Source organism: Chenopodium quinoa, unplaced genomic scaffold, assembly GCF_001683475.1.
Source record: "Chenopodium quinoa cultivar QQ74 unplaced genomic scaffold, ASM168347v1, whole genome shotgun sequence".
NCBI lineage: Eukaryota > Viridiplantae > Streptophyta > Magnoliopsida > Caryophyllales > Amaranthaceae > Chenopodium > Chenopodium quinoa.
Genome location: NW_018745034.1, coordinates 1 through 101,093, shown reverse-complemented (window position 1 = coordinate 101,093; position 101,093 = coordinate 1). Strand labels below are relative to the sequence as shown.

General features: G+C 36.8%; 6 protein-coding genes across 6 annotated transcripts; 4 read left to right on the top strand and 2 right to left on the bottom strand.

Moving 5' to 3' along the window:
* The first annotated feature begins 26,696 nt into the window (after positions 1-26,696).
* LOC110709138 (probable BOI-related E3 ubiquitin-protein ligase 2) lies at positions 26,697-28,336 on the top strand. Its single transcript, XM_021887358.1, has 2 exons — positions 26,697-27,390; positions 27,501-28,336. Exons 1-2 carry the CDS (start codon positions 26,875-26,877, stop codon positions 28,089-28,091), a joined length of 1,107 nt encoding a protein of 368 aa, XP_021743050.1. The 5' UTR covers positions 26,697-26,874; the 3' UTR covers positions 28,092-28,336.
* Positions 28,337-39,272: 10,936 nt separating this feature from the next.
* Positions 39,273-43,231, bottom strand: LOC110709137. Its single transcript, XM_021887357.1, has 2 exons — positions 42,556-43,231; positions 39,273-40,324 (listed from the first exon to the last, which is right to left on the bottom strand). Exons 1-2 carry the CDS (start codon positions 42,856-42,858, stop codon positions 39,497-39,499), a joined length of 1,131 nt encoding a protein of 376 aa, XP_021743049.1. The 5' UTR covers positions 42,859-43,231; the 3' UTR covers positions 39,273-39,496.
* A 3,402-nt stretch (positions 43,232-46,633) lies between these two features.
* LOC110709136 (glycerate dehydrogenase HPR, peroxisomal-like) lies at positions 46,634-50,174 on the top strand. Its single transcript, XM_021887355.1, has 13 exons — positions 46,634-46,998; positions 47,093-47,176; positions 47,267-47,407; positions 47,868-47,989; positions 48,078-48,159; positions 48,411-48,483; positions 48,761-48,852; positions 48,988-49,062; positions 49,156-49,263; positions 49,352-49,429; positions 49,546-49,590; positions 49,757-49,871; positions 49,958-50,174. The coding sequence occupies exons 1-13, from the start codon at positions 46,876-46,878 to the stop codon at positions 49,978-49,980; spliced, it is 1,161 nt and encodes a 386-aa protein (XP_021743047.1). The 5' UTR covers positions 46,634-46,875; the 3' UTR covers positions 49,981-50,174.
* Positions 50,175-60,690: 10,516 nt separating this feature from the next.
* LOC110709135 (SKP1-like protein 1A) lies at positions 60,691-62,876 on the top strand. The gene is made up of 2 exons (XM_021887354.1): positions 60,691-61,119; positions 62,418-62,876. Exons 1-2 carry the CDS (start codon positions 60,796-60,798, stop codon positions 62,589-62,591), a joined length of 498 nt encoding a protein of 165 aa, XP_021743046.1. The 5' UTR covers positions 60,691-60,795; the 3' UTR covers positions 62,592-62,876.
* Positions 62,877-70,474: 7,598 nt separating this feature from the next.
* Positions 70,475-72,175, top strand: LOC110709140 (vacuolar iron transporter homolog 2-like). The gene has a single exon (XM_021887360.1). The coding sequence runs from the start codon at positions 71,408-71,410 to the stop codon at positions 72,059-72,061; it is 654 nt and encodes a 217-aa protein (XP_021743052.1). The 5' UTR covers positions 70,475-71,407; the 3' UTR covers positions 72,062-72,175.
* Positions 72,176-73,023: 848 nt separating this feature from the next.
* On the bottom strand, positions 73,024-75,683 carry LOC110709139 (golgin subfamily A member 6-like protein 22). The gene is made up of 2 exons (XM_021887359.1): positions 74,594-75,683; positions 73,024-73,755 (listed from the first exon to the last, which is right to left on the bottom strand). The coding sequence occupies exons 1-2, from the start codon at positions 74,777-74,779 to the stop codon at positions 73,024-73,026; spliced, it is 918 nt and encodes a 305-aa protein (XP_021743051.1). The 5' UTR covers positions 74,780-75,683.
* Between the last annotated feature and the right edge of the window lie 25,410 nt (positions 75,684-101,093).

Here is a 101,093-nt window from a genome sequence, read left to right as displayed (position 1 = left end):
TTGTATGATCTAGTCATTCTCAGGCGATAGATCTCATGGCGTAAAACAGCATTGCCCCTCTTTTCAAGAAGTGAGTCTAATGCCAGGCGCATAGCTTCCCAGTTTGCCTCTTCGTCATATAGCATTACTCGAAGAGTCGGCTCGTAGTGTTCTATTGGAAGAACAGCTTCTGCACCATAAGTTAGGAAGAATGGAGTTTCTCCAGTCGCCCCTTTTTCAGTCGTCCTAATGGCCCAGAGAACATGTGGTAGTTCATCTGCCCATAGGCCGCCTGCTCGTTCAATCTTTTTCTTGAGATCGTCTGAGATGATTTTATTAAAGGCTTCTACCTGGCCGTTTGCTTGTGGACGGCCGACAGATGCAAAGTAGTGGGCAATTCCTTGGTCTCCCAACCAGCTTTTGAGAACAGGCGTCTCAAATTGGGGACCATTATCAAAAACCATAGACATGGGAACCCCGAACCGAGTGATGACGTTTTTCCAAATGAATGAAATTACATCTTTCGTCTTGATTCCCTTTACAGCCTCCGCCTCTACCCATTTAGTGAAGTAGTCAACGGCAACAAGTATATATCTTCTGCCGCCTGTAGCAGGCGTATATGGACCCAGAATGTCCATGCCCCACTTAGCAAACGGTAGTGGGCTGTGAATGGTAGTGAGGTCAGTAGCCGGACGGTGAATTAATTTGCCAAACCTTTGGCACTTGTCACATTTTTTCACCATCTCCATTGCATCTGCTTCCAAAGTAGGCCAAAAGTAGCCCTGCCTCCTTGCCCTTTGAGCAAGCATTCTACCACCTATATGGGAAGCACAGAAACCAGAGTGAAGGTCATCTAGTATCTCTCGTCCCTTTTCAGGAGTAACACACTTTAAGAAGGGTTGAAGGTACCCCCTCTTGTGAAGTTCTCCCTGTATCATTTCAAAACAGGAGGCTCGTTTTTTCAGTGCTGCCGCCTGTTGAGGATCATCCGGCAGTGTACCGTTTGTCAGATATGCCCTGATTGAATCCATCCAGGTTGAGCTTCTGTCTAGGATTCAAATAGGGTTTTCCTCGATGCTTCTCTTCTCCATTACTTCCCAAAAAACAGTTCGAGGAGTATCGGAGGAGGCGGATGATGCTAATTTCGAAAGTGCATCTGCCTGGTTGTTTTCTGATCTCGGCACTTGGATCAGATGGAAATCCTCAAGGGAGCCGACTGCTTGTCGGACCGCCTGTAAATACTTGATCATGGCCGGATGTGTTGCTTCGTATTCGCCATTGTACTGACTCACTATCAATTGTGAATCAGAACAGGCGTCTATTTTTCTTGCCCCTGCCGCCTTACACATGCGGATCCCGGCTAGTAAAGCTTCATATTCTGCCTCATTGTTTGAAGCCTGAAAACTGAAGCGTAGAGCATACTCGAACCTGTCGCCCTCTGGCGACTGACATATGACGCCTGCTCCACAACCATTTGAAGTAGAGCTTCCGTCCACATATACCTTCCAGACTTGGTCTGGAACTTGAGAGTCAGGAGGACGAGTCATCTCTACAATAAAGTCAGCAAAGGCTTGCCCCTTCACTGCTTTTCTAGGCTCGAAAGTAACTTCGAGGCTCTGTATTTCTATGGCCCATTTGATCATTCGTCCTGACGACTCCATGACGGTAAGGGGTCGCTTGATTGGTTGGTCGGTATACACGACGACTGCATGTGCCAAAAAGTAGGGCTTCAATTTTTTAACAGCCATGAAGAGTGCAAGACCAAATTTCTCCACTAGGGGATACCTCAACTCGGCATTTTTCAGTACGTGACTGACAAAGTAGACCGGGAGCTGACAGCCGTCCCTTTCAGCAAGGAGCACAGCGCTTAACGCATGATCAGAGACGGCCAGGTACATGTAGAGATCTTCTTTGGGCAAAGGACTGACCAACCTCGGCAAGGAATGCAAGTGAATTTTTAATTTCTGGAAGGCGGCCTCAGCATCCGGCCCCCATTCAAACCTTGCCTTTTTCTTAATTGCCTGAAAAAAGTATAGGCATTTGACGCCTGATCGGCTTAGGAATCTCCCCAAGGCCGCCAGACAACCTGTTAACTTCTGAACCTCTCGGATGGAACGAGGCGACTGCATGTCTATGACCGCCTGTACCTTCTCAGGGTTCGCCTCTATTCCTCTCTGATTGATAAGGAATCCGAGAAATTTCCCAGACTCAACTCCAAATACACATTTCTTGGGATTGAGCATGACATGGTGCCGCCTGAGTGTGGCGAAAGTTTCTCGGAGGTCCGTCAGATGATCTTTCTGAAGTTTAGTCTTGACAATCATATCATCAATATATGCCTCGACGTTTCTCCCAATCTGATCAAAGAACACTGTGTTTATCATTCGTTGGAAGGTAGCCGGGGCATTCTTAAGACCAAACGGCATGACCGTGTAACAGTATAATCCCTGATCAGTGACGAAGGCCGTCTTCTCCTGATCCTTCTTCCATAAAGGAATTTGATGGAAACCAGAATAAGCGTCCATAAAACTCATCAAGGCATGGCCGGCTGTTGAGTCGACCAGATTATCAATTTTAGGCAGAGGGTAACTGTCTTTGGGGCACGCCTTGTTCAAGTCTGTGTAGTCTACACACATTCGCCAGGTGCCATTCGGCTTTTTAACAAGCACCACATTTGCAACCCAATCAGGGAAGTAACATTGCCGAATGAACCCTGCATCAAGTAATTTTTTGACTTCGGCGGCTGCCGCCTGACCTCTTTCTTCACCATGGTTCCGCTTCTTTTGCCGTACCGGCTTCTTTTTCGGATCCACAACGAGTTTATGTACTGCCAGATCAGGACTAATGCCTGGCATTTCATGGACTTCAAATGCAAAGATGTCCTTGTATTCTTTCAACAGGTTGTGAAAGTCATCACCAAGGTTTCCCAGAGCAGTCGTCCCAACTTTGACTGTTCGGTCAGGACGGGAGTCGTCTAATATCAGGTCCGCATGCTCACCAGCCGGGTGAGGGTGGAATCATCCGGCCGGTCCTCTGCCAATGATTGCTATTTTCTTGCTTTTCTTGCGGACTCTGTCTGGGGCGCCTTTCTCTTTTTGTCGCCTGTTTCTTGAACAGGCGCACTCTCCTTGACGTTGTCAAGGTCTGTTTTTTCTCCACTTGACCCAGTGGCCATAACAGTGGGCTTGACATCCGAGAGATAGCACTCTCGGGCCATCCTCTGATCTCCCCTTAGGGAGCCGACTGTTCCATTATCCCTTTCAAACTTAAGCAGCATAAGTGACGGGATTATAACAGCCTTGGAATTATTCAGGGTTGGTCGACCCAGAATCATGTTGTAGGCCGAGAGTTCCTCTACTACTAGGAACCGGACTACCATGTGTCGTCCTTCCCCTTTTTCGCCCAGGCGAATGGGTAGATCTACTCGTCCCAGTGGGTGGACGACTCCTCCTCCAAACCCTATTAAAGGGTGGGAGGCCGGATGTATGCAGTCCGTCTGGTATTTCAGTTTTGACAGACATTTGCTGCTGATGAGATCTGAGGAGCTCCCGGTATCTATGAGGATTCGGCCAACTCTCTGGTTGGCCACTTTACATTCAATAACGAGAGGGTCGTCATGCGGCCCCCTTATTCCTCCTAGATCCTCTTCAGTGATGACAATCTCAGGAAATTTATATTTGGACGGCTGTTCTTGGTGAACGGAATTTACATCTAACCGCCTTATATTATCTTTGTTGCCCCTAATAGTGGGGCCGCCTCCTGAGAAGCCGCCTGCAATGGTGTAGACGACTGCATCATCTGTATCGGAACTGTCGGCCTGTTGATTCTTTTTGGCCGACTGCTTTTTTGAGGAAGTGTTCCCCTTAGATTTCTTGACATAAATGTCAAGATCACCTTGATCAGCCAAGCGGTCTAGGTACCGCATGAGACTGATGCAGTCATTGGTGTGATGACCAACGTCATCATGATAAGCACAGATTTTGTCTTGGTTCCGGTTGCTCGCAGAACCCTTCATGGGGAGCGGCTTCTCAATTGAGAGCCGTCCCTTTATTTCTTTTAGGATAAACTGGTTATCCTTGTTAAACACATACTTTGGGGAGTATGGTTTGAATTCTTTTTTCTTTTTCTGGGCCGGCTGTTTAGAGGAATCAGCCGCCCAGACCTCTTTTCTTTTCTCATCTTTGTTGGACGACTGTTTCTGTCGTCCCTCTCTTTTGTCGAACCTCTTCCCGTCCGACTGTTTTATCGTACACAGATCAGTCGCCTGTATATAGGCTTCTGCTTCAATCAAGGCCTCTTGAAGAGTCGCCACCCTTTTTCGAACTAAATCAAATTTAAAGGTAGACCCGTCTTTGAGACCTCTAAAAAAGTCAGTATAAGCTACCTCATCCGGTAACCCTTGAATCTGTATTCTCATCAGGTTGAACCGCCTGATGTAAGAACGAAGCCCCTCCTTCTCGCCCTGCTGAATTGTTCCCAAATCAAGGGTCGTTTTCTTCGCAGGGATGTTCATAGCGAAGTTGGAGGCAAATAAGTAAGCAAGCGTCCTGAAGTTGTTTACACAACCAGTCGGCAGGTTGCCGAACCATTGCTGTGCAATTCCCTTGAGAGTCGCTGGGAAACACTTGCACCAAGTGGGATCATCCAACCCTTGAAGGTACATCAGGTTGGTGAATGCCATCAGATGGTCTTCTGGGTTAGTAGTGCCGTCATAGGCGCCTACTAGAACATTTTTTACTTTGGCCGGCTGAGCGGCTTCAGTAATTTCCTTGGAGAAGGCCGACGGCTGTTCACCAAGTCTAAGCAGCCGTAGCTGCCAGTCCATAGGTTGGACGTTTTTTGCTGCAGGTCCACCAAATGGAGGTGGCTGCATAAAATACTGTTGTTGCGGCACAAATGGTAATTTTGGTACCGCCTGGGCACTATGAAAGCCGGACTGACGGGAGGTGCCGCCTGACTGACTCTCATGGTACGACTGAGTAGGCCTCATCGAGGCATTTCGCAAACTGTCCTGAAAATTTGAAGTAGAAGCCGACTCTGATAATCGATCACTCTTCTTCTGCTCTAGCAGGTGCCGAGCATCTGTGAACGTTTGCTTTGACCCATCCGCCTGAATATGACGAACCGGTTTCCTATTTCCCGTAGGATAACGGAGTTTAGTGAAATCAAGAGCAGGTGGCTCCCGCTTCTTGGATTTAGGATGGGGAGTCGCCTCTCGCCCTTGAACTGGCTTCCTCTTCAGTGAAGTGGAAGGTTTCTTGGCCGACTGCTCTTTGACTGAAGCAGGCGGTTTTTTGTTGATCAACTCTTGAATCTCTCCCTTGAAGTCCCTCATGAAGGTCATGAGTTCGTTCCTTGTGATGGGAGCAGACCCATCAGTCGGCTGTTGCCGAGCAAGCGGTGCGCCTGCTGGCTCGCTTCCTGTTTGAAGATGCTCCCGTTCCCTCCTTTCGGTATGACGGGTACGTCGGGCCCTTAGAGTCCCGTCTGGAGCTGTATGAGTTTCAACTTCAAATTCACTTTCGGTATCATGGTCCGACTGAACTTGAGGGTCGTCTAGGGGACGCCTCTTTTCTGGAGTCGGTACAGACTTGGATGCCATCTCTGAAGTACTCTCCCCACAGACGGCGCCAAATGTTTCGGGGTTTTCTGATGTCCTGCGGGAGAGTTACAATTCCGAGACTGGAACCGGACGCCTGTACCTGCAAAATAACGGAGACTTCTGAGAGCTCCGCCTCCAACGGTCAAGTTAGTACCTGATTAAGGAGTAATTAATACAGAAATCAAAGTAATGAGATCTCTCTAGGTGAGAGTGCTTAGTGTTGGTAATCTGTGTCGTTAGCGAGATTAGCCGGTTGTTAATAACTCCGTTCTTCTCTGCTTGATTTCTTGATTATTCCCCTCCCTGATTAATGAGGATTAATTAAGTATTTATAGCCTTGAGAAGCGTGCCACTCTCTAGGTTTAAGGTAAACCTAGGGCTGATCGGGCCTCTAGACTGAATTGGGCCTTGATGGCCGGTTTTCCCATTTGGCTTGGGTGGACACGTGGCGTGTCTAAATTGGTCCGTAGAAGACGTATCTGTGATTGACACGTGGCAGGCTCCTGTTGGCCTTCGTGAAGGACACGTGGCGGAACCTGGTTGGTCCACTTGTCAGACGGTGATTGGTGGATAAAAATCCCCTAATCACTAACCCCTTTTTTTCGTGTTCGGTTCGTGTCGTGTTAGTTTTTGTCAGCTCTAGTTATTGAATTGACCTGATTTCAAATCACCTTAAATTCAATTTAGTCCACCTTATTAATATTGATCAAAGTATAGTTATATAGTTATGTTGTCACTTATTATGTATAACGATTAAACGTGAACGTCACTACATGAACTATTAACAAATCGACCTTAAAAATGTACCCGAACCCGATATGACCCGACCTGAAATCAACCCAAAAACCAAAAGAACCTGATATTTGAGATTCGAACCCGAACATGACCTGACTTGGAAATGACCCGACCTGATTGTCACCCGCAAATTATTGACTTGAATCGAACCAGAGAAGGACCTGACATGGAAATGACCCGACCTGATTATGCCCCGCAAATTATTAACTTGAACCGAACCTAACTCGAACCCGAGAATGACCCGACCTAATTATAACCCGCAAATTGTTGATTTGAATTGAACCCAACTTGAACCCGAGAATGACCCTAACTCGTTTTAAACCGTGAAAACCCGAATTAAACCCGACCTGAATGTAACTTGACCTGTTATTGACCCGACCTAAACCCGATAAGATGTATGACCTGACGTGACCCGCTTCAAGCAGGACCTAACTCGAATCTGACTCGCATAGGTAACGACATTAACCCGACCCGAGTTGACCCAACCCGCGCTTACTCGACCCGTTTACTCGAATTGACAGCTTTACTTGCTGCCCACCTTAATCTCCACCACTCCAACTCCTAACCTGCACCGCACCAACTATCCAACATCAACATCAACATCGCCTGTAATTTTGCTAATCTCCCACCAACATCACCGCACTAACTTCCTCCACCACACCAGCTCTAATCTCGCCGATCCCTAACTCCACCCCCTATCCTCACCGGGAAACGACCGACCAACCCCTCGTAATCTACCGAAAATGGCCGGCCGTCCTCTACCACCCATTTTCAACCTCCGAAACCACCTACCCAGCCTAGCCCGACCCCCAAAGCCTCCATTTTCTCTTTCCTCCTCTTCTGCCATTACTGCAATTTCCGATCTATGTTTTTCATTGTCTTTTTTTTCGAATTTTAGGGTGCATTTTGTGAATTCAATTGCACCGAAAACGAACTCGATGACAGCCAAAGTCGAAATTGAAATCGTTGTTGTCGGTGGGAGCTTTACTGGAATTTGGTGGTTTTAGGGGTCGGGGTGGGCTGGGTAGTTAGTTTCGAGAGTCGAGAATAGGTGGCAGGGGTCGGCCGACTATTTTCGGTGGTTCTTGGGGGGTTGGTTGGCCGGTTGCCGGCGAGATTTGGGGATGGGGTTAGGGTTCCGACGAGTGAAGGGGTGGTAAAAGGTGGTTGAAATTTTGGGTTTTTTTTTTTTAATTTTTATTTTATGTTTTATATGTTTTTTTAAAAAAAATTAATTTTGGACCATTTATGTGTTGACACGTGGCGAAATTAAAAAAAGAGAAAAAAAAAAAAACTCTTTCAGCAGGTCACCGGTTACTGGGATCATTGGAGGGAAACACATAACATAATTTGGATTATTAGGTAATAAATCTTAGTTGAGATTATTAAAAGTAACTCGTTCATAGTTGAGATTAATAAAGTAAATTTTTTCAAAAAAATTTGCAATTTTTTGTCACTTATTGTGCAGGCTAAAAGCCCAATAATAACAAGTTAATATTTTGGGCTAATGGGCTGGGCTTTACAATTTGACTTTCAAATTTTGAGCCCATATTAACAAAATGTTCACATTGAGTTTTGAAATGAGCTTAGTTTTTTTTTTGAAGGGTGAAATGGGCTTAGTTATTCGTGCACCAATTATGACACCCCGTGCAAGATCTAGAATAAAATTAACTCTACATTCAACCCTAATGTGTGATCTACCTACATAACAATGTGGAAGCCAAATGAATTGAAGGTTAATTCCACCGCGTGATAATGATTCATATAAGAAGAAGTTACTCCATGCCCAGCTTGATTAACTTCAACAAGGGACTTGCCTACAATATACTTCACGTGCAATTGCTTTTAATTGATGTGTTGTACATAACAAAACTTTTAATCTAGTGATTTATTTTTATTTTTTATTTTTTTTTTATTTTATTTTTTTGACGGGAAATCTAGTGATTTCGTTAATGATCAATGGTGATAAAATGGGAGTGACCTTTACTCGCGAATCTTGATAAGATGTATAATATATAAGTGATTCACATAAGACTTTTCTACAATTTCATCAATTATTTATATGAAAGTATTCCCAACATGCTCAGAGACTTAAGTAGTCACTTTGATGGTGTAACTAAATTATTAGTACGACAATTGAATTCGCTGAAAGTAGTAACACATTGTTTAGTCATCAATCTCACACATCTAATATACATTTGTAATTAAGCGGCGCTTTTTCTTATACAAGTAAAACCATTGAGTATAAATCGAATCTCCTATTACTTAACATTTTAACAAATACTAAGTATGATTTACATTTACCCCTAATATCGTTTAGACTCTAGGCTACGCGATCACTCAATTTAAGTAGGAAAAGAATATAAAACAACCCCTTATCTCATTAATATCCAAAAATGGTCATTTATGTTTCTTCTTCTTGTAATGTTATACCCCATACTTAGCAATAATGTAACCAAAAAACTAGGGTAGAGTAGTTGGTTGGTTGGTTGCGTACACCATAAAATGAGTCTTAAATGGACTTATGCAAGCTTCTTGGAAAGCAAGAAGAGTCAAGTCAACATCATGAAAATAAAAATCAGAGAAGACAATAAAAGTTCACTAAAATTCAGCAAACGAGGGGGATGCTCCTGGTTTTCTGCTTTGAACAATTTGATTCTGATTTTCTGATCACCTCTTTTTTTGATGCATACTTTGAACAATTATAAAATAAAGATAAGGTTGATGCGTGGACCATACTTTTTTCAATTCCTTGTCAATCTTTTTTTTTTTTTTATCAAAGTCTTCACCTTAATAATAAATATCCCTTTTTATTTGGGGTATTTCACTTCATGGACAATATACATGAGAAAGTTCCCAATTTAAATGGACCAGCCTTATCTCTTTATTTGAAAGCCTATCCTTTATAAAAACAAGATAATAGCTACCCACTTTCAACCTAATTGCACAAGTCTACCTTATAAGGCTATATAGGAACATGCATACATCAATTTTGACCTCTAATTTGACATCAATCTCCTTTAAAAATTTGTTCAATTATGACATTTGTTAATACTTTGACATGAATATATGATACGTGTATTCAAACAGAGTTACTAGGTAAAAATGCTAAAAATTTGACAACGTGTTAAAAACAGAATAAAAAAGTGAGTATGATGGAAGAAAGCAACATGGCAGCTGATGCAGCTACGGAGGGGTGGTTGCTTTCACGAGAGGAGCACCATCCCCCTTACCCCAACCTAAGGACTTTTTTGAAATCACCAAAAAAATTTATTTTTAATAATTATACATTATTATTATTAGTTAATTTAATTATTGTTATAGAAGTATTTAAAGGCATGTTCATGTTAGTTGTCTTTAACTCCTCTTTGATTGCATTTGTCTGCTCTTTCTATCTTTTTTTAATAGGATGATCAGTCAAAGTTTGAATCAAGATATCTGTGAATTGTAGCTTGGGATGCTAACATAATCTTTAAGTAATACTGGCAATATGAATATTATGACCCCTCATTAATTATAGCTTGTTTAAGGACATGATCACATAATTGATAATTCTCCTTTGTGTAGCTAGTATGACTTTTTTTTTTACTTTTTTTTTTATAGAATAGGAATCTACTTTGTTTGAAATGTAATGAAATAATCAGCATATTAGGGTTGTTTTTAAACTCAAATTCGTCACCTCTCTCAAATTTTGACATGTTACAAGAAACGATAAAAAGAGATGTATTTAAAGATCAATATTAACGCTTAATGTTGGATAAGCCAAATTGATTGGACAAAGAGTTGCACTAAATAGCAAAAGTGTAAAAACCACAAAGACGTGCTAAGGTTTTACTCCGTATACATTTTCATTATCTAAAATGTCTAAATTTTTCGTTGTTTATATTGATTTAGAATGTAAAGACTAAAGAGTGTACATCTTAATCCAATTAACTAACCTAATTAAGATCCAAAGACAATCACATTAGCACTTTTCCAACTTTCACATAAAATAGGCCTAAACCTAATACACAACCAAATCATCATCATCATAAATTCATAATGCCATGTATTATAATATAAAAACATAACCGTGACCAAGTGATAATGACATTCTATCTAAAGAATTATTTTACAAACTTTGCATTAGCTCATAACAATATGTAACGATATTTAAATTAAAAAGTGACAAATATTTATCTTATCATTTAGGCTATATCTCACTTTAAGACACTTATTAAATAATTACATTATTCAAAAGAAAAAAAAATAATGGCAACCACGTCCTATGTCCACTACCTAATTATAGCAAAATTCCTACCTAAGTGTGAATGTGCACGTGGACACCTTCAACGTTACAATATTTGACACTAGATATTGCTAATTTAGCTCTGACATGTAAACCAATCTTTATTTTAAAATTTAATTAGCGGATATATGAATCCAAACTTGAGAACAATGAATTTTTTTTTTTGATGAAACTTGAGAACAATGAATTATACTTGTATATTCATATATATGGAGCAGTCCACATTATTACATTAATGTATAACATCATTGAACTAACTAATGAACAACATACATAATATATTATACGTACAAAATAATTGATACGTTCTTGTCTCCTACAATATGATAAATAAATAAATTAATTAAAGACCTACGTTATTTAATTATAGTTCGTATGTCATAAGATTAGCGCAAAATATTGTGTCATCTATTTGTTTGTATATAAAAAAAAGTTGGCAAAGTACAATAATTTAAAATTAGTTCAATGGGTTTATCATGTGGGCCCGAATACCCGGAAAAAAGAAGGAATAAAAATGGTAAAATGTGGGAATGGGTAAAGGAATATACTCAACCCATTACCGCCATTATCTTCCCTAGATCAGGCTGTCTTCGAATCACACGAAAGCACTACTTTGAACAAGAATACGAGTACTAATAACTATCATTTAATATAATTATATATGATTATATAATATAATGTTTGATTAATACTAGGGTTGCGAAAATTATGTACTGACATGTAAGATGACATGTTCCTACGGTGCATGAACTAGTATTTAGATGTGATACATGGATATATTAAAATAATTGTACTTTAATTATTATTAGGGCAACTCTCTTAGCATGGTAATTGTAAATGTTAGTTTAACTGTTTTTTCATTTACAAGTGTATTAAATCTTGTGGTAAGTGAAGTAATTAATTTAAGGAAGTCATATCAAAACTTAGCACTAACCAATGCAAGGAGTTGGTGAGCATTGGCAATAAAGATCGAAGCTCCTCTCTATGTAAAATGGTATGGAATATGGATATAGCATATCCTATCCCAAGATTGAAATTCATGAGAACTTTAATACTCCGTATGAAGTATATAGGAACCTTTGTGTAATTGTAAGATCGCATTATTATTCAATGTCAAAAGCATAACAGAGCCTGACACGGAAATGTAAAACATAATACGTTATTGTGTGTTTCGATCATGATCCACATCTAAGTTTTTTATTTTTGAAAAACGCAATAAGGCACGATATTGTCAATCAACATACCATGTGACAAAATTGTAAAATTTGACCTAATCACATAAGCAACGTTATACATATAATTGATAGTCACAAACAATGATCGGGAAGCTCGTTAAAAAATCATAGCATAAGACGTGATTAATGGAATAAATTGTGGGTCACGTCAAATTCAACCAACTTCAAAGCATGCAAATATTTAACATGAGGCATGGCACGACACAAAACCATCTTTAAGGAATCAATTGAAAGCTATTGCGCATGTCTATAGCCGGCCATCAACTGTGGAAAATAGGACATGATAAATATCCAAAATTGATTAGCTTAGCCGCTCTAAGGCCGGTATGGTGAAGACATACGTACAAGGTGTCAAGATATGGTAGCATTAATCAACCCAATAAGATGCCACCACACAATGAAGAAATGACACATGTAATGCAGCTAATAAATTCTATTGCTAAACAGTGAAAAAAGCCACATAGAATAGAATCAAAAGATGCACTTGCAAAGGTCTCTTTGAAAGAGACAAAGAAAGCAACAAACACAAATACAAGTTGTTAAAACACATGACTTCACACCCACTCTTTAATTTTTTAGCGTTACCTCATTTTTCAAAAAGCCAAAACTAAGACTTTTATTAATTACCAAAGAAAATAAAAGATATATTTATTCATGTAATATATAGTACTCCATTATGAAATAAAGTTATGGAGTATTACTAAAGTTCAAACAAGTTTCCATGCCCCACACTTTACTCCACCTCGTCTCTCTCAAATTTGTGCCTAATACTATTCTATATTCCAATATGAACGTTGGCGAATCTAACAAAATTGATGGGATCATATCACATTATTATATGAATAAAGAAATTTTGCATTACTTGTGAAAAAGAAGAATCATAGATCGGATCACATGACCTAATATACCTATCTTGCATTCACGCATCACATTTTATCTTAACAGTAGAACTCACTAATAATGTGTTGCTCGTTATTACATTTACCATTTTTCACTTATTTTACGAAGTGGAAATAATAATTTCATGTACAAGCCCGAGGCTGATAAAATTAGTTCATTAAAAAAAATCCAATTAAGGTAAGGGTTATTCAAATTTTAGTTGCCCCTGAAAAATAAAGTGAGGTCATTATTATAAATTAAATTAGGTGAATGAAATTCGTATCACTTAAAAATTCAAATTTTGTTGAGGTAAAGAAATCTTCCCCGTAAAATGAAAGTGTTCACTATTACAACTAGAATGGAAGGAATGTGATGATACAACTTTGGAAAAGAAAAGATAAACAAAGAAGCTAAAGATAAAGACAAGTATATATATTCATCAGTCTTTGTAACTAGTGTTAAAGTGAGTGTGTGTGCATATTTTAACTGTTACTAAAGTTATTAATAATTAAAAATTATGTTTATAAAAATGATTTATGACCTAAAAAAGAAAGAAAGAAAAAGAGCACGAAAAGACAAGAAAAAGCAAAAAAAGAAGTGATAAAGTAAAACATATTGGTACACGGGTTAATGAGAGCTTTCCTAATTGAAAGATTTGAAAAGTAACACTAATATTAAATCAAATCTTCCTCATCCTCCCAAAGTGACGAGGCAGAGATTAATTCAAAGTTAGTTGATTGGGAAAAAGCGAAAGTTGTTGAAATACTTCATATTTTAGTTGGATCTCCTATAACTTTGTCTCTTCAACATACTAGTGCGATGCTTCTTTACATTTGCAGATTTGCTACATATATGTATTATGTATATGTTAGATGTTATGTCACTTCAACCTTCTGAAGTAAAGCAATCAAGCATATAGACATATAGTTTAACTTTATCACTAGATTAAAAAATAAAATGTATTTATATATGTCTAAATTCACTGCCCGCATGTGTGTTATAATATTATATATTGGCCTTCTTCATACCAATTGATTGTCGGTGTAGTGGTGATTGGAGCTACACTTGGTAAGGAGGACTGCGTGTTCGATCCCTCGCAACAACAATTGGGAGGAAACTGGAACCTAAACACCCCGAACTGATCTTTGAATCCGGATTAGCCCAAAGGGTGAACCGGGTGGAACACTAAAATAAAATAAAAAAAAAAAGGAATTGGCCATCCTGGAATTATTCGTGCTTTATTTTTAAGATTAGTTTCTTCGTGATCTTTACATGAAATTTTAGGGTTTACTAGGTCTAGTCAGAATCGATCAAGTATTATTAGAATAAAACTGACTAGCATATTCAATCAATTGTAAACATAAGGTAAAAATCAGGACTAGTCAAGTTGAATCAAGTTTAACTAGTTCAGTTCAGGTAATGAAATTACAAAAATACTACATATATACTTTGCATTGTTAATGGATGCAATGACCTCAAATCAAAGATGGCTTAATATCTAGGATGGGATAATAACAAATTAAGTGGAACCCTAGATCATTGGGAAAGATGAGGAGTAATTAGCAAGACTTTTGATGCTGTAACTACTAGTGGAACTATATCTAACATGCTAAAATAGATTATCCAAAAACGTACTAAGAACCACTTGAGCTGCTTCTTGAAAATATAGCAGCCAACATGCAATAATATATAGTCTATTGACAATATGGTTAAGTCGTTAGTTAGACGCACGAAACAAACTCTTTTCTTATATCAAATGATGTATGTACCTTTTATTATCTGCCTCACTATACCATTTCTATAAACAGCATAATAATTTCAAAAGAAAAAGCAACTTATTCTTATCTAATTTTCCTAGACCTGATTGGGGACTAAGCTACTAGTCTCCGTTCATCACCATTAGAAAAACACCCCAAAAATAGAATAACAAATTCCACTATTACTATTATGCAACTCGGATTGGGAGTACTATAACTTTTCTTTAACTTTATTTCATGTGTGGAAAAGGGTTACATTAATTATTCGTTTTTTTTTTTTTTTTTTTTTTTTTAAATCTCAAATCTATACTAAGGTAGGTAGTGTCTTGGTATGCACTGCTTTAAAGCTCATATCGTTATACAAAGTGTATAACTTCCTCAATTTGGATTTCAAATTAAACCATCAGAAATGAAAGATTAATTAGTTAAATGTTTTTCTTCAGTTTGAAGGATATAGGAATATAAACTAGTAGAGTTGAGATTTAGCTTGTTCGACCTAAGTTTGATTGGAACGAAACATAGAGCTACAAGCCTACAACTCATTAGTTGTCCGTAGCATAAGATCCCAATAGACCTAAGGACAGAATCCCAACCCTAATAAAGAAAGTAAAATGACATAGGCAAGCACCAAGCACCCTAATAATGTTGTCCCACTAACTTTGGCATATATGCCGGATGAAGGGTGGAATTTTTTTTTAATTTATATTTATAATAATAAAAAAAATTTAAAAAATTAAGTACTCTCTTCGTTTTATAATATAATTCTTGTTTGTATTTTTTCACGATATTTAAGATATAGAAGGAGAAAATGGATGAACTACATTAATAAAAGTGAAAAGTAGTCGTACAATTATATATAAAAGTTAGAGAGAGAAAGTGGAGAAAAGTATAAGGCATGTGCAAAATTTAAAGGTAATGTAGAAAGTGGAATGAATAAAGTTAAACAAAAATAAGGGTATAATGATCTTTTTATATTATTCAAAATAGAAAAAGGAACAATATTTTGACTCTCTAAAATAAAATATTAGGAACTATATTATGATATCTATATTATTGGGAAGGAAGTCTGACTTGTAAGTTGTAAGCATCAGGTAATAATAGTATGTCGAGGTCCATATAGTAGGAATCAAAAAGATATGGAAGTTTGGAATTTTGTTAAACCTATGTCAAAACAAATTATGCACTTACCCCCATATACCCATACTCCTTACAAAAATTGATTAAATAAATTCACAATACCAATGTACATATATACATACGTTTTTAGTTATTTTATTTATGAAATTATATTATAAAATTATAACCTAAAGTTTTCATACGAATGAAGGCAGGGTGATGAGGGGTGGGGGTGTGTGTAACTGTGTAAGGAAGGGTGGCGGTCTTATCTCACAAGTATCACATGGATTGCAGCATTATATAGGTGGGATTTCACATGGGCCCGTTTGGGTTTTGGCCATTCTTCCTCTTTTGTGTTGCTTTCATTTACCTAATATTTCTACTTTCTTCGCACCTTTCTCTAGACAAAAATCCCAAACAACCCACTAAATTTTCTACTGTTATTGATTTTTGTATAATAATACATACAAAGTACATATATATAGTCCGTCATTTAAAAATAATAATTTATTACGTATAAAAGACTATATAAACGGGTCTGAAAAAATGTGACAATGTCTACGCTATTGAGATCTTGTTTTTCAACACCGTCTTTATTGCATTGTATTTTATTTTATTTTATTTTAGTACAAAATTGATTATTTTGAGGATCAAATCACAGGAACACCATATTTCCCACCACTGATCACACTGCAAAACTTTAGGGCTAACTACATGACATAATTTAATTGATGGACCACCTAGTCCAAATACTAGTTACTAACTCTTTGGCCTTTTTTAAATGATTCATGTATCCATCAATTTTGGTTAATTTAGTTGGTGTAACAAGAAATTTATTTTGGTTTGATGTATTCAATGAATTAAGTATTATTCATTTTGGTGTTCGTGTCCCGTTTGGTGTAAGTTTTTTTTTTTTTTTTTTTTTTTTTTTTTTTTTTTTTTTTTTTACTTCTTACTGCATGCATAACTAGCAAAACTAACTTGATTTGTGGGAATATTTGTGTACGCTCTCTTTGATGTCTAGGTGAATTGATTGAATGTGGCCAACTAGGTTGAGATACTGATGCGTAATCGATATAGGTCAAGCTATTACTTCATCCATATGTATAATATATTCTCATATCCCTTAGCCTCACGAGAATGGATGGATCGATTGGTTGAATCCATGATGGTTCAATATGAGGTGGTTCCGTTTTCATAGAAACGTAACATTTCTCTGAAAAGAATCATGAATAGTCTTGGTGTTATGTGTCATTCCGCTAATCAGTCATCCATCGATAGTTAAACGATTCATCCGCAATATCAATTCTCTTAGTGGGGTTATTATTTGCTCTAGGACAATCAAATTCCTTTACCGCACTAAATTATTGCATTTGTAAGGTTCAAACTTGACTCATAAGAATATCTTAGTGTTTAATCCTTTCGTACCTCTTTTTCTTGTAGGATTTACGAAAAGAGATAACAATCAAAATGATTTAACAAAAGTCTATTATCAACTCCCTTAACATGACAAGTTCGAGTGTTTTTATAGTTAGGTCAAGTCAAATTATTACAATTTGCGTAATAAGTCAATTTGTAATAATTTTGATTGCTTAACCTTGAATTTGAGGATGTTTTTCTTAAAGATAAAACTTGCGTGTTTATATTTAATTAGTTTGTCAATAACCATAAAGACCAATTGATTAATCAACTGATTAATTTCGTTATGATCGATAATGTATTCATCTTCTAAAGGGGATGACAAGACATGATTGTGAATGATAGTACTTTTTTTTTGGGCAAAGATAGCACTTTTTTTCGTTTTTTTTTTTTTTTTTTTTTTTTTTGGTAGCAATTCGTTAAGCATATCTCCATGTTTTTAATTTGGCAAAACTAGCTAATTTTAGTTAAGTTTGCATTATATATAATAATTAAAGAAATTGTAAGTATTAATCAATAAACACCATTTTATTATTCAATTGATCAGTAAAATAAATCATGAAATATCTTCATAGAGGCATGGTCAACAAATCGAGGAAGGAAATAAATGATTTTTACTTCCCGCTATTAATTTGTTGTGGTCACTTGACCTAATGAAACATGCTACGTAAACTTTTTCATTTTCTTCACACGTTATGTCAATTTTTAGTCACAATGATTCATTCAAGCCACGCTCACCTACACAATTAATGATATTAAATACAATTTTATTTGTAGTTTTGTACATATTATTCAATTCTTATGGATTTGATTGAGTACAAATGACAGTTACAATACTCACAATGCATGTTATAAAATTTTATGAATAGAAGAAAATCGACAAATAATTAGCTATTAATTATTTTTCGTTCTTAAATGGACAAAAAAATGGTACCAAACTATAATTGGCCACTTAAAATTGATAGGACAATAAGGTGGGGTTGTTACTTGTTAATATGCTATGTAAGGCAAATGTGATTTATGATAGTAGTTGTTTTCTCTTGAGATCGATTGATGTATGATGATATATATAGTTGGCCATTATTAGTTGAATTGGATAAAGGACACTAATTTGCCATGTAACAAGTACTACTTTTTTTAAAAAAATCAGACAAGGAGCCAAAAGACTTTATTAATCATTGAGTTTGAGTACTATTTGATGTGTTCAAACAATACTAAATTTGGCCCCTCAAGTAATGACTAAGACAACATCAAAAAAGTCCTGTTTACTATTTAGCTAATCCAATGTAGGGTAGTGCCGTAGAAAACATAATAGAACATGGTGATTACTCGTCTTTAAGAAGGGTAAAAATAAAGAGTCCAATTTCAAAGTCTGTTACTCGTAATGACCTATTCTCTCCGCCTCTGAATATGATATTACGAGCACCTACGATCGATAAGACTTGAGATTGAATTATTTTTCCTTTTACATGCAAGATCATGGTTACCTTGTGAATGATAAAATTTGGTAACACTCACAAGTGCTATAATTGCATGATTCATACACAATATAATAATGCAAATGACAGAAAAAACAGGAGTAACTTGCACTGATCTAAATAACAAAGAGAGGGACATTACAAAGACAAAATATGGGCCTATCTAGCTAGCTAGCTAATAAACTTAGTCAATTATAGATGCCTTTGTACACTATAGTTTTATAGCCCCCACTACTTTAAATTTTATTTGTTATGCTATAAGATGTTAATTTTATAGTTGGTGTTGTTATTATTATTCGGCAATTTGATCATGTGAATTGTGATGAATAACCATGTGATACCGAAAGTATTTGGCTACTGTTATTGCTACAATCAACTGACAAGTCCCAATGCTTGGAACTTTCTCCTTCAAATTAATTAAATTCTAATCCCTAAGTCTTTGAAATAGTATTATCCACTAATTTAGGCATTATTTCTATGAGTTGATCAACTAGCTAGTATAATCATGTTTACATATGACTATGATTTCCACCGGCCACTCATCATCATTTTTGTAAAATGACATGTATGTAAGAATAAAATGGTTAATCAAACTTAATTAATACAATATAATTAGCTATAAGTACAAGTCTATAAGTTGGGCATTATTTGATCCATTAGTGACAATAAATCTTTCCTACTTATTATTGATATATGTTTGGAGGATGGATGTCCATTTCCATTTCTTAAAACTAACGCTTTGATAGTATATGTGTAGTCGTATTCCAAACTTTATTCAAATGCAATTTTAATTTTACTTATGTTTTGTTTTGGTGCATATTATAACACGTTTTGAATAGGATTCGAGAGAAGTATTTCTTGACCTTATTATAGGTGTCGTTCATTCTTATCGATTATTATTCATAGTATATCTTATTATCTTCAATTCTAATTACAAATAAAGTTTGTAACAATAACTTATGTATATTAAAACTCTATTATATATATAGTGATATATATACTGAGTATGGGTGTATTAGTCCGTTGATCGTGATATTTGCCTATTGCATTGGACTACATTATTATACGGAGAATAAATAAAGGGCTATGAGTTGCATGCACACTTACGGTTAAGTAATTATCGGTAGGTTTTTTTTTGTTTTTGTTTTTTTTTTTTTTGAGGGAAAGTAATTTGGTAGTTGAGTTAAGTGAATGAAAGTACTAAAATTTGCACAAATTCTTATCAATTAAGCAAGTGTGGCACAGTGACATTTACTCCTATCTACCACGTGCATGCTCACCTTTGGTGTAATCTTGGGGCACCACAATTTCCTTGTGAGGAGGGGGAGGGTTGAGGAAAGTTTAAAGGTGTGAGATGAATTCTTTTTTTTTTTTTTTTTTGAAGATTAGGTGTTAGAGTAATTATCAAAAGAACATGTATACAAGGGATGTACGTGTATATGTTGTATTAATGTATAGTAAATAATATATTTTGTGACATTATGATCTTTTGTAAGAAAAATCTATTATATAAACAGTTTTTTACGTATTTGTAGTACTTATTAGTAAATCATAATCTCTAAGTATCATCATGCTAATTGAGAAAAGTACATATGACAATCATGCAAAATATCTCATCTATTCATACAAATTTTTTTCTTTTCCTTGATAAACTCTTACTCCAAATTTGCATGATTTTGATATAGCTAGTGACTTCGACATATTAACACGTGAACATGTGAAACTACACGAAAGGCAAAGGCAAAGGCAAAGGCAAAGGCAAAGGCAAAGGCAAAGGCAAAAGGGTAGATATATCTCCTAAGTTTAACAACTTATTGTTCTCTTAATCATATCATACATACGTGCTTATACTGTAATTAATTGATGTTACTATGTTGTAAATTAATTGCGGTAATTAATGGAAAAAATTGAGCGCAAATATGGGAAGACTATTCTCCACCATGACAAGACATTAACTTTGTAGTAAAGACAATATATTAATGAATTTTAAATCAATCTCTTTCATCTTTGAGAAATAGTGATTGTTCATGTGCTTCGTGCACAGCTAATTTTAAAACTATCTCAATCATCAATAAAGACAATAGTAATATATTACCCTTTACCAACCCAATAAGTTCAAGATAAATTGTAATGTAGATTGCACATTTAGGGTAAGATTGTTTTACCCTAATTTTAATAAGAGGTTGGTTGTAATCATAAATTAATTGACGGTGACTTTTTTATTGTGGCGATTGTGACTATTCTTAATCTTTCATAAGTACTCCGTATGTAATTGTTATGTACAAGAGTGAGTATAGTAGTGTCAAATGTCATATAAAGGTAGTCTAATTTATAATAGTGGACTACTACTAGTTAATCCATGCAAAATTAAAGGTTATTCATGTTATTTCATCAATTCAAACAAACTATATATTTATCTTATATATGAATGTTTCAATTATTAAGAAAATGGCTAGCTTCTTATAAAAATTAAAGAGAGGGATAGAGATTTAATTGGATCCCCAACCTAACTACAATTAGGAGAGAATAAATTATTAATATGGCGTACGTTCAAAAATAAAAAAAGTGGATTCAGTAGCTAAGTGTAATTGTCAACATAGATCTTTAATAGCCTTTCTTTTTCTTTATCAAATAGCATTGGTATCTCCTTTTACCTTCTTTGTTGTTGATTTTATGAAAAATAATTACTAATCAACCAATTAGCAACCGAAAAGTGCTTGCTGACTGTATCAAAAAGACGTTCTTTATTTATTATTTATGTTTATTATTTTTGGATTGGAAAGAAAAGAAAAGAAAAGAAAAGAAAAATAGAGAAAAGGAGGTTAGATAAGGTGCAACCACTATGGGAACTCATTAGCTGATGTTGCCATAATACTAAGAAGTGTCTACAGATCACTTGTCACTAAATATCTCTTTACAGGCTAGCATATATTGATTTATGTAAACTTACTAGAATCATCAAATTATGTGCATTAAAACTCAGCATGTGCATCATATATGTGGGTTCGCGAGACCTAAATTTGGTTTGGTATGTAGATAGATTTTATATCCTTGGAACCGATTTGATCAAATTGTCATTTTAGATCATTAAAGGCGGAGCCATGGAACAACTAAAATAAATAATTCTTTACTTAAATCATCTTTCAGGATAAGTATAAGATATAATAGTAACTTTAAATTAAAGAAATGAATAAAAAAATACTGTAAGAATCTAACGCAACCGTAATCTAGCCAGTTATTATATATAATTTTGATGAACATTCACTTGTTAGCATGCACTATATAATTTATTTAATGATTTGTCTTGTGTGCATATCCAATTTTCAAAAAGATTAGATTAACCAAGAAAAAAAAATCATATGGTGGAATGTGAGGTTATATCAAGTAGTGGTGACCATAGATGGAACCTCAACATCTTTTGTATATCTTTTTCATATTACAAATAAGGGAGCATAGCATATGATCTTTTTTTCTTCTTCATGGTTTGGCCTTTTGTAATCATTTAGTTCCACGACGAAAAATCCATTATGTTGCAAAAGTTGAAGTTGAGGAATATAAAATGCATGCGCTCACTATGAATAAGGAGTATAATTTTTAAAATTCTATTTTATGCGATAATATTATATATTATGCATCTTTCATCATATTAGCAATTACCAAGTTAAGGAATTAGAAGTCACTTATTAGAATTTAGAATTGAGGTTAGGACCAATACATACAGGCTGTTATTATTCGCACAAGTTTAGTATTTTGAAGAATTGTAATTTATGAGGGTTTTATCTCAATTGTTTTTTGTTTCAACATGTACAATAACGATTGTTCTTATAAAAATCGTTTCTCAATCCAGTACAAAAGCACGAATGAAATTAAAAAGCTTCTTACACTGCATAAAGTGATTTTAATAAATTCAAATGAACATTATGTGAATACTTGTATACAGTAACAAGTTAAATAAAAAAAAAAAAAAAGTTACAAGAAATTAATCTTTCAATTGAAGAGTATAGGGTGGCCTAAGTTAATTAATAAAAAAATTTATACACGAGTGACAACTATTGGAAGACGGCCTTTATGAGTTATAATACACTTAAACCTTTTTTTTCCTAATACATGTACTATATTAATTTCATTGGAGTCAAATAATAGAGTTTGGTTTAGTAAACTACTAATGAATGATATAAGTCATGACCACTGAAGCAAAAGTGTTTAACATTTTAATAAGGACACATTAACATGGCTATTATTATATAATATAAACTTATAAAGTACGGTAAGATTTAACCTTTAAAAACATGGTGGCGGCAAAATAGTGGAGGTTAGACATAGTAGAGACATTTATTGGTGCTAACAAGAGACAAAATCTTGCGCATAGGAGCGATTCAAAAAGGGTGTGTTGCATTGACAATTTTATATAATTAATTATCAGCAACTTCATAGAAATTTAAGGATAGCATAATGATGATGATGTGAGTATGTATTAGACTATATAATATAAATATTTATTTTTTATTTTTTGTTTTTTTATGTTATAAATTAATGTTGCTTTTCTGGAAGTTACGTTGATTGCCATTAATACCGTACTTATATATGATTTAAATTTATTTTATTTTTCTTAATGTCAAAATCTTCAATTGAGTGGAATTCACATTTTTCATTATATGTTGGAAAAATATATATTTAATTATCATGAAAAGAATGGTACAAAGATGGCCTTAAATTGTTTGGCCAACAAAATTAATAACATTTTCACACAATTGGCCTAAAAGGCCATGCTAAAGTATTTTTAGCCTTCTAATATCATGAATAATCATAATCATAAAACATAAAAATAACAATAGTATTGTTTAATGTTGCATACATAATCGAATTCTCCTTTTATTTTTTATTATTATTTTTAAAAAGTTCTCAACTTGTAAATTATTCTAAATCAATACAATTCGTATTTTTTTTAAAGGTGTGATTGTGTGAGTGGATGAGTTTAGTCACTCTATTTACCAAATTTATTCTAAATTATGACACATTTTATCACTTTAGAGTTAATTTAATACGTAAAATGATTTGACGTGATTTTTTATGTGATTACCTATTATATGCAAGTTTTGCATCTAATCAAAGCATATGTCCTAAATTAGGCTATCATCAATCAACATTGACTAATTATAACAAATTTAACTTTGAACGAAGCCAACACCTTTAACTTTATTCGTGAAAATGTAGCTCTTTAGCTAGCACAATGATAGATGATTTTATTCTCCTTGAATTATTGGGCATGTATAGATTTAATTATATTCACTCAAATAGAATTAATCAACACACGTTATTTGTGGCTAAAGTATTGCACATTGGAGTTGAAAATGAGCATAGAGACCTTTTCACATGTATCCTTTCGAGAGGCTTTATTCTTATTCCATTGAAATTTGAAATTCCAAGGGGATAACTACATATACAAGCTAGGAACCAAATTTTATGGCTAAGTGAGGTTTACACTATCTCGCTATACTAGGTTGTTTGATCAATTTTTATTCACCACCGCTATTTATTTATTTGTATGATTAATGACAACCTTGAAGTTCCTCATTAACAAATACCAAAGACGATTGTACTCTATTTTCTTACTTGGATCTAATTTGATATGATCTTTTATAATTTGATATGATTTCTAGATGTGACTAAAATTTTACCTTTTTACGTACATAATCCTAAATACAAAAAAGGTTATCACATGATCTTGATATGTCATTAGATTCATACTAGTGTAGACTTTTCAAGTACATAGTATGAAATTTTCATCATTGTTTTAATAATTAAATTAAAGATATTTAATGATAAATAACACAAAGATGAGATTTAATTTGTTTTATTCTAATCTAATCTAATCCGATGATTATTTTTAAGCAAATATCATCTCAGATAAGCTAAACCAAACATAACCTAAATAATTTGTAGGTAACCATATGAGTATTTTTAAAAAATTTCAAACCACACTCATTGCATAAGGCAAGTTAGATTAAATTAAAGAATTGCCAATTAAATTTATTAACAACATTGCCGATTGATAGAATTTGTTTTGGTATAGATTTAAATCATATGACTTGGTTAAGTTCAATGGTTTGATGGTCAACATTTGACCCCAAAAGAAAAGGTCACTAATTAATTTAGTACATGATCACATCAACTTAACGTTAAAAACAATCAAATTTAATTTCGATCAATCGGCAAAGTTGTTCATTAAAAGAAGAAAGGTTACTAAAATATAGCTTGATTTACGTGGAAGTAACTATTTGAAAACATATAACGTTCGATTATATACACTTGGCTCCGTATTACTCGTAATAATTCTAGGTTTGAATATTAATAACATTGCATGTACAAAAATAACTAATGGCGCCAAAAGTGGAACGAGATTTTGAATAATTATATCCTAACTTTCCTTCCTTTTTTTCCCTTCCTATTTAATCGAAATAACATTAAATATATGCTACCGTGTAATCCAAGTTTTAATTTTTTAAAAAAATTATTTTATTTTATTTTATTTTGTCTAATTGGTTTTTAATGTACTAGGATTCCGAGTATAGTAATTAGGGTAAACACCAAATTATTAAAAAAAGTTATTCAGATTCAATCAGCTATTTTGACCAGATTTAGACTCAATTAAATTATCATATCAATTTAAGATCCCATCTATATAGAAGAAATTAAAAAATATAATTTATTTCTAATTGTAACATATTTATTTATATCTTTAACATATTTATCTCTTAAAGTAACAAGGCTAATCTATTTCCTTTTTTAGGTTTAAAAACAGTTGTATTTTTAGTATTATTGGTGCATTATTGTTGGCATCAACAAACCAATAATATTAACAATAATAATCCAATTTTACGGTAAACTTAGCTGGTGGTAGATTTTCAATTAACCAATTAATGGAAGTATATCAATGAGTATATGATTATGTTAAATACTTTTCATTACAAGAGTTTTTTTTTAAAAAATTGAAATAATAATAGGGTACTTCATTTAAATCTAAATTAATAAGCCTTTTCTTTTTTGGAGTGAATTTACACTAAAAAGGAAACTGATCTTCATGATTATGCAAAACCGTGTAAATTGATTGCATAACTTGACAACGTTGCATGCATGATAACTTAATATTGCATTATTGCCTTAGACTAAGGTACTATGAAAAAGGCATAATACGGAGTACAATACATCTTAATTTGGGAAAAAATTATTTGTTGCATGTAGAAAAATATTCACCTATATAATTTAATTAACATTTTATTGTAATTATTACTTTTCTCAATATTATACCTTTCAAAATTTTGCAAATTTTTGTTCTAAAAATTTAGATTAATTACGCAATCATATATATATACTGAAAAAATCTGTAATTTACATATATACCACACGTGTTGCTTTAATAAATGTATATTCGTGAAACTAATTACTCTGTATATATTTTTTGTAGTTAAGAAAATCTGACCCGAGTCTGTAGATAAGATATGTGAGACAGTGACAATGAAGGGTGTAAAACTAAATACTCCTACTTGGTCCGACCCTCATAAGATCATGTTAAATTCAGTCAAAATACAATACCATAGTACTCCACAATACTAGTATAAGTTATAAACTTTGTATTTTATAATCCATATTCTGTATTTAATACAATTAAAACGTATAAGTATAATGCAGGATTGAAGGGTGAATCAACCTTTTGCATGGGTTGGAATTGAATGAAAATTGTCATTCAACAAACCTCTGAAATCTCTGACCCGATAGTTTAGTCATAAGTTGTGCATGTTTTCGTACGTTTTCTTTCCCTTCCCACCTTCTCCTTATTGCTTTACTTTGAGTAAAAAAATCATAAATACAGTTACAATTATTTTTCTACAATTAAAATAATTATTTTTATTTCCTTTTAAAAAAAAATAATAATTGAAGGTGGGGAGATAGGCAGAATCCTAAGGCTTCTCATTCCCTTTTTAAGTTACTTTTACTTTTAATTAAAAATACAAAACAAATCTCGTCTTTACTCCCATTAAAAAATAATTTATTTATTTATTATTAAAAAAGTTATTAATATATTTTATTTTATCTTATTCCCATGCTGTAACCTTCATACGACTATATATATAAACATAACCTCCCAACACCCTTTTATTTTCTCTGTTCTTCGTTCATTGTTTTGTTTCTTAGCCTCCATACACATACCTTTTCCTCAGGACACCATCATTCTAGAGAGAGAAAATCTCCGTTTCTCATTTTCTTCTGTGGTTTATAACAACACAATCGTTTATTTGATTTGTGTTTTTAAGAAAAAACGTGAAAAATGGCCATACAAGCTCAGATGTACCCCGATAATCTTGGTTTACCATTGTTGGGTGGTGGCAACGGTGGTGGTGTTGGTGGTGGTGTTGCGCAACAAGATTGGTTGTTGTTGGCGAACAACCATATGAACAACAACAATAACAGCAACAGCTTTTTTAATGGTTGTGGGTTTAATGAGTTTACTGGTAATAGTAATCTTCAACAACAGAAGCAACAGCAGCAATTTCAATACCAGCAGCAACAACAACAACAAGCGTTGTTACAACTTCAGCAACAGTATTTGGCTCAACTTCAACAACAACAACGTGATTCTTGTGTTAGTAATATTAATAATGACGGTTTTGTGTTTTTGTCATCGTCAAAAAACTGTACAACCACAACAACTGCTACAACGCCAACCGCTAGTACCACTACAAGTGGAAGTTGTGATTATCAGATGCCAATGAATTTTTCACCGAGTTTTTCTGATCAACTCGAAAAACAGAGGCAGGAGATTGATAGATTCATTACTTTACAGGTTTGTTAAATTTTCTGATTAAATTTATATTTTTGGACACCCTTTTTGTTTAATTTTAATGGGTAATTATTAGATTTGGGTATTAATTATTAATTTTAATTTTTTTTCAGAATGAGAGGCTTAAAATGACATTACAAGAACAGAGGAAACAGCAATTAGGAGCAATAATGAGGAAATTAGAAGCGAAAGCAATGCAATTATTGCGTCAAAAAGACGAAGAAATTGCAAGAGCAACAAAAAGAACAATGGATTTAGAAGAAATAATCCGAAAAATGGAGAATGAAAATCAAGAGTGGCAAAGATTGGCAACAGAGAATGAAGCAATGGTGTTAACATTGAACAACACATTGGTGCAACTGAAAGAACAACAAGCAGGTTGTTTGACAACAACGTCATCATCATGTTGTTCGAATGAAGTTGACGATGCAGAATCATGCTGTAATGTTGTTGACAATAGCAACAATGAGTTTTCCAATAAAAAGAGGAAAAGAGATGAAACAGGGGTAGTTGTTGCAGAAACAGGGGAAAAGAGAGAGAAAACAGGGGAAGTGTTGTGCAAAGTTTGCAAAACTGGAAAATCGTGCGTGTTGTTGTTGCCTTGCAGGCATCTGTGTTGCTGCAAAGGATGTGAATCTTTTGTTGATGTTTGTCCTGTTTGTAAATCTGTAAAAATGGCAAGCATTGAAGCTCTTATTTCATGAAAATAGATAGGAGAGGAAAAAAAAAACAGATTTTTTTATTTAATTTTTTTTAGGAAAATTTGTCTAGATTTGATCAGAGTAAAAAAGAAAAAAGAAAACGGGTGAAATGAATTGAAAAAATACCCCATTTTGATCCTTTGTTACTGTTATTTTAGTCTTTTGGTAAATACTATTTTGTCCTTTTTGACAGATAAAATCAGAGGTGAGTGGAGGGAAATCACAATCAATTGAACAGAATTTTAGTACATTGGTAGCATCTTTGCCTATTTGATATTAATGCCTTTTTTGGTGCATTACTTTTTTTTTTTGAGTATGAGTCATGGATTTGATTAGAACATGTTTGAACATATGCAAATTGTTTTTTTTTTTTCATTTAAAGAATGATTAATATTTATTTTTTTCAAGTTAGTTTTATGTATTCGTCATTGAAAGAGCAATTTCAAAATCTAGGATCGAATCGGTTGGTTGTGGATCATGATATTTGAATGATTTTTCTTTCTAATTTGTTGAGAATCGTTTTGAAATCGTCTGCACTCTATTCCAAATTTAAGTTTGAACAAGAATTGCTTAAGTTTCGCAAAATTATTGAATATAGGAGTTACAAGAACCTATAGCTTTACTTTCTTTTATTGTGTTCTCATTATGTTCAATGAATATATATCATGTACTCAACTTTCATCAAGAACTTTCGTAGTTGGAATCACAAAAATTACTACTCAAATTCCAAAGTCCTGACTTGCATTAAATCGTGTATATGAAACCTAACACATCGGAACAATAAGGTATAGAAGATAAATATGTTGTAGAAGATTGAGTATAAATTTAACATCATTACGGCATTTAAGTCATTTTACAATATATTCGTGATTAATTTTAGTGGTACCTTTAATTTTACTTGCTTTCAAAGAAAAAGGGTGAAAAAGGGTTTAATAATGTAGAGAGATTTGTAAAAATTGATTCTTTTACACCTAAAAACAATCCTAAAAAGAGATTCACATAAATGGATGCCTATCAAGCTGACATGTTATCCTTTAAAATCACCACTCTTCACTACTTTGACCACTGAAAAAGTTTTTGTTTGTTATTGGTTATGATAATTGAATTATTCAATATTCTACTCCGTATGTTTTAATTTTCCCACAATTAAAAATAAACATTTGACAGATGGGATTGACAGGAGCTTCTTGTTCACACTTCCCACATACACAGAAACCCAAAAGCAAACAGAAGATGGACGATTTTCTGTGCCCCACATTTATTTTATTTTATTTTATTAATAATTTCTCAAAAATCCAAACTAAAATAAAATATAATTTCTCATTTTCTCATAAAACTAAAAATAAAAAAATACAACTAGTTGTCCAAAAAAGCTGAGGCTATGCAGTATGCACTAATTGCACTACCATATAACCCTGCAACAACTGAGCTGAAAGTAACCCCCAAAAATATATTGATAGTAAAAATAGAAAATTAAAAAATAAAACAAAATAAAAAGTTGGGGGACACCCACAACTTTAATGGTGAAGCATTGAAAAGGGAAGATTGCCTTGTAATGTACGTGCAAACTTTTATGAATATTTACAAACTATGGTATTGGTATTTGTCCTTTTTTATGGAAGTATTTTTAAGTTTATTTTAATTTTTCCAAACGGTTACATGGGATGTGGTCCGTACTGTTGGGTCTTATCAAAAGTGTTTGGAGTTTAGTGTCCCACATTTATGTGCATCTTTTCTTTATTTTTTCGGGGCTGCCCAACTTGCACGGGAATGTGCTCAACTTCTTTGTTGCTCCTTTTGCTTTCTTTCTTTTATGCGATGCTCATCTACTAGTTATAACTTACGGGTTACTATACTATATTATATTGTCGACGAATTGATTACTACTACGGATGATGGTACGATTACTAGTTAATTATAATTAATCGGGGCGATGTCATTAATAAACAATGACATCTTATCTTATAAATATGTGATGGAATTGGTATCATCTTTTGTTTGCCAATATTAATTAGTTAGTCAATATGGTAGGCAACGAGGCAAGCACATTCACGCATCTTGATGATCAAGCCTTGGGGGGAGGTGGTAGCAAGGATAGCACCATCCCACTTACTCGATCCTCTATTGAAGAGTCTTATTTGGGTGTTTAATACGGAGTATACTAATTATATTTATTGATTAACTTATTATAAAGGTGTCATTATCAATGCCTAATTTAACAAAGATTTTATTCTTTCCATATTATCATCGATTTTCGTCCAATCGACTTAAGTACGTACATGGTGAATTGAATGTAACCAATAATTATCGACATTATATTAATATATACTCTACGTAAAGTTTGAATGATGCTTATAATTAGGTTGTAATTTAAGAAGATAAAAAAAAGATGAAGACATTATATAAGATTCTAATCTGGACTTGTTTAGTCGTTTAAGGATAAAAACTTTGTATGAAAGTGTAAGGTGATTTGTGAATTAATCAAGATTGAAAATTTGTATAATATCTTATACAAAGCAAATGCGATCAATTTTCATAATGCCACAAATTCAATCTTCATTAATCATCTTTTGATAAGAAAATTTAAAACTTTTTTTTTTCTCGGTTTATATTTCATCCTCTCTCCTGTATGATTACTCAACATTTACATTTAGGATCACCTAAGATAGGTGTAACACTAATTATGATATATGTTGAAGATCATGAAACTAGAGAAAGTACTTTACTAAGTAGTGACGCTTATACATATAATTTCATACCGCAACAAAAGTGTTTAAACTTTTTTTTAAAAAAAAAAAGAACAATAGTTGTATCTCGTCTTTTCCATATCCTAAATTTTGATATGGAAATTATCCTTAGCTTATACATTGAGCCTTGATTGTTTATTCATTCAACTCAAGCAAGCTACTTACCCTTGATTACTTCCACTAGATTATCCAAAATAATGTAATTGAAAATTCAACACCATAAATCCATTACAAGACAGAAATGTAGCTTTCCTATAGATACCATTTCTACACTTTTATAATCTCAATAATCAAATATAATTGCATTGTCAAAGGAAAACAACTTCCAAAAAGAACATGATGCATGACACGATTTTAAAAACTTATGAACAAGTTATAAGACTTTAAGTAGAATACTCCATTAATTAGCTCCCAATTAAAGAAGTTTAATGAATATAGCAGTTCCTCCTAATGCTGACCTAATATATGACAATTACGTCCTATCTAACAATTATGAACATTGCATTATTTTGCTTACATACATACCGTACCCATAACAAACTAATTAATAATTATATTATTCAATTTATCAATTTTACAATATATGATTACTTGCCTCATAAGCTATATACATAATTTAAAGATGCGCCTTTTGTACATCATAAAAATAACACTTAGGCATGAAAATAATCTCCGTCTCACGTAACATGTGTTTCTAACCTAAATAATACTTGCATTAGGAAATATAGCAAAAATTAAAGATTATAGTTTATAATTCAGTGATTATATATGCTCTTGCATTAGGCAGTTAGAGAATGCAAATAGGTACGAAGAATATTATTGCTTTATCTCCACTTACAAGCAACTTGCATTTGCGACCTTCTAATCACATGCATGTCCTTGTCATGAACTCATATGTATATGGTTGCACATTTAATTTTGTGCTTTAATTTCATAGTGACTCTATTTGGTCATTTAATTTAATAATTTTAGCTAAACCAAGTTTCAATAATTTGATGAGCTACGTATTAGTACAATACTTTATAGCAATAATATAAAATATGGGAAAAAATTGGAGGGACTGCTACTTTTTTAGCTCCACTTTCAAATTAGGAAGGAGTATAAGCTAAGCAATCTAGATACATTTTATATGTATACTTCTAATTCACTGAGTTCAATCTCTCGTATTGTCGTGTTGGGTTAAAATGGCAAAGTTATTCCTTTATTATAATTGAAGGACATGTAAATATTTGCAATGCATGCATTAAACTCCACCAACCCAAATCACTTCATTCTTTTTATTGTTTTCGAACAATTATAGAATGATCTAATTCATGAAAAATTAAGTGCTTAACATTAGTGATTCATTCAATTGCTCAATTGATTTCTCGTTACATAGTACTTTTAGTTATAGAATGTATATCCAAGTATCGATTTTTTTTTTTTTTTTTTTAAATGGTGTAAATCTAAACTTTGTACTATACGAACAATAATATTTTAGCTAATATTAAGACTACAAGTCAAATTAATTAATTCAACTACATATACATCTTACACATGCTAAAAAGATCACAAACGTCTACCATAACACAACGGCTAATAATAAAAGGAAAAGTTTAAATGGTCAATAACATATAATAATAGATTAATAGTGAGATTTGGTGGAATAATGTCCCTCACCCACATTTACAAAATTTGTGTGCATGATAAAAATCGTAATAATTGAAATCGAAAACTATAGTCTAAAATGACAATTATGACAAACAAATGAAAATGATGAAATGAAGAATCCGAATGTGAAAAGATGAAAGTGGGTAGTCCAGTCTTTCTCTCTCTACTTAAAAGGGACGTTGACGGGGAAGATTTGGATTCTCGATAACATTTACTTTTCTCTCTCTTTTTTTAATTAAATCAAAATTAAAATTAAAAATAGAAATATCCGTTTTCTTCATAAATTGATGGTCCCTTTAATTCGCTTTGGGTTTGGCCCGTCCAAAACTAATGTACGCTTCAAAAAGCGTGGGGACTATCTTTGCTTTTCTGTTTTTTCTTTGACAATTGACAAGTATCACCATGCATTTTTCTTTGGATTTTATTATGTCTCTCTTTTCGTATTTTCGACACATTTCTTATTAGATAGTCTCTCCGTTTTTATTTATCGCTTATTATGTGTGTACTTCGTAAATATTTATTTTTGATTAGTTGGCTTATTTATTATTAATAATCCTAATTATTAATAAGGTTAAAAACATAAAAGAGTACTCTATAAAGATGGAACAGATCTAATAAAAATACTAATTTTATAATCTTGTTCAATACCAATCAATTAGTTGTATCATGATTATTTTTGGTTCCTTTCTTTCTCTAAAAGAGAACTAAGATAAGTGGAGACGGAGAGCTCGTAAAAGATAAGTCTTCAAAATCACAACAATTAAGGTTGAGAATTTCAATCTAAACCAACTTAGTCAATTCTAACTAAAACATTCATATTGTAGATTAGATCTAATCAACCCTATTTTTCAAAGTTTATTATATTGACAATTTACAATGTGATTAGTTTTGGTTAGTTGAGAGTTGAGACATCTTTAACTTATTGAAGATTTCAGTCATCATATGATATTTAGGATATAATTATTCCCATATAAAAATTATTGGTCCAATGCCTTTATTTTAATAATAAAAAAAGGGGTATTCTTTGTTCCAGCGTGTACTCCCCGTTAGATGGGACCCAGCAAGAAAGTAAGATCCGGATAGGTACTGTACTTTTCTTTCATTGTATTGAAATGTGGGACTCACACGTTGAGCAACATTGTTGACGCAGATTGTATGGTCCCCCTGGTTTCCGTCAACAATAACAACACTACCCATACATATAAACAACCATTATTGTTTATTATTATTAGGGAGTTTTAAAATTAAAAGCCCTCTCCTTTTATACGGAGTACATTAATATCCCTCGTTTATAAAATTGTGTACTCCGTATTAAACTTGAATTGTACCTACGTTGTATTTGCTTTTTTCAATCGTACGCACTAGATTACATTGTTAATTAATTTGTCGGTCTTATATGAGACTGTATCACAATTCTTTAACAATCATCTAATTTAGTTAAATTTAACGAGCTAAGTTGGTTTACGGGTTTGGACAGGAATTTCCGAAGGGGGTATTTGGTATTTCTATCTGTTATGGTTATGTGTAGTTATGTGGAAGCAAAGCATCTGAATTTCAATAATTTGATTGAAAAGAAAATAATTGTGGATCTGATAACGTGCGGTGATAAGATAAGGTGAGTAGAAGAATAGAGGAGTAGTACTCATCTTTCCTTTTTTAATTGAGATTTGAGAATTGAGAATTGTGATGCTACCACGCGATTTTCTCTCATGGGAGTTGGTGCTGCTGACATGGATTCTTTTAGACTTTTCTTTATTAACATTTTCTACCTCACTTTTCGAATCGTCCTATTTATTTATTTTTTAAAAAAACTACTTCATACTTGTCTTGTTGATATTTTAACAATGCCACTTACTATGGAGAAATTTATAATTAAGTAGGGCTTGGTAAAACAGATATTGGACCAAATAAAAAACCCCACGAGGATTAAGCTCGAGTCGGTAACGTTCTCCTTATCTAAAAAAGAAATATTCGTATAGTACTAGTTAAACTTGTTCATAAATAAAAGTGGTATATATTATTCACAATAGTATACTTAATAAAGACCATTCAATAACTTCATAGTAAAATTATTTTGATTAAGACCGACTAAAACAATGTGATAATCAATTTTGAAGAAAAAATATATATATTCAAACTTTACACAAAATAGTTGGAGGATAAGACACATACACATTAAAAAGGATTGTTTACATTGTGCCATGAAGTCATGTTTGACATTCTATAATTTCAAAAAGGAAAAAAATAAATAAAAGGAAAGACATATGCTCCTGTCAATTTCATGGTCCTATATTTTTATGTCTCCCTTCTTCCAAATCACCATCATTATCAATATATAAAAATAATTAAATTGATTTGGTAAAGGTAACCAAAATAAACATCACTTTCATATTTGGGGAGTGAAAGTTGTAGGGGGGTGCAAGATGCCAACAAGTCCAATTCTTTGGATTGGGACCCTTCCTTTTCAATTAAGTACCATTACCACTTTGAAAGTATACATCACTTGGGATATAAAATCTTAAAGAAGATTTGGGACACTATTTATTATATTCATTATTCAACATGTATGTGCTATGATAATAATAATGTGCTTGCTTGCCTTTACAAGAACCACTAGTTTCATTTGCAATCTGTGTTCCTACACCTCCTCCATTATATCTGTAATGGACTATTCATAGGAAAATTACAACTGAAAAATACAGCAATTCATTGGTTGTTCTTTATGTATAGTGCCCTTCCAATAATTTGTTCTTTTTATGTAAGGTGGATATAATATTTATTTCAGAGTAATCATATAGAATAGATAGTCATATTACGCCACCCAAGATTAGAAGCAGTTATAGGTGCTAATTCCCTTTGAATTTTGCGACCAGAATTAGCACACTCCTTGTTTTGGTTGAAAATAGTTTATATCACTTAGTTGTTCAGAATTCTACTCTATTTTCTTATTAGAAGGATATGTAAGGATTGACCGAAAACGTAAGTTAAATTATAAAAACTTGTTGCTTTTTTGACAATTTGTGACAGTTACGACATATAGATTGATCATATTTAATTATTATATTACACGTTAGAATTATATAATCCTTTTACTTTTCAATTTCTCTTTCCTTCTAATAGTAAAGTTTCAATTGTACTTGAAATAGTTCAGATGGACTGATCAATATTTGACATCGAAGTTAAGTTACATAAATAGGGTCAATTTAATTTGCCTTTCGGGAAATTCAAGCAACTAACTATTATAAAGAACAAGAAAACTTGGTATGAGTTGTACACATGTCTATTAATCCATTTTTAGTACTTTAACATTTGTCTATTTCAAGCATATATTGTTGGCCTATCAAACCATAAACTATTAATTCCTATTTTTGAATTGTCTTTTGCAAAATTCATGCATATCTGTCTCTTTACTCCTCATAAGATCAGTCACCTCTACATGCCACAATTATGCCCACTCCTTAATTTATGAAATGTCAAATACCAACTTGATCAGTCAATTTCATCTGATGACCTTATATTATACATCACACTTTCATATTACTTCTTCCAACTAATAATGCTTGAATTTCCGTTCCTATCATGTCATGTCATATATACTGTAAGATAGAATTTCAACTAATGGTTCACACTTAATTGAGGATATTCTTAAGCAACACCGAGTAATAATAGACTAAAACATCATTATTATTAAGTCTGCGTACTTGTCTACGTAAAAATTCGCTTAAATAAAGTCAAATTATATCACGTCTCTTATTAACTACTCCATATCTAACTAGTAAGATCAATATATAGATTTGTAAAACGACATTCGAATGTAAGAATTTAAGTAATGGTTCACACTTACAAGAAAATATTCATTCTTAAGCAATACGGTGAAATAGACTAAAACATCATTATGCTCGCGTTCTTGTCCAATTGATGTGTACGTACATAAAGAATAATTCATATAAACAAAGTCAAATTATGTCTTGCCTTTGTTAATTGCCTAACTAATAAGATAAGATAAATAGATTTTTCTAACGACATTTGAGTGTCAAGGGCTAGCTCATATATTACTCCAACTTACATTTGAATATTATTAGTCATGGAATATATTTGAATGATGTAAATCAAGATGCTGATTACTACTAATACATCCATAATATTCTTGATTTAGGATATAATTTAAATTATGACATAATTAATTAGTAAACATGTCATAGGATTTATTCACAGCATGTAAGGTGGGATTACAATGAAAAAACAAAGTTCGATCACAATCATAGATGTCAACAAGCAAAGCTTAAACTGTCGGTTACTGTTGGCAAAAAGGATAGATAAACATAAACATATAATAATAATATGAAAATGAATTTTGTGGGGATGAATAAAGGAAAATTTATGGTCCAACCTAAAGAAAAATACAAAAGCATAAACTTGAAAAATATAATTAATATAGTTTTTTCATGCTGCAAACAGATGGTGATTTGTTGTGGGCACACACACACACAAGGTTAGGCGCGCAATGCAAGTTGGTTGAAGTTTTGGCAAGACATAAATAATAACTAGAAAAAGATGTTTTTAATTGTCACTTTATTTATATTTTAGGAAAATTTACAAAAAAAATAAAAATGGTAGATGTATCGTATTCTACACGACAATATCTGATATATAAAGTCTGAAATTTTTTGTTTTGATGAAATATTGCTTTTTAGAAGTAGTTAAATTAAAATTTTCCTCTAATTTAGACAGACAGGTGTTTCATCAGTTCAAAATTGAATAATTTCGTGAAAATTGACCAATATGAAATCATGATAGGACCCAAACATGGACCCTCATTTAATTGTTTGAAAATAGTGTAGTATGTATGAATGTATGATTAACAATAGTAGATGTTACTGCCTAGCTAGCTGAGGAAAACTTGGACAAATTGAAGATGATGTATATCATATGATTAGTGAATAAGTGAAAAATGTTAAATCATGTACAGCATGATTTTATGAAGAGGATTCATGTTAACATTATTGACTAAGTTTTACCGTTGGTTATATTTCATGCATCGTAGATATGTGTTGAGCATATATACGGAGTATATACAGATTTTTATACGTGCATTGTGTAGGAGAATCATATGTTTTTTGAAAAGGTAAAAATACACGAAGATTAGGGTAGTCTTCTCTTGTATGACAATGAGAGTTTATACAGATTTTTATATGTGCATTGTGTAGGAGAATCATATGTTTTTTGAAAAGGTAAAAATACACGAAGATTAGGGTAGTCTTCTCTTGTATGACAATGAGAGTTACTACTTATACATACAGTATGCATGAGTTTAATTTACTACATATACAAGCTCGCTTATAATTTAGTTTATTGCATGCAATGTATAATTCGGTGATAAATTCATTCGATTTAATATTGAAGTTGTACAAGGTAGAAATCGATCAACTATTATAATCATGTTGGCATAATGACATTTACTGGGTAAAAAATCGATCATAGCAAAATATAAATAAAAAAAAAAAAAAAAAAAAAAAAAAAAATCATGGGAGGTTCTTCACGACTGATCAATCGATCAACAACTTCATATTATTATTCGTTAGTGTAAACATGGCAGACTATGAATTAGAAGGAGGAGAGTGAGACTTGAGACGAAGGCACAATTGATACTGAATTGATCAATGTTATGTTTGCCGACACTACTGAAGTGGAGTTAAAATTGAAAAGTATCTGAAAGACTAAAACTGGTAAAAGTGTTGAAATTAATGATATATGGAGTAGTTGAACGCATGAACTGTTTGAGAAATTCAGATGATGGGGGAGAAATAGGAATATACAAAGTCTTAAAGTGTAATATGATATGATATTCATATAAGTTAATAACATCTATTCTTATTGAGAAAGTCCCTTACCATAATCTTACAGTAGCCCAAGACTATAGACCCAGTACCAAAATAGAATCCGTTGTTGGGTTGGGGCTCAATAATATAATTGGGTACAGGCCCAAGTTTTCAAAGTCCAACCAGAAATCCCTAAAATGGAAAAATCATCTTTTGTTTTGATAATTTGATGCAGGTATCTAAAGATAAAGTAGTTTCTATCTATTTTTAGCCATTACGTCAATACTTCTGATATGCTTAATCTTTTCTTGCTCATGTCTAAATCCTTCCATGTTATCCGGCTGAAAACTGCTGCAGATACATGTGTTCTGCACGGCATGAACAGCAAGCACAAGGCGTAAATTGGCCACCGTTCAATTTTCATATGCTCCATTCTCTTGAATGCTCTCATTTGAGCGCAAAATGTAATAGATTGCTCACGAAAAGAGCTTACTGGGGACTTGCTTTTCAAGAATGCACAAATGAACTTATTTGTACGTCAGCTTACAACGAATTTGCATAACTTTATGTTCTTTTAGGCTCTGTAATGGATCATACATACATATAAATGAATGGGAGTAGCCTCTGTTGTTAGGATAGACCTACGAGAGCATTATGTTTCAATTCTTCACACTTCACACTATAATGCACATCTAACATGAATCTTGTTGTACCTTGGGATTAGTGTGGGTGAACAATTGAACATAACATGCTGTCTTGTCCTATTACAGCATTTGTGTTCAATACCTTGATGAAAAAGAAAAATGTAAAACAAAAACTCAAACTATGAATTCTCCAAAATTAGAGTGCAAATCCAAAGAAATGCTCAAAAATGGACATCTACTACATCATTGCGACATTGCCTACAGCTGCACGCCTGCACCTGCATATGTAACCTCCTTCAAATTGGACCCTAAATCATTAGGTGCTAAATGCAAAACAAGTATAATATTCAATCGAAGCTGTTACAGCCGATTACCTTGTATTAAAATGTGGTACCTATAATTACTGCATACAGAAAACAACATAAGAAACAAAAATAATGAACGTAATCTCTTCAGAAAATCAATTTGCTCACTCCAAAATCCTTCCTAATGCTCAGCGAGAAAAAATAACCTACAATCCGATATCTTGATATCATGTAATAAACTAATTAATACAAACTAAACCCGAAAAATTGACTAATAATGATAGCTAATCCAAGGCCAATAGCTACTAGAGAAGCAGCCCAAGTGAGCTTCTCTGTTATTCTAGGAACTCTATCTTTCAATGCCTCACTACACGACCCAATGAATACGGTATAACCTCCCATTGCAACAACAGTTCCAACCAAGAACATGCCTAAAAATGCCGCCCCTGCAACCCTCGAGGGCAATGCAAGAGCCGGAAGAACCATCATTAGTGCATCAGGCTGAAGCCCATGCACAATCCCCGTGGCAAAGGTTGCAAAACCAATCTTTTTCTTCTTCCCAACAAGAGGGGTTTCAACTGTATCTAAGACACCAACATCGCACTCCCCATTTTCTAAGGCAACACAAGGGGTAGGGACTTCCGAAGCTTCCTTAATACCCATGGCACCAATAATAAGAAGAGTTACACCAACTACTCGAGTGCCCCAAGTTCGAATTATTTCAATGTGGAGACGATCTTTGAGTAGAAGAAAGAGTAGGCCAAAAATTAATTGCCCAGCATCATGGCCACACCCCCAAAGGGCCCCAACAGCTGCACTTTCCATTTTAGTGCGGCCAATTGACAGAGGAGCTAAAGCAGCAAGGTGGTCAGGTCCTGATAATGTGTGCAAACAACCAGCAAAGAAACCGGTCCATGCACTACTCAGTACTTCGGTGCGAAGGAAGCCTCTTGCAACGGCACCCCCAGGCGAGGCAGTTTGTAAGCTTGCGAATGCTGGTAGTGTACGGACTGGGTTAATGATGGTCATTGCAAGAGCTGAAAGCAGAATAATTTTTGCAGCAGTGACAACCTGAAACGAAATCCAAGGACACTAGTATAAAGGTAGGTTCAAAACTTCAGTAACATGAACAGCAAATACAGCAGGATACTGACTATCCAGTATCCACCATCTATGACTGGTGATACAAACAATCTAGAAGACAAACAGCAGCAATGACAGTCACATATGCATGCTTTTAGATGGGTAATTAAACACAAGTTGTGAAGGTGAAAATGTATTTCCATCGCATAAAGATGCTATCACACAATCTAAATTCAGGGCTCATCAGAAAACGCCATATCTTTGCAGAGCAGGATAATCCAGAGACAGTTGGAAATGATTATGAAGCTACAAAAGTACCATAATTCGATATCCCCAGCTTCATTAATGTCAATCCTAAATTCTTCCACACTATTCTATCATTTTCATCCACTAAATTGGTTTGAAAATGAAGTTAAAAGAAGAAAATCAAATCTAGCTAGTTCCCTCCTCCAAAACATTGCAAGGGAAAAGGTGAGAAGCCCGATCACCACTCATGCCACCACTACTTTCCTGTCTCTAACCTGACTCATGCTGATGAATCACCAGTCTAAAATGAGACCCAAGCATCAGGGCAACAGGTGAAGAACCATGGAAGCTCGTTGCTCAATAACATGTCGCTGGCAGAGCAAATAACTAAGCAAGGTCATTTTAAAGGTCAAGGTCATGTTCAGGAATGTCAAAAGATTTTTTTTAAAAAATTTTGTTTGACTCCATTCAAGTTTACTTTGTATTATTTTAGATACTCATAATCTTTGAAAGATGCATTTTACGTGCTTTGCAAATCAGAGAAAGACAAAACATAAAGGAAGAGCATGCTTCGCAAATCATGGGAAAGGGATCTGAAGTCTCATGGCTACATGACTTCATATTGCAAGATGTGCCGACAAATTAGCATAGAGATTACAACTGTCATAATGACATTTGGTTCACCAAGGGAGTGCTTTGTTCAACTATTTTTTTTTTCCGGAATAAAATGGAGTTCGGATAAGATAAGCTAGGTAAAACAAGTTCCAAACAAGGAAACAACGTCTAATAAGCCTAGAAAAAATTAAGTTTAGATTAAAAGAATAGATGAAGTACAAGTAATATGGAGTTTATAAGTCAAGTTTAGTTAAATATTACGTTTCTAAGCAGAGATTCTTAATTTCTTACTCTCAAAGAAAAAATGGAATCTCTACTTAGAAAAACCAATGAAGAGCAACTAATATTGATAGTTACTCCAGATAAAGGGAAAAGAATATACTGATAAGCTAACTATTGCATGAAAGAACGATGGACAAGTTCTCTCAATTGAAATACAGACCTTAAACCACAAAAAGCTTTCGAAGAATTTCATTTCTCCACAAAACCTATCATCGAATTCAGAAAAGTCCAATGATCTTATAGGGTATCAACAAAACATATTTCGTTCCTGAGGTTAGGAAGTAGCTGATGCTGCTTAACGAGAGTGGGAAGAAATTATCTATCTAAGCTACACTCAGGAATGCCAAGCTTCTGCGCCACAAGCCCACAACCCCAGTCTGCAATTACAAACCACACATCCATGCCATACGAAGGAGTTACACCAGCCTAGGCATCACATTACGCCGCCTGTAGGCAGAGGCTACTAGTACAATATAATCAGGTTTTTCTCTATAATGATTTCTTTTAATCTAATTCCAATATCAGCTAACTAATACTACTCCTTCATCTGGGAATTCTTGTCACATTGTCTAACCCGTTGTAAAACTCGTAATCAAGGATATGGTATGATTGTATTAATAGACCCCTCGTAATCAAGGATATGGTATGATTGTATTAATAGAACCGTCATAGTTATTACACCATATGCCTCCTTCCCAATCTAATCTTAAACTATTACTACTTCGAGCAAGATAACAACCTCTTTTCGAACATTACAAAATAGTACTCCGTACACGGAACCATTATTTCCTAAAATATAGACATAAACCTTGCTTCTAAATTTAAAACACTCCAAACGATACAATTCCCTAGGAAAAAGCCGTACATGATGATCATTAACCACAAAACGCCTTTAAAACACAATTATTAACGTCCGAGCTTACGAATAACAATACAATTGCCAATATTCAACCTTAGTTATCAGGATCTAATCGAATTTTGGGGAATTCTATTCAATAATCCAGAAAATAAAGATTCAGTCTAAATAAGAAACAAAATTCGCAGAATTGGCAACAACAATTATCAATTTATCATACCTTTTGCAATTTCGGATTTGAATGTGACGGATTAGAGACAATACGGGGCTCCGACGAAGACCCATTTGAATTAGACGGGTCCAAAGATGAATTGAATAATGGGGTTGGATTCGAAAACCAAGATGCGCGCAACTGTAATCGGCAGCGCTTCAAAGGGGTCGAGTTGACTCGGAATGACTCGGTGGATGGTGATAGCAAAACGCGGAGTTTGCGGGGGTCAACACGGCCGAGTTGGGGAAGAGAAGGGTAAGATTTAATGTTTAATTTCGAGGGGATTGGTGAAGAGCAGATTAATCTCTCCATTTTAGGGGTGTTTTTCTCTCTCTTCCACCAACTATGATTAAGATGAGAAATGAGAGAAGAAAGAGATGGAATTGGTGGAAGAGAGAGAAGGGTGGTGAAGAAGAAAATGGAAGAGAGGGGGTGAGGTGGTGACGGTGGATTTGTTCAAGATAAAGTTTCTTTTTCGGCTTCCATTCGCTACCTACTATGCGTCTAGCCTACTTGCCGGTTTTTTAAGTCGTCATTTTAGAGGTGTTAAATAGGTCGTTCGGTTTAAATTTGAATCTAATTATGTTCAAGTAGAGAGACTAGTGAGGTAAAAGTCTTTTCGGTTATGTAAAGTAAGGTCCTATTTTTTTGAGCTGTTGTGGTCTGTTCTGCTCTGTTAACACCTGCTCTGTTCTAAATTTCAAAAGAACAAGGCCTAAGTTATACCTAAGTTGCTAAATGGAGAGATTTTGATTTGATTTTGACCTATGAAAAATTAGCTTATGGGAAACTAATCTATGTTAACTACTTTGTATATTTGATTTTGATTGAGTTTATTAAAGTCGGGTTGATTTTAGTTTATCCATTTATAAGTATCTATATATTTAGGTTTAGTCACAATTAATGTGGAAAATAATTCAATTTCAACTACTTTGTATATTTGATAAGTATAATCGTGTGTGTTTTAATCGTGTGTTGCTATATTATTCCTAATATCTTCATTTATACAATGAATTTATGTAAACAAGCTTGTTATAATGCACACTCTTAACCTAAATTTCCTCTTATACGAACTTATATTAAGTTATTTACTTAAGTTATTACTTATAACAAAGTTGTGATTAAACATAGATTACCTTTATTAGCACTAAAATTGATCTATCTTAAGCTATATAAAAGCCTAGATATGTGTTTCTTCTAGGGTTTTCTCATTGGGAGAGTTTTTCTGGTTCCTTATAGGGTTTCTCCCTTGGAAAGGTTTTTCTAGCCTCCATTGCTAGATTTTTTAAAAAGGTTTTCTTCACTCTTCTCCTTTTATTCTCTTTCTCTTAAAAAAAAAAAAAATAAATATTTTTGGTGTAGATATAAAACCTATAGGCATTATTCAAAACATAATTGTCCTAAAAGGTTAAACGAAATGAAAAAAAAAAGTTTCTCTTCATCTTTCCCACTTTAAAGAGTTGTGCACATGTAGATACTATCTTATAATGCTATCCTAATCTTATGAATCTACAAATTGAATTCTGAAGGTCGAATTCTTCCTATAGCAGGTGACTGGAATTCGTTACCTTACCGGCTTATCCTTAAAGTTCTAAGTGCACTGAAAAATCAAAAGAGGATTAGAGTTCAATTAGAATGCTATTTACCCCAAAAAAAAAAAAAAAAAAAAAAAAAAAAAAAAAAAAAAAAAAATTGGAATAAGTTACAGTATTTATTTGGTTAACTTCAAATCAAAAACAGGTCCCATCTGGCCATCTCCAACAAACTAAAAAAAAGAAAAATTCTTCTTCATCATCCAATTCACCCCAAAACATTAAATGGTGGTACTATTTGACTAATTCTTAATTCCACCAACTTTAATATGTTATACTAGTGGCCAAAAATTAGCCACCAAAAGCAACTTTGGGCCTTAGCCTTTAGATATCACGAAAAATTAAACCTAATTTAATTAACAAATTGATCAATAGTGCTTAGATACACGTTTTTACACTACTACATTAGGAGGACTTTAAGTTTGTTGTCTCTTGGCATGAGCAGATCATCCATTATATTATTAGATTGATTAAGATTATGTTAAGCCAACCTACCCTATAAATAAACTTAATTAAAATAAACCCCTTGAAATCTAACCATATTTTTTTTTTGGCACAAACCGCACAAGCTAAATAATCTAGATCCCCTTAATTTGAGGGTAGTCTATGTTTAATTAGCATGCAAAGCTACTATATAAAGAAATGAACAATTGACAAAATCATAATAATTAAAGTTAGAAAATAATAAAAGAGCAAAAATGGGTTACGTTAGTTATGTGTTGAGTTTATTGATATGCGTAGGATTCCTGCAAATGAATTTAGGGTCAACAGTAATGGCACAAATAGAATTGAACCGCTACAGAGTTCACATACTGAATGCATTGTCAGGTCCGATGACATTACGTTGTCAGTCTAAAAATAATGATCAGGGTGTGCATGTTTTGGAGAAAGGACAAACTTATGAGTGGCATTTTCATGTCAATCTAATGGATTCGACACTATACTTTTGCCACTTCTATTGGAAAGATAAAAACATTAGATTTGATGTTTTTAGGACTGCCCAAGAAGGTACGTGCAATTCGCAATGCTTTTGGGAGGCTAAAGAAGATGGCTTCTATTTTCACTGCGACAATCGTACTTATACGCAAATGCATACTTGGACTAGCTAAGCAAAATTAAATAAATCGGGGATCACGATGAAGATGATTTTTGTTTTTCAATACTTTTATTTTGCTAATTTGGGCCTTAATGGAATTGGCCTATTATAAATGAATAAACATTTTTGTAATACTTCGAAAGTTGTATTATCTGAGCAAAAATACAAAATTGAAATATATCTTTCACATTATTATGTTTCTATTTGTATAACGTGAACAAATATGCGAATCCTAACGTTTATTTCAAATTTTTGCAAATTAATGTTGGCAAATCTTCTGCTTCAACTAGCTATACACTTCTTAAGTTGGCAAATGTAAGATAATGTTCAATGGGCCTGGCAAAGTTCTTTCCGCATGAGGGTATTGAGCCCATCATCATTATATATCATCTTTAACCAACCTTTATGGCTTTATCAATGCATTTTATTGTTACTTAACCTAAGTCCACGTGCCACCATATCGTGTTTAAGTACGTCGAAATTTACTATTTTAACATGTATTGTCGTGTCAAGTTGTTTCATGCCTTGTCATGCTTCTTTTAAATAAAGACAACCAAGCCGGCACACAATAGTGTTTCTTAATTGTTGTCCTATGCTTTTTTCGTGCTAGGACCTGTGTGGTGCCTTGGCCGGCCCAATCAAATTCCATATTTAACTCCAATGGCATATAGAGCAGAATTGAATGCATGATCACTGGGTCGGGTTGTACTTTTGCTGATAAAGGTTCCTTTCGGGTCAAACTGTTAATCCAATAGTTATAAGTCAAAACATTTAAATAGTTCTAGTGAGTTTATTAAGTTCAAGGCTACTATATATCTATGACATTAGATACTTTTCAAACCCTAAACCAATCTTGAAGGGGAAATTATTAACATTTTAAATCAATGATTTACCCCTAGCAAACAAAAAGTTGAAAAGAATAGAAAGATTGAAGTATAATCTTATATTTCTAATAAGAGGTGTACTATATATTTCTCGGTAAGATTATAACAACGATTTAGTGATATCTTGTACATAAAAATGTGAATGTAATAACTAATTTCATGCTCTTAGGTAACAATAACTAGCTAGTTTCGTTGGTTAAAAATCTTAAGAGGTGATATTCAAATACTGAGATTAAATATCGTGATCTCGTCTATATCATTAGTCCTTGCGATTCTCTCAACCCAAAAAAAAATGAATATAGTACATTAAATGGTATTTTACTCTACCAAAAATTCAAGAATATTGCAATTGCTATGAATTTTCCTAACTAGTTGGAGAGGGCCCTCAAAAACCTCTCTAGCAATCAAGAACTCAATGCATTAGATCAAAAACTATAGGCCACAATCTCATTATCTTTCCTACCAAATGAAAGGCCCTTATAAAACTTCCAATTCCTACAAAACAAATCCACTTTATCCAAACATTACAAACAATGCCCACATCCAATCTCATCATATTACTCTAAACCCTTCAAAGATAACACCTTTATCAACCATTGATCACAAAGATTTGATCTTTATCTGTTGATGTGAGTGTACATACAATTCTTTCTGTGGGTTGCACCACAGCATGCCAATTTCCCCAGTATAAAAACTTCAAGAATAAAACTTTGCTCACCAAGTGTTTGTTGAATTACCTGAACCAAAATTATTCATCATGGCAAAACCAGTTTCAATTGAAGTTTACAATCCTAGTGGAAAATACAGAGTTGTTAGCACTAAATCTATGCCTGGCACTCGTTGGATCAATCTCTTAGTTGAACAAGATTGTCGAGTGGAGGTTATATTTGTTTTAGTCTTTTTCTCCCACTTCATTTTCGGATTTTATAATTTCATGTTTTAATTGTAATTTGTGTTATTTTTTTTCAAATTAGATTTGTACCCAGAACAAAACAATATTATCTGTTGATGATATTATTGCTTTGATTGGAGACAAGTGTGACGGGGTAATTGGCCAGGTAAATTTTTAATGTTTTTTTTATGGTGATTTTCATTTGAATATTGTGATAAATGGCTACTTTTTTGTTGAATTAATTATGTTATTACAGTTGACAGAAGATTGGGGAGAGACTTTGTTCTCTGCATTGAGCAAAGCAGGTGGCAAAGCATTCAGTAACATGGCTGTTGGTTATAACAATGTTGATGTTAATGCTGCTACCAAGTATGGTGTTGCTGTTGGTAACACTCCTGTAAGATTTTGACTTTGCTAACTTTTGTTTTGCTTTGTTTTTTCTCTTCTTTATCTGAATTTGTACTATTGCAAGTAACAAATTATATTACTAATTGACTAAGTTATATACTATGTATGTTAACAACTATTATTAGGAAGTTGCTAATCACAATATAATTCATGCACTTGAAAGTATCGAGAATGGTGCTCTGGTTTAGTGTGTGCGTGTGTCAGGGACACCGTGCAATGATTTTGTGTAGGTTTACTATTTTTGCCATATTGGATGAGTGCATCGTGCATGTATACACTTATAAATTTTTAATCCCCAAATTCGAATCCATCCGTTTATTTTGTGATGATGGTTTTGTAGCTTATAAACGGCTTTCAGTGGCTACACTTTTGTTGTAGTTTTTATATACTTGAAATGTGAATTGTGTTTGGAACGAGAAGCTCTCTTATTGTATAATCGCCTTCTGTAGGGAGTTCTTACCGAGACTACAGCAGAATTAGCGGCTGCACTATCCTTGGCAGCTGCCCGAAGGATAGTTGAAGCAGATGAGTTTATGAGGGCTGGTCTGTACGAAGGATGGCTTCCTCATTTGTAAGGGCTCTCTTATAGTCACTTCTTAAATTCATTCTATATAAATGATTAATTTTAAGGACCTAACAGTACACATCTCTTATCACAGGTTTGTCGGAAACTTGCTCAAGGGGCAGACTGTTGGTGTCATTGGAGCTGGTCGTATTGGGTCTGCTTATGCTAGAATGATGGTAACATACATTTTAAATTGGTTCTCTAATGTTAATAAATATGTACTCTTGGTTTTTAGCTCATGCACTAGTCGAAGAAGTATGTACGAGCAGACTTTATAGAAGTCTATTAGAATTCTGCATCTTGGCATGAGTCAACATTTATAAGAAATAAGCCTAACAAGTTTCTGCATTCTTTTGCAGTTGCATACCTGTTATCTGTGATTTATCTGATCAACTAACCAAACTTAGTGCTACTATTCCACTCTCAGGTTGAGGGATTCAAAATGAACCTGATATATTATGATCTGTATCAATCAACTCGCCTGGAGAAGTTTGTTACTGGTATACTCAGATATTCCCTTTAGACCACATTTCTAATTTCATTGAGTCAAATTTTATCTTTCCCATGTTATCCATACTTAAATTACTTAACAAAATATGGTGGAGATGTAAGTATTTAGATATTTTTAAATAGTAGTGATATATAGCTCATGTTGCTAAGAACGACCCTATATCAAACGTGGCCTATTATTTAGGAGGGAGGAAGGGTTGTCAACAATTACGCGGTGAACAAATTTCTGAATTATTAGTGATAGTCTTTTTGTTTTCCTTTTTCTAGCTTATGGTGAATTCCTAAAAGCCAATGGCGAGCAACCTGTCACCTGGAAAAGAGCAGCGAGTATGGATGAAGTGCTTCAACAGGCTGATTTGGTGAGGTTCCTACCAAGTTCCAACCAAGCATTTTCAAGCATGATTTATTATTTTCTTACTCTTTTTCTCTGAAATGGGAATTGGGGAGATTCAATCAGTTTTGTGCGTAGTGGTAAATGATTGAATGCTTTGCAGATAAGTCTACATCCTATATTGGATAAAACAACTTACCATCTTGTCAACAAAGAGAGACTCTCAATGATGAAAAAGGTAATTCAGTGAATTGCTCTCAGAGAATTCCTACTGTGATCACTGCAATTTTGTGACAAATGATGCTTAAACCTGTATAAATTTCATCAACAGGAAGCAATTCTCATTAACTGTAGTAGGGGTCCTGTCATTGATGAAGTAGCTCTTGTTGAACATTTGAAGGCAAACCCCATGTTTCGAGTTGGTCTTGATGTCTTTGAGGTATCCAAACATCACTTTCTTACATTTCAGAGTTCAGATCTTGCTTGTTGCACACCTCATAGATTCATATTAGCACTTCCTTGTGTAGGATGAGCCATTCATGAAACCCGGCCTTGCTGACATGAAGAATGCTGTTGTGGTGCCACACATAGCTTCAGCTTCCAAGGTACCTGGGGGAATTTTACTGATCTCTGACCATCTAATTACAAAAAGTTATCATGGTTAAGTCCTTCATCCACTCTTTCTAATTCAATTTTGTGCATTTACTTTTCTCTGATGCAGTGGACTCGTGAAGGAATGGCGACACTGGCAGCTCTGAATGTCCTGGTACATTTATCAGCTTGACCTGTATTATATATGGATTGTCTGAAAAATAGTCTTCTGCTTTACAATGCCCTTACAATTCCCTGTCTAATCCCTCAGTAAATGCAGATGAGTAACTAAATACCCTGCTAGATACATATATAACTTATAAATCTATTTCTGATTTCAGGGAAAAATCAAAGGATACCCAGCGTGGGCTGACCCCAACCGAGTTGAGCCATTCTTGAATGAGAATGCTCCACCCCCGGCAGCTTGCCCGAGCATTGTGAATGCTAAAGCTCTAAGTACTATTCACTTTAGTTAACTTTGTGCACTATCTACATGTATCACTTAGCACTTTATATTAACTGTAGTTGCAATTACTGTGCAGGTTTACCCGTTTCAAAGCTGTAGAAATCGAAGCATGGCATCAAATAGAGTTTTGCTGTAATAAGCTTGTGCTTCTAATCTGAAACACTTTTTAAAGGGCTTGATGGATATATCTGTAACTAATATGGTGTACACAGTGAACTGACAATGTGTCTATTCTTGATTATATATCTATCCCTATTCGCATTCGATCATCTTCTGCTAGAAGATACGGAGTATCGATCATCCTAATTCCTAAATGTTCTTGATTTCATTACATCGTGTTGTAAATAAAAGAGAAGTCTAGAACAAATAGTATAAAATATATTAAGCAAGATCGAAAAATTGATCTCACAAAAGAGAAAGAGTACGGTGTGTCGTGAAGCAAATTCAGTGATTTGAAAACGAAATTCCGACGCAATTGGGGTGCTCAATTGTATTCGTCGACACGTTCCCTAAAGTTAACACTCCACTTCCACTCAAAGGCACTTTTGGGTGGAAGGTTGGAGCCAAGTAACTTATGCCCAAAATAGAATATGTGTTTAGCTTGTGTTTGATGTATATTTTTCAAGGTGTATGAAATCAGAAGATCATCCTTCAATTTCTAATGATGGAAAGAAGAAGATGGAAGATCATAGAGGATTCTTCTTCATCAATGAGAAAATAAAATCAGAATAATCATAGTGTTTAAAACATCATAATCAACCTTAAATGGGGGGTTACAATAAATCAAACAAGAAGAGGAATCCAAGGGAGCCGTTGGAGACCAACGGACGAGTTCGCGCCCGATCGGGCGAGCACCTAGCCAAAACCTGGTTGCTCTCGCGCCCGGTCGAACAGAGCTCGCCCGGTCGGGCGAACTGCCATCAATTTTCTAACGTCTTCTTACGCCCGGTTGAGCAAGCACCCAACTAAAAACTAGGTTGCTCTCGCGCCCGGTCGGGCGGAGCTCGCCTGGTGGGCGGCGGAACTTCAGTTTTACGACTCTTCTTGCGCCCAGTCGGACAGTGCTCGCCCGATCGGGCGCCCGTATCTTACTTCTTTGAATTTCCTTTCCTTTCTTTATTCCAACAATCCTCCACTAAAGGAAGGGAAGGAAAAACAACAAAAGATGAGGATAAGCAACATATTGAACATAAGAGGAGATCAATAAATAACACTTAAATATTACATAAGTAACTTGAAATCTAGTGTTTAGTGAGATGAGGCAATGAATTACAAGTATAAGGGTGGACAAACCTTGAAACCCTTAGACCCTTGATCAAAGAGTGGACGGACCTTGAAACTCTAAGATTTAATCCAAGACCCCCACATCACATACATCACTCCAAAATATACTTGAACTCCGCGAAGAGATGTACTTATTTATAGCCAAGCACATTCACCTTAGGTCTAGTGGAGGCTCTAGAAAACCGGCCAAAGTTTTCATAGAAGATGGTTGATCTTCACAACCACATAGGTGAGTCCTTTAGTGTGCGTCTTAATAACACAAGGACCCATTAAGAGTTAAACAACTCAACCTCACAAACAAAGTCAAACATTACAAACATTATCACCATAGGAATTAGGACAAATGTAATGTATCATATGGCCTAAGTCCTATTCCCCTCGATGATTCACCAACTTGTTTTCTTGCCATTCCTTTCGTCAAAGGAACCGCCAAGCTCTTTTCAGACCTCACATAGTCCAATGCAATCACTCCATTCTTGAGAAATTGCCTCAACACTTTATGTCTCATAAGAAAATGCCTCTTTTTGCCATTGTAGTTGCTATTATTGGCCACTCCAATTGCCGCTTAGGAGGTTCCTAAGACATTCCACTTCATGACCTGCCAACTTAAGAGCAATAAGTTCAGATTTCATGGTGGAGCGAGCTAGACATGATTGTTTTGAGGACTTCCATGAATTAGCACCTCCACCCAAAATAAAAACATAGCCACTAGTTGAGGAAATTTCATCATTATCGGTTACCCAATTTGCATCACGATATCCTTCTAAAACATTAGGAAAGCGATAAAAATGCAAACAATCATTCATAGTACCTTTAAGGTACCTTAGTAACCGACGAAGTGCAACCCAATGACTTTGACTTGGATTGTGAGTATATCTACTAAGTCTACTTACCGCATAGGCAATGTCGGGTCGTTTGCAATTCATTAGAAACATCACACTACCAATTACCTTTGCATAGAGCTCTTGAGATACACTAGGACCCTTGTTTTTCTCAAGCTTCGTGTTGGGATCATATGGGGTATTGCAAGGCACTACATCAAAAGAATCAAATTTCTTGAGAATTTTTTCCACATAGTGAGATTGGCTCATGGCAAAACCATTTTTTGTTTTTCTTAGACGAATTCCAAGGATTACATCAACTTCTCCCATGTCCTTCATTTCAACCTTGGTAGAAAGCATAGCCTTAGCATTATTCACCACATCAAGATTAGTACCAACAATAAGCATATCATCAACATATAAACATATTATAACACAAGATGGTTCAAACTTCTTAGAGTATAAACAAGAATCCGAAGAATTAGCCACATAGCCACAACTCCAAAAATGCTATCAAACTTTTCAAACCATTGCTTAGGAGCTTGCTTAAGACCATAAAGAGACTTTCTAAGCTTACACACTTTGTGTTCTTATCTCTTCACCACATAACCTTCCATTTGAGTCATTTAGTTTCTTCATCAAGGTCTCCATTAAGAAAAGCCGTTTTGACATCCATTTGGTGAACCAGTGAATTGCCGCAAGGGCTACCAAGGTTCTAATGGTGGCAATTTTAGTCACGGGAGAATATGTGTCAAAGAAATCTATACCTTCCTTTTGGGTGAAACCTCTAATGACAAGTCTAGCTTTGAACTTTTCTATGGTCCCATCCGGTCTAAGTTTCTTCTTGAAAATCCACTTACAGCTTATAGGTTTAGAACCCTTAGGCAAGTAACAAAGATTCCAAGTATGATTGGTCATGATAGAATCAAGTTCACTTTTAATGGCTTCTTTCCAAAAACTAGCATCTATGGGCCTCATTGCCTCATCATAAGTCTTAGGGTCTTAGGGTCTTCTTCTAAAAGAAACAAAGACACAACATGCTCACTTAAAGAATCCACATCAAAGTATTCTACCACAAAAGAAGTCAAGAAATCCGGTCCAAGGAAAGACTCTACTCTAGGTCTCTTACTTCTCCTAGGTTCAACTTCTACCACTTTGGTAGAGGAAGAGGGGAGACTAGAACTAGACATATAATCAACAAAAGGCACATTCATACTTGACTTACTAGTATGCACATCAACATTAGAAGACAAGGACTTGTTCATAGGAAAAATAATATGCTCAAATAATACCGCATCTCTAGCTTCACAAATTGTACTATCACTTAATAACATGAACCTATAGGCTGCACTATTATGAGTATATCCAATGAACACACAATCAAAAGTTTTAGACCCGATAGTGGATTTTTTAAAATCACTTAATAATCCCCACACTTTCAAAAATTTAAAATTTGGACTATATCCCTTCCAAAGTTCATTAGGGGGTTTTATCCAATTTCGTATGAGGCACTCTATTGAGTACATAACAAGCGGAAAGAATCGCCTCTCCCCACAAGTTATCGGATAAACCGGAACTAAGAATCATGGCATTCATAGTCTCATTCAAAGATTTATTTTTCATTTCGACAACACCATTTGATTGGGGTGTGTAAGGTGGACTCGTTTCATGTATGATGCCATTGGCCTCGCAATAATCTTTTAAAGAATCTTTACCATATTTACCACCTCTATCGGTTCTAAATTTTTTGATCTTTAGGTCTAATTGATTTTCAACTTTAATTTTGTACTTTAAAAATGCACTTTCGGCTTCATCTTTTGTTTTAAGCAAATAAACTTTGGTATAACGAGAAAAGTCATCAACAAAAGTAATATAATAATTTCCACCTTTACTAGTGCATTTTTTAAAGTCCGCTAAATCTGAATGAATCAATTCAAGTAATTTTGTACTTTTTGAGACCACTTGCTTAAATGGTTTCTTAGTATGTTTGACCTCAACACAAATTTAGCATTTGTCATCCATTGAAAAATTAATCAAATTCATGTCCTTTAACTTTTTTAAATAAGAAGAATTTAACTGACCTAAACGATTGTGCCAAACATCCAAAGACTCAATAATATAAGCAAAAGAAGTACTTCCATTCTCATTCATAACATTCAAAACAAACAACTAACAAGCCATTATTGAGGTAACCTTTCCCAACAAAGTCTCCATTCTTAGTCATTACAATCTTGTCGGCGTTAAAGACAAATTTTAGGCTGGCTTTGTTGAGAAGGGCTCCCGAAACAAGATTTCTCACTACTAGAAAACAGTCAAATTCCGACGAAAACGTTCCGACAGACACAAAAATCCGTCGGAAAAATCGAAATTTCTGACGAATTTATGTTCCGTCGGATATTTTCGACGGATTTTATAAATCCGTCAGAAATTTCCGACGGAAATAAATTCCGTCGGAATTTATGTGCTTTCTGACGGAATTTTACGTCGGAATATAATTAAAAAATTAATAATTTTTTTTTACCAAACCCTAGCCCATAAAACAGATACCCCCTTCATTTAACCCAAACCTTCTCCGCCTCTCTTTCTCTCTCCTCTTCTCCTTCTCTTTCCTGTTCCTCTTTTCTCCTTCACTTTCTCTCTCTTCTTCTCCTTCTCTTTCTCTCTCCTCTTCTCCCTCTCTTTCCTGTTCCTCTTTTCTCCTTCTCTTTCACTACTAGAAATAGGTCGTTTTCCGACAGACTTAATTTCCGTCGGAAAATTCGAATTTTCCAACAGAATTTGGGTCTATAAAAAAAGTCCATCGGAAAAGATATGTTGCGACGGAAAATCCCTCGAAAATATTTCGACGGATTTTTTTCCCCTCGGAATTTACTACTTCCGACGGAATATTCCCTCGGAAAATTCCTTCCGACGGAAATTTCCGTTGGAGGCTGTAAATTAATCCGTCGGAACAAATTAATTTCCTACGGATTTTAAATTCGTCGGAAATTTCCGACGGAATTTAACCCTTTTCTGACGGAATTTTGACTTAAAAAAAAAACCTACAAAACCCGGAAACCCTACTTCATTTATGTTTTCTCTCTCCTCTCTTCCGCCTCTTTTTTCTTTTTTCTCCTCTCCTCTTCTCTTCCTCCTTCATTCTATCTCCTCCTATCATCTCTCTGCCTCTTTTCTTTTCTTTCTCTCTCCTGTCCTCTTCTCTATCTCGCCTCTCTTCTTTTGTTTCTCGTTCAAAGCACTATCAAAGCACAACGAAAAAGCACCGTCAAAGCACAACCACAAAGCACCGTCGTCCACCATCATCCACCGTCATTGTCGTTCTCGTTCACCGTCAAGCACCTCGTCTCGTTCTTCATTGTCGTTCATCAGGAAATTGTTAAGTAAGATTATAGATTTTAAAATTTAAGTTTGTAGATCTGGATTATGTAATGTATAAACAATTCTGATTATAATTAATTTTTGATATAATTGTAATGTTATTTTTTTAATTTCAGAAGATAATTGTATATTTCATTTTTTTGTTTGATTTAAATTTTTTCGAGATTTGGTTGTTGTTTTGTTTGTTGTTTCGATTTTGAATGTTGTTGTTTGGGTGGTTGGTGGTTGTTTTGGTTTTTGGTTGTTGTTCGATCTGGGTTTTTTCAGTGGGTGGGTTAGGTGGTTGGTTAGGGTGGTTGGCAGGGTGGGTTTTGGTCTGGTCTGGGTTGGATGGGTCGGGGGGGTTCGATTCGTAGGTGTGGTGGTGGGTGGTCTGGGTGGGTGTGTTGGGTGGGTCATCTGGGTGGGGGTTGTCTAGGTGGGTGGGTTTCAATTAGGGTGGCTGGTGGGGCTGGTTATAGGGGTGGTGGGCGGGGGTGGTCTGGGTGGGTGGGGGTAGTTTAGGGTGGCTAGTGGGGGTGGTGTGTTTTTTTTTTTTGACTTTTCCGACGGAAATTTCCGTCAGAAACCTCTTCAACTCCGACGGAAATTTCCGTCGAAAATTGCGACGGAATTTCAATTAAACTCAATAAAAGTGCCGACAGAAATAAACTACAAAGGGTTTTGCGACAGACTGATTCCGACGGAATTTCGTCGGAAGACCGTTTTTCGACGGATTTTTTCCGTCGGAATCAAGCTGTTTTCTTGTAGTATTTCCTGTTCCTCTTTCTCCTTCGTTCTTCTTCTTTCTTCTGGTTTCTCCTTCGTTCTCTTTCCACTTTTCCTTCCATTTTTCTCTCCATCTCTTTTCTTTCTCTGTTTCCGACACCATTTTCGTTCTCTTTTTCTTTTTCCTTGAATTTTCGACAAGAATGGAATATGTGTGGGCTGGTGGTCGTCAACAAACAAATAATTATGGTGTTTATGGTTAAATTCGACCATAAAAATTCCAAATCTGGAGTTTTTATGTTCGAATTTAACCATATAATCCCAATTTCGAGGTTTTGGAGGTGGAATTGAAGGTATGTCTTTGTTTTCTTTCTATTAATTTGATTTGATTTTTTTTTGTGGTGTTTGAATTGTGGTCGTGGTGGTGGTTGAATTGGAGGTGGAATTGAAGGTATGGTGGTTTTGGTTGGTTTCGGTGGGGAATGGTGGTTTCGGTGGTGGTTGGGGAGGGTAGGGAATGGCGAGGTGGGTGGTGGTGGTTTGTAAATCTGGCGGCTAAGGTGGTGGGTCTAGTGGTTGGGTTTGGGTTAGGAGAATATTTTCAGGTTAGGTGGGTCTGGTGGGTGGGTTCAGGTTAGGGCTGGTAGCTGGTGGTGTGTGGAGGCGTGGGTGGGTTAGGGTCTAGTGGTGGTCATGGTGGGTTAGGGGGTGGCTAATGGGGTTATGGTGGTGGGGTGGGTTGGGGTTACGGTGGTACGTTCTGGTGGGTGGGGGTGGTGGTGGGGTGGGTTGGGGTGGTGAGCAGGGGTGGGGCTGGTTTTTTTATTTTTTTTTATTGACTTTTCCGACGGAAATTTCCGTCGGAAAATTGCGACGGAACTTCAACTAAAGTAAAAAAAAAGCGCCGATAGAAAAAAAAATCCGTCAGAAAGTCCGTCGGAAACTAGCCTTTCGTCGGAAATTCTGTCGGAAAAGGTCGAATTTCCTACAATGGGTTTTGCGACAGACTGATTCCAACGGAAGACCATTGCGACGGAATTTCCGATTTTTCCGACGAATTTTTTTCGTCGGAATCAAGCTGTTTTCTTGTAGTGTCTCCTAAGAGAAGGTACATACAACACATTACTTAAAAATAAAGTTTTTCCAGAGGTAAGTTTGAGATGGACCTGTCCTTCGCCTAGGACTCCTGCGGTGCTACTATTGCCCATGTAGACATAATCGCCGTCTGTTACATCTTCAAACTCGGTCATCAAAGCCTTGTTTGCACAAAAATGCCTTGATGTTCCGGAGTCCAAAATCCACTCAATTTTGTTTTCCACCAAGTTGGCTTCAACCACCACCGCCACAATGACATCTTCCTTTTCAACAATGTTGGCTTGGGAGGTATTGCCATCTTTCTTGGCTCCATGCCTTCGGTTGCATTGGTATGCTCTGTGTCCAATGATTCCACACACATAACATGCTCCCTTAGGCTTTTGGATTATGTTGTTGTAAGTGAAGTTGCTTTTGGACTTGTTGTTTCCCTTCTTCTTAGAGTTTTTCCTATTTTTAGACACATTCAAAGGAGACTCAACAAGATTAGCTTTAGAAGAATTAAGAGATAAATTTTCAAACTTATCCTTAAGGCGATTAGCCTCTTCGGTTCTCATGTGACTAATGAGTTCTTGGAGGCTCATATCCTTCTTCTTGTACTTCAAAGAATTTCGGTAGTCATTCCAAGATGGAGGAAATTTCTCCAAGAGGACATTAGCTTGAAGAGTCTCACACATCTTCATGCCTTCACCAAGAATTTCGGTCACCATGTTCTCATAATCATGGACTTGAGTCATGATAGGCTTTTCATCATCCATTTTGAAGTTGATCCACTTGCCCACCACGTACTTCTTCTTCCCAGCATCATCCACACCATATTTATTCTCCAAAGAATCCCATATGACCTTGCTTGATCTGAAATTGACAAACAAATCAAACAAAGTGTTGTTCATGTGGTTGAGGAGATGGCCACGAACAAGCTTGTTGTCCTTTTTCTTCTTCTTCTTCAAGGCTTTCGTTGTGGCCGCCGGAATTGCGGTTGTGACGGTTTTAGCATCTTCTTTCGCCTTCTTGAGTATCTCAATAACATCTTCATTCAAAACATAATCTATTTCCAATTGTTCAAAAATAAATTAGTAACTTTTGTGACCATCTCTTATAGTTATTACTATCAAGAGGCTCCAACTTAGAGAGGTTGGGAAGAGTCTTGTTCATAACACTAGTTGCAATAGACATAATTTCATTTACAAATTGTTGTAAATAAAAGAGAAGTCTAGAACAAATAGTATAAAATACGGGCGCCCATATCTAGTACCAATTGACACCTCGAATTAATTATGCTACTTATGTTTTAAATCAAACCGATTTTCCTTAATTCGTAGTTGTGTGATCACTGAAAAAAGTCCCATAAGATTAACACTAACGAGGACTGATAATGCTTGTTAAGAGTTCAGACAATATAAAATTAAATCATTTCAAAAATTTACAGTAAAATAAGTTCAAATTAAAATAAAAAAAAGTCAATTAAAAAGTGTTTCCTAATAGACCTAGTATGATCTTATATTCTTATATAATTGGAAAGTCGGAAAATGGTATTGATTCTCTATTATATTTCTTCTTTAGAGTTGCTGAATTTTGCTGAACTGAAATTATTTTTACTGAACTGAAATTAATTTTACTAAACTGAACTTATTTTTGCTGAACTGAAATTATTTTTACTGAATTGAAATTATTTTTACTGAATATTTTTTTTTAAGGTGAACTGAACAGGGCCGAAATATAATAGAGAATCAGTAAATAATTTCAGTTTAGCAATATTAATTTCATTTCAGTAAAAATAATTTAAGTTCAACAAAAATAATTTAACTTCTACAAAATTAATTTTAGTTCAGTAAAAATAAGGTGAAGTGAACATGACTTAAACAAGTGATTTGTATCATAATTTTGCCGAGATATGTCGTATCTAGCCGATCTAGGTAGGAATTTAAGAGGACATTTTTGGAATTAAGGGTGATAAATCCCTCTGTTTCAAAATAAACTGTCCGGTTTGATTGTTACTATTGATCCGCGATTCCGCGTAACTTTGTCATGCTATAGTTATCTATTTCTTGACATGTACGACTCTTTGTATAATTTGCATAAGATGAGAAAAAAGGTTCTAGAATACTCTGTATAATAAACTACGCATGTCCACCCCGTCAGTTTTTTGAGGTGATACGTGTTAATTTCATGCCGTGTTTGTTTTTCCTCCTTTGGTTGAGATCTTAATCTACGTTATATTGTAAAGGTAAAGCCTATGATAAATTAATTAATAACAGAATTGGAGTTAATAGCAATAAGTTTAGTTCTATATCAAAGTTCGTTTGAAATTGAAATAAATTAGCATGTTTATAGTGCTTAAAAGAGATGATATGTAACACACATTTTTTTTTTTTTTTTTTTTTTATTGTGAATGCTTTTTAAGGTATAATAAAGTATATAATTTTTCCCGTCAAAAAAGTATACAGTTTTCAATTTTAATTAAACATTGATATACAACTAAACTTGTTGCTATTTATTCTAATTTTGTTATTAAATTATATTGTTTGGGCCTTGCTTTAATAGCACATTAGGATCTCATGCATGCACTAAGAAGAAAAGAAGGTAATCACAATTCACAACATGAAAATTAACATGTATCACCTCATAAACTAATAGGTTGGACTCAAACACATGTTTTGTTTGTTCTATGGAGTATTATAGAAATTTTTTTCTTATTTTTTTTTTAAATCATAAGTATATTCATACATGTCAAGATATAAACAACTACAAAGTATAACATATTAGGGTTACATAGATTAGAAAGTAACTTACTGATTAAGACAAATTATCCATTTATTTCAAAATAAATACCTTATATGTTGAAAAAATAAATTTAGACAAGATAAATCCAAAAAATATAAGTCCGAACAAAATAGTTCTTACCACAAAATTCCAATAAAATTGTCATAAAACTATCTTTATTCAGATAGAATAATTGAGACAAAACCAAATACGTAACACGAGTTGAACCCCTTTTTTGCCAAATTTAGAATTTTTGTGTAAAAAAACAAAAACAAAAGTAATACGAGTATACTTTAGGAGAATTATCATAATCATATCTTAGTTACCCCTAATAACTTCATTAAGATCAATTAACTTAATTTTCTTACAAGTATTACGCCTGTTTGGGTGATGTTAAATTCACTGACATACCATTCTATTCTTCTTTGGGAAATGTCAAATATACTAATTAAAATAGCACGTATAAATTTAAGAAGTCATGACAAAAACACGCCTAGACCAGTATAATTAATGTTTATTTTTTCAAAATCTTTACTTTTTTAACATTAATAAATTAATTAATGCATCTTTAAAGAAAATCCAAGCACTAATTGCATTGATATACACATATTTTGTCATGAATTCCCAAATTTATACCATCGTACTCCATACTCATATTATTTTTTTTTTAAAAAAAAAGGCAATTAAAAAGTCACAACATACTTCGTATGAGAAATGAGACTGTACCACGGGCTCACAACCAACTCTATAAATAACCCCTCAAAATCCATTTACGTACCCACCATCTTTCATCACTTTCTCTCTCCTCATTTCGGATCTGCTAGGGTTTTCTCTGCCGCTTCACTTTCTCTCCTTCATCACCTCTTCAATGGCTGCCACTTCCAAGAAGGTCACCCTGAAATCCTCGGACAACGAGCAATTCGATGTCGAAGAGATTGTCGCCTTGGAATCTCAGACAATCAAGCATATGATCGAAGATGATTGCGCCGACAACGCGATTCCTCTTCCTAATGTTACTGGTAAGATCCTTTCGAAGGTGATTGAGTACTGTAAGAAGCATGTTGATGCTGCTGCTTCTAAAGCTTCTGCTGAAGATCGATCTTCTACTAATTCTACCGCTGATGATGAACTTAAGAGCTGGGATGCTGAGTTTGTTAAAGTTGACCAGAATACCCTTTTTGATCTCATTTTGGTATATTCTTCTTTTTCTCTCTCCTCTTTTCTCCCTTTCTCTCTAGATTTTAGATCTTGCTTTAATTTAGTGCTTCTGCTCCTGTTTAATTTTTTTACTTGTTCAATTTTCCGATTGTACTGTTTTTGGATTTGTTTTGTGGTTTTTTAGATCTAAATCGTTGTTCATTTGGTTTAGAATGTGGTTTTTTTTAATTGTTTCCAATTGATTGTTTTATTAGAAATTGTTGAACTGGATTGTTTTGGGGATTGATTAATTTTAAAGTTTAACTGTAATTTCTTGCTTCTGTAAGAAATTGAACTGTGTTTTTGTTGTTGTTTGAGCACAATATCACAAATGATCAAGGTATGTGTATGTGTAATTGTTTGTTGGGACGCACTTGATTTGCTGAAATTTGGTTAATTTTTACAATTGATTTCATGTTGATGTCTTTTGAAGTTGTTTTGGAAATTTGATTGGAAATTGTTATGTGCATACCTGTTGGTTGATTTTGATTATGCTAAATTTGCTGCGATGCCTTGTGCTGAAGGGATATTAAGTTTCATTTTATATTAAGCTGTTTCCGGGTTTTTGAAACCCCATTGATTTGCAAACCCCTAACTGTTTCTGGGCCTTTTGAAACCCCACTGATTTGCCAACCCACAACTATGTTTTTGAAATCCCATTGATTTGCAAATACCCAATCATTTACATGCTGATGAAGTCTGGAAATGGATGGGATTAGAGGTTTTTCTATCGTCAAAATATTCTTTTCCCAAAACTATATTCTTTCCTGCATAGTTTTAATTTTAATTTATTAGTAACTTCCTTTTGTTTATTTGATATAGTTTATTCGAGTGTTTTTAGTTCATTCCTGCTGCTGTTGATAATCTGTATTATTATGCTTATGGTTTTGTTTGGAAAGAAATGAGCATCTTGGATATAACTTGAAGTATGGATTGTTAGCATTTTGTGTCTGATTATCAAGTTGTTAACATGATGGTTTCTGTTTTTCTGATATTTATTCACATAATCAATCTTTGCCCTGTACATTTTAAGTCTTCCATCTTTTTGATTGAGTTTTATTCTACTCTGCTCCCTTGTAGTAGCTTTGTTTGTCCATTCCCTGTTAGCAGAAATTTGCTGTAGCCTTAAAGTTTCATTGGCCTGACAAGGCCATGTTTAATTGAATGCTCTTTGTACTCTTCTGCTTGCTTTTGAGTCTCATGAAGTTTTTTCTTTACACCTCCCTTGTGTGTTCTGGTTTGGCAATCTCAAATCGTTATACTGATTTTCGGTGCATTTATTCTTGGTTTAAGGCTGCTAACTACCTAAACATCAAGAGTCTGCTGGACTTGACCTGCCAAACTGTGGCCGACATGATCAAAGGCAAGACTCCTGAGGAGATCAGGAAGACCTTCAACATCAAGAACGACTTCACCCCAGAGGAGGAAGAAGAGGTTAGGAGGGAGAACCAGTGGGCCTTTGAATGAACTTCATGGATGGGAGCTGCATTGCACCTTAAATGTCTATAGAATAGGAGTCTGTTGATATCAAGAGTCGCCCTTTTGTTTTTGGTCAAAAACTATCTAGAAACTAATTTTAAACCTGGTCTGTCCATTCGGCTCATTAGGCGGTACTTGTTTGTGCTATTTACAATGGAAGTGAAGCATAACTTATGTAAGTTTTTGCTATGTTATCTTAAACATTCGTAGTGTAAGCACAATTCTGATGGTATGAAATTATTCTGCTGATAATGGACATCATTATTTTGTGTCTGAAAATGTGCAATATTTATGTTGAGAAATTAAGGTTCTCATCGTGTTGACGCGCTTCCATTGTTGGTAAAACGTAGTAGAACGAGATGACTAGCGGGGGCTCAGGATCATTTCAGAGTATATGGTTCATTAAATATTTACACCATGCGTAGTGTGTCTGATAAGGTGAGAGCCGATCCTCTCTCAATGCCAACATATAACTCTTTTTGTCCCAAAACTCTCTTCAAAATCACACCCATTGTAAAATGGATTCAGAATCAGAAAGAAGAAAGGAAAACCAAAAGCAGATCCAATCAATAATCAATAATCACAAAATAGCTGTACTTGTTTAAGTTGATTGTAATTAATTTAATAATATTGATCCATATGACTTGCAGTCTCAGCACTCGCTGCGTGATGGTTGCCAAGACTGCTAGCCGTAGAAATCAAGTCACGTTGCCAATTAACAAGCTCCTTATATTGTTGAATAAGGTTAATTTGGCTATCAATCGTAAACGTTAGGCAATTTCTTTCAGAAACCGAATATTGTTGGTAAGCCTTTGTTGTAAATGGAACTGCAGGAACAAAAATAATAAGAACAATGTTACCGGGAATGAGACTGAGTTGCGGATTATGTCGCTCTCTTTAAAACATTTACGGAACTGCCTCTAATTTGTGCTATCAGATCGAACCACAATCGGATGTCCCACAGGATAAAATAGTCTCTCGAAATAAAAATATACTGATGGATTTGCACAAAACCACCGGGCAACTAAACACCAACACTAATTAGAAATTGCTCGAATTCTGTATTTTAGGAGGAAGAAGATTAGAATGATTTTTCTGTATTTGAAAACGGTGAGCAAAGTGTTCTTTTTATATCCAAAGCAGTAGCATAACGGTAGCAATTAAAACCGTTCTTAAACCAGCGAAATTAATGTCAAAAACGGCCAATTAAAAAACGATAATGTGGAATTAAAATGGGTAGGGAATCAGTCAAAACAGTTACCAAAAATCAAGGAAAATTAAAATCTGTTTTGATCACCCGACCCAGCCAGGCTCGGTTCGGCACGCGCGCACGTGTGTTAGGTTGGCTCGGTAGGTAAGTCTTCCCTCTCCACAAAATGTGGGTAGTCCTTGGGCCACACCCAAGTATACCACACTCTATATAATAAAGGAGGTAAAACTTTCATTTCCCACCAATGTGGGACTTTGTGATTTTTACAAAATTCACACCCAAACACACTTTGTTCCAACAATCCCCCACTTGAAATTTCGAAAACATTTTCGAGCAGAATCCTTACACATATAGGTTGTGCATAAACAGAAGTGTTTTTCAACTTAAACTTCTGCGTAGTGAATACGATTCAGATTTAACAAGGGTAACTCGAAGTTTTGAACCCTATCTCTGACAACGTACCACACACGACCTACTCTTGGTGTTGTTATAGACCCGTGCTATTACGGCCATGCACGTCTATCCCGGTATAGTGAACGCTCTAGAAATGCTGCCACACATTTCATAGGAAGCGGCTTAACTTCCACATTCACATAGGTGAATCTATCAAGAGTACTCCTGTAGCTAGGTACTCCACTCCAAAATGGAGTATAGATTTCATTAAGAGTTCCTATTAACTCATCCTTGATCGCTTCAGGAATTTATGTCTTTTGAACATAATCAACTCATATCACTCCATAACTTGTTACCACCCATTGAACCTATTTCTTGGGATCTCCGGTCCATAGGTTGGGTTACCATTATGTGTGACTCATTTCAATGGCAATAGTCCCATTTTCTTAGAAAAATTATGGACTTTCTCTCTAGCCAATCCTTTCGTCAAAGGATCAGCCAAATTATTCTCAGTGCGTACATGATCCACTCTAACAGCTCCGATTGAGAGATATTCTTTTACAGTGCTGTGCTTACGACGTATTTGTTGTCTTTTACCGTTGTAGTAACGGTTCTGAACTTTTGCAATAGCCGTGGTACTATCGCAATGGATCAAGACAGCCGGTAATGGTTTTTCCCATAAGAGAATTTCACCTAGCAGGTCTCTTAACCAACCTGCTTCTTCACTAGTTGTAGCTAGTGCTATCATTCTGATTCCTTGGTGGACTGAGCTAAAATATGCTGTTTCTTAGACTTCCAAGATACAACTCCACCGACTATAGAGAAAATATATCCACTAGTAGCCTTAGAGTCATCTGATAAGGTGTTCCAGTCCACTACTAGAAAACGCCTAATCAACGACGGAAATAATCCCTCGGAATATCCTGAAATTCCGTCGGAAGGCACCGTCGCATTACATTTTGTAGGAATTTGGCTATATTCCGAGGGAATTTCCGTCCGAAAAGTCCATTCCGACGGAATTTAAGACGAATTTATTTCTGTCGGCGGTTTTGTTGACTTTAATTGAAATTCCGTCGCAATGTTCCGACAGAAATTTCCGTCGGTGTTGGAGATGTTCCGACGAAAATTTCTGTCGGAAAAGTAAATAAATAAAAAAAAACCCCACCACCCCGTAACCCTTACCCCACCCACATCCACCCCCGCCACCAGCCCACACCACCCACCATGTCCAACCCATTTTCCTACACCACCCACCACCACCACGTCAAACGCCTTTTCCCACACCACCCACCACCACCACGTCCAACCGAAAAATTCACCCACCACCCTAACCTGTATTCCCTCCCAACCACCCAAATACCACCGCCCAAACCACCACCCACCTCGCCAGATCTACAAATCAGCACCACCTCCCTCGCCATTCCATGCCCTCCAAACCACCACCTAAACCACCCAAAAAAATATCAAAAAACCACCCAAAAAAAAACGAAGCAAGTCGAATTTTTTTAAAAAAAAAAACGAAAAAAACCCAGAAATTCCATCACAAAACGAAAAAAACAAAAAAAATCCAAGTAATTTCAAGTTATAAAACCCAGAAATTCCATCACAAAACCCAGAAGTTCTTTGATGTTTCAAGCAAAACCCGAAAAAAATAAGAGAAAGAGAATAGACAACTTGCCTTGAATTCCATCAAAACCCCTAATTTGGCTTGAATTTGGGTTTTAATGGTCAAATTCAACCATGAAAACTCTAGATCTAGGGTTTTCATGGTCGAATTTGACATGAAAAACCTTATTTTGTTCTTTGAAAAACCTTTAGAAGGCGATGGCGCAGTGGCGGTGGTGCGTGGCTTTGTTGCGCAGCGGTGGTCAGAAAAACGAAGGGGAAGGAGAAGGAGGAGAGAGAAACGAAGGGGAAGGAGAAGGAGGAGAGAGAAACGAAGGGGAAGGAGAAGGAGGAAAGAGAAACGAAAGAAGAAAGAGATCTGAGAGAAGGAGGAGAGAGAAACGAAAGGAGAAGGAGATCTGAGAGAAGGAGGAGAGAGAAACGATAGGAGAAGGAGATCTGAGAGAAGGAGGGAGGTCAGAGAAGGAGAAGAGAGAGAAAAAGGAGAGGAGAAAGAGAAACGAAGGAATTGAGGGTTGGTTTTTTTTATATATAAGAACATTCCGACGGAAAAATAATCCGTCGGAATATTTGGGATTTCTGAGGGAATATTCCGTTGGAAAATTCCGACGGATTTAAATTCCGTAGGAAAGTTAACTTTCCGACGGAATATTCCGTCGGAAGCCTATAGTTATGAGGGAATTAATTTCCGTTGCAAAAATTTCGAGGGATTTTCCGTCGTAATGTACCTTTTCCGACGGAAGTTTATCACATACCCTAATTTCGTCGGAAAGTTCGAATTTTCTGACGGAATTCAGGTCTGTCAGAACGATTTCGTCGGAAAACGGCCTATTTCTAGTAGTGGTCAGCATCACTATAGCCTTCTAGAATAGATGGAAACCTTTCATAATGTAACCCTAGGTTCATAGTCCTCTTAAGGTATCTCATGACCCTTTCAAAAGCATGCCAATGCTCACTACCAGGACAACTAGTAAACCTGCCTAATAATCCCACGACATAGGCAATGTCGGGTCTAATACAATTAGTGGCATGCCGAAGGCTGCTAATGACGCTCGCATAATCAGATTGCCTAACAGCATTACCAGTATTTTTAAATAATTTTACACTGGGATCATAAGGTGTGCTTGCAGGTTTACTGTCAAAGTAACTATATTTCTTTAGGATTTTCTCAATGTAATGAGATTGATCCAAAGAAACTCCATTTTCTGTCCTAGTAATCTTAATCCCAAGGATTACATTTGCCCCCCCCCCCCCTTGATCTTTCATGTCAAACTCAGCATTCAACAATAGCTTTACATTATTCACAGCGTGAATATTTGAGCCAAAAATTAACAAGTCATCCACATACAAACAAATTATAGTGCAAATGTCATTCTCAAATTTACATATATGCATTTGTCACTACCATTTATCTTAAAACCATGTGAAATGACTAAGTTACCAAATTTTTCATGCCATTGTTTAGGTGCTTGTTTGAGACCATAAAGAGATTTATCTAGCTTACATACCAGATGCTCTTTTCCTAGGATGACAAAGCCCTTGGGCCGGTTGGTCTATGTAGATTTCTTCTTCCAATTCACCGTTCAAGAATGCAGTCTTTACATTGATTTGATGCACTACAAGATTATAAACAGAAGCAAGAGACATTAGCACTCTAATAGAAGTTACTCTAGTTACAGGTGAATAGGTATCAAAGAAATCAACATTCTCCCTTTGTCTGTAGCCTTTAGCTACCAAACAAGCTTTATACTTATCAATGGTGCCATCAACTTTCAACTTTTGTTTTAGGACCCATTTGCAACCTGGTGGCAACTCAGTTAGGTGCCAAGTTCGATTAGACTCAAGTGAATCCATTTCGTCATTTATGACTTCTTGCCATAAGTCTGCATCAACTGAGGCTAGGGCTTCTTAGAGGGTAGATGGATCCTCCTCTACATTGAGAACTTTAAAGTCCGGGCCAAAGTCTTTTACTACTCTAGCCTGTTTGCTCCTTCTTAGTTCGGGTTCAGCATCCAAGTCTTGTGAGTTAGACCTAACTTCAGGAATAATAATGGAGGATGAACCCCCACTATTTCTAGATTTAAAAGGAAACTTATCCTCATAAAAATTAGCATCATTAGATTCAATGATTACACGTGCATTTAGATAAAAAAAATCTATATGCTTTACTATTAATAGCATATCCAATGAACACACATTCATAAGCTCTACTAGCTAACTTAACTCTTTTAGGATCAGGAATCCTAACATATGCTAGACAACCCCAAGTTCTAAAATAAGAAATATTAGGTTGTTTGTTATGAAGAATTTCATGAGGATAAACCTTACTCTTAGTCTTTGGAACACGGTTCAAGACATAACAAACGGTAAGAAGGGTTTCACCCCACCAATGATCAGCAACATCAGTAAAAGTTCTATTCTTTCTTTCAGCCTTACCATTCATTTCTGGAGAATGAGGGGCAGATCTTTCATGTATGATACCATGTGAATTATAAAATTCTATAAAAGCATTAGTACCGTACTCAGTTCCACGATCACTTTGTAACCTTTTTATCTTCTTGTTGAACTGATTCTCAAATTCTGTCACAAACAACTTAAACATCTCAAAAGCATCACTCTTATTTTTCATCAAATAAACACAAGTATAATCAGAACAATCATTAATAAAGGTGATAAAATATCGTTGTCCATTTCTAGTCAACTTTCCATCAAATTCACAAATATCCGAATGAATTAAGTCTAATGGTTTTGAATTTCTCAAAACCCACTTATGAGGTGTTTTTGTAATCTTAGCCTGACTACAAAAATCACATTTGTCAAAGTCATTAAGTGAAAACTTAGGAATAGGACCTAGGTTGCTCATATTTTTGATGAGTCTTTTGTTCATATGACAAAGTCTAGCATGCCAAACATTAATAGTGGAGCACAACATATTAGGAAGTACGTAGTATATATAACCCTTATTCTTTACAAATTTTCTTTTTTATAAAATAAATACAAAGTAATTGGTAACACAATTTTGAAATTTTCTGATGTTAAGGCAACACATCTTTTTATTTTCAATATTGTCATTATGGGATTATATATGAACATTATGTTTATAATGTGCGTTTATACATTGCGTCATCCATGTTATGCTATATTATCAAAATTACAATTTAGATGATTCCAACATTTTCAAGTTTACATCAACAAAGTATGATGATTTCACCAAAAAAAAAAAAAATTAAAGTATTATGAGAAAATGAAACACCGTCTACTTTTAATTTAGGTGCATTTTTGCGTGATGGTTGTTAGGGTTGGTGAGTGCACAACGACAATAAATTAAAGATTTAGAGATTGATTAAATAATTAAGAGAATAAATAAAGGCAAGATAAGTAGTAAAGATGTACGCACAATATTTAACTTGGGAAAAATTAGCAAAAACCCACGAACCACGAGCACCAAAATAATCTAAATAGGAGAGTACAAGAACCCTTGAAAGGGTGAGTATTACATTAGAACTCTCACTATAAGAATTCACAAAGGAGCTCAGTACAAAATAAGGAACAATGGATTAGGGAGATTGTGTGTATGTGGAAACTCCGATCATGATATATATCTTAGAGAGCGGCATTTGTTGGTAAATTCTCAAGCATGGAGTGACACCCATAGAGTGCATAGTATCGGAGTATTGGAGGATGATGTGGGTGGATCCATTCTTCCAAATGATGCCCAACATCACTATATATAGGTGATGTATGGAGGTGGAAGAAGTGTGTGGAAAATTCTACACACATGTCCTTTAAATACTCCACATAAGTCTAGTCTTCATGACCATCACCAAATTCTAGGTTCTTTCACAATTCTCCATCAATTTCTCAATGTACTAGAATTTTCTAGAAATTTTGAGAATCCTTGAAATGTAAAAGCTATGGAATTTTGGCCACACTAACCAACAATGGTCTTGTCTACACAATTTTATTTTATTTCATTTAATTTTTTTTTTTAACATTTCCGACCACTTTTTTTTTTTTTTTTTTTTTTTTTTTTTTTTTTTTTTTTTTACACTACATACAATCGTTATTCGTTAACAATTACACCATTAAAGCCAGGGTGCTTGCTCCTTCGTCCCCACACGTCTTGCCATCATCAATAGTTCTATGCTATCGTCTCATCTTTAAATTAATTTTTTTTTTTATTTTTTTTTTTATTTTTTTTATTGGTGGCTTTTTCAATCATAAAATTTTGCTATGGCTTTATTCTAACTTTCTTATGCTTACTCGATGTACATTTAAGTGATTTAACATATGGACTAATCGAGTATATCAATACTTTACAACCGGCATTCATCTTTTTATTCCCTGGAATATAGTTAGTATTAACACATTTGATTTTCAATCGGATAAGCTTTTTTTAACAAAATTATATCTCAACATTCTAGTACGATTTGATTTTAATGTTGACTTTTACATATATCAACAAAATGAACTAAATTCATTGAAATTTTAATACAAGTATGTTCGAGTAGAAAGTAGATGTCAACTCCTACAAGCAAAAGCAAAGCTATGAAATTAGAAATGAATTCGGGTAGAAGAAGATGAAAAGATAAAGATTGGCAAATTTAGTTCCTTAATTTTGTTACAATTTTACGATTTTGTGCAGCACCCATCCTCGGAGACTTGGACTAACCGCAAGTTAAGATTGACATAATATTTCTACTTCATAAGTTCGTATTTCCTAATACCTACGGAGTAATTTTGGCTTTCACATGTGAAAGAAAGAAAACCAATCTTTTTGAGAGAACAAATAGAGTACACACCATATCATCAAAGTAACAGAAAACAAATTCATCCAACTCAGCCCAAAAAGAGGAAAGATTGTGCATTTAAATATATAATGGCAAGTATCAAGCTAAGACTATTAACATACATTACGCTACTACACTAATATCATTGAGGGTGGAGATTCTTTATCCTTGCCCATTCTCCTTCCCCTCCCTCTCACCCACTTTTAAAGGGTTTTGTTTGCTAACCTGAGTTGCATTACAAAGGTATGATAGAGCCTTTACTTTACCTACCCTACAAAAATGCGAGTATTGTATTTCATTCTGCTACTTCCGCGTAAACTAAATTTTTTTATGGAGAAAAAAAAAAGTTAGCACCCATTATGATTGGTCTAATCAACCAATTTACACATTTAATTTTAGGTATGAACACTTAAGATTCTTAAAATTTATTTCATGCAACACCGCCTTATAATCTGATTTAGTGCGTCAATTCTCCAACACACCAAGCATCTTTTTATCAATTCATCAATCACTTTTATCATATGCTTTATATTTTATGAAATACTTTATTTAAAGAGAACAAAGATAAATGTTCTCTTTTCATTTACGTACACACCTGAAAAAAATTAGGAATAGTGATTAAAGTGTGCCCTCCACACGCCAAAGACACTAGCTTATATATACCCCTTAACAACCTGAGTGTGTCTTCCACACTCTCTTGCCTTAATCTTAGGAAAACATACAACTTCAAATTTTCCTAAACTTCATCTTTTTTTTTTTTTTTGGTCCTTACAAAAACTTCTCCTATGTCTTCTAATAACAATGAAAAACCCTCCTTTAACCAAGTGAAGCCAAACATCACTCCAAGCATCGAAATCGAACATGAGTCCGATGGCCCGGATTACTCGAAACGTGCCCAATGGCTCCGGGCTGCGGTCCTTGGGGCGAATGACGGACTCCTATCTGTAGCCTCACTTATGATTGGGGTCGGGGCAGTCCGGCCCGACCCGGGGACGATGGCTCTTACCGGGCTTGCGGGCTTGTTTGGTGGGGCATGTAGCATGGCATTAGGCGAGCTAGTGTCAGTTTGGGCCCAACGGGATGCTGAGCTAGCACAACTCCTCCGTGACCAAGAGGCCCATCCTAGCCCGCCCGGCTCCATGGAGGATAAAAAGCGGGCCCTACCAAGCCCGCTATGTGCTGCGGCTGCTTCAGCCGCAGCATTTGCAGCCGGAGGAGGGGTTCCACTCCTTGTAGCTGCGTTCATAAAATCCTACAAGGCAAGGTTGGTTTCGGTGCTAGTAACTGTGACACTCGCGCTATTCGCCTTTGGTTGGCTCGGGGCCGTCCTAGGAAAGGCTCCGGCCTTGAGATCATCAATAAGAGTCTTGGTAGGTGGATGGATAGCTATGGGAGTCACATTTGGGTTGACAAAGTTGGTCGGTTTTACAGGGATCTAGCAAGCTAGAAGTGTGACTTAATACTCTATATTGTTGTAATAGAAAGGAGTAAGTTGTGCGTGTACGTACATCATTGAATTATATAAATGAAATTTCATTGTAGTTTATAATTAATTTGTTGATGTATAATTTAAGGTAAATGACCTAACCTCCCTAAATTTAGCCTTAATCCGCCAGACTCCTTAACAAATTTGGAGTAGGGGAAAGTTTGGCCTAGTCTGTCTAGGCTCGATCATGACATATAGATCAAAACCCGAAATCTCGATCTTCTATTAGGCCAAGCTTTTGTTAGTATCAAACGGAACTTGTATGTTTGTGTTGAGATTTATTAAGAAATACTTGTATTACTTTAATCTAGGTGCACATAATATATAATGGGCATGTAAAAAATACTGCGCTCCCCTAATTTAAATCGGTAAGTCTAATAATGCATGTGATTAATTAACGTAGTTTCAGGCAGTTTTCTAGCCTACTTTCTGTATTAATGATGCAGTCATATAATGTGAGTGGAAATGTGTATAACAGACCATAAAATTGTTTCTTTGATATAGTAATTAATCAACTAACTGATTAATAACAAAATCAGAGAGATGTGTGTGCCTAGTTATCTCTGATCTGTAGGGATGTATCAAGAATCATCATCTTAAATTTATAAGAAAATATTGAAGAAAGAATTCTACGCTTAGCATAGGTAATAATATTTCTAATCACCAAATTTCAACTATAATCTCTAAATTAAATAAATTTGCAAGTATGTAGCTTACCATTGAAGTGACAATATTGATTTAGTTAGATTAAGCAACCCTGTTCAAACAACCTACGGTGATAAGAATTATAATTAAACGATTTAAAAATTGATCATAAATTATTCAAAGCCGAAAGAAAACAAAAACAAAGCAAATTAATTAAGATCCAATCAATAATCAAAACTATTGCTAAATTTCTACCACTAAAATGTAAATCTAGTAATCAGGTGACATATAGCTTGTTTCCTCAGTACTCTGGTTGGCCGCATTGTGACGGTATTGGTCGGTAACTGCTGAAAGGAGTGAAATCATATATTGTTGGCGATTATTAAGTTCCTCATATTTTGCAATAACATTAAATAGGTGATCAATCTGTGACTTTAGGCTATATCTTTCACACTCCCAATTTTGTTGGTAAACCTTAAACTCTTCACCCACATTTTGTTCGTAAACCTTATACTCTTCAACCACCTTTAAAAGCTCGTTCTTTTCCTTGGTTAATGTCGTACACTTCTCTTCGAGTTTTTCTTTTTCTTTTTCTTTTTCTTCCCCATTCACCAAGTTTTTCTTCATCAACTCTTGTCTTTCCTCCTCCATGTTTTTGACTTGCTCTTCGAGTTTTGACAACTTCTTGTGGTAGATCATCTCGTATGAGTACAGCTCGATTCGTGCTCGTGCTTCCTCCACTTGTTCCGTAAGGCTCAGTTTCTCCTCCTCCCACATCTTCTTCTCCGTTGTTACTTGTTCCTCAAGTTTTTGTTTCTCCTCCTCCCACATCTTCTTCTCCATTGTTACTTGTTCCTTAAGCTTCTGTTTCTCCTCTGATACTTGTTTCATAAGCTTTTGTTTCTCCACCTCCCACATCTTCTTCTCCATTGTTAGTTTGTCAACGGATTTTTGCATCTGCTTTAGTTCCTCATCCTTTGATGATGCTTCTGAAGTTTTTTCCTACAAACATGTATGATAATGATATTATATATGCTGAGTAACTATAAGTTCAATACATGTATACATGTATGTGGTGTAATAGTACTCACTTCACCGCCCGTTTGGCCTGGTAGGCAGTAATAAATTGCGGTAATGATAATAAATTATTTTAAGTGTAATTTAATATGAAAACTACCTATAATCTCACTAGGAACACAATCTCTAATAATTCCCAAATTAAACTACAATAGATCATGGTCAAGAAAATTGATTTTTTTTTTTTCAAATTTACATAAACATACAAATTAATATGATCGATTATCAATCAGATTGTTTGACATTGAAGTCACAATCAAGTGATGTACGAGTACTGATCAAACTGACTAATTTTCGTATACTTTTTAAAAAATATACTTTAGAAATTAAGTCAAACTACTGGAGTTGACAAATCTCTACAGCAAACAGGATAAAAAATAATGATAATTTTGTTTGTAATTTTTATTAAAGCCAAATTTGATAAAGTTTAAGAAGTATCGAATAAAACTTCTATTCTCTAAAAATAAAATTGTAGAGATCAGAGAAAAACTCTAATAGAAATTTAGAAGGTGAATTGAAGCTTAAAAATTCCACATAATCCAAGTGATGTCGTATAATTTAAACTTACCCTAACAAAAATACTCTAAAAACTTGAAGCACTTTAATATATACTCCATAGTGCATACGAAAAAAACCAATTAAAAATAATAATTCAATTTTCACATAATTAACGGAAATAACATGGTCTAAAACAATCAAAACATAAAAGTTTAGAATACTACCATTAATTTAGTAAAGGAAACAAGAGAGATAGAATAGTTACCGGAAGAATGAAATTAATGAGGATGTTAACATTGGTTATAATGAAAATTACGCCAACCGTTAGCTGCACGCTCGCCGTAAAGATGTGTAGGGAAGGAAAATATGATGAATACAAAGATAATACGAACCCTAAACATCCCAATCTCTCCAACTCGAACACAAATTGTTCCACCTTAACATATGCCATCCATTATTTTTTTATTTATTTTTAGCCTTTTCGACCCCTTTTAACTTAGATCGCAGTGAATATTAGGACACATATATATATATATGAGTGATATAAGTCATATAACACCATTATTCTTAGTCACGAAGATATACTTTTACTCTTATTCGAATTCTAAAATTTCCTATCTTATTAAAAAAAAAAAAGGATGTAATTGGTAACAGAATTTTGATTTTCCTGATTTTAAGACTGATTACACGGTTTTTTTTTTTTTTATTTTGTTTTTTTTTATTTTTTTTTTATTTTTAAATAGTACGATTATTATCATTCTACGATTTTACTAAAAAAATATCAATATTAAATAACAATAGTATCTTTATGTTGAGCGCTTTGGATAAATGAAGTGATTTACAACATTAATCTTTTGAATTTATAATCTATTTAACATGAGAGTGAGAGATACTTCAAGTGGTTAGAACTTCCCTCCCGATTTTAAGAGACCCTGAGATCAATTCTTTTTTATTCTTTCGCCAGTTGGAATTGTTTGTGAACTCGATATAAGCCATTTTTTGTTTAAGGTGCATCTTTTTTTAAATCGATCGTTTTTAAAGTGCATTATCTATTTTAGACATCTTCTTTTATATACGAAGTATATTTTATGTATATATCTAGCTCCTCACATAATCTACACTATTACATATACCCCTTTATTTTTTTTAAGTGAAAGTTGAATTAAGCGGAGTAAAATATTATATATGTAAGTGAGATTTGTATTTAGGAATTAGAAAATATTAATAGAAATGATACCACTTTATGACGACTCAATTCAGGTTAACACGGTTTTTTTTGTATCAGTATTGACATCTGATGATCAGCGCGTTTTGTGACCCCTATAACCTAACACTGATCGTGTAACTCCTAAAACACTAATGAATTAACCCTTATAACATATAAGAATTTGTGTTCTATGATTATATCAATATAAAAATAAGTAAAAAGTCCATGTCAATTCTTATAAGCAATGCTATAAAATTAGAATTGGATTCAAGTAGAAGAAGATGAAAAGATAAAGATTGGCAAATTAAGTTCCTTGATTCGACTTCAATTTGTTACAAATTTTTGATTTTGTACATCACCCATCCTAATAATTAAATTGAGGCATATAAACCGCTTCTAGCTACCTTTAATCTTTAAGGATGTATCAGCAATCATGCATCCTAAATTTTAGAAGAAAAAAAAAAATGTAACTTTTATCAAAGTTTTAACTAAAAACTAAAATTTTTTTGGCAATTCCACATTCCCACTTTAATCAATCTAACAACTATTTTCAAAGGGGTCGTAGTGTTATTTGACATAAATCATTTTTACTCCCTTGATTAAACTTCAGATCTCAAACTTATTAAGGGTATAGGATAATCACATGCCTAAGTAGTCAAGGCAGGCGAACTAGTATGGCCCGATTGGCAAGCGAACCCTGTTGTGCGCGCCTAGGTCATGTTCTTGATGACGCCGAAAATGACACGACCTGCTAGTATAAAGTAGAACAAAGTTTACTTGAGTGAAGAATTACACAACTAATAAAACCAATGCTTGCTACTTTGCTAGTATAAACAGTGTTGAAGAGATTGAAAGAACAAGCTAATCTTAACAAAAGCTCAAAACCCAAAGCCTCAATTGTCAGGAACATCCTGTAACATAAAAGGTATTAGCAATCTTCCTGCCAAAATTAAACAGCAAAAGCACCAAACAAATTAATTACATTTTTTTAGCTTATAGTAGCAACTGTAGTATTAAACCATTAATTATAAGTTTTATAAACTAAGCTACATACAAGATGAAAAAGAATATAAATAAGGTTTAATTTACTTGTTGGGCAGTTCGATCACCAAGATGAATGTTGGGTATGTACTGAATAAGATTACATTCTTCGCCATTATGCTGCTTACATCTTCTCTGTAGCTTTGGGCACTCTTTAATCTCAAAGATATGTTAAAAGACTTGAGATTAGGAAAACACTCCGGAATTTTATTCAATTTTGGACAGTACCGGATGACCAACCGATCAAGTTGTGACAGGCACCCAATTGACTCTGGAAGAACAATCATGTTATAAAGCCATAAGAGAAATAGCTCCTTGAGTCCTCTATAACAACCAAGTCCCCTTGGTAGGGGTTCGGGTTTTGATATGTTTGTCAATGTTAGAGAACGGAGACTCTTGAGGCCTTGCCAAGCAGCCCCTGCACTGTCACCACTGCTCCCTTCATTGATATCTCTTAAATCTTCCCAGTTCAATTCTTCACAACCGTCAATTTCTAGCTCCTCGAGGGCATGGAAGTTTTCCAATGAAGGCGATACATCTTTCAGTGAGTGGCATCCGCGAAGCTTCAGTCTTCTTAGAGAGCTAGAAGATTCTATAATCACATTGGTTAATGATCTGCATTCTCTGACAGTTAGATCATGCAAGGAAGGTATAGTGATTGAGAGAGAGAGAGAGTAGCTCATTAACAGTGTTGATGTTCAGCTCCTTGAGTGTGGAAGATTCTATTGAGGCAGACGACGATGCTGGTGATTCTTGGGCGCCAAGGAGTTGTTTCAGCAGCTTCTGATCAATGTTGACAGCTTCTAGTATCTTAATGGTTGGAGCCAAAGGCATTGACATAAGCTTTGGGCTACTACTAACTCTTAGTTCTGAAAGACAATTGAATTTACGCTGTATCAGCAGCTGGTATTCTACGTGATGATGGCCACTCTAACAACAGCTCATCTAGCTTCATGGCTTCTATAAATGATGCTCCTGCTGTCAATACATGCTTGTCGCGACCTTCTTGAAAACGGATCTTCAGCTTCCCACCAAGAAGAGTGAAATGACCCAGTGTGTCTATAATTAACGATTAAGAACTGATTTTTGGTTTAAAGGTTTTTTCTTTATTGTGTGTATATTTGATAGACTGGTTTACAGGGACATTTATACACTAATGCTTGCCAAATTAGCAGCCTATAATCACTCCTAAAATCAGGGAATGATTTGATACGATAGACTAATTATAGAAGGTAAAAATTCTAATTACAAAAAATATTCACAGAATATTCTAACACTCCCCCTCAAGTTGGGCCGTAGGATCTCCAACACCCAGCTTGCACAATGCTTCTTCAAATGCTTGTGATGTAACAACCTTGGTTAAGATATCTGCCAGTTGATCTTCCGATCTTACAAACGGTAGGCTTATTACCTTTGCTTCTAGATTATCTTTGATGAAGTGCCTATCAATCTCCACATGCTTCGTGCGGTCATGTTGAACTGGGTTTTCTGATATACGAATTGCTGCCATATTATCACAATATAACTTGCAACTCTTCTTAGGTGTATACCCAAGTTCAGACAATAGTTTCCCGAGCCACAAGACTTCAGTGATCCCTTTTGCTATTCCTCTGAACTCTGCCTCTGCACTGGACATCGAAACTTTCTTTTGCCTTTTACTTTTCCAGGAGACCAAATTTCCACCAACTAGAGTGAAATACCCGGAAGTGGATTTTCTGCTATCGCGATCTCCTCCCAAGTCAGCGTCTGTAAAAGCATGGAGATCCAAATGACCATGATTTTCATATAAAACTCCTCTTCCAGGTGTTTTCTTCAGATATCTCAAAATTCGGTATACTGCTTTAAGATGCTGTTTTTGAGGTTTATACATAAACCTGCTAACCACTCCTACTGCATAAGCTAGATCTGGCCGAGTATGAGACAAATATATCAGTTTTCCAACAAGTCTCTGGTATTGTGTCTGATTTACTGATTCAAGTCCTTCAATAATTTGGAGCCCATGGTTCATGATCATAGGAGTGTCAGCTAGTTTACAATTTATCATACCTGTCTTTATCAAGAAATCAAGGATATACTTCCTTTGAGAAATAAAGATACCCCTTTTTTATCAGAGTACCTCTATTCCTAGGAAATATTTCAGGTTCCCAAGATCCTTCATTTCAAACTCTTGAAAAAGTTTTCCTTTCAACTGATCTATTTCTTCTGTGTCATCTCCGGTGATAATCATGTCGTTGACATAGATGATGAGACAGGTAGTCAGTTTTCCTTTTCTTTTGAAGAACAAGGTGTGGTCGGAATTGCTCTGTTTGTACCCGAATTTCTTCATTGCTGAAGTGAACCTTCCAAACCACGCTCTTGATGATTGTTTTGCCCATATAATGCCTTCTTTAATCTGCATCCTTCTCGAACACTAAAGCCTTGAGAAAAACCTGGTGGGGCTTCCATGTAAACTTCCTCAGAGAGATCACCATGCAAGAAGGCATTTTTAACATCGAACTGGTGTAAGGGCCAATCTTTATTTGCAACTATTGAGAAGAGTACTTTGATTGTGTTAAAATTTTCCACGGGTGAAAAGGTTTCGCCATAGTCTATCCCGTATGTCTAAGTGTACCCTTTAGCCACAAGTCTTGCTTTTTACCTTTCAATACTTCCATCAGCCTTGTACTTTATGGTGAACACCCATCTGCATCCCATTGGTCTTTTTCCGCTAGGTAGGACGTGATTAGGGGATTTTTCCCCACCAATCACCATCTGACAAGTGGACCAATCAGGTTCCGCCATGTGTCCGTCACATGGGCCAATAGGAGACTGCCACGTGTCAAGCAATGATCCGTCCACCATGGACCAATTACGACACGACACGTGTCCTTCCCATGACACCTGGGATAACCGGTCACCTAGGCCCAACTCCCGAGGGAAGCCCAATCAGCCCAAGGTTAACCTAAACCTAGATTGACACGTTTCCCGAGGTTATAAATACCTCCCTTAATCCTCATTAAGGGAGGAGACACGCTAAAAAAGCAGATTACACACATTAAACACTCTCACCTAGAGAGACCCAATCACTTTAATTTCCGCATTAATTACTCCTTAATCAAGTACTAACTTGACCGTCGGAGGCGGATCTCCAATCATCCGGAGCATCCGTTTGTTTTGCAGGTACAGGCGTCCGGTTCCAGTCTCGGAATTGTAACTCTCCCGCAGGACATCAGAAAACCCCGAAACATTTGGCGCCGTCTGTGGGGAGAGTACTTCTGAGATGGCATCCACGTTTGTACCGACTCCTGAAGAGGGACGTCCCCTGGACGACCCTCTAGTTCAGTCGGACCACGATACTGAGAATGAATTTGAAGTTGAAGCTCACACAGCTTCAGACGGGACCCTAAGGGCCCGACGTACTCGTCATACCGAAAGGAGGGAACGGGAACATCTTCAAACTGGAAGCGAGCCAGCAGGCGCACCGCCTGTTCGGCAGCAGCCGACTGATGGGTCTGCTCCCATCACAAGGAACGAACTCATGACCTTCATGAGGGACTTCAAGGGAGAAATTCAAGAGTTGATCAACAAGAAGCCGCCTGCTCTGGACAAGGAGCAGTCGGCTAAGAAACCCTCCACTTCACGGAAGAGGAAACCAGTTCAAGGGCGAGAGGCGACCCCTCATCCTAAATCTAGGAAGTGGGAGCCACCTGCCCTTGATTTCACAAAATGCCGTTTTCCTACTCCAGGAAATAGGAAACATGTTCGTCATATTCAGGCGGACGGGTCGAGGAAAACATACACAGACGCTCGGCTACTGCTAGAGCAGAAGAAGAGTGACCGATTGTCAGAGTCGGCCTCTACTTCAAATTTCCAAGACAGTCTGCGAAATACCTCGATGAGGCATACTCAGTCGTATCATGAGAGTCAGTCAGGCGGCACCTCCCGTCAGTCCGGCTTTCATAGCAACCAGGCAGTACCAAACTTACCGTTTGTACCGCAACAACAGTATTTTTTACAGCCACCTCCGTTTGGTGGACATGCAGCAAAAAATGTCCAACCTATGGACTGGCAGCTACGGTTGCTTAGACTTGGTGAACAGCCGTCGGCCTTCTCCAAGGAAATTACTGAAGCCGCTCAGCCGGCCAAAGTTAAAAATGTATTAGTAGGCGCCTATGACGGCACTACTAACCCAGAAGACCATCTGATGGCATTCACCAACCTAATGTACCTTCAAGGGTTGGATGATCCCACTTGGTGCAAGTGTTTCCCAGCGACTCTCAAAGGAATCGCACAACGATGGTTCGGCAACCTGCCGACTGGTTGTGTAAATAACTTCAAGACGCTTGCTTACTTATTCACCTCCAACTTCGCCATGAACATCCCTGCGAAGAAGACGACCCTTGATTTAGGAACAATTCAGCAGGGCGAGAAGGAGGGGCTTCGTTCTTACATCAGGCGGTTTAACCTGATGAGAATACAGATTCAAGGGTTACCGGATGAAGTAGCCTATACTGACTTTTTCAGAGGTCTCAAAGACGGGTCGACCTTCAAATTTGATTTGGTTCGAAAGAGGGTGGCAACTCTTCAAGAGGCCTTGATTGAAGCGAAAGCCTATATACAGGCGACTAATCTTTGTAGTACGGTAAAACAGTCAGACGGGAAAAGGTCCGACAAAAGAGAAGGACGACTGAAACAGTCGTCAAACAAAGACGAGAAGAGAAAAGAGGTCTGGGCGGCTGATTCCTCTAAACAGCCGGCCCAGAAAAAGAAAAAAGAATTCAAACCATACTCCCCAAAGTATGCGTTTAACAAGGATAGCCAATTTATCCTAAAGGAAATCAAGGGACGGATCTCAATTGAGAAGCCGGTCCCCATGAAGGGTTCTGCAAACAATCGGAACCAAGAAAAATTCTGTGATTATCATGAAGATGTTGGTCATCACACCAATGAATGCATCAGTCTTATGCGGTATCTGGACCGCCTGGCTGAGCAAGGTGATTTTGACACTTATGTCAAGAAATCTACGGGGAACACTTCCTCGAAAAAGCAGTCGGCCAAAAAGAATCAACAGGCCGACAGCTCCGATACAGATGATGCAGTCGTCTACACCATTGCAGGCGGCTTCTCAGGAGGCGGCCCCACTATTAGGGGCAACAAAAACAATATCAGACGGTTAGATGTAAATTCCGTTCACCAAGAACGTCCCTCCAAATATTCATTTCCTGAGATTGTCATCACTGAAGAAGATCTAGGAGGGGTAAGAGGGCCGCATGACGACCCTATCGTTATTGAATGTAAAGTGGCCAACCAGAGAGTTGGCCGAATCCTCATAGATACCGGAAGCTCCTCAGATCTCATCAGTAGCAAATGTCTGTCGAAACTAAAATATCAGACTGATTGCATACATCCGGCATCCTACCCTTTAGTAGGGTTTGGAGGAGGATTCGTCCACCCAGTGGGACGAGTGGATTTACCCATCCGCCTGGGCGAAAAAGGGGAAGGACGACACATGGTAGTCCGGTTCCTGGTAGTAGAAGAACTCTCGACCTACAACATGATTCTGGGACGACCAACCCTGAATAATTCCAAGGCTGTTATAATCCCATCTCTTATGTTGCTCAAGTTTGAGAGGGATAATGGAACAGTCGGGTCCCTAAGGGGAGATCAGAGGATGGCCCGAGAGTGCTATCTCTCGGATGTCAAGCCCACTGTTATGGCCACTGGGTCGAGTGGTGGAAAAATAGACCTTGACAATGTCAAGGAGAGTGCGCATGTTCAAGAAGCAGGCGGCAAGAAGAGAAAGGCATCCCAGACAGGGGCCGCAAGAAAAGACAGAAAATAGCAATCATTGGCAGAGGAGCGGTCGGATGAATTCCGCCCTCAGCCGGCTGGTGAGCATACTGATGAGTGACATTTATGTCACTCTTAGGGGTAGTATTTAGGTCTTTTTCCTCTTATTTTTCTTAGGTTTTTCCACCTCATTATCCTCTTATGGCTTCTTTTTGTGTTGATGAAAAGTAATGCTTATTTTGATAATCTTTATGCATTATTTTATCATCCCCATGCTCTCGTGAACTTTGGTATCTTCTGCAGGTTCCGTGACGGTCCTATGCACGGTGGGAGGCCCCTTGGCCAAGCATGGAAGCCATGGACAAAGGCAAGAGGAGCAAAAGGGAAGGAGAGGAAGCAAGAAAAGGAAGTGCAAGAGGAGGTGTGGCCGAACCTCTGAAAGGTCCGGTCAAACCTTGGTGTGGTCAAACTTTTCAAAAGTTCGACCGAACCTCCAGGGTGCAGTGAAGGCAGTGTCAAACCTGTTTTCAGCAATTTTGCAGGAGAGGTCGAACCTCAAAAGTTCGACCAAACAAGGATCAGGGAGGTTCGACCGAACCTACACAGGGTTCGACCGAACCTACCCTGAGTCCGACCGAACTTACCCAGAGTTCGGTCGGACCTTTTCCCGATCTCAGCCAATTTTGTACGGACTATTTAAGGTCCTTTTGAGATCGTTTAAAAAAGGACGGGAGAAGGAGGACAGTAGCCTAGTTTTCAGAAACCTCTCTTAGTTTGAAACATTCCTTAGGATTAATTTAGCTTAGTTTTCATCAAATCAAATCATTGTATTAGTGAAATTCAAGAATTATTCTCAAAGTTGGGCAATTTGTATTCAACATTTGAAGCTTCAATTAGTAATTTCTCCAACCTTCTTCCTTTTAATTTCAGATTTCATTTGGTATTCGCATGTTATTTAAATCTTCTTAGTTCTTGGTAATTTGTTATTGGATGATAGTTATTTCAATTTTTAACCACTTTTCCCCAATTATTGAAGTATTTAGAACCCTAATTCTTGATTGCATGTTGATAAACATGAGTTGTGAGTAGTTTTCTTGCTAGGGGTTGGGTGAAGCTCGACCTTTTGGGTTAACTATGCAAATGTGGGAGAAGCATTGATGTTTGTATTGCAATTAAATTGATTATATAAGATTTCTTGTTAGTTCCTCATGATAGGTTTAGCTACCCTTGACTAAGGAGCTTGATAGTATGATATGCCTAATTTGACATGGAAGTGTAAATTGAGTACGTCATTACTTATTGTAATTTGATTATGTATCATCTATTGCTAAACTAATGAGGAATCTAAGTTTAGTAGTGTGAGTTGTTTTCTAATTGCATGAGGTTGATTTTACATATAGTCCTTGCTATATCTTGTCTATTTTACTCCCCGTTTGCCTATTTGCCTTGGTTGAGTGGATCTCATTCCCTAGTATCTTTAATTCATTGATTTAGAACCATAGTTTGTTTGTCTTCTTGACGAACCCCTATTCACCAATTGACTTCGAGTTAGCTTAAGTGTAAAGATCTTTGGCAATCATATCCTGTTCCTTGTGGACCGAACTCTTACTTGTCATTATGCTTGGTTTGTAAGGTGTTTGTTAATAAATGTGTTTGATTGAGTGTGGAATGTACGACCGTTCTAATGCCCATCAAAATGGCGCCGTTGCCGGGGAGCGGTGTTGTTGATAGCTAATTGATTACTTGAGTCTAGTTCACCATAAAAAAAATTTCAAAAAGATTGTCTCTTTTTGGCTACACTTGTAGCCTTGGTACTAATTGCGTTTGTTGAGAGTGTATGCGCAGAACTCATAACAGGATCTTGGTACCTTACGATCCCGAGATTGAGCAAACTTATAGAAGGAGAAAAAGAGCCGGTTCTAGGCCGTTTACTACTCCCCCAGCTAGAGAGACCAATTTCGAGGAGGATCGAGATCAAATGGGTGACGCGGAACCACCACCTCAAAGACCTTTAAAGGAGTTGGGAACTCCGGGAGCTTATAGAGCTTCAAGCGGCATTGCTCCACCCGTTACTCAAGCCAATGACTTCGAGATTCGGCCCGCAATGATTAATTTGATTGAAAGGAGGCAATATAGTGGAGCAAAACATGAGAGCCCTCTTGCACACTTGAACGAGTTCGAAAAATATTGTAACACGATCAAGGTAAATGGGGTAACTCAAGAGTTTGTTAGACTAAAGTTGTTTCCTTTTTCTTTGATAGGAAGAGCTCTTGAATGGCTTGAGAAGGAGGTGAGGCCTAACTCCTTGAGAACTTGGGACGAGGTCACCACGACTTTCTTATGAAGATTCTATTCCCAAAAGAAGACGGCCGAGGCAAGAGCTTTGATCCAAGGTTTCCGTCAAAAAGCTAGTGAAACCATTTATGAAGCATGGGAACGATACAAGGAATATCAAAGGGAGTGCCCTCATCATGGCATTCCGTCATATCAAGTGCTTCAAATTTTCTATGGGGGCTTGAGCCCACAAGGAAAGACTAGCTTGGATGCAGGAGCGGGTGGCCCGATTATGAACAAGACGGAGGAGCAAGTCATAGAGATAATTGAGGATGTGGTGAGGCACCACATGGATTGGCAAGAAGGAGAGAGAGATTCTCTTAACAAGGGAGGAAATGCGGTTTACTCCGTTGATCACCTTAATGCAATCAACAATTTGACCTCCCAAATTGCCAACCTTGGAAAGGAGATGACGTCCATTAAGGCAAAACTAGAGACCTCTAGTTCAACACAAGAGCATCCCTCCCAATCTAAGGGGAGAGGTATGAATTCTAACTCTTCTCCCTCTACTTCTAATAACATGCCTCATGGATGTTTGTTTTGTGAAAATTGTGGGTCTTATGACCATGATACCTCTTCTTGTAATTATGATTTCCAACCCCAACCCCAATACGAAGATGGTAATGAAAATGAAAATGAACAAGTCAATGCCTTGTCTTATGATAATAGACATAGGAATGACAATCAAAGATACTTACCACCAAATAGAAGAGAACAAGGGGGGAATTCCTATAACCAAAGAGGAAATGATTACGATTACCATAATCAAAATCAATGGGGAAGTAGGAACCAAAGGGACCAAAATCCCCAAGGTAACTACAACCAACAAGGTGGTTATGGTAACCATAATCATAATAATCAAGGAAACTATGGGAATCAAGGGCAATTTCACCAAGGGGGAAACTCTAATAATCGGAACAATTGGAACAACAATAATAATAGAGTTTCTTCTAATCAAAATACGTCCAATTCGAATGCTAGAGGTAATAGGGCTTCCCAAGACAACCACTATGCACAAGCACCACATAGTAGGTCTAGCTTGGAGGAAATGATGGAAAATCAAACTAAAATGTTCAATTCTTTCATGGCCTCAAGTGAAAAGAAATTTAGTGAAGTAATGACCCATAACAAAATGCTTGAAACACAAATTTCTCAATTGGCCAATGCTTTAAAAGAGGGAGCTAGCACTTCTAAACTTCCACCCCAAGGACTTGACCCCAAGAAACCGGTGAATGCTATATCAACTAGGAGTGGGAAAGTGTTAGAAGAGAGAGTCCCTAAGGAAAACAATGAGAAAGTGAACATGAGTGAGCCTCCCTTTAAAAGTGATTTTGAACAAGAGAGAGAGCAAAACCATGAGAATGAAAAGGAGAAAGAATGTGAGAAAGAAAAAGAATTTGAGAAAGAGAGAAGAGAAAAAGAGAGTGAAAAAGAAACCAAACAATTGCAAAGACTTCCATATCCCCATAAATTTGTGAGACACAAATTAGATGTGCAATTCGGAAAATTCCTTGAAACACTGAAGCAAATTCACCTTTCAATCCCTTTTACCGATGCTATCAAGCAAATGCCTAACTATGCTAGGTTTTTAAAAGATATTTTGAGTGGAAGGAGAAAGTGTGATGTGGTGGAAACGGTGAATCTCACCGAGAATTGTAGTGCTATTATCATGAATAAGATGCCACCAAAGTTAAAAGATCCCGGTAACTTTTCTATCCCATGTGCAATATACAAGATGAAAATTGATAATGCTTTGTGTGACCTAGGGGCTAGTGTTAGCCTAATGCCATACTCGGTATACCAAAGACTTGGGATAGGGGAACTTCTACCCACCAACATCACCCTTCAATTGGCCGATCGCTCTATTAAATTCCCAAAGGGTAAGGTAGAGGATGTTCCTCTAAGGGTGGGGAAGTTTGTAATCCCGGTGGATTTTGTTGTGTTAGAGATGGATGAAGATGTTAACATTCCAATAATTCTAGGAAGACCTTTTCTTGCTACTTCGGGTGCTTTAATAGATGTTCAAAGTGCTAAAATTTCACTAAAAGTAGGAGATGAGGTGATAGAATTTGATTTGAATGAGAGCATGAAATATCCAAGCTCTAGTCTTGATAATTGCATGATGATTGATACTATTGATTCTATTGTAACTTCTATGCATGAGCACTTGCTCACTACTAACGATGCCCTTGAGAATGTCCTTTTGAACAAGGAAAAGATAGGTGACCAAAGCAAAGAGATGGCATTGTATGAAGAGATGCTTGAAGGAAGTACGAAATCAAGCAATGAGCAAGTGTGCATGGGAATCACAACACATGATGCATTAGAAGTAGCTATCTCAACAGAAGGTAAGGGTGTTCCAATGGTAGAGTTGAAACCTCTACCATCACACCTAAGGTATGAGTTTCTGGGCCCCAATTCAACTTTTCCGGTTATTGTGAATTCTTCTTTGAACGAGTGACAAACTCAAATGTTATGTGGTGTTTTGAGAGATCACCAAGGTGCTTTAGGCTATACCATAGATAACCTCAAAGGTATTAGCCCCGCTTTATGTATGCACCACATAACACTTGAGGAGGGTGCTAAGCCTTCCATTGAGAGGCAAAGGAAACTCAATCCTCAAATGGGGGAGGTGGTGAAGAAGGAAATCACCAAACTCCTTGATGCCGACATCATCTTCCCCATTTCGAGTTCTAGATGGGTTTCCCCCGTTCATGTGGTCCCTAAAAAGGGAGGAATGACCGTAGTTGAAAATGAGAATGGTAATCTCATTTCAACTAGAACGGTGACTGGTTGGAGGATGTGCATAGACTATAGACGTCTAAATGCATCCACCAACAAGGATCATTTTCCTCTCCCTTTTATCGACCAAATGCTTGAAAGACTAACCAAGCACAAGTATTATTGCTTTCTTGATGGTTATTCGGGTTTCTTTCAAATCCCTATAAACCCGGATGACCAAGAGAAAACAACTTTTACTTGTCCCTATGGAACCTTTGCATACAGGAGGATGCCCTTCGGGCTTTGCAACGCACCGGCAACCTTCCAAAGATGCATGATGAGTATTTTTGGGGACATGCTTGAAGCCGAAATGGAAGTTTTCATGGATGATTTCTTGGTAGGGGGCCTTTCGTTCGAGGATTGTTTGTCCAACTTGGGCAAGTGCTTGACAAGATGTGAGAAGGTCAATTTGGTTTTGAATTGGGAGAAATGCCACTTTATGGTGGAAGAGGGAATTGTCCTTGGTCACAAGATTTCAAACAAAGGGATTGAGGTTGACAAGGCCAAAGTTGAAGTGATAGAAAAGCTTCCCCCACCAATCAATGTGAGAGGAGTAAGGTCATTTTTGGGGCATGCCGGGTTCTATAGGAGATTCATCAAGGATTTCTCACAAATTGCTAGACCCCTAAATGCTCTTCTTCAAAAAGATGCCATCTTTATTTTTGATGAAGAGTGTCTCCAAGCTTTCAACAAATTAAAGGAGGCTTTAATCTCAACTCCAATTGTGCAAGGGCCAAGATGGGATTTGCCATTTGAGCTTATGTGCGATGCAAGTGATGTTGCGATTGGAGGTGTATTGGGGCAAAGGGTAGAGAAGAGTCTTCACGTGATTTACTACATGTCTAAGACCTTGAATGAAGCTCAACGGAACTACACCACAACAGAGAAAGAATTTCTTGCCGTGGTTCATGCTTTTGAGAAGTTTTGGAACTACCTCATTGGTTCCAAAACTATTGTCTACACTGATCATGCGGCTATTAGGTACCTTGTGGCAAAGAAAGAGTCCAAGCCTCGTCTTCTTCGTTGGGTGCTATCACTTCAACAATTCGATGTAGAGATTCGGGACAAAAGGGGGGCCGAAAATGTGGTTGCGGATCATCTATCCCGGTTAGAGAACGTGCAAGATAATGACGATGGGGTCCCAATTTGTGATGAGTTAAAAGATGATGTGCTTTACTTGTTGGCCGAGAAAGATCTTCCTTGGTTTGCGGATTTGGTGAACTATTTGGCTTGTGGGGAGTTTCCTCCAAATGCTTCAAGGAACCAGAAGAAGAAGTTGAAAAGGGAAGCAAGGCATTACATATGGGATGATCCGATCCTTTTCAAAAGAGGAGTAGATGGTTTACTCCGTAGATGTGTGCCAAATGATGAAGTGAAGAGCGTTTTGAAGATGTGCCACTCCGATCCTTGTGGAGGGCACATGGGTGCCAACAAAACAGCCTTCAAAGTATTACAAAGCGGGTTATGGTGGCCTCAAATCTTCAAAGATTCATGGGGATTTGTGAAAACATGTGACTCTTGCCAAAGAACCGGTAATGTTTCGAAGAGAAATGAAATGCCTCAACAACCGATTCTTGAACTTGAGGTGTTTGATGTGTGGGGCATTGATTTCATGGGACCTTTTCCCTCATCTAATGGAAATCAATACATCCTTGTGGCGGTTGATTATGTTTCTAAATGGGTTGAAGCCATTGCCTCCCCAACTAATGACCACAAGGTAGTGATGAAGATGTTCAAAAAGGTGATATTTCCAAGATTTGGGATCCCTAGAGCAGTGGTTAGCGATAATGGTTCTCATTTTATTCATAATGTGTTTCAAAAGATGCTGAGAAAGAATGGGGTCCATCAACGCTTTGGCACGACTTATCACCCACAAACAAGTGGGCAAGCAGAGGTTTCCAATCGCCAAATCAAGGTAATTCTTGAGAAAACAGTGGCTAGGAATAGGAAAGATTGGTCGGACAAGCTAGATGATGCCCTTTGAGCCTATAGAACCGCTTTCAAAACCCCCATCGGCACTACCCCCTACCGGCTTGTATATGGTAAGTCTTGTCACCTTCCGGTTGAACTTGAACACCATGCTCAATGGGCTATCAAAAAGATCAACTTTGATTTGGCGAGTGCGGGTGAACAAAGGTGGCTAGACTTGCATGAGTTAGAGGAACTACGGATGGATGCTTATGATTGTGCAAGCTTGTACAAAACCCGGTCAAAGGAGTGGCATGACCGGCAAATTGAAAAGAAGACCTTCAATGTTGGAGATAAGGTGTTGCTTTACAATTCAAGGATGAAACTGTTTCCCGGAAAGCTCATGTCAAGGTGGAGTGGTCCATTCACCGTTAAGGAGGTGTTCCCCCATGGAGCAGTTGAGCTAAATGATTTGGATGGATCGAGGTCATTCAAGGTCAATGGGTATCGCCTCAAGCTTTATTATGAGGATGCTCATGTTGGTTTGATTGAGTCAATGCAATGCAATCTCATCTCTTGAATGTGTGAAGTACGTCAAGCTAGTGACGCTAAAGAAGCGCTTCCGGGAGGCAACCCGAGTTTCTAACCCTCCTCTATTCTATTTGCTTGATGTTTTCTTTTCTTCTTTCACAACTTTGGATTGATGGTTTTGCGTGTATTTGGTTTGTGTTGGTATTCTTGTTTGTCTTGCCTTAAAAAGGAATGCATTTTCCATATACCTTAGGCATGATTGTGTTGTATTTTAGTGTGTCTTGAGGGGAAGTTTTGTGCAAATTTTCAGATAGAGGGATTTAGGGGTGTTCGACCAAACTGCAACAAGGTTCGGCCGAACTTTGCAAAAGTTTGACCAAACCACCCAAGAGTTCGGCCGCTCCTCCCCTAGAACTCAAAATGGGCTAAAAACTGTCGAATTCTGGAAAATCAAAGAGTTCGGCCGAACTTTTCATAAGTTTGGTCGAACCTATGCTGGTCCGACCGAACCTTCAGAAAGTTCGGCCGCTCCTGTTCTAGAAATCAAATTAGGCTGAATTCTGGCAGTTTCTGGAAAATCCAAAAGTTCGACCGAACTTTTAAAAAGTTTGGTCGAACTTATTATGGTCCGACCGAACCTTTTTCGAGCTTGCCCAGAATTAAAAGGTTTGAGCCGCTGTTTTCTCACTCTTACTTCTTACATTCGGCTCTCCCTCTCCCTTTTCTTCTCCTTCTCACCCTAATACTCCATAGTCACCCCTCCTTCAACCTCAAATCTCCATAAAAATCACTCCTATCTTTTTCCCTCCTCACTTCATTTACATCCACTACTCAATTCCTACAATCTCCCATAAAAATCACTCCTTAAATTTTCCCCAATTTCTAGGGTTTGAGTGACTTGAAACTTCTTGATTTCTACTTACTTCCAATCAATTGTGGTATGGTTATTCTAGCTTTTGCAAGCTCATTTCTTCAATTTCTCTTTGTTTTACCATGTTTTACATGTTCAAGTATGATATGTGGTATAATTGATATTGTTAGTCATGGCTTGTTTGATTTAAATGGTTATTGGGATTTCCTTGTTGTAATTGGTTGGTTGTTGTTAGTAGAACTTGTTTCATGATGAATATGCATGTATGACTTGGGTTTTCATGATTTCAATTTGTTTGCTTAAATGTGTTAATCTTTCACTAGGTTGTTCATGCTACATTTTGATTGAGAAATTCTTGAGTTGGATGGAATTTTGTGACTATTACTCATTGTTCTCGGTTTGATTTCGATGAGTTTTGAGTGGATTTCATGAATTTTAGGGGACGTCATGCCCATTTTCGCCTAGGTTTTCTTAGGATTTGCATTCGATTGCCATAGGATTTTTAGCTCATGCCTTGGTTTATAAGTGTCCATTAATGCCTTGAATTGTATTGTTGCTACCGTCTACATCTATTTCACAACTCATGGCTTTTACTCTCATTGCACACACTTTTAATCTCGACGAGCTTCTTGTGCCCCCTTTTGGCTTGAATCTTCCTAATGTTAATTCTTGGCGATTTTTGTAGATTCACAATGCATCTTTTTGGCAAAAGCAAGTCCAAGAGGAAGAGGGCGGGTGAATCTTCATCGTCAAATTTTCCTCCTCCACCCGGCATCTATGATCATGGCATCATCGCTCCAAACAAACACTTTTGGGATGTCTATAAAACCCTCATAGACCGTCCCATTCGATCTACAAGGTTCTTCTGCGGGAACACCTTAAGAAAGCTTGGCATCATGGATGAAGTAGTCCGGCTCGCACAAAACTTTGGTTGGGGCGAGTTCATTGACCTCCACGCTCACACCTATGAGCGCGTCACATTGGAGTTCCTTGCTTCCCTCCGCAAGGAAGTCATTGAAGAAGATGATGAAGGGAATGAATCTCAAATTATTCTTCACTTTCGTATGTTCAACGAAGACCATTCCCTAACCGAGAGTGAGCTCAATGAGATCTTCCATTGGCAAGCAACCGGGATGCATCGACCTTCCGATATGACCTCAATGTGTCGCATTACCTATAATGAACAAGAATGGTGGCAGAGCATCTCCACCAAGCCCATCTTTCGCACTAACACCGCAAAGGTCAACAACATCATCCATATTGCTTTGAGATACTTTGCCCGGCTCCTTCAGTATGCCGTATTCTCAAGGCAAACCTCAGCTCTATGGTGAAAGATGAGGTAGCTTGCCTTTTCTTGGCCGACAATCCTCAGCGTTTAAAGTTCAAATGCTCCACCACTTTTATCTCGAGATTGTTGGACACTCGAGATGGGCGGCTTGGTGATGAGATACACATGGGGGGCATGATCACCCTCATTGCCCTTTCTTTGAATGGTGGAGCTTACAAGGACCAAATTGATTTGCTCCCCCATGTGCTCCAAAACAAAGAAGAAGAGGTCGTCGGCTACCCTCCTTATGCTCTTTCTATTTTTGTTCTCCGCAACCAACGCTTCATCAACTACTCCACCCAGAATCGCAAATTTATCCTCTTGGTAGATAATGGAGAAGAATGGTGTGTCCTCCCGGATCCTCCTCACACTTCGGTAGACCCTTCCAACCCGCTAAGGTGGAAGATTGCGCGAAAATTCATCCCCGATGAATTAAGGAAAAAACAAGCCCGCGGTGCAATCCCTCACCCTCAACCGGTCTACCAAGTGGAGCATAATTTCACCCCCCCCCCTAGTGGGGGAGGTGAGACATCTTCTTCTTCTTCCTCTTCTCCTTTTGATATGAGTGCCCTGCGTAGTACCCTCGATGGTATTCGTTTTGATAATCAGGCTTCTATTGAACAATGGGGGTACTACGCAAGGATGAACTATGATAGTCTTGTGCAAGCGGGCGTTCAAACGCCCTATGTTAACTATCCCTACCACCCGCCTCAAGAGGGTCCAGTTCCACATTGGGACACCTATGACCCTAACAACCCCTCCCCCAACACCTATGCTTATTGGGAAGGTCCTATCGACCCATCCCAACGTGTTGGTACCCCACCATACAACCCTTATCGGCCGGGTGGGTGTGACTACGCCTATGATCCGGCAAGTCCATCAACCCCGAATCCTTTTGATGGTGGTTGGGGTACCCAAGGGTGGCCCTATGAGCACTTTAACCAACCTTTCCATCCATCCATGGATCGCCCGGGGTTTGATTTCATGAACCCCCCTAAGGAACGGGAGGATAGAAACCCCCAATGAGGGTTCTCTCCCTCCATTTCCCCCCCCACCCCCGGACTTTCATGCCTATTCCTTTTGCTCGAGACGTGCAAAAGACTAGCGTGGGGGAGGATGTTCCTTTTGGTTGAAGTGTACATAGGAGGGTAGTGTGGTAGGATGGTAGCTTGTGCATATGGAGAACCATCACGGATAATGAATTTATTGTAGTTAGAGATGATTTTTGGTTGGTAATATTCTTACGATGATGATGTTATGAACCATTAAAAAAAAAAAAAAAAAAAAAAAAAAAAAAAAAAAAAAAAATTGAAGTTGTTTTTCCCTCTTCTCTCTTGATCCCATAATCCAAATCCCAAAATCCAAATCCCAAAATCCAAATCTCAAAATCCAAATCCCAAAATCCAAATCCCTAAATCCAAATTTTGTAGATAGCTTTTTGTCATTCTTTTTCTTTTGTTTATAATTCTAGTCTTTTCCTTTTGTTCACTAACTTTTCTTTGTATAGTTGTAGTGTTTCTTTTCTTTTGGCTCACTTTCCTTGTAGCTTGAAAACGGAAGCACAAAATGATGGGATAAGGAGCAACTCAAGCTCCGGAAACCTTGGTGAGATCGCAATTTTGCCTTGTGTTCTATTTCAAGCAGCATTTGGTGAGATCTTTCCCTACTTTCCTTTATTTTTCCTTGTGTGCATAGTTAGTTTAGACTAGAATGGAGTTGATTGTTCGAGGTTGTTTGCATTTGATTCCTCGGAATCTGGTGATCGTTGGTATTGATGCCGAACGATCTTTGTTTGTCGATTGAGAATTATATGTTTACTAGCCTCTTATCTCTCTTGTACTCCTTGCATTAAAAAAAAAAAAAAATAAAAAAAAAAAAAAAAGTGAAAAAGATTTTCCTTTTTATTCATGGCAAACCACGAAAAGCTTAGTTGTTTCATTTTCATTTCGAGCATAATAATGTTGACTCGTGTGTTTGAATGCTTTGCTTCTTGAGTGTTATAAGTTTGCATGCTTCGGGATTGCCATTGGTTGACTGTGGGACATGTTCATGCTAAGGTAGTTGTTCTAGAACTCGTTAGGCCCATCGAACCCAAATTCACTTGTTTGTGGTAAGAAGGTGTTGCTCTCATTAGGGGATTTGAAGCCCTAGAGATGGTTTTTGTAACCCGATGTGAGCTTTATTGTTCAAGCCTCCAACATTACTTGTATGAGCAGCGTAGGATCCTCAACAAGGCATGCTTAGATCTAGAACTTGGCGTCTGGCTCCCGAGATCGAGACCGAACTAACCTACGAATGACAAAGGCATTCTTCATTCGGTGACTATTTTTGTTTTCTAGTATTTAGTTTTTTTTTTTTCTTTTGTATTTTTGGGTTGCATTTGCCCTTACCATGTTGGATCTTCCCCTCCTTGATTATAGCACATTGCAAGCCCATGGCTCTTTTGTTTTACTTTCACCCTTAGAATCGTGAAGCTCAAGCCATGAGGGCTTATTGTAGTTTTGATTTGAAATTTGGAAGGGAATGGTTCTACTTGGAAAGTGAAGCAGTGTTTTTGTGAATATATGTTCAAGAGAAGCAAATGTAAATCCTAGAAAAAGCCTTTGAAGCTAAAAAAAAAAAAAAAAAAAAAAAAAAAGAGAATGTGACAAACGAAGGGTTGATGAATGAAGATGTAAGAGGAAAGCGAAAGCTCAAAAGTGTTTGGCATTATAGTTCAAGATTGTGGCAACGTAGTTTGAAAATTGGTTGATGATTGATTTTGAAAAAGAGGCTTGATCACCCTTTGCTTCACGGTTAGGCTAAGCACCAATTTCCAAATTCCTCCACACCCTTACCCCCTAGCCATCGTTATAACCCTTTCAATGCCCTGTTGACCTAGGTTGGTTGAGTCACTAATCGGTGGAGGGAGCTGGAACTCAAGCATATGGAGAAGGCATGACTTGGTGAGATGTCGGGTTCCCCTATTTTGCAGTGTTTTATCTTTGTTCCGGCTCCTTCGAGGAGTCACTTGATGCTATCTCCAAGGGAGGATTTGAATCTAGATGAGGGAACGCGGTAAGATTGTATGGAATGCGGGGGGAGTGGTGCGTGTTTGAGTTCTCTATGCTTAGCATAACTTATCCTTCATTCAACTTTCAGCATCCCCTTGCATGCTCACTTCTACTACTCAGAAAGTTTGACACTCATTCATGTTTGTTATCTCCAAAAGCTCGATTTGGCTATGATTTGTGTTGGATTTGTTGTTTCTCTTTCCCTTGTTTTTGGTTTGTCTTGAACGCAATTTTGTAAGAGTTGTGGGGTATGCTCTCTGGAAACCCTCACGAGATCACAACTCGTCCTCATCGGCGACCTTGGGGTTTAAATGGCTTGTTGCTTTTGCTAAAAGCAATTTCGGTTTTTCTTTTGTTCCTTGCATGTTTGAATAACTAATTCTTTCTCCCTTGTTCTTTTTCCTTTGCTTTGCTCGAGGGCGAGCAAAGGCTTAGCGTGGGGGAGTTTGATGAGTGACATTTGATTAGGGGATTTTTATCCACCAATCACCGTCTGACAAGTGGACCAACCAGGTTCCGCCACGTGTCCTTCACGAAGGCCAATAGGAGCCTGCCACGTGTCAATCACAGATACGTCCTCTACGGACCAATTGAGACACGCCACGTGTCCACCCATGCCAAATGGGAAAACCGGCCAACAAGGCCCAATCCTGTCTAGAGGCCCGGTCAGCCCTAGGTTTACCCTAAACCTAGAGAGTGGCACGCTTCTCAAGGCTATAAATACTTAATTAATCCTCATTAATTAGGGAGATCAAGAAATCAAGAGAAGAACAGAAACATTACGGAACACTAATAACCGGCTAATCTCGCTAACGACGCAGATTACCAACATTAAACACTCTCACCTAGAGAGATCTTATTACTGTAATTTCCGTATTAATTACTCCTTAATCAGGTACTAACTTGACCGTTGGAGGCGGAGCTCTCAGGAGTCTCCGTTATTTTGCAGGTACAGGCGTCCGGTTCCAGTCTCGGAATTGTAACTCTCCCGCAGGACATCAGAAAACCCCGAAACATTTGGCGCCGTCTGTGGGGAGAGTACTTCAGAGATGGCATCCAAGTCTGTACCGACTCCTGAAGAGAGGCGTCCCCTAGACGACCCTCAAGTTCAGTCGGACCATGATACCGAAAGTGAATTTGAAGTGGAAACTCATACAGCTCCAGACGGGACCCTAAGGGCCCGACGTACCCGTCATACCGAAAGGAGGGAACGGGAGCATCTTCAAACAGGAAGCGAGCCAGCAGGCGCACCGCCTGCTCGGCAACAGCCGACTGATGGGTCTGCTCCCATCACAAGGAACGAACTCATGACCTTCATGAGGGAATTCAAGGGAGAGATTCAAGAGTTGATCAACAAAAAGCCGCCTGCTTCAGTCAAAGAGCAGTCGGCCAAAAAAACCTTCCACTTCACTGAAGAGGAAGCCAGTTCAAGGGCGAGAGGCGACTCCTCATCCTAAATCCAAGAAGCGGGAGCCACCTGCCCTTGATTTCACAAAATTCCGTTATCCTACGGGAAATAGGAAACCGGTTCGTCATATTCAGGCGGACGGGTCAAAGCAAACGTTCACAGATGCTCGGCTACTGCTAGAGCAGAAGAAGAGTGACCGATTGTCAGAGTCGGCTTCTACTTCAAATTTTCAAGACAGTTTGCGAAATGCCTCGATGAGGCATACTCAGTCGTACCATGAGAGTCAGTCAGGCGGCACCTCCCGTCAGTCCGGCTTTCATAGTGCTCAGGCGGTACCAAACTTACCATTTGTGCCGCAACAACAGTATTTTATGCAGCCACCTCCATTTGGTGGACCTGCAGCAAAAAACGTCCAACCTATGGACTGGCAGCTACGGCTGCTTAGACTTGGTGAACAGCCGTCGGCCTTCTCCAAGGAAATTACTGAAGCCGCTCAGCCGGCCAAAGTAAAAAATGTACTAGTAGGCGCCTATGACGGCACTACTAATCCAGAAGACCATCTGATGGCATTCACCAACCTGATGTACCTTCAAGGGTTGGATGATCCCACTTGGTGCAAGTGTTTCCCAGCGACTCTCAAGGGAATCGCACAGCAATGGTTCGGCAACCTGCCGACTGGTTGTGTAAACAGCTTCAGGACGCTTGCTTACTTATTTGCCTCCAACTTCGCTATGAACATCCCTGCGAAGAAAACGACCCTTGATTTGGGAACAATTCAGCAGGGCGAGAAGGAGGGGCTTCGTTCTTACATCAGGCGGTTCAACCTGATGAGAATACAGATTCAAGGGTTACCGGATGAGGTAGCTTATACTGACTTTTTTAGAGGTCTCAAAGACGGGTCTACCTTCAAATTTGATTTAGTTCGAAAAAGGGTGGCGACTCTTCAAGAGGCCTTGATTGAAGCAGAAGCCTATATACAGGCGACTGATCTGTGTACGATAAAACAGTCGGACGGGAAAAGGTTCGACAAAAGAGAAGGACGACAGAAACAGTCGTCTAACAAAGATGAGAAAAGAAAAGAGGTCTGGGCGGCTGATTCCTCTAAACAGCCGGCCCAGAAAAAGAAAAAAGAATTCAAACCATACTCCCCAAAGTATGTGTTTAACAAGGATAACCAGTTTATCCTGAAAGAAATAAAAGGACGGTTCTCAATTGAGAAGCCGCTCCCCATGAAGGGTTCTGCAAACAACCGGAACCAAGACAAAATCTGTGCTTATCATGATGACGTTGGTCATCACACCAATGACTGCATCAGTCTCATGCGGTACCTAGACCGCTTGGCTGAGCAAGGTGATCTTGACACTTATGTCAAGAAAACCTACGGGGAACACTTCCTCAAAAAAGCAGTCGGCTAAAAAGAATCAACAGGCCGACAGTTCTGATACAGATGATGCAGTCGTCTACACCATTGCAGGCGGCTTCTCAGGAGGCGGCCCCACTATTAGGGGCAACAAAGATAATATAAGGCGGTTAGATGTAAATTCCGTTCACCAAGAACGACCGTCCAAATATACATTTCCTGAGATTGTCATCACTGAAGAGGATCTAGGAGGGGTAAGGGGGCCGCATGACGACCCTCTCGTTATTGAATGTAAAGTGGCCAACCAGAGAGTTGGCCGAATCCTCATAGATACCAGGAGCTCCTCAGATCTCATCAGCAGCAAATGTCTGTCAAAACTGAAATATCAGACGGACTGCATACATCCGGCCTCCCACCCTTTAATAGGGTTTGGAGGAGGAGTCGTCCACCCACTGGGACGAGTAGATTTACCCATTCGCCTGGGCGAAAAAGGGGAAGGACGACACATGGTAGTCCGGTTCCTAGTAGTAGAGGAACTCTCGGCCTACAACATGATTCTGGGTCGACCAATCCTGAATAATTCCAAGGCTGTTATAATCCCGTCTCTTATGCTGCTTAAGTTTGAGAGGGATAATGGAACAGTCGGCTCCCTAAGGGGAGATCAGAGGATGGCCCGAGAGTGCTATCTCTCGGATGTCAAGCCCACTGTTATGGCCGCTGGGTCAAGTGGAGAAAAAACAGACCTTGACAATGTCAAGGAGAGTGCGCCTGTTCAAGAAACAGGCGACAAAAAGAGAAAGGCGTCCCAGACAAAGTCCGCAAGAAAAGCAAGAAAATAGCAATCATTGGCAGAGGAGCGGCCGGATGAGTTCCGCCCTCAGCCGGCTGGTGAGCATGCGGACCTGATCTTAGACGACTCACGTCCTGACCGAACAGTCAAAGTTGGGACGACTGCTCTGAGAAACCTTGGTGACGACTTTCACAACCTATTGAGAGAATACAAGGACATCTTTGCATTTGAAGTCCATGAAATGCCAGGCATTAGTCCTGATCTGGCAGTACATAAACTCGCTGTGGATCCGAAAAAGAAGCCGGTACGGCAAAAGAAGCGGAACCATGGCGAAGAAAGAAGTCAGGCGGCAGCCGCCGAAGTTAAAAAAATTACTTGATGCAGGGTTCATTCGGCAATGTTTACTTCCCAGACTGGGTTGCAAATGTGGTGCTTGTTAAAAAGCCGAATGGCACCTGGCGAATGTGTGTAGACTACACAGACTTAAACAAGGCGTGCCCCAAAGACAGTTACCTCTGCCTAAAATTGATAATCTGGTCGACTCAACAGCAGGTCATGCCTTGATGAGTTTTATGGACGCCTATTCTGGTTTCCATCAAATTCCTTTATGGAAGAAAGATCAGGAGAAGACGGCCTTCGTCACTGATCAGGGGTTATACTGTTACACGGTCATGCCGTTTGGTCTTAAAGAATGCCCCGGCTACCTTCCAACGAATGATAAACACAGTGTTCTTTGATCAGATTGGGAGAAACGTCGAGGCATATATTGATGATATGATTGTCAAGACTAAACTTCAGAAAGATCATCTGACGGACCTCCGAGAAACTTTCGCCACACTCAGGCGGCACCATGTCATGCTCAATCCCAAGAAATGTGTATTTGGAGTTGAGTCTGGGAAATTTCTCGGATTCCTTATCAATCAGAGAGGAATAGAGGCGAACCCTGAGAAGGTACAGGCGGTCATTTGACATGCAGTCGCCTCGTACCGTGCGAGAGGTTCAGAAGTTAACAGGTTGTCTGGCGGCCTTGGGAGATTCCTAAGCCGATCAGGCGACAAATGCCTATACTTTTTCCAGGCAATTAAGAAAAAGGCAAGGTTTGAATGGGGGCCGGATGCTGAGGCGCCTTCCAGAAATTGAAAGTTCACTTGCATTCCTTGCCGAGGCTGGTCAGCCCTTTGCCCAAAAGGATCTCTACATGTACCTGGCCGTCTCTGATCATGCGTTAAGCGCTGTTCTCCTTGCTGAAAGGGACGGCTGTCAGCTCCCGGTCTACTTTGTCAGTCACGTACTGAAAAATGCCGAGTTGAGGTATCCCCTTAGTGGAGAAATTTGGTCTTGCACTCTTCATGGCTGTTAAAAAATTGAAACCCTACTTTTTGGCACATGCAGTCGTCGTGTATACAGACCAACCTATCAAGCGGCCACTGACCATCATGGAGTCGTCAGGCGAATGATCAAATGGGCCATAGAAATACAGAGCCTCGAAGTTACTTTCGAGCCTAGAAAAGCAGTGAAGGGGCAAGCCTTTGCTGACTTTATTGTTGAGATGACTCGTCCTCCTGACTCTCAAGTTCCAGACCAAGTCTGGAAGGTATATGTGGACGGAAGCTCTACTTCAAATGGTTGTGGAGCAGGCGTCATATGTCATCGCCAGAGGGCGACAGGTACGAGTATGCTTTACGCTTCAGTTTTCAGGCCTCAAACAATGAGGCAAATATGAAGCTTTACTAGCCGGATCCGCATGTGCAAGGCGGCAGGGGCAAGAAAAATAGACGCCTGTTCCGATTCACAATTGATAGTGAGTCAGTACAATGGCGAATACGAAGCAACCCATCCGGCCATGATCAAGTATTTACAGGCGGTCCGACAAGCAGTCGACTCCCTTGAGGATTTCCATCTGACCAAGTGCCGAGATCAGAAAACAAACCAGGCGGATGCACTTCAAAATTAGCATCATCCGCCTCCTGATACTCCTCGAACTGTTTTTTTGGGAAGTAATGGAGAAGAGAAGCATCGAGGAAAACCCTATTGGAATCCTAGACAGAAGCTCAACCTGGATGGATTCATCAGGGCATATCTGACAAACGGTACCCTGCCGGATGATCATCAACAGGCGGCAGCACTGAAAAAACGAGCAACCAGTTTTGAAATATAAAGGGAGAACTTCACAAAAGGGGGTACCTTCAACCCTTCTTAAAGTGTGTTACTCCAGAAAAGGGACGAGAGATACTAGACGATCTTCACTCTGGTTACTGTGCTTCCCATATAGGTGGTAGGACGCTTGCTCAACGGGCAAGGCGGCAGGGCTACTTTTGGCCTACTTTAGAAGCAGATGCAATGGAGATGGTGAAAAAATGTGACAAGTGCCAAAGGTTTGGCAAA

Excerpts from the sequence above, each read along its gene's own strand:
- LOC110709138 (XM_021887358.1), top strand. The coding sequence starts at position 26,875 with ATGGCCATACAAGCTCAGATGTACCCCGATAATCTTGGTTTACCATTG. Across the intron at positions 27,391-27,500 it reads ATAGATTCATTACTTTACAG|AATGAGAGGCTTAAAATGAC; the intron begins GTTTGTTAAATT and ends ATTTTTTTTCAG.
- LOC110709137 (XM_021887357.1), bottom strand. The coding sequence starts at position 42,858 with ATGGAGAGATTAATCTGCTCTTCACCAATCCCCTCGAAATTAAACATT. Across the intron at positions 40,325-42,555 it reads CAAATCCGAAATTGCAAAAG|GTTGTCACTGCTGCAAAAAT; the intron begins GTATGATAAATT and ends ATTTCGTTTCAG.
- LOC110709136 (XM_021887355.1), top strand. The coding sequence starts at position 46,876 with ATGGCAAAACCAGTTTCAATTGAAGTTTACAATCCTAGTGGAAAATAC. Across the intron at positions 48,160-48,410 it reads CTGCTTATGCTAGAATGATG|GTTGAGGGATTCAAAATGAA; the intron begins GTAACATACATT and ends TTCCACTCTCAG. Across the intron at positions 49,591-49,756 it reads TGGCAGCTCTGAATGTCCTG|GGAAAAATCAAAGGATACCC; the intron begins GTACATTTATCA and ends TTCTGATTTCAG.
- LOC110709135 (XM_021887354.1), top strand. The coding sequence starts at position 60,796 with ATGGCTGCCACTTCCAAGAAGGTCACCCTGAAATCCTCGGACAACGAG. Across the intron at positions 61,120-62,417 it reads CCCTTTTTGATCTCATTTTG|GCTGCTAACTACCTAAACAT; the intron begins GTATATTCTTCT and ends TCTTGGTTTAAG.
- LOC110709140 (XM_021887360.1), top strand. The coding sequence starts at position 71,408 with ATGTCTTCTAATAACAATGAAAAACCCTCCTTTAACCAAGTGAAGCCA.
- LOC110709139 (XM_021887359.1), bottom strand. The coding sequence starts at position 74,779 with ATGGCATATGTTAAGGTGGAACAATTTGTGTTCGAGTTGGAGAGATTG. Across the intron at positions 73,756-74,593 it reads TCATTAATTTCATTCTTCCG|GAAAAAACTTCAGAAGCATC; the intron begins GTAACTATTCTA and ends ACATGTTTGTAG.